At 42.6% G+C, this 144,179-nt stretch overlaps 2 protein-coding genes across 6 annotated transcripts; both read left to right on the top strand.

Annotated features, from left to right (window-relative positions):
- Positions 1-64,653: 64,653 nt before the first annotated feature.
- On the top strand, positions 64,654-133,590 carry TXNRD1 (thioredoxin reductase 1). 5 transcript variants are annotated; one of them, XM_046011224.1, is made up of 15 exons: positions 64,654-65,006; positions 66,235-66,344; positions 84,186-84,308; positions 85,744-85,816; positions 87,801-87,920; positions 95,599-95,741; positions 96,115-96,230; positions 98,531-98,756; positions 103,269-103,361; positions 104,053-104,129; positions 106,113-106,269; positions 113,155-113,262; positions 116,424-116,519; positions 120,206-120,340; positions 131,653-133,590. In XM_046011224.1, the coding sequence occupies exons 3-15, from the start codon at positions 84,222-84,224 to the stop codon at positions 131,713-131,715; spliced, it is 1,494 nt and encodes a 497-aa protein (XP_045867180.1). In that variant the 5' UTR covers positions 64,654-65,006; positions 66,235-66,344; positions 84,186-84,221; the 3' UTR covers positions 131,716-133,590. The 5 variants fall into 5 exon arrangements, with proteins under 5 accessions (XP_045867180.1, XP_045867182.1, XP_045867181.1 ...); XM_046011226.1 differs by having other exon boundaries at positions 64,750-64,894; XM_046011225.1 differs by lacking the exon at positions 64,654-65,006 and adding an exon at positions 65,049-65,567.
- EID3 (EP300 interacting inhibitor of differentiation 3) lies at positions 75,240-77,512 on the top strand. The gene has a single exon (XM_046011228.1). It carries the CDS (start codon positions 75,879-75,881, stop codon positions 76,986-76,988), a length of 1,110 nt encoding a protein of 369 aa, XP_045867184.1. The 5' UTR covers positions 75,240-75,878; the 3' UTR covers positions 76,989-77,512.
- Positions 133,591-144,179: the final 10,589 nt, after the last annotated feature.

The raw sequence follows: 144,179 nt of genomic DNA, 5'->3' as shown, positions 1-144,179 counted from the left end.
AAATCAGCAGTGTGGGCCAGTGGGCTCAAGACCTAGCAGAGCTGATAATGCAGATGAAGCTCCAAAGTTTTGCACAATGAAAAAAAGTCCTGGAGAAGGATGAGGGTGATAACTGCACAGCAATGTGAATGTGTTTAATGCCACTGAATTGTAAATGTTATGCGCACTTTACTATAATGAAAAATAAATTTAAAAATTAAAAAAAAAAGAACCTTCAATGATCTCACTATTTCTGTGGGTCAGAAATTTAGGAGCAGCTTAGCTAGATAGTTCTGGCTCAGGGCCTCATAAAGTTGTAGTTGGATGTTGGCTGGGGTCATAGTCATCTGAATGTCCAGAGGCTTAACTGGGGCTGGAGGGGCTGCTTCCAAGATGGCTCCTCCCATGGCTGTTGGCTGGAAGTCTTCGTTCCACAGCAGTCTTTGGCAGGAAGCCTAAATTTCTCAGCACACAGATCTTTCCTCAGGGCTGCTTGAGTGTTCTCATAACATGGCAGCTGGCATCCCCTGGAGCAAGCAAAGTTGAGAAGGGGGGTGGGGAGAGCTTCATGTCGCTTATGATCTAGCCACACACCCGTCATGATGACACAAATTCATCATTTATGCAACATCTTCTTTGTTAGAAATGAGTCACTGAGTCTAGCTCATACTCAGGGCAGGGATATTAGTCTACACCTTTCAAAGGGACTAGTATTCAAGAGTTTGTAGATATGTTTTAAAAACACTCTAGCATTTGAACTTACATAGAAACAATTTCTAATAAAAACTACTTAATTTTTCCAAGCTTCTGTTTGCCCAAATGACCAGAAGAGTGGTGTATGTGACTGACCTGGTCTGGGTTCCCTTGAACGTCATGGTGTGGTTCCCTCCACCAGAAAGAAGGATTCTGTTTTCAGAAGGAAGGACAAGGCTATGCCTGCCAATCAGTTGTGTCCAGGTGCCGGCTGCCCACATCATTGTGGTTTCAGCAAGTGTCAACATGAACACACTCCAGCAGAGCATTGCCCTTCGTTGTGTCAGACTTAGTTGGAAAGGAGTCTCAGCATGTTTTCATTTGAACTGTTTTCACTTTCAATTTTTTAAAAATTGTGGTAAAACACACATAACAAACTTTGCTGTTTTAACCATTTTCTAGAAAGGATTTTATGTATTGATTTGAGACAGAGTGTGAGAAAGAGAGCATGTGCAGCGGGAGGGGCAGAAAATCCTCCAGCAGACGCCAAGCTGCGCACAGAGCCTGACCTGGGGCTCGATCCCAGGACCCCAAGATCATGACCTGAGCTAAAGGCAGATGCTTAACTGACGGAGCCACGTGGGTGCCCCAATTTTAACCATTTTTTAAGTGTACATTTCAGTGCCTTAAGCATGTTTACATTGTTGTACAACCTGCATCAGCATCCATCCACAGAACTCATCTTTCCAGACTAAAATTCTTTATCCACAGAGCAATACCTCCCCATCTCCATCTCTCTGCAGCGCCTCCTAACCACCCTTCTGCCCCATGCCTCTATGAATTTGTCTACTGTAAATACTTCCTATAGGTGGAATCCTACTGTATTTGACCTTCTAGGACTGGCTTATTTCACCTGTCATAGTGTCCTCAGTGTTCATCCATGTTGTACCAGGTGTCAGAATTTTCTTCCTTTTTAAGCTAATAATAGTCCCCATATGTATGTACCACATTGTGTTTATCCCGCCGTCCAGGAAAGAACACGTTTTTCTCCACCATCTGGCCATTGTGAGTCATGCTGTAATGAACATGAGCGTAGAGTCTCAGCATTATATGGGTAATTCACTCGGAGCAATGAAAGACTTTGTTCTAGACTCTAGATCCGGCGCTTGAAGAGTTGCAGTCACATCAGGAGAAGGACACACTGGTGTTCCGGCAGAAGACGTGGGTTGAGCTCACAGCTTGGCCACGTATCAGCTACATGGTCTCGGAATCTCAGGGCTTCTGGGAAGCTCAGATGAAATAATAAAAATGAAGTGGCTGGAAAGACAGATAAAGAGGGAGGCAGAAATAACAACTGTGGGGCTGCTGAAGTCCTTTTCCCAGCCCCTGGCTTCCTCTGTACCTGAAGATTCCTCAGGATGTTATTCTTCGGAGGGCACACAGGGCTGGTTTTATATAGAAGCTAGTCACAGGAGCATCCTTCCATGGGACACCTGGGTCCAGAAGCTCAGAGCTGAAAGCCCATTTTAATGAAATAGAGATCCAATCTGTTCCCCAAATGGTTGGCCTTTGTTTATCCTTAATCCTTAGTATTCTTTCAGACTAATCTGATTTTTCCCCCCAAAAGCTGACAGATTTGCAATATCATTGACACTAATTCCTCATTTACCCAACACAGGAAAACTCATTTTCCCACCTTCACAGCTGTGCCCTGATTATAAATGTGAAGATTCTTTCTGGAAGGAACCACAAGAACCTAACAGTAGTTGCCTTGAAGCAAGAAGATTTGAGGCTTGGGCTAATACGAAAGAGAGCCTATGTTTTAGTGTAAACTTTTCTGAAAACTTTCAGGCGAAAATATTATATTATGTTTTGCTTTAAAAATAAAAACCCTCTTGGGTGCCTGGATGGCTCAGTGGGTTGAGCCTCTGCCTTCAGCTCGGGTTGTGATCTCAGGGTCCTGGGATGGAGCCCGGCAACAGGCTCTCTGCTCAGCGGGGAGCCTGTTTCCCCCTCTCTCTCTCTGTCTGCCTCTTTGCCTGCTTGCGATCTCTCTCTCTCTGTGAAAAAAAGAAATAAAATCTTTTTAAAAATAAAATAAAATTAAAACACTCCTCTTGAAGCAAGAACAGATAACTAATCATGTGTTCAGTCAACTCTCAGTCATGGGGGCGGGAGGAGATGAAAATGGCGGAGGAAAGAGTGCTTGTCTCAAAACCAGCCCAAAGAAAATGATAAAGCAGATGAAGTTGCTTTAGAGGCAACAATGTGTAAGATCCGTCAACAAACAAGGTGAGAATCGGATAGAATTGGGAGTAAATTCTAGTTTTGACACTTTGTAGCAGAAGAACCTGTCTGCGGGATTCAAGTTTCAGCTCCCTCGTGCACAAGATGCCCATCTGTTATTACTAATGTTGTAAAGGTATTTGGTGTTTTCTCTCAGGAGAAGTCTGAAGAACACAGCTCCCAAAGGAAGACCTGAAGTTTTACCTGTCTTGCTGTGTGTCGATGATCACTCTGAGGGTTCACTTGTATTTAATCTTCTTAGTTATCATGCCAGGTAGACACTAGGATCATTCTCATTTTATAGAGAGGGTGGAAGCTCAGAGAAGGTCAGTAACTTGCTCAAAATCACACAGCTAAGAGTGACACAGCAGGGTTTGAATGTGGGTCTGTCCCATAACAAAGCCCGGTTCTCCACTCTGCTCACCTGGACTTCAACCTCCGGGACAGGCACTGTGGGAACTTTTTAAGGCAAGGAGCCATCCTGAGGAGGAGCAATTTGTAGCTACATCCCCCAATGCCCTGACCCAGGTAGGTTTTTGTTTTGTTTTTTTAAAGATTTTATTTATTTATTTGACAGACAAAGATCACAAGTAGGCAGAGAGGCAGGCAGAGAGAGAGGAGGAAGCAGTCTCCCTGCAGGGATGCGGGGCTCAATCCCAGTACCCTGGGATCAGGACCCGAGCAGAAGGCAGAGGCTTTAACCCACTGAGCCACCCAGGCGCCCCTGCCCCAGGTAGTTTTTTGAGAGTATGTTTCCATCCATAGCAAAACCATCACGCCTTTTTATCTCACCTGGCTTTTATCTTACCTGGCATACTTAGTTAATCGTCTTGGGTTAACAGACAATCCTACGAATGGGTGACCCACTGTTATGATCACCTTTCAAATGGACCATAGATCTGTGTGTGACTCAAGCAAAACGTTCTAATAGTAGAGAAATTGAATTTAGGAAAATTGCTTTAAAATGTAAATTTTTTGCTAATCTGAACAACTGGAAAACTAAAAAAATTAGAATGTTTTTCAATGTATAATTGATGACTGATGATACACTTTTCAATGCATAATTAATGGTGGGTGTTATATTATTTTCACATTAATTCTCTGAGACACTGAGCCATGTGCTGGGGACACGAGAGGTGAATCAGACAAAGACCCGCCCTCCACACATTCACCCTGGTGTAGGGAAAATGGTGTTGTTGGGGATGGGGTGGACGACCCCCGTGCCAGAAGTAGGGCTGGGAGCTGCAGAGGGACACAGAGATTTAGCCATAGAGGGAGTAGAACCTGGTAGTGACCCCTAGCTGTGGGACCGGGAACAGGCTGGAGGGCAAGCCAGACAAGGCACACAGAGTTAACTGGAAAACGGAATCCCTCTTCTGGATGAGGAATGGACGAATGGACTGCATTCCAACACCTGGAGATTTAATTAATCAAATAATTGTGGAACCCTAATTGTTGGGACTTTAAGACTCTGTTTGTTAACTCTATTTATGGGGTGCCCATCTGTGGTGGACTGATGGTTTAAAGTAAATGAACTGTTCTGACTTTGATCGGACATCAGCTTTGACATCAATCATCCCATAATGAAAATTACAAATATGGTAGCAGCGAGGGGATGAGGGAAAGTGGGTATCCATAAATTAGTATCCTGTGGTACAAAAATGATGCCCTGCGCACAGCAGGATCTCCGTAAGTACTTTCTGTAGGAATGAATGACTACTGCCCCAAGATCACCAATTTGTAATCATGTTGATGTTCCTGCTTTCTTTCAGCAAATATTTAGTGATTGCCTTGCTAGAGCCAGATGCTGCTCTGGGTACCAAACAAAAGAGATGGAAATTCCTCCCCTTGAGTTTACATCCTTTTGAGGGAGGCAGACAATAAACGAGATGATTAAGTAAAATGCATAGAATGTACTATATTAATGTTATACAAGAATACTCTATGTTGTCATATTATTATCATTTCCTCTTATATTATCAAATGGTGATAATTTCTTTTTTTATTAGAGAGAGAGAGCATGAGCAGGGAGGGGCAGAGGGAAAGGAAGGGAGAGACTCTGGAGCAGACTTAATGCTTAATGCGAAACTCAGTATGGGGGCTCCGTCTCACAACCCTGAGATCATGACCTGAGGCAAAACCAACTGAGCCATCCAGGCGCCTCCTATGGTGATAATTTCTGAGAAGAAATTGAGGCCTGGAAGAGGGAAAGGAGGTGTTGGGGTCAGCAGCAGAGCAAGGGGTACAAGGAAAAGGAAGAATGGCCAGGGAAATCTTCACTGAGAAGGTGCATTTGAAGTTCTGGGGAAGGCAGGGAAGTGAGCCACATGGGTACATGCGGGGAGTGTGGTTCCAGCAGAAGGAACAGCCAGTGCAAAGTCTTCAGATGGGAGCGTGCTTGGCGTATTTCAGGGAAAGAAGAAAACCAGCATGGCCAGAGGGAATGAGCAAAGAGGAGAAGAGCAGGAAGGGAGGTCATGTGTTGGGGATGCCTCACAAAGGACCTTTTAGGCTGCTTTCACTCTGAAGAGACTGGGAACCACAGCAGTTTCTAACCTGAATGATTTTAAACTGAATGACATGATTTTTTTTTGTTTTTTTTTTTTGTTTGTTTGTTTGTTTTTGTTTTTTTTTAAAGATTTTATTTATTTATTTGACAGAGAGAGAGATCACAAGTAGGCAGAGAGGTAGGCAGAGAGGCAGGCAGAGAGAGAGGAGGAAGCAGGCTCCCTGTGGAGCAGAGAGCCCGATGCGGGGCTCGATCCCAGGACCCTGAGATCATGACCTGAGCCGAAGGCAGCGGCTTAATCCACTGAGCCACCCAGGCGCCCCAATGACATGATTTTTTTAAAAAAGATTTTTATTTATTTGACAGAGAGAGATCACAAGTAGGCAGAGAGAGAGAGAGGAGGAAGCAGGCTCCCCACCAAGCAGAGAGTCTGATGCAGGACTTGATCCCAGGACCCTGAGATCATGACCTGGTCCGAAGGCAGAGGCTTAACCCACTGAGCCACCCGGGCAGTCTGAATGACATGATTTTAACACGATGCTTCTGGTTGGCTTGTTGCAATAGGAGGAGGAGGGGGTGGGGCAAGGTGGAAGCCGGGAGACCATTAGGAGGCTGTTGTGATAATCCAGGTGAGACGTAATCAATTTTTGGATTTTAAAAAATACCTTTACAAAAAATATTTTTAAAAACCTTTTTATTATGAGAAATTACAAACATACAAATTAGAGGCAATGTGGAGGGAATCCCCACGTTCCCATCAGCCAGCTTCAACCATGCACGCCTGACCAACGGTGTTTTATCTATGTTGCTAGCCAGTACACTAGATTATTTCATTTCAGTGACTCTTTAAAAAATATTTTATTTATTTATTTATTTAGAGTGCACACTCAAGCAGGGGGAGAGGCAGAGGGAGAAGGAAAGAGAGAGAATCTCCAGCAGACGCCATGCTGACCGTGGAGCATGACTTGGGGCGCGATCTCAAGACCCTGAGATCCTGACCTGATCCAAATCAAGAGTCGGAGGCTAAACAGCCTGAGCCACCCAGGCACCCACACCTGGGATTATTTTAAAGAAAACGCCAGATACACAATTTCAGTTGTAAATATTTCAAAGTATATCTCTAAAAGATAAGAACTTTTGAAAAAATTGCTACAATAACAGAATCACAATTAAAACACTGACAGTATATAAATACCTAGTCTGTATTTTATACACATAAATGTTTTTACAATTGATTTGTTCAAATAGGGATCCAAAGTCTACATGTGCCTTGTACTAAAATATACATAACATGAGAAATTTACCATTTGGAACACTTTAAAGTGTACAGTTCGGTGGTATGAAGTACATTCACATTATTGGGTAACCACTGTCCGTCTCCAGAACTTTATCATCTTCCCAAACTGCAACTTTGTCTCCATTAAACACTAACTCCCCCTCCCATGGCCCCTGGCAACCACCACCCTACTCTCTGTCTTTATGAGTTTGACTCCTCTTAATACCTCACATAGCCCAAGTCTCTCAGAAATGATAATATCCCACTTCTTCTTTTTCTTCTTTGTCATTATTTGTTGATGAAACCGGTACATTGTGGATATTGCTGATCACATCATCTCTACGCATTGTTTAACTTGTTCCTTTGTCCTCAGTTTCCTATAAACTGGTAGTTAGAGGGATTTTTTGTTTGTTCTTTGGGGAGAGTTGTTAGTTTGCTTATTTTGAAATAATCACTTGAAGGTAGGGTGGACAGGCTTTTCTGGCAAACTGAACGTGGTGTATGGGAGAAAGGGGTCCAGGATAACAGCAAGGGGCTCCATCCAAGCTCCTGGAAGAACAGAGTTGCCTTTTTTTGAGCAGGGAAGACCAAGGGACATACAGGTTTGGGGAGGGGAGCACTTCTTCGGACACCTTAGGTTTGAGAGTTTTATTAGACACTCAGGTGCATCTCGATGATAGTAAAGGCAGGAGATGTAAATTTGGCAGATGGCCCGGAATGCTCTGGACTCTGGATGAAGTCATGGAGGGAACAAATGCAGATTAAGAATGGGGGAGAAGGGCAGACAAAGTTTAAGGACTGAGCCCTGGGGCACTTACATACCAAGTACCAGGGAAATTGGGAAGGAACCAGCAAAGAAGACCCACAGGGGAAGTCAGAAAGAGGAGGAAATGGGAGAGCATGGTATCCGAGAAGTCATCTCTTCCCAGGAGAGCAATGATAAATGGGGGTCACCTGGGATGGGCAGGTCAGATAAGCCGAGGACTGAACATTGACTATTACTGGGTGAAAGAGACGCCCTTTCTTTTGATGCGCTTTGAACAGACCATATATTATTAAATCAACCCTCAAAACATTTCCCAAAGACGGGTCCTTCCATGTATAGTGACTAGCGGATTGCAGTATCACCATGATTACATAAGCTAGTGGTTAAGAGCAGAGAAGCCTTGGAATAAGGAGACTTGGGTTTGTATATCAGGCTCTGGGAATCTGGGCAATTAACCCGCCAGTCTCAGGATTCTTGTTGTAAAACAGGAATAATGATCGTCCCTGCTGTATAGGGCTCCTGTGTAGATAACATGAGATGATGTGAGAAAAGCTGTAAGCAGGTGCCCAGCTCTCTTCAGTGTCCAACAAATTGTTGATATATGGTAAGATGATGCAGGCAAGCACGTGACTCTCAGCTACTCTTGCCTAGCTATTAACAAAACAGAAAAGCCATCATCTTGGTTTAATGTGTGCTTTCAATAGGGAAAAAGAAAAGACACCACAATTGAGATTTTGCTGACAAAATATGTAGTCATTTTAGCAATAATTTGAGTAGCATGTTAAAAAAAAAATCTCTGAAATAATCATTCCAGCCAAACAAAGGAATAATAGACCTGGCTCACAGAGGTAGGGAACTTTTCTTTGCCTTTAAAAGTTCCTGCCTTGGGGCGCCTGGGTGGCTCAGTGGATTAAGCCGCTGCCTTCGGCTCGGGTCATGATCTCAGGGTCCTGGGATCGAGCCCCGCATCGGGCTCTCTGCTCTGCAGGGAGCCTGCTTCCTCCTCTCTCTCTGCCTGCCTCTCTGCCTACTTGTGATCTCTCTCTCTGTCAAATAAATAAATAAAATCTTTAAAAAAAAAAAAAAGTTCCTGCCTTATTTAGATTACTTACCATCCCAACAGACTGCAAATGCCTGGATGAGACTGTTCAACTTCACCTTGGCTTTGTGCAGTGTCTGTGTTTAAAAGGTTTTTGTTCAGCCTTCGTTTTCTGTATTGAAGCAAATAAACACCCAAACGCTCTTCCAAGAGTATTTGACTCTGGGTTGCTCCCAAGAAAAGCAGGAAATAAGCTTGCCCGCAATTCAGATGAAAACAGAGGCCTGCATCACGGCCACACATCTGGTGACCAGACAAGGTCACTGAATCTCAGCTGGGATGGAAGTTCCTAAGAGCAGGGACTTGCTTTAGAGGCCCTGTCACCCTAGAACGCAGCTGGATATGGGTTGGATGCTTCACATATGTTAATTCATTGAAAGAAGGAAAAACCAAGCACTGCCCTGAGAATAGTGACCCCATTTGATGGGGCACAATGTGGCTTGGGTGTTAAAAATCACTCTTGAGTAGCGTGGAACTTTCATTTCTGACAGGTGGGAGTACAGATGGGGGCCACCATTTTGGAAAAAAATATGGCAGTGTGTAAAGAGAGCCTTACAGCTCTAAACATAAAGATGTTCACTCTAGTCTTTTTAAAAAGATTTTATTTATTTATCTATTTGAGAGAGGGAGAATGAAAGAGAGAGAGCATGAAAGGGGAGAGGTCAGAGGGAAAAACAGAATCCCCGCCGAGCAAGGAGCCTGGTGTGGGACTCGATCCCAGGCCTCCAGAATCATGACCTGAGCCAAAGGCAGTTGTTTAACCAACTGCACCACCCAGGAGCCCTTCACCATAATCTTATTCCTAACAGTTAAAAATAAGAAACAAATCAAATGTCTATCAATAGAAGACAAGGTAAGCCTAATATAGTAGCTCTATTGAGAGGACTTTTTAAAAAAGATGTTATTTATTTATTTGATACGGAGAGAGAGACAACGAGTGAGAGGGAACACAAGCAGGGGGAGTGGGAGAGGGAGAAGCAGGCTTCCTGCTGAGCAGGGAGCCTGATGTGGGGCTTGATCCCAGGACTCTGGGATCCTGACCTGAGCTGAAGGCAGGCACTTAACCGACTGAGCCACCCAGGTGCCCCTTGAGATAATGTTTCCTTCCTTCTTCACCTCAATATTCAATTCCTACAGTGTCCCAGTCACTGTTCTAAGCTTTTCGGACACACAAAAGGGAAACAAAATGCCAAGATGTTATTCTGGTGGGAGGAGGAAAGTGAGAGCAGGAGACAGAGAACAGGGTAAGTTAGACGGCTCTTAGTGCCATATGAAAGGAAAGAGTATGGTATGTGGTGCAGGAGAGGTGAGGATGGGGTGAGCAAGCTTCTGTTTAAATTAAATGATCAGGGGCACCGTGGTGGCTCAGTCGGTTGAGTGACGGACTCTTGACTCCCCTTCTGGTCATGATCTCAGGGTTAAGATAGAGCCAGGGGTGGGCTAGGTGCTCAGCTGGGAGTCTGCTTGAGGTTCTCTCTCTCCCTCTCCCTCACCCCAGTCTCATGGGCTCTCTCTCTCTCTCTCTCAATAAACAAATTCTTCGGAATAAAATGGTCATTGTCAGTCTAATCCACTGGCAAAGCCTGAGATGAGAGTGGGAGCCAGCAAGTTATCTGCGGGGCTTACAGGACTATGAATAGAAAATGCTAGTATTAAGTGAAAACCTGGGTGCAAAACTAAGAATTAAGGGCAGAAAAACCGGAAAGAAATAGTATATGCGGCAACAATAATTTGGAAGATAAGATGGTGAATAATGCCTTTTCCCCACTTCTTTCCACTTTACGTTTTCCTATTTATCTTTAGCGAACGTATTTTTTTTTTAAAGATTTTATTCATTTATTTGACAGGCAGAGATCACAAGTAGGCAGAGAGGCAGGCAGAGAGGGTGAAGCAGGCTTCCCACTGAGCAGAAAGCCCAATGTGGGGCTCGATCCCAGGACCCTGGAATCATGACCTGAGCCGAAGGCAGAGGCTTTAACCCACTGAGCCACCCAGGTGCTCCTAGTGAGTGTATTTTTTTTTCATTTTTTTTTAAAGATTTTTATTTATTTACTTGACAGAGAGAGAGATCACAAATAGGCAGAGAGACAGGCAGAGAGAGAGGAAGAAGCAGGCTCCCTGCCGAGCAGAAAGCCCGACGCGGGGCTTGATCCCAAGACCCTGGGATCATGACCCGAGCTGAAGGCAGAGGCTTCAACCCACTGAGCCACCCAGGCGCCCCCTACTGAGTGTATTTTAATGTGAAAAAAATGCACCTGCTTGAAAGAGGAGGCGTGGGCGTCAGGGCGTGGCCGCCCACCGCCCCGCCCGCACTCGCCCCCGCCCACCGCCCCGCCATCCCGCTAACCGCCGGCAGGGGGCGCGCGGCCTCCGCACGGCTGCCGGGGCCCTCAGCCGGGAGCTCCCACCGGGCCCTGTGCGCCATGGGCTGCGCGAAGAGCAAGAAGTTGAAGGCGGGCGCCCGCTCCCGTTCGGAAGTCAGCAGCCGCAGCCGCCCTGGCGTCCCATCGCCAGGTACGAGCGAGGGCAAAGGCACAGCCCCAGAGCGCGGGGCCGGGCGGGCCTGGGGCGTGCGGTGACCGGGAAGCGCCCTCCAGACGGGCTGCGCCGCCGCGGAGCCCCAGGCCTCGGCCGACGCGCGCCACGCGGGGAAGCCGAGAGGCGCCGGGGGTGCCCTGCGGCCTACGCGGAGCGGCTTCCCCAAGTTTGCCCCCAGAAGGGGCGGCCCGGCCGGTATCCTTCCGAGAGGTAGGCGGCGGAAGGAGGAGCGTGCGGGCCGCAGGACCTGCCCGAAGACCGTCCGGAGCGAGCGAGCCCGGAGGCGGTTTTGGGCGCGGGCTGTTGATGCGCCCTTGTTCCAAGCACCGTGTTTCATCCGCGAATTCACCTTCACCTCTCAAGGAGCCGGGACCCCGGGGGCAGGGGGACGGACACCCAGATCCAAGGAGCTTAAGCGCCGAGGGGCAACGTGGGCCATTTTAACTGGAGATTCGGACTTGCTGGGTCTTGGGTGGGGCGCGTGTCCCCCCCCCCCCCCTTGGCCCCACACACCCTCCGCCTTCAAGACTCATCAGATCTTCCTGTCCTCGCCGGTCTTCTCTACCTTGACTCTTTACCCCTCTTGAGTCTTAGGTACATTTCTGACAGCGCCAGCCCACGCTGTCCTTCCAGTGACTCGGGCGGGAAAGGCGCTTCTGTTTTCTCCCCGTTGCAGACAATGGTGATAATGGCTAACAGTTACCAAACACTCTCTCAAGCACATCACACGGATCATCGTGTTTCACTTCACCCACAACACTAAAAGTTAGGTTTATCCTGGCCCCTATTTTACAGTTGAAGCGGCTAAGGCACAAAAAGACAATGAAACGTGCCCAAAGTTCGGCAGCAGTAAGTGGTAGAACTGGGATGGATACCCGCCGTTGTTGACTCCAAACCGCAGATCCTAATCTTGACACTGCCCCTCCCTCACCCCCCGGATCTACAGGTGTCGAAAGTGAGACCCAGAAAAGTAACTTGCCCAAGAGATGGAATTGTTAAATGCTGAGGGATCAACCCGTGTCTTTCCGTGGCTTACAGTTTAGTTACAAGGCGGCATATGGCGAAGGGCTTAGAGGAATGGTAAAAACAGCCAAGTGGGGAAGGCAACTCCCTTGGAAGAGTTGGATTTGGCAGGGGCGTCTGAGCGGGGAACAGCTGATAAAACCATCCTGGAGACAGGGCGCATATCCTGCTGGAATTGAGGACGTGAGGTAGGGAGAAGGGAGAATGGGAGACAAGATTGGGTGGGGGGCAGCAGCCCCTGCTCAAGACCAAGCAGCTAATTTGTGGCAGTCACTTGAGTTTTTTTCTCATCTACACAATGGAATTTGAGTCTGTGTGTCCCAAATTTACCTTCCCTTTTCCACCTTCAGGATTTTTTCCAGGGTCCATGTGCTATCATTTATTTACTATTTACATCCACTTAAAAGAGTACTTTTGGATTGAAATATACTGTACATGCAGAAAAGAGCAGTTGCCATAATACAGCTTTATAACTGACCGTCCCTGTGCAGCCAGCACCCAGCTAAAGAAACCGTTCCTGTACCCCAGAAGCCCCCTCATGCCTCCTACTCTCATACCAAGGGCAACCACTAGGATTTCTAAAAGCATAAAAGTTTCACCTGTTCTACATTTACTTTTTGAAATAAATTAAGCACTGTTTTAAGCATTAATCTATGAACAGTACTGCTTTGTTCTAGATATTTTCTATACACACAAAGATATGCCTCCTGTTGAAATTTAAAAAAATTTTTTTTCATATATCACCCATAAACACTCTAGAAGCTATCTTCCTTGAGTACCACCCATGATCTGCACACCAAATTTAGTGACATGCTGAACCACATTTTCTTAAGTTCCCTCCAAATGTGAAATTGCATGGTTAGGTTTCAAGGAACTGACTTCCTAAATGAGCAGCCAGATTCTAAAGTGAAGTTTCTGACAATCTGGCCCACGTTGTAATTACGAAGAATGTCTTGTTTAAATGACTCTTCAACCCAGCATTTATTACTTATCAGTTACTAACAACTCAGGAGTGAGCAAGGCATGATCTCAGCCCTTGAACATACAGTCTCGTGGACAGCGAGGGCACGGAAAACGCTGTGTCATCATGTGTAATCATAAAGACGTATGGGTACAAGATGCTGGCAGAGAATGGTAGTGCTTAGAGTTTAATTTCTATTCCTGCCATGACACACATTCCATTCTATTTTAATTAACTTGTAAACATTTATTTTTCCTGCTGGATTTGTGAGAGTTAGGAATGCGTTTTGTTCATTATTTTATCTGCCACAATCCTTGACACACTGCCTTACAGACGGTTGGAACTCGGTAAATGTATCTATATGGTCCATATGGCAAAGGACAACTTTTTGTAAGCAAGAAGGTTTCCAAAAGCCAGTGTTACTAACATTGACCGCGGTCCCAAGCACACTGGAGGTGCACACACAAGTTATGTCTTTCTACAATGTCAGCTTTATTCAGTCATAAAGCAGGCTTAACACAATTATAAAGCAGGTTCAGGATTCCAGACTCAATGACATGTCACGATATGATTAACTTGGCTTCTCACACGGCACACAACAAACAAGATAACAGAATGGGTAGAAGTTAACAAAGCAAACATGAAAGCCTGTGGGCGCACAGTAGAGAGAAGCCCTCTCCGGGCCGGGTCAGCTCTCCCCACTTACTGCTTATTAGGATCAAGCAGTGAAGGATCTCAGCCCTGCTCAGAGATCAATCAGGCAGAACCTTGGGCGGCAGCGGCCTTTTTAAAGTGGTTAGATGTAGAGGGGTCATGTCTGAGGAGTCTGACAGTTTACTGCAAAAATCCTCTCTTTTTAGAGTGATTGAATCAGTCTTGGGCCCCTGCCGACCTCCTCCGCTTCTGCTTGTTATCAGTTCTGGGGTGTCAGCTGCTACTGGTCTCAGTGCTATCTCTTAGCTGCAGTACCCTTAAGTACTTGGGCCATCGCTGGACACAGGCCCCTGCTTGACGTGAGTGACTCCATCTTGCTCTCCACAGCCAGCTTCTCCAGGGAGGCGAGGAGACAGTGTTTGTCCGTGTGTATCCTAAGACCCCCTGCAAGAGAATTAATTACTTAAAGGGTGGGTACGTGTAAGTTAAAAGTTTATTTTCCTGGCCTCCATCCCAGACCCACTAAATCAGGTCTCCGGGTATTGGGCCAGGAATCACCATGTTTGGTGCTGCAGGTGGTTTGAACTAAGTTCTGAGAACACAGGAGTGAGGTGTCTGAGCCAGAGGGAACCCACCTTTTCCTGGGGAGAGGCTCCTGTCCTCAGGGGTGGGGTTGAGGTTTGGGTGGAGGATGTAATAAAAGAAAATTGAAATCTGTGGTATAGAAACTAAGGTCATCCTGATTGACATGCTAGGAATATGCAGTCGGAAGTTAATATTGCATAATTTGCTGGATAATTCAAGGGGAAACTTGCTCTTAGCCCACATTAGCCTGATAATTTAAGTAAAAGTCTTTGGTCATTGTTTGAATGAATTGTTTGAAGGCACTTGAAAGTTCACCTCTTTGTATTAATGTTTTCTAAGTATTTAAAGCTTTTAAAATTGTCTTTCTTTTTAAAAGTATATTTTGGATTTGCAGTTGGATTAGGCCCTTGAAAGAAGGGACTAACATGTAAGGTTTTGGGGTTTTTTTTAACCTTCATACAATATCACTGAGCATTTCATGAATGTTCCTTATTTTTTTTTAACGATTTTATTTATTTATTTGACAGACAGAGATCACAGGTAGGAAGAGAGGCAGCCAGAGAGAGAGAAGATGGGAAGCAGGCTCCCTGCTGAGCAGAGAGCCTGATGCAGGGCCTGATCCCAGGACCCTGGGCTTTAACCCACTGAGCTACCCAGGCGCCCCTTATGAATGTTCCTTATAACCTGTTTTTAAGCTCTGAGCTTTACTTTGCTGGTAGAAACTAGTCTACATATGGGACACCTGGGTGGCTCAGTCGGTTAAACATCTGCCTTCAGCTCAGGTCATAATCCCAGCGTCCTGGGATCCAGTCCTGCATCCATCGGGCTTCCTGCTCAGCAGGAACCTTGCTTCTCTCTCTGCCTGCCCCTTCCCCTGCTTGTGCATGCGCTCTCTCTCTCTCTCACACACACAAATAAATAAAATCTTAATAAAAAAAGAAACTAGTGTACAGTACATGTATACCGCTGTACATCACTATCATGAATCTCTATTTGGTATTGAAAACCAGTTTGTTACCTGTTGGTGTAAATGACTGCAATGGTTTTAGCTCTGAACTGTCAGGTGTGTTGAGAATGACTTAAAATGTGCTACCAACTTTCGGTCAATATTTAAAAGTTATTTTTTTCACAATTGAATGTGTGTGTGTGTGTGTGTGTGTGTGTAAGGTAGTATACACACACAGACCCATGCACTTCAGATGTCAGTGTCTACTGGATGCAAAGCTGAGCTGAGCAGGTGGTGGGACGTGGGACAGACGGAGAATCAGCTTGCTGTGAGAAGAATGGACAGGCCACCGGTGAGGGATTGAAAGTTTAAATTCACTGCAAGGACAGGCAGGTAATAGTAGAGAGACAGAGATCACAAGTAGGTGGAGAGGCAGGCAGAGAGAAAGGGGGAAGCAGGCTCCCTGCTGAGCAGAGAGCCCAATGCGGGCTCGATCCCAGGCCTCTGGGATCCTGACCTGAGCTGAAGGCAGAGGCTTTAACCTACTGAGTCACCCAGGTGCCCTAAAGATGTTATTTTTAAGTAATCTCTACACCCAGTGTGGGCTCGAACTCACAACCCTGAGATCAAGAGTCACATGCTCTACCCACTAAGCCAGCCAGGTGCCTCCAGAGACGTTTTATATTAACTTATACGCATCTGCCCAGTAATACAAGAGGTTACAGTTTTATTGCCCTCTAGGAAATTAACCAGTTTTGAAACTCCTAGGAAATTCAGTTCAGAAATTCTTTCACTGATTGAGTCTCTATTCCTTGGCTTCTCCTTCAAATCAGTAGAAGCTGGCACACGTTAAGGAGAAAAAGGATGGGGCCTTTTCAATGTGTGGAGAAGTAGCCAGGGTGGAACACAGCTTTTCGTACATAGCAATGCAACACAGAGAATGACTGAATGAACAATGTAATGACCAAAGTATGATTTTTCAAAAAGCTAAAAACATGATTCTTGTAAAAATAAGATGAACATACATAAAAAATTTATTAAACAATGTATGAAGGAATCAGTAGGTGGTAAAGCTACTGATTTGAGAAGAAGAAATAGGGGTGGGGGTAGGAGAAGGAACTAGAACTTGGTAAGCGGCTCTCCACCCCATCCGGTTTTGTCAGAAACGTAATGCTGGGCTAAGCAGTCTTTCTGTTGGGAGAGCAGGACGGGAGGTTTCTTGTACCTGTTTATGGTAGGATTCCATGGGATCTTTCTGGATGTGCTTTGATCTGCTAGACTGGTAATATGGTGCTCAGGGTTTGATCAGGCTGATCCGGCTGGGATGGTGTCCAGGCCACAGTGGAATGAGACAGAAGCCAAACAGGGATCTTGTCCTCAGCCAGGCACAGGAATAGCAGTAACAGCTCTCTGGTATCACTAAGAGGCAGCTCAGAGTAGGGATGGCAAGGAGGGAGGAGAAAGCTTGGGCCATGTGTGTCTGGCAGCTGGTTTTCGGGCACAACTGCCGAAACACACCCGCTGAAGAGTGCTCATTGTATTTATTTAAAGCGACACAACAAAACAAAGTCAAATCAGCATCTTTGGCTCTGGGTGTGGGCAGAGTAGTATGGAAAGGAGAGGGAGAAGATTCGTTTTTTAAGACTGATTTATTTTTACTTGATTTATAAAAGATTTTATTTATTTATTTATTTGACACGGAGACAGCAAGAGAGGGAATACAAGCAGGGGGAGTGGGAGAGAGAGAAGCAGGTTTCCCACTGAGCAGGGAGCCTGATGCGGGGCTCGATACCAGGACTCTGAGATCATTACCCAAGCCAAAGGCAGAGGCCTAACAACTGAGCCACCCAGGCGCCCCTGATTTATTTTTAGAGAGAAACAGCATATGAACCAGGGGCGGGGCGGGGTGGTTCTGGCGCCGACTCCCCTGCTGAATGGGGAGCCTGATACAGGGCTTGATCCTATAGCACATGAGATCATAACCTGTGACAAAACCAAGAGTCGGATGCTTAACTGACTGAGCCACCCAGGCACCCCAGGAGGGGGTACATTTTAAAGAAAATCATACGTCAAATCTTTTCTTTTTGCGTAGGTACTGATTAAGAATAGGTCTTACTAGATTAGACCAATCCTGGAACTCCTAGTGAAGTTTCTTTAAAGAACAAAAGACTTTTGCCAGGTTAGGCCTCTTTTAAGCCCTTCTCTCTTACATTTTGGGTCTTTTTTTTTTTTTACCCCCTGTTCCCTGACCTTGCCAAGCTCCCTCATTCATCTGTTCTTGAACATTTGGTTTTCTGCCTGGAATACTCTCCCTTCTCCTCTTTGCTGTGCACACTCTCCTTACCCATCAAGACCCATTCCAAATGACAATTCTGTGGTTCCCCAAGTAGGGTTAGTGTTGCCCTTTGTGGACACCTATGGCCCTTTCCATTCCTGTTCTAGGACATCTAGTGCATTGTTTAGTGTGTTCTACGAGACTGACTTCCCAGGGCAAGGATGTCTTGCTTAGAGCTGAAGTCCCTGTTTGGGATGGTGTATCATGGCACATAGTAGATACTCAATAAATGCTTGAATGAAGTGAGTCAAGTTATTCCCTTCTATCTGATATTTTCCTCCTTCCTTCCTTTCTTCTTTCTTGAGGGGGAGAGAGAGAGAGCCCATGCACCCGTACACACATGGGAGGAGCAGAAGGAGAGAGAGAATCTTAAGCAAGCTCCACGGTGAGAACGGAGCCTGAGGCAGGGCTTGGTCTCATGATCCCGAGGTCATGACCTGAGCAGAAACCAAGAGTTGGATGTTTAACCAACTGAATCAACCAGGTGCCCTGTCTAATTTTTCTATCCCAGTAACAGTCAACCCAGGACCATCTTTTTTTCCCTTGGAAACTTCTTTTGTCTAATTCTCTTTTCCCAACTCTTTGGAATCCTACAAATGGGACATCTCAGGCAGGTAGAATTGCCATTGTCATGTCCACAAGATCAATTGTGTCCCTGGAGTACAACCTTGGACTGACTGGGAGAACTTGATATAAAATAACTTGGCTTCCAAGGTGGGTCCCCGGTATAGTGACCATCATTACAATGATGGTGTATTTGAGGGCTGCTTATTGAGAGTATGGCTCCACAAGTCACTTGAGGGGTAATGGGAAGAGAATTAGAGTCAAGAAAACAAAGTTCTAGTTCTTCTTGTACCATCAAGTAGCTGTATGATCTTAGACAAGTTCCATAGCATTTCTGGGCCTTGATTTCCTTTCCAAAATGAAGTCCTTTCCAGTTCTAATACTCTGTGTATCTCTCTCCCAGGAATGTTAATCATCGAGTCCCCAAATACATAGGAAAGGTAATAATTCCAAATAAAAATACCTAGCATTTTATAGGATTCCACAATATGCAAGGTAATTTCACATGTATTATCTAAGACATGTCTTTTTTCCGGTCTTGGCTGCTAGAATGCATGCCTGAATAACTACTAAGATTTTAACTCATTCACTTCATTTTATGTGGGCAAGTCAGTAACTTCTGACATAGCAGGAAAGAACTTGCTTTAAAGTAATAAATACACTAAGATCCAAATAATGTCTTAATTGCATTTTTAAAAGATTTGAGGAGAGGAGTGTGCATAAATTCAAGTGTATTTCTGGAACCCATTCTCTGAAAGGAATGTTCCTTAAATTCATGTCCCTCTTCTACATAGTAAGATCTCTACTGAGTCTTGTTTTTGTTGTTGTTGTGGTTTTTGTTTTTTGTATTTTAAAGATTTTATTTATTTATTTGACAGAGAGAGACACAGCGAGAGAGGGAACACAAGCAGGGGGAGTGGGAGAGGAAGAAGCAGGCTTCCTACTGAGCAGGGACCCTGATGCAGGGCTTGATCCAGCGACCCTCGGATCATGACCTGAGCTGAAGGCAGACGCTTAACAACTGAGCCACCCAGGTGCCCCTTGTTTTTATTTTATAACAACTGCGCAGGAAATAAGTATATCTTTTGGGATATCTTTTTATTTTTTTTTATTTTTTTTGGGATATCTTTTTAAATTTTATATTTTAATTTAATATACAAGTAAAACAGACATTTTTGATGTTTGTTTTAGCACGTGTATACATAATCAGGGTACATAACAGTTTCTTAACCCTCAAAAAACTCCCTTATGCTGTCCTTTTTTGGACACAGCCAAACCCCACTTCTAACTTCTGAGAACCACTATCTGTTCTCCATCAATATCGTTTTGCATTTTTAAGAATATCATTTAAATACAATTACACAATAGGTAACCTTTTGAGATTTTTTTTTTTCCACACAGTATGATGCCTTAGAGGTTCATCCAATTTGTTGTGTGCAACTACAGTTTATTCCATTTTATTACATTTATTAACTTTGTGTGAATGTACCATAATTTACCTTTCAGTCATTGAAGGGTATTTGGGTTGTTTTCATTTTTAAATTATAAATAAAGCTGCTATAAACGTTTGTATAACTGTTTTTTAAAATTGAGATATAACTAGCATACCATAAAAATCACCATTTAAAAGTACATAGTTCAGTGTGCAACCATGTAATAATTTTCACTACCCTCAGAAGAAACCTTGAACCCATTGCCAGTAAATACTAACTACCCCCACCCTACCAGCCCCGTCAGCCACCAGTCTACCTTCTGCCTCTATAGATTTGCATCTTCTGGACATTTCAAAGAGACTGAATCATGTACTGTATATTCTTTTGTGACTGGCTTCTTTCACTTAGTATTTTTCAAGCTTTATCCATGCTATAGCATGTTATCAGTACTTCATCTCCCTTTGTTGCCAAATAATACTCCCTTGTAGGATACACCACATTTTATTTATTCATCAGTTGATGGACATTTGGGTTGTTTTTACTTTTTAGCAGTTATGTGTAATGCTGCTGTTAACAGTGTATAAGTTTTGTGGGGGCACATTTTCTTTTTGGGGGGTTATATACTTAAAATTTGAATTGCTGAATCATATGATAACTGCATTTGCCTTTTGGAACAATTGCCAAGCTGTTTTCCAAAGGGTCCACACCATTTTACATTCTCACCAGTGATGTATGAGAGCTCCAAATTCTCCACATCCTTGCTAACACTTGTTATTGTCTGGCTTTTTTATTTTAGCTATGCAAGAGGTTGTGAAGTGGCATCTCACTGTGGTTTTGATCTGCATTTCCCTAATGACTAGATGTTGAATATCATTTTATGTGCTTATCGATTATTTATATATCTTCTTTGAAACAATTTCTGTTCAAACCCTCTTCCCATTTTGTGATGGACTATTAGTCTTCTTATTGCTGAGTTCTAAGAGTTTTTTTTTAATATATTTTAGATACAAGTCCCTTATCAAATATTTGATTTACAAATATTTTCTCCTATTCTGGAGGTTGTTTTTTTATTACTCAATGGTGTCTTTTTTTTTTTTAAGATTTTATTCATTTATCTGACAGAGAGAGATCACAAGTGGGCAGAGAGGCAGGCAGAGAGAGAGGAAGGGAAGCAGACTCCCCGCTGAGCAGAGAGCCCGATGCGGGGCTCGATCCCAGGACCCTGAGATCATGACCTGAGCTGAAGGCAGAGGCTTTAACCCGCTGAGCCACCCAGGCGCCCCCAATGGTGTCTTTTGAAGCAGAAAACTTTTAAAATTTTGATGAAGTCCAATGTGTTGTTTTCTTTTGTTTCTTGTGCTTTTGATGTTGTATCTAAGAAACCACCGAAGGTCACAAAGATTTACTATCATGTTTTTTTCCAAGAACCTTATAGTTTTGTAAAAGAAATTTTAAGAGTAACTTATTTATTTAGAGAGAGCCCGAGTGAGAAGAGCCAAGGGAGAGGGAGAGAGAATCTCAAGCAGAGTCCACACTAAGGGTGGAGCCTGACACAGGACTCAGTCTCACGACCCTGGACCATGACCTGAGCTGAAACCAAGAGTTGAGCACTTAGGAGCACGGGGTGGCTCAGTCCTTAAGTGTCTGCCTTCAGCTCAGGTCATGATCCCAGGGTCCTGGGATTAAGCCCCACGTAAGGCTCTCTGCTCAACGGGAAGCCTGCTTCTCCCTCTCCCACTCCCCCTGCTTGTGTCACCCCTGCTCTGTCAAATTAAAAAAAAAAAAAAAAGATTTGGGCACTTAACCATCTATGCCACCCAGGTGCCCCAAGATTTTTAGTTTTAAGTCTTATGTTGTATGAGATATCTTGAGTTAATTTTTTAGGTATGGTATGAGGAAAGGGTCCAAGTTCATTCTTCTGCATGTGGATATCTAGTTATGTCAACGCCATTTGCTGAAAAGACAACTCTTTCCCCATTGGATTGTCTTGACACCCTTGTCCAAGATCAATACATAGTTTATTTCTGGAGTCTCAATTCTATTGCATTGATCTGTATGTAGACGTATGCTAGTCTCACACTATCTTGATTACTATTGATTTATAGTGAGTTTTGAAATTAGGGAAATTAGGGAGTGTGAGTACGCCCACTTTGTTGTTTTTCAAGGTTGTTTTGGCATTTCTGGTTCCCTTGTACTTCCATATGAATTTTAGTATCAGCTTGTCAATTTCTGCAAAAAAAAATCTAGGATTTTTTTTTAAGATTTTATTTATTTATTTGACAGAGAGAGAGATCACAAGTAGGCAGAGAGGCAGGCAGAGAGAGAGGAGGAAGCAGGCTCCCTGCTGAGCAGAGAGCCCGATGAGGGACTCAATCCCAGGACCCTGAGATCATGACCCGAGCTGAAGGCAGCGGCTTAATCCACTGAGCCACCCAGGCGCCCCAACATCTAGGATTTTGATAAGGACTGCATTGAGTCTATATGTTGCCATCTTAACAAAGTCAGTGAACTTGAGAGGTGTTTCATTTAGTTCTTTAAATTCTTTCAGTGAGGTTTTGTACTTTTCAAAGTGCAGGTCTTGCATTCTTATTAAACCTTTAACCATGTAGTTTATTCTTTTTGAGGTGGTTGTAAATGGAAAAAAATGCTTGCCTAATTTCATTTTCAGATTGTTCATATATAAGAATATGATTGATTTTTGTTTCAATCTTATATCTAACAACTTTGCAGAACTTGCTTACTCATTCTAAGAGAGGGATGTGTGTGTGTGTGTGTGTGTGTTTTCCTAAGGATTTTCTACATAGAAGGTTGTATTATCTGTGACTAATTCTTTCTTTTCAACATGGATACCTTTTATTTCTTTGCCTAATTGCCCTGGCTATAACTCCGAGTACAGTGTTGAATAGAAGTGACAAGAACAAACATCCTTATCTTGTTCCTGATATTAGGGGGAAAGCGTTCCATCTTTCACCATTAAGTATGATGTTAGCTGTGTTTTCTCATAGGTGGCCTTTATCAGGTTGAGAAAGTTTCCTTCTATGCTTAGTGTGTTGAGTATTTTTTTTTTTTTAATCATGAAAGATTATTCGATTTTGTCAAATGTTTTCCCTGCATCTACTGAGATGATCATGGTGTTTTTGTCTTTTATTCTATTAATATAAGATTACATCAGTTGATATTTTTCATATGTTAAATCAACCTGTGCAAAGTTAATCCTGGGATAGATGCCACTTGGTCATTGATATATAATTATTTCTATGTTCCTGGATTTGTTTTGCTAATATTTTGTGGAGGATTTTTGTGTTGATAGGGAATATTGTTCTTTGTTTTTCTTTTCATGTAATGTCCTTGTTTGGTTTTCCGGGTAATAGTGGTCTCATACATTGAGTTGGGAAATGTTCCTTCCTTTTCTGTTTTTTGGGAAGAGTTTATGAAGATTTGGTATTAATTCTCCTCTGGATGTTTGTTAGATTCACTAATGAGGGATGCCTGGGTGGTTCTGTTGGTTAAGCATCTGTCTTTGGCTCAGATCATGATCCCAGGGTTCTGGGATAGAGTCCTGCATCAGGCTCCTTGCTCAGCAGGGAGCCTGCTTCTCCCTCTCTCTCTGCCTAAGGCTTCCCCTGCTTGTGCACGCTTACTCTCTCTCTCACTCTCTCAAATAAATAAATAAAATCTTGAAAAGATATTTGATGGGGCACCTGAGAGGCTGAGATGGTTGAGTCTCTGCCTTCCATTTAGGTCATGACTTCAGGATCCTGGAATCAAGTCCCTTATCAGGCTCCCTGCTTGGTGGAGAGTCTGTCTCTCCCCCAGCTCATGCTGTCTCTTGTGCTCTCTCTTCCTCTCTCAAATAAATAAATATAATCTTAAAAGAAAAAAAATTCACTAATGAAGTCATCTGAGCCTAGGCTTTTCTTTGTGGAAAGATTTCTTGATTATTGACTCAACGCTTCACTTGTTATCGGTCTATTTAGATTTGCATTTCTTCTTGAGTCAGTTTGGGTAACACACCTTTCTAGGACTTTGTCCATTTCATGAAGGATATGTAGTATGTTGGCATACAATTGATTGTGGGTTTTTAAAAAATTAACATATAATACATTACTAGCTCTAGGGGTACAGGTCTGTGAATCGCCAGGCTTAAACATTTCACAGCACTCACTATAGCACATACCCTCCCCAATGTCCATAACCCAGCCACCCTCTCCCAGCCCCTCTCCCCGGCAACCCTCAGTTTGTCTTGTGAGGTTAATAGTCTCTTATGGTTTGTCTCCCTCCTGATCCCATCTTGTTTCATGTTTTTCCTTCCCTACCCCCAAGCCCCCCACTTTGCCTCTCAAATTCCTCAAATCAGGGAGATCATATGATAATTGTCTTTCTCTGATTGACTTATTTTGCTCAGCATGATACCTTCTAGTTCCATCCACGTTGTTGCAAATGGCAAGATTTCATTTCTTTTGATGGCTGCATAGTATTCCATAGTATATGTGTACCACATCTTCTTTATCCATTCATCTGTTGATGGACATCTAGGTTCTTTCCTTAGTTTGGCTATTGTGGACATTGCTGCTATAAACATTCAGGTGTGTGTGCCACTTTGGATCATTACATTTGTATCTTTAGGGTAAATACCCAGTAGTGCGATTGCTGGGTCATAGAGTAGCTCTATTTTTAACTTTTTGAGGAACTTCCATGCTGTTTTTCAGAGTGGCTGCACCAGCTTGCATTCCCACCAACAGTGGAGGAGGGTTCCCCTTTCTCTGCATCCTCGCCAGCATCTGTCATTTCCTGACTTGTTAATTTTAGCCATTCTGACTGGTGTTAGGCGGTATCTCATTGTGGTTTGATTTGTATTTCCTTGATGCTGAGTGATATTGAGCACTTTTTCATGTGTCTGTTGGCCATCTGGCATCTGGATGTCTTCTTTGCAGAAATGTCTGTTCATGTCCTCTGCCCATTTCTTGATTGGATTATTTGTTCTTTGGGTGTTGAGTTTGATAAATTCTTTATAGATTTTGGATACTAGCCCTTTATCCGATACGTTGTTTACAAATATCTTTTCCCATTCTGACAGTTATCTTTGATTTTGTTGACTGTTTCCTTTGCTGTGCAAAAGCTTTTGATCTTGATGAAGTCCCAATATTTCATTTTTGTTCTTGCTTCCCTTGTTGATCTTTTGCTTGGATGACCTGTCCATTTTAGTGAGGGGGGTGTTAAAGTCCCTTACTATTATTGTATTAGTGACAATGTGTTTCTTTGGTTTTGTTATTAATTGGTTTATATAGTTGGCTGCTCCCATGTTAGTGGCATAGAAATTTAAAATTGTTAGATCTTCTTGTTGGACAGACCCTTTGAATATGATATAGTGTCCTTCCTCATCTCTTATTATAGTCTTTGGCTTAAAATCTAATTTATCTAATATAAGGATTGCCACACCTGCTTTCTTTTGATGTCCATTAGCATGGTAAATTGTTTTCCACCCCCTCACTTTAAATCTGGAGGTGTCTTTGGGTCTAAAATGAGTATCTTATAGACAGTGTATTGATGGATTTGTTTTTTATCCATTCTGATACCCTGTGTCTTTTGATTGGGGCATTTAGCCCATTAACATTCAGGGTAACTATTGAAAGATATGAATTTAGTTTCATTGTATTGCCTTTAAGGTGACTGTTACTATATATTGTTTTTGTTCCTTTCTGGTCTACTACTTTTAGGCTCTCTTTTTGCTTAGAGGACCCCTTTCAATATTTCCTGAGGGCTGGTTTGGTGTTTGCAAATTCTTTTAGTTTTTGTTTGTCCGGAAACTTTTCATCTCTCCTTCTATTTTCAGTGATAGCCTAGCTGGATATAGTATTTTTGGCTGCATGTTTTTCTCATTTAGTGTTTTGAATATATTCGTGCCATTTCTTCCTGACCTGCCAGGTCTCTGTGGATAAGTCTGCTGCCAATCTAATATTTTTACCATTGTATGTTACTTCTTACATACTTACATACTTGCATACTGGGATAAGACTTCTTATCCCAGGCTGCTTTCAGGATTTTCTCTTTATCACTAAGACTTGTAAGTTTTACTATTAGATGATGGGGTGTGGACCTATTTTTGTTGATTTTGAGGGGGGTTCTCTGTGCTTCCTGGATTTTGATGCTTGTTCCCTTTGCCATATTACGGAAATTCTCTACAGTAATTCACTGCAATATACCTTCTGTCTCTCTCTTTCTTCTTCTTCTGGGATCTCAATTATTCTAATATTGTTTTGTCTTATGGTATCACTTATCTCTCGAATTCTCCCCTCATGGTCCGGTAGTTGTTTATCTCTCTTTTGCTCAATGTCTTTATTCTCTGTCATTTGGCCCTTTATATCACTAATTCTCTCTTCTGCCTCATTTATCCTAGCAGTAAGAGCCTCCATTTTTGATTGCACCTCATTAATAGCTTTTTTGATTTCATCTTGGTTAGATTTTAGTTCTTTTATTTCTCCAGAAAGGGATTTTATTTCTCCAGACAGGGTTTTTCTAATATCTTCCATGCCTTTTCCAAGCCCAGCTAGAACCTTAAGAATCGTCATTCTGAACTCTAGACCTGACATATTACCAATGTCCATGTTGATTAGGTCCCTAGCCTTTGGTACTGCCTCTTGTTCTTTTTTTTTTTTTTTTGTGGTGAGTTTTTCTGCCTTGTCATTTTATCCAGATAAGAACATATGAACAAGAGAATAAAATACTATAAGGGTGGCAAAGACCCCAGAAAAATGTATGCTAACCAAATCAGAAGAGACCCCAAATCAGGGAGAGAAGAAAGGTAGTCAAAAGAAGTTTAAAAAAAAATTTTTTTTAATTTAAAAAATACATGTATATTAGACTGGTGAATAGAACAGAGCCACCCACTTGATTTTGGGTGTATTTTGGTCTCTTAAAAGAAACCACCTCCCAAAATTTTAGAAAAAGAAAAACTTATATATATACAATAATAAGGATAAACATGATGAAGGAATGGAATATGACTGTAAGGACGAAAATTTTTTAAAATTCTAAAAAAGGAGTTGATAAGAGAAGTTGGTTGGAAAAAGAAAGAAAAAGAAAGTAGAGAGGATTTGCTAAGGTTAGAGACTAGAACAAAGCCCTGTGCTAGATTTAGGGGATATTTTGATCTATTAGAAGAAATTGTATCCCAGAAATTTTTTAGAAGACAAAACCCTGTTTGTATACAAAAATTAAAGTTAGATACAATGGAGGATAAAATATGACTATAATAATGAAGGTTTAAAAAGATTTTTTTAAGGGCGCCTGGGTGGCTCAGTGGTTTAAGCCGCTGCCTTCGGCTCAGGTCATGATCTCAGGGTCCTGGGATCGAGTCCCGCATCGGGCTCTCTGCTCGGCAGGGAGCCTGCTTCCCTCTCACTCTCTCTGCCTGCCTCTCTGCCTACTTATGATCTCTCTCTGTCAAATAAATAAATAAAATCTTTAAAAAAAAAAAAAGATTTTTTTAAGAAAGGTATTGTTAAGAAAAACTGGTTAAAAAATGTTAAAAGAGGAAAGAGGAAAAGTTAAAAAAATTAGAATAAGGGGGTGCCTGGCTGGCTCAGTGGGTTAAAGCCTCTGCCTTTGGCTCAGGTCATGATCTCAGGGTCCTGGGATCGAGCCCCACATCCAGCTCTCTGCTCAGCAGGGAGCCTGCTTCCTCCTCCCTCTCTGTCTGCTTCTCTGCCTACTTGTGATCTCTGTCAAATAAATAAATAAAATTTAAAAAAAAATTAGAATAAGAAAAAAATAAAATTAAAAAAATTTAATTAACTTTGCAAGGCTAAAGAATCATGGGGAGAAAGCCACGAATTCCATGCTTTGCTTTCCCCTTGTCTGGAATGATCGTGTTTTTTTTTTTTTTTTTTTCTTTTCTTTTTTTAAGACCATTAATATGGTAGATTACATTGATTGAATTTTTAATATTAGATTAGCCTTGTATCCCTAGGATAAATGTCATTAGCTCATGGTATTATTTTTTTTTATATATTGCTGGAGTTAATTTGCCATTATTTTGTTGAGGAATTTTATATCTTTGTTTATGAGGGATATTGGTCAATATTTTTCTTAACTTGTAATATCCTTATCTAATTTGGGTATCAGGGTAATAGGCCTCATAAAGTGAGTTGGAAAATAATCCTTCCTCTTGTATTTTCTGGACAAGATTGTTTAGATTAGTAGAGTGTCTTTTATTACTTTTTTTGTCCTCCTGGTATGCTTTGCTGTGTGTGTATGTGTGTGTGTATACATGTGAAAATGTTGCTGAATCAGAGGGAATACTAAATATATCTGCTTTCTGTAGTTCTCTCTTAAGCTCTGGGGTTAGAAATAAATAGAATACAACCTTATCTTTTGTTTTTAAACCTTTTTGAGGGAATTGGAAAGATCGAGACAATTTTTTCAAAATCTTAGTGTTGGTCACATTGACTGGACATTTTTAAGTACTATGATCACTTAATTCATTGTCTGTTTTAACACTCATTAGGTAACAAAGAATATGGAAAATGCAAAATATTTTCTGTATAAATCTTTGAAGCATGTTTATTGGAATTATGAGAATTCATGTAGAATTAATGTAGAATTAAGCTTCTAGTATCACTGAGAGCTTTTTAGCTAGCTCTTAAGTGGTATTTTTAGAAGGAGTGTGTGTATGTGTGTGTGTGCACACACATGCGTGCACATGCATGCATGTGAGGGGTCGGTTGTGTCATTCTCCACAGATTCTTTTTCTATTTTAATGACTGTAATTCATGTTTCCTAGTGGGTATGTTATACAATCAAAGGTAGCATCTACGTTTTCTTCCATGTAGATGCTTTACGTTCACAAAGGGCATATTGCACAGGTTTTGTATGTATCTAGACCAACTCGTATCACAACTGAAGAAACTGAAATCCAGAAGGCATTATTAAATCAATGATATATCTCTCAAGTCATTGAAGATAATTTTTTAAAGAACATACTAAGGAAGACTTCTCAATTTTATTCTCTTGTGCAACATCTTTTATGTTTTTACACTTCTGATTATTAAACATTTTACAGTACTTCCTTTGAAATAATTTTCTTACTAATAGCATCCATGTGAAATTTAACAACTAGGTAAAAGGAAGTTGGATTTTCTTCTTCTTGCATTTGGTCCTTCAGAGGGCCTGCTAAGGTCCCTGTAGTAGATCCTAACCCTGACAGGATAATCTCAGGGCTGAGTGATCCAGTAAGTAAGACTAATCTTACTAATCTCACTCCTACCCCCCAGGAAGAGTCAGTTTCCAGTGACAATACACTTGAGCTTCTGGCATATTTTCTCCCACCATAAATCATTCCAGAATCCAGTCCTTTAGGGAAGAGATGTTTCCTTTCAAATGTATATTCTCAGGCTCATATAGCTATGGGATCCTGCACATGGCCTATAATCACATTAGCATACAACTGTGGGGTAAGGCAAGTGGGAAATTCTTAATGAGTAGGACCCTCAACACAACCCAGGTTTAATTTTAACCTTCCAGTGAGACTCCTCTGAAGGAGATAAAGAAGAAGAGCTATCATCAGGGTGTTGTAGATCAGTTTGCAGCATCTTGCCTGGAGCATAGTAAGTACTTTACATGACAAGTTCTTTGTGAGAACTAAAAACCCCTCTGAGGCTTAAAAAAGCATCCTAGGGTTTTGTTTTAATTTGACAAATAAATAGCACTAAAAACTAAGACGTATTTATCACATTCATATGATATATATGAATATATCATATATATGATATTCATATGATATATATGAATATATCATATATATATATGATATTCATATCATATATATGAATATATCCTATCATAGCATCAGAGAAGTCATCATCATGTCTTATTAAGGAGTCTTTAGTCTTCCTTATGTTCTCATGTTTTATTTTTCTAGCATGTCTCATACCCTGCAGACTTTAAAAAGCACACATAATTTTCTTGGCTTCTCGCTTTATAGATCATGTCATGCTTCCCCATTAAAGCTTCCCCACTCTTAGGTTTTTTTATGGAATAACTTGTTATTTCATGGAGTCTTGTTAGACCCAACTGTGATAATATTCTGTGTCTCTTGTGGGTTGAATAAAATACTGTTAATATTGTTAATTTGTTAAAAGAGATCTAAGAGTAGTGGCATATTTGCAAAACTCTTGAGCCGAATAAAAAGTTTAAGAGCTATAGGATTTGCAGAAATCCTTGATTTCTTCTGATGTCTTACAGTCCAGATGCTTTTAACTGCAGGCAGCAGGGTAGAAACACGCATGTGACATCTACAAACCAGAAAGTGATGACAGCAGGCAGAGTGGAGCGCTATAAAAATTTTATCATCTCATTTGAAGGGATCGTGTTGCTTATTAATGGCAGAAATTCAAGTTCTAACAAGTGGCAGTTTTAGTCTGTGTTTAACTTTGCCATTTTGCTTTCTTTTGCTGGGCTCCTCTTTGCTTTCCCCCTTGTTTCTTTGCTCTGAAATTTACGAGCTGCTTCTCTCATCTTTTGACAGCCTTGACCTGGGCTCTCAGAAGTGTAAGCAGTCAATTCCAATAATGATCTGCTGCTGGTTTTTTTGTCCTTATAACCAGAGCATAGAAAGGCAGGCTTCTGGAACCTCAAGCAATGTGTAAGGATCCAGAAAGGAGGGGAATGTTGAATCTGTTCGTTCTTTAGTAGGAGTCAAGCCCTCCTCTTCCTCCTCCTTCACCTCCTTCTCCTTCTTCTGCCTTCTCCTTCTTGTCCTGCCCCTTCTCCTTCTCCTTTTCCTTCTTCCCCCTCCCCTTCCTCTTCCTCCTCCTCCTTCCCCTTTCTCCTCCTCCTCTTCTGGCTACATTTAATTTAAGTGGCATGGAATTAGAACTAACAACAACAACAAAAGCATCTTAAAAGTTTTTTTTTAAAGAGAGGCCTAGATTGAAGGACTACCGCCTCTAATTAGTTTTGGAGGCTTTGGAAGAGAAGCCAAGTTGTGTTCACTTCATTTAGTTTTAAGAGAAGATTTTTTTTTTTCCTTTTTTTGGTCCTAGATAAAAAATTTAGCTCCTATGGAAACTATACTTATCTTTTTTTCCTTCCTTTCAAATTTTTCAAAATATCAAGGTTGGTCATTTTCCAACTTTTGGTCTTGGTGTACCCCTTCACATTATTAAAGATGCCAACAGTGAAAAAGGTAAATGTACCTTATTATTCTGAAAATAGTATTGACCTCAGGGATTCCAGAGGTATGCCTGCCACATCTTGAGGGCCACTGGTCAAGGAGATGTTTATGTTGCCTGAACAAAGGAAATCAAGAAATCAGTTTCAGAGACTCCTTATTAGCTACAGATTGATGCACCCAAAGTGGGCTGACTTACAACTTCCTGAGTTTTCCAAACTCAAACCAGCCATATGCAGAGACCTGACTGAAGGTGATAGAATGAAGATGAATGAGCCAGGCTTTTCCCACAAATCTGAACGGGAATATACTGTTGTGGGCTCTGTAGAAGAGCTTTGAAGCCTATTAGTCCAGGAATTCTAGCGGTTCCCTCAGCAAACAGAAAGGTTGAAAGACTAATATAATGAATAGCCCTATTCTCATCTGAAGAGTCACATTTTGCTATGTTTGTTTTATTTTTCTTCCTTACACCCTCTTTTCTCTCCCAATCAGTCTCTCTCTCTGTCTCTACACACACACACACACACGCGCGCGCGCGCGCACGTGCTTTATTCTGAACCATTTGAAATAAGTTATAGACATCATGACTTTCAGCCCTAAGAATCTTGGTATGTGTCTCCTAAGAATAAGTACTTTTCCACACAAACCAGGTGTACTGGACACAGTAACACCATCCTCTGTAAGTTCATATGAAAGTTTACTCAGTTGTGGAGTACCCGGCTGACTCAGTCCATGGAGCATGCTTGCGTCTCTTGTTCTTGGGGATGTGAGTTGGAGCCTTTAGTTAAGGATCATATATTGTAATTTGTGGCCAATTATTATATCTTGCAAAAAAAATTTTAGGTTTGAGAAATACAAGAAAGGAAAAGTCAGCCTCTGCCTTTGGCTCAGGTCCTGGGATGGAGTCCCTCATCGGGCTCCCTGCTCAGTGGGGAATCTGCTTCTCCCTTTGCCCCTCCTCACTTGTGTTCTCTCTCTCTCTCTCCAAAATAAGTAAATAAAATCTAAAAAACAAAAACGTAGATTGAGGATGGGAATAGAAAGGAGTAAAGGAGCCTGGAGAGTAGAAATACAATCTATTTGCAATTTAGCCTTTGGAGAGAGAAAGGCAGCAGAGAAGAGATATAACTTTGTCGCTGCCTTAGGAAGGTGATACACCTGGTCAGGAGGTAGGGAGTGGAGAATGTTGATGGGTTACTGACCTATTTTGTTCTGTTGAATTTCGCAGGAAGTTAACATGATTATTCCTAAAGCTATAGAACTCATATTGAAAAGAGATTTGGGAATTTTCCCATTAACTAGATGATGGTAATTATATTAATACAAATTACTAGAAGCTTTTCCTATGAGAAGATGAAGAGGTGAGGGTCATTTTTATAAATATACTGTTTTCTTTGTTTATTTTTTTTGTTTTTAAGATAAATCCATATAATAATCCTTGGTTAAAAGCTATGGCTATTCCAGTGGTTTTTGATCCACACTGTCAAATTGTTTTCAAAAAGAATGTTAACAACTTATATACCCCCTTAAGTTCATGGACTGGCTTCAGTGTCCATTTACTAGCACTGGGAGTTTCCATTTTTATTATATAAGAAATGATACATCATTGCTTTAATTGACATTTCTGATTTTGAAAGAAAAGTAAAATAGACATTTTATTCTAGGTTTGCTCTTTTCTTTCTAAAGAATTGGTTGTTCCTGTTCTTTATTCACTTTATCATTTGTGTCCTGCTGTTTCTTTACCAATTGTCTTGAGTTCTTTTTGTTCTTTAGTTCTTTTTTTTAATGTAGGTATTTTTTCTTAAAGATTTCGTTTATTTATTTGATAGAGAGAGACACAGTGAAAGAGGGAACATAAGCAGGAGGAGTGGGAAAGGGAGAAGCAGGCTTCCTACTGAGCAGGGAGCCCGATGTGGGGCTCGATCCCAGGACCCTGGAATCATGACCTGAGCTGAAGGCAGACGCTTAACTACTGAGCCACCCAGGCACCCCATATGTAGGTATTTTCTTTAGGCTGTTCTTTTGCCTTAAAAAAGTTATTATTATTACTACTACTATTATTTTGCAATATAATTTGTTGCTCTTTTCCTTTGTATTTATTTCTAAGTTTAGGAAGTTATCACCTCATTAAAGATCTGGTAACAAGTCCATTTCACATCTTTATTATACAGTAAGAGATAAGTGAAAATTTTTTTTTCCAAATTATCAAGCCATCATTACTATGCTACTTTAATTTTGGGGGGGGGGGGTGGGTGGGATGGAGGGAGAGGAAGAGAGAGAATCCCATGTAGGCTTCATGTCCAGTGCAGAGCCTGACACAGGGCTCGATCTCATGACCCTGAGAGCATGACCTGAGCATAAATCAAGAGTAGGATGCTTAATCAACTGAGCTACTCAGATGATCCATTACCATACTATTTTTTTAAATATGTTTTTTTTCTTTATTGCTTTGTGATATCTTTTTATCATAAATTCTTTTATATTTGTCTATTTGGGGGCTATCCAGTATCTTTCATTGACATAGTAATTTTTATGAGTGTTAAGTATGGAGCACTTTTATTATTAACTTTTGGTTTGAGTTTTTACAAGGGGACAGTAGGTATTTCATTGATCCAAACTTTAGGAACTGATCTTAGGCATAAGAGTTGGGGCAAAATAAAGAAACTCATATTTAGAACTTTATCTGAGTTTTTCTGATCACATGGTTATGTGCTGTTCTTGCCACATTTACTTAATATATTTCTTTGGATGCTGATTCAAATTTTATTTCAAAATGAGGGGAAACATTTAAAAATAAAATTTGCCATTTTGTTAGAGGCAGAGTTTAAGGAGAAGTTCTAATGATTTTGATTAGTGGGGCAATCTCTCATATATCTACTCATTTGTTTATTTTTCATTTATTTTGGGTGAACAGTCTCTCCCCAGTAATGCTGCTGCTCTTTTTGATAACAGAAGATACCCCTTTCCCTGTGATGGCTTTGATTTCTGTGTTCCATGTACTGGCAGCTATCTGAGCTTAATAGGTGGGTGATGACCTTAGCAGAGATGTTATGTAAGGAATTGTCACCTTCCTTTAGAGTCAGTCATCCCATGAAGTCAAAGGAGTCAGTAAGACATAATGGAATCAAGAGGCTTGTGTGGCAGCCCTGACTCTGACACCAATTAATTACCTGTCTGGAGCTCTGTTTCCTCATTAGTTGAATGAATATGTTGGCCTACTGACCCCCAGTTTCTTTCCCTCACTGAAATTCTGTGATTCTCTTTCCATGCACTGTTACCACTAAGAATCCTCATTTCCATGTTGTCTTCTAAAATAAGCAACATGGAAAAGAGAATATGAAAACCAGAGTTTAATTAAAAATTTTTGAAGTGTCATTGGTGAGGCTGGAGGGCCTTGGTGAAGCTTATGGATAGCCGATATGAAAGGTCTGGTATGGTCTGGAACATTCTGCAGCAAATACCAAGCCCCATTGCTCTTTTGGGATCCTGTAATTAATTGGCATGGATTTTAGTTTTTCTTTAAGATGTACCCATTCTTCATATGAGATATGGGCATTTCTATATCCCTTTTTACTTTATCTATATTTCAGGTATTAGCAATATTTGAATGTTTGGTATATGAAAAAATAGTCACTTACTTTTTGACTCTGTCTTGACCATGTATACTAGAGGTTATTTTTAAAAAATTTATCATTAACTAGCTTAAAAAAAAACTTTCTATAGGGCCACCTGGGTGGCTCAGTTGGTTAAGCGACTGCTTTCAGCTCAGGTCATGATCCCAGGGTACTGGGATGAGCCCCCCATCGGGCTCCCTGACCAGCAAGGAGCCTGATTCTCCCTCCCTCTCTGCCTACTGCTCCCCCTGCTTGTGCTCCTGTTCTCTTGGTGTCAAAATAAATTTAAAAACTTAATTAAAAAAAAGAACTCTTACAATTTAGCAATAAAAAGACAAATAGCTAATTAAAAATGGGACGAGGATCTGAACAGACATTTCTCCAAAGAAGATATATATATAAATAATCAATAAGCACACAAAAAGTTGCTCAGCATTATTGGCCATCAGAGGAACGTGCATCAAACTACAGTGAGACATCACTTCACATCCACTAGGAGACTAGAGTCAAAAAGCAGATCATAAGTGTTGGCAAGGATGTGGAGAAATTGGGGCCCTCATACACTGATGGTAGGAATGTAAAATGGTGTTGATGCTTTGGAAAACAGTTCGGTTGTTCCTCAGAAGATTTAGCATTTTCCGATTCTACTCCTAGGTATTCACTCAAAAGCATTAAAAGCAGGTATTTAAAACACAAACCTGTGCACAAATGTTCCTAGCAGCTCTGTTCACAACAGCCAAAAAGTGGAAACAGCCAAAAAGTGGAAAAAGCCCAAATATGGAAGCAACCCAAATGTCCATCAACTGATGAACAGATTTTAAAAGGTGGTATATTCATACAATGGAATACTATCTGGCAATAAAAAAGAAATGAAGCACTGATACATGCTATAGCACAGATGAACCTTAAAAAATATAATGCTGGGGCACCTGGGTGGCTCAGTGGGTTAAAACCTCTGCCTTCGGCTCGGGTCATGATCCCAGAGTCCTGGGATCGAGCCCCGCATCGGACTCTCTGCTCCGCGGAGAGCCTGCTTCCTCCTCTCTCTCTGCCTGCCTTTCTGCCTACTTGTGATCTCTGTCTGTCAAATAAATAAATAAAATCTTTAAAAAAAATAATGCTAAGTGAAAGAAGTCAGTTACAGAAGACTGCATATTGTATGACTCCATAAATAAGGGGAGTGGTTGCCTAGATGTAGGGAAGGGGGAAGGGCTGGCTGGGGAAAAATGAGGGGCAACTTCTAATGGCTACAGGGCTTCTTTTTGGGGTGATAGAAATGTTGTAAACTTGTTAGTGGTGATGGTTGCAGAACTCTGACTAAAAACCATTGAATTGTATCCTTTCCATTTCCACTTAAAAAAGGAAAAGATTTTATTTATTTATTTACTTGAGAGAGAGAGCACCAGCAGGGGAGTGGCGGGGGGCATGAGAGAAGCAGGCTCCCCATAGAGCAGGGAGCCTGACACAGGGCTCGATCCCAGGACCCTGGGGTCATGACCTGAGCCAAAGGCAGATAGATTCTTAACCGACCGAGCCACCCTGGTGCCCTTCCACTGGTAAATTTTATGGCATATGAATTATAAGTTAGAAAAGCTGTTTTTTAAAAAAATATATATGGGTTCTAGAGAATTAGAATGTACATTTGAACCCAGTTCCATCACTTACTGTAAGCTGTGCAACCTTGGAGAAGTTGCTTAACCTCCCTGAGTCTGTTTCCTTATTTGCAAAATAGGGATGATGGTAGCAGTGTTTATGTAATGATATCCTTGTAAAGATTAGATGAGATGATGCCTACAAATATTAACTCCTGTCTAGTTCTGGGTAAACATTAATATCAACTATGAAGATGGAGGAGATTGAGGAAGAATGGGTAGGTCTTAGACAAGCAGAAATAAGAGGAAATAACTTGTGGAGTAGGTAATAAGGGTAGGATTGAGCTGGCTTTGTTTGTGGCCCTGGAGAAGATAGCTAGTTTAAAATATTTACAAGCCAGAGGCAGCCATCTCTCAGTGGTTTTGGCTGGTGATGATGCCCAGGATAACAGTGGTGTCATGGGGGGTAACATACCACTGAGCTGGGTCATGTTTGTTATGCTGCCAGATTCGGCTGCAGAAAAATCCTGGAGAGGAAAACAGAGAATCTAAAGAAAGTTGTTTTTTAAAATCTTGCTGTGCCTGTGGCCCGAAGAGCCTGTGTCTGCTTGTCCAGAAGCTAACTGGAGAAAAAGGAGTAAGCCTTGGCTTGAGTTGCCCAATCCTGTGTCTCTGGGCAGGGTTGTGTGAGAAGGGGGGGCAGTTTCTGACCTTTGGCCCCTCTGCATTTAAGCCATGGGTAGGGTGGGGCGGAGGGAATGTGTGGCCCTTAGTGGCAGAACCTGTAACTTAGTCTCTTACTTCAGGGAAGTTCAGGCTCCTGCTGTCATTGTCAGGGCCCCTGAGAAATGACCTTGAATGAAGCAAAACCAAATTGGAGATATCCAGTGCATTGCCGGGAGTCTGCAGTCAGATGACAGAACTTGATGTGTAATCCATTTTCGAGTCCTTCCTCAGACTCCTTATTTTGGTGGTTGGGGCTAAAATTGTAAGGCTCGCTGAGTGAATCTAATATTAGGGAATGCGTCATCATGTTTTCCTTTCTGATAATTATTGTCTTTGCTTCCATTACTTCTAGCTAAGGATCATCTCCCTAGTCAACCCTTGCCAGAAAACCCAGCCACTGGTGTGAGTGACCCCTCAGGGTCCAGCAGCCCAGGCATCTCGGACTCCAGAGCCCGGCTTAGGGCCTATATAGACAGCCACCCTGTAGTCATCTTCAGCAAGTCCACGTGCAAGCGCTGTGCGGAGGTAAGGAGCGGGGACACATTGTTGCCTCCCAGAAAGTCAAGACTTCTGAGCTCTGCTGTAAGCAGTTGGATTTCACCTGAGGAAGGGGTTTGTGTGGGTGTAAATTGCTTCAGAGTCTTTAGAGAGTGATGCTTTGAGAACAAAATGTTGCTTGAGTAATCTCCTGAGCTTTTGTAAAACACTAGATGTTTTCTCAAGTTCAGGCAGATTAGGGGTGGGCGAGCTCCCAAAGCAGTTGATTGGCTGCTCTTTTAGGCACTTCTATAGAGAGTATTTTCTGAGGAGCTGTTACTTAACGTACTCCTAAATTTTGATAAGTACCTCTTCATGCTCATTATGGGAAAAATGACTTCCCAAAGAAAAAACTGTGCTTTCCACTTGGTTCTTAGTCTTAGATCTTCTGAGAGGAAAGGTCAGTGATCACAGCCATGGGGAGGGTTGGTTTAGTCCACCCGATTTCACCACAGAATGATGTGGAGAATTGAAAGACAACCTGACCGGGTGCTTTATGGGAAGGTTGAGGATGTTTGAATGTCACTGAAGCCTAGCTTTAAATTATACTCAGGGTAGCTCTAGGACCAGACACGTGGATTCTTAAGTCAACGTAACTGGCCTTCTATCAGGGTTCACCTGTAGGGTAATTTATTAAGTTCAATTTTATCTCAGTTTCTTGACTTATTTTCCAGCTCTCAGAGAGATTGACCTCAGAAGCCTTTTATTCTGGAAGGGTTACACAGAGACATGCTTCTTAGACTCTGTGTGTGCATATGTGTGTGTATGTCCCCTTGTTCTTTTTAAGATTTTTTAAAAAATGTATTTATTTGACAGAGAGAGAGATTACAAGTAGGCAGAGAGGCAAGCAGAGAGATAGGGGGAAGCAGGGTCCCCACTGAGCAGAGAGCCCGACATGGAGCTCAATGTGGGGCTCGATCCCAGGACCCTGAGACCACAACCAGAGCCGAAGGCAGATGCTCAACCCTCTGAACCACCCAGGTGCCCCTCCCTTGTTCTAAACAAGGAAAATGGGAAGGTGGGCAAGCAGTGAAAACACTGAAAGTAGGCGGAAATTTTCATCTTTGTTTCTTGCCCAACATAGTCTGCTTCATCCCTGTCGAAGCCATCATGGAGCCTTTCGTTCAGGACATTATGTTGGGAACAGGGTTGCTAAGAGGTAGGAGACACAAGTCCCATCCCCAGGGGGTTTAGCTAAACTGAGAAGGCAGATCTTTGGCTTAAAAAGAAAAATGATCTGGAGCACCTGGGTGGCTCAGTCAGTTCATGGTTCAGGTCATGATCTCTGGGTCCTGGCTTAGAGCCCCAAGTTGGGCTCTGCCCTCAGTGGGGAGTCTGTTTCTCCCTCTCCCTCTGCCCTACTCCCTGCTTGTGTTCTGTTTCTCTCACATAAATAAATCAAATCTTTAAAAGAAAAGAAAAGAAAAGAAAAATGACCTAGGGGCGCCTGCGTGGCTCAGCTGGTTAAAGCCTCTGCCTTCAGCTCAGGTCATGATCCCAGGGTCCTGGGATCGAGCCCCGCATCGGGCTCTCTGCTTAGCTGGGATCCTGCTTCCTCTTCTTTCTCTCTCTGCCTGCCTCTCTGCCTACTTGTAATCTCTATGTGTCAAATAAATAAATCTTAAAAAAAAAGAAAAAGAAAAGAAAAATGACCTAAGGTAACCCATGCTAAATTCTAAGTGATTAGCATAGGCAGTAAACATTAGAGAATTTGGAAGAGGGCTGGGTATTAGAAATCCACTGCAGGGGTATCTGGGTAGCTCAGTTGTTAAATGTCTGCCTTCCGTTCATGTTATGATCCCAGGGTCCTGGGATCAAACCCCACATCAGGCTTCCTGCTCAGCAGGGAGTCTGCTTCTTCCTCTGCCTGCTGCTCCCCCTGCTTGTGCTTTCTCTCTCTTGCTGTCTCTCTCTCTGTCAAATCAATCAATCGATCTTAAAAAAAAAAAAAAAAGAAAAGAAAGAAAAAAGAAAACGAGAAATCCGCTATATAATTCCTGGCCTCTGGGAGCTTCATGATATAGCCCTAGTGGTCTTTTGAGGCTCTTCTCCCTCGTTTGTGTCATCGGCATCTGTAAAATGAAGGGCTTGGACTAGTTGACCGTTGAGATTCCTTTTAGTTCTGAAATCATGGAGTTGTCTAGTCATTTCTGTTTCCAAATAATGGTGAGGAGCCTGAACTCAGAAGTCAGAGTTTCGACCTTGTCATGTGAACTTGGTTAAGTTTTTTACCTGTTGGGTCTCAGTTGTCTCATTTGTAAAATGTGGGTAATAATACACCTATCTCCTAAGTTTGTCATGAGGATCACATTAGCTAATATTTTTTTTTAATATTTTATTTATTTTTTTGACAGACAGAGATTACAAGTAGGCAGAGAGGCAGGCAGAGAGAGAGAGAGAGAGGAAGCAGGCTGTCTGCAGAGCAGAGAGCCCGATGCAGGGCTCAATCCCAGAACCCTGGGATCATGACCTGAGCCGAAGGCAGAGGCTTTAACCCACTGAGCCACCCAGGCACCCCCACATTAGCTAATATTTATAGAAGCCACAGAACATGCATGGCACATAGTAAATGCTCCCTAATGTTTTTTTAAATGAAAGAACTACCTGCCCTTCCTGTTTCCCTATCAGGACTTCACACCGTGTATGGTGATCTTCCTTCATCAGTGTTGAGCCTCAGTCCAGCAGAAATCAACAAATATCTCACTCTAATCCCAGTATAGTTACTTCTATTAAAAAGTGGCTGGGTTTTTTTCTTTCTTTCTTTTTTTTTTTCTAAACTAACCTCTCCCTTCGAAACTCTGTGCACATGGTGGTGTAATGGAAGGAATATTCACAGTTGAAAGGACTCAGATCTTATTCTGTAAATCAGTTTCCTCAACAATAAGGTTGACAATGCTGCCTTATCTGCTATACTTGGTAATACACAGCTTGAGGACCAAAGAATTTCAAGTCTCTGTGAAAGCACGTGGAAGCCTCCACTGTAGGCTTGTGTTAGGAGCCACCATTGAGAGCCTACTATGTGCCAGGTGGTGTTTGGTCCCTCTCCTCATTTTTTAAAAAATATTTATTTATTTGAGAGAGAAAGAGATTGCATGCACGTGTGTGTGTGTGTGTGTGTGTGTGTGTTGGGGGGGAGGGGCAGCAAGAGAGGGAGAGAGAGAATCTCAAGCAGACTCCGAGCTGAGAATGGAACCTGACACAGGGCTCCATCTCATGACCCTGAGGTCATGATCTCAGGTCTTGACTTCAGCTCAAGAGTAGGACTCTTAACCAGCTGAGCTACCCAGCATTGCTGAAGAATTGGAAAACTGCAGTTTGACTCTGCTCTAGGCCTGCAGTGAAGGACAGGGCCAATGTGGTCAAGATTGCTAGTAGTGACAGGCAGTTTCATTGCTTGCTCTCTGCAATCTCCCATCTCTTTGACTTGTAGTCGCTCTTATTTCTACTATCTTCTCCCTGAATTCTATGAACTTCTTCATTTCCTGACTCTCCTCCCTGACTCTAAAAAGGCAAAGCATTTTTTTTTTCCTCAATTAAGTATACTCTAGGAATGATGAACATTTCCTGTAAAATTTGTGGTAGGTATTTGCATATCTGTTGTATTAAAATGTATAGTAATTCTGGAAACTTTATTTAATGTCATTATCTGAGTAATTCCTGGGTATGCCAGGTCTTTTGGACAAATATCCCCTGGTTTTACCTTGACAAATACCAGTTCTTAAGCTTTTCTGAATATGTAATATGTAAGCTGTTTTCAGATTTGTGCCAATTAATATGGAAATTAACTTTTGATGTCTTTGGCTGTGAAGGATGGTGAAAATAGTGGTAAAAATAGTGATTTTCTTCTGTGAGGATACAACTTATAGACTTGACTGTTCATGGTTTTTTTTAATTTTCATTTTAAATTTTATTATTTTAAAAAATTACCTTGAAGTAGCATTTCCCCAGGTTACTTCCTTCAGTTTTGATCTTATTTTTTAACAGTTGTGATGTGAGTAAATCAGGATGGAGAAACTTCATTTTTATATCTGTACTTGGCCTGATGAATTTATATTTCTCTCTGAGATGAGTAATATAATTTGCATTGATTCAAGCTGGGAAATGCCCACAAAGAAATGAGCTTCTAGTAAGTTAGTAAGTTTCCTGTTTGTTGCATAACACCAGGGTGTGTGATTTGCTGCATCCTGCTATGAAGACTGGGTTTTAAAATGCAAAGACAACTCCCTACCTTTTAGGATCTGTGATATTTGTTTCTTACGGGTATTTGAATGGGAAGTTAGAAGTATGAAGTTGGAATTAGCAAATGACATCTCATATGGTTTATGGGTTGCCTGACACCCAGATCCACTGCCATTTTCCCATAGCATGTGTAGTTACAAGCAACATTGACCATCCTCTGCTTTTATCAATTAGAATATTCTGGAAACCGGTGCTAATGAAGTTCAATACAGATCTTTAATCTTGTACTGTGGAGCAGTATGAAAGTTTCATCAGAGCTAAAATTACCTACCAAAGAGTTTCTTGAAGTGGGGTCACGTGTATTCTGGAATCTAGAGCTGATCTTTTCTACATTTCACATATTGTCAAATTTTGATACTTTTAGGAGCTGTTTTTAGGATTACTCTCTAAATCTGGAAACCTTGTTTTTTGTAACAAACTGCAAATGGTTTATTTCTAAAATTAAGTGGCTGAGGAAGCCTTAAGACTCCATGATTTTATATGTGTTTGAACTTTTTTTATTTTTAGTCTTAGGAAATGAGCATTGGAAGATGAATTAACTTTTGTCCAGATGGTCTCTCAGCTGTAGCTTTCCTTGCCCTTTCCTTAAAGTCATTCTTTACTCACCCCATCACTCTTCAAAAGGATTCTTATCTTCTTAACTGTATGTTGCCGGGGAGCTAAATTCTGACCAGGGCACAGATATTGCTCTGAGGAATATAAGAGGAGGGCCACCAGAGCTGTGTGAACGAACTTATTTTCCCATTTTTATCAAAATCTTGTCTTTGGCCCTATACAATTGATAGAAATCTTTCAACCTACTGTTTTAATAGTTAAATTAGAATGGGAAAAGAGCACATTCTCTGTTAATTTTTGTGAACTCTGGGCCATAGTTCTGACCTTTTTCCTTTTGTTGTAGAAGCTGGAGGAAATGTGGGTCTAAGCTGTCCTAAGGCATTAACGACAGGCTATTGTGTCTTATATATAAGTGTCATTTTAAAGTCTTTTTTTTAAATCAGTAATTTATGTGTTTTTAGTGGTGCAAATTTGGCAAAAGTAACTCTATCCTTCCAATAAACACTTTTTTTACCATTATAATTTGTGTAATCTTGGGACACCTGGGTGGCTCAGTTGGTTAAGCATCTGCCTTCGGCTCAGGTCATGACCCCAGCGTCCTGGGATTGAGTCTCACATTAGACTTCTTGCTTAAGGGAGGCGCCTGCTTTTCCCTGTGCCTGCCACTCCCCCTGCTTATGCTCTCTCTAACACATAAATAAAATCTTTTAAAAAATAAGTTGTGTAATCTTGAATGTATGACTTTTGTAATTGATTTGTTGGTTGAGGTTTTTTACTCAGCTAAAAAATAAATATACTACTGTAGAATATAGTTTTTTTCTTAGAGTTTCCACATGTTTTGGAAATATTACATATTCCAGTGCCTCTTAAAACATGGTTAGTATTAAGCCCATTTATAGTGGGGTAGACGGAGTCACTAAACATTTACAATGTATTTTATGAAGCTATATAGGTGAATCATTGAACATAGAGTAGAATCAACAGACTTCAGATACCCATTAATTACTATTACTGTCGACAGGGAGAGTCTTGTGGGTTATATAAAAATGGGCTGGTAAGTTTGCAAAGGAGAAGCTGATTAAAGAGGAAAGTAAAAAGCTGGAGAGAAGGCTTAAAAAATTCTCCCCCTTGTTTTTCCAGGTGAAGAGGTTATTTAAATCGATGTGTGTTCCTTATTTTTTGCTTGAACTTGATCAAGCAGGTAAGATTCTGCTTAATATGTAAATTATATCTGCTGACTCTACATTTTATTTAATCTACTTTGTCTGGTTTTTATTCATTTATTTTTTTTTCCCTTGAGGTTTTTATTGTTTAGTGAGCTCTTTCCTCTTTTTGACCCTTTGGCTGGACCATTCCCTGGGACTAATGATCATATGTGGCTTTAGTCTACCTCGTTTATAGCCTTGTTAGGAACTTCCTGTGGTTGAAATCAATCTTCCTATTAACCTTGAGTCTAGTTGCAGTATTTGCTGGTTTCATAGTAACTTTATTATTTTTGTAAATTTGCCACCTTTCTGGTAAGTCATACCAAATAGTATTTGAAAGTAAAAGAGAAGAGACTCAGCTAGAGAGATATGGTAATTGGGGTAGAAAGCTCATTTCTAGGGTCAGGAAGAAGGAGGTAGTTGTGGGGCAGAAAACTCTCATTTGATGCTTCTAAAGGCAGGTTCCGGAACACAGAGAGTCAGGTAATAGCGGCCACCTATCGAGGGCTGGTGGTTCCTAGGGACTGTGCTGAGCTTATATGCAAACCCCTTAATCCTCACCAGAACTCTGCAAGGAACTTATCCCCATTTTACAGATGAGGAAATTGAGTTCCAGGAAAATCAAATTTCCTAAATTTCCTAAAGTCATGTAAGTACTGGATCTGTAGTTTGGACATGGGCTTGTTTAATTCTAAATTCTGTATTCTTCCTATAATACCGTGCTATCTTCCCTAGCATGACAGCACGACCTTCCTGTTTCTCTGTCAAGGAATGTTCTTGCCCCCAACACTCCATAGTATATGGAAGGAAAGCCCAATAACTAAAATTTCGCCTGGGCCCAAAAGTCGACTTTTAAAGAGAGTTAAGTCAATTTACAGCTTAGTGTGAATCAGAAAACTCGCAACAAGCTAATTAAATTAACAAGATAAAGCAAATGAACATGTATCTGTTAAGGATGGGAAAATGACAGGAGGTAATAATGGAAGAGGTTGGGCACTACAGAGGTACCAGGTGCTTTGGGAGCATGAATAAGAAGGCAAAGACTTATGACCAAAGTGCCAAAGGTGGTTGGAGACCAGTAAAGGTGAGTGTCAACTACTCTGACATTTTAACTCTGGCAACACTAATCAGACGGGAAGCTCTTTCCCTTTACTGTGGAAGTGTCTTTGGATCTGCAGATCGCAGCTGGGAGCTCCCACCCACCCCTTGGTGAAGTCCTAGCTAAGAAAACCTGAAGTATGTGAGCTGGAATAGGTTTGACCCGAACCAGCTTCTGTAGCTGAAAGCGGGGAGCCTCTTGCTGGGTGAGGGAGCTGGTGTCCTCTTTGTCCTCACTTGCTGCTTCTTCCCCCCCGAAGAAGCTGTCTTCCTTCTCAGGCTTACTTAGAGGCTGGGCAGCTTGTAGGAACAGATCAGGATTCATAGAGGAAGGTAGTGGTTCTCAAAATGTCTGCACACTCCTGGGGGGGCCTGTGACTTTTGGGGAGTCCTCAAACTCAAAACTGTTATCTGATAATGTTTAAGATGTTATTTACTGTTTTGACATTTTCATTGATGGTGCGAAAGCAGTTGTGGGTAAAACTCCCGAGGCTTAGTGTGAACCAAACTAGGGGAGCCAGATGGTGCTAGTTTATATTATAGTCTTCACCACCAAGCTGATAAAGAAAAGAAAATGGCGATTTTACCTAAGATTATTCTGGAGGAAGAAGTAAAAATCATTACCTTTATTAAGTCTCGACACTTTGAGTGTACATCTTTTCATATTCTGTGTGATGAGGGAAGTGTACATAAAGTATTTTTGTTGCATGAAGCACTATGGTTCTCTCAAGGAAAAGCACTTGTACAGTTAATAGTTTGCATTGCAAACTGAACTAGCTACTTTTCTCATGGACACCATATATACTTGGAAGAATGAGTGACAGTCAAATTATTCAATTATTTCAGACTTGGGTATCTGGCAGACATTTCTCCTCAAATGAACAAAGCAAGTCTGTCACTTCAAGGAAAACTACTGACAGCATTTGTCGCCTATGATAAAATCTGAGCTTTCAGGTGAAAATAAGAATTTTGGAACTTGTATCTGGCATGTGAGCTCAATAGCTTTTCAGTACTTGCAGATTTTTCTGATGAGGCTGGATGTAATATTTATGAATGTAATTTTTTCATGTTGTGGATTAAAATATGTCAATGTTTGAAAAATCTGTATAACTCAGTAAACGAATATTTTCTGAATGATCAATGTACGATCTTACAAAGTCGTTCATGGGTAAAAGAGCCATTCAGAGTAGAAGATAGATCACTAGGTTTTAATGTGACAGAGTATGAAAAGCTCATTGATGTGGTTTCAGATTCTACATTGCAACTTACCTTAATCAACTATTACTTGTGGAGTTTTTGTGTAGTATCAAGGAATATCTGCAGTTATCTGAAAAATCTACTAAATATTTCTCCTTTTTCCAACTACTTGTGTTTGTGAGAATGGGTTTTTCTCATATACTTCTTCTAAAACAACATATATCGCAATATATTGAATGCACAAGCAGATATGGGAATCTGTCTTTTATTGGGGCACCTGGGTGGCTCAGTGGGTTAAAGACTCTGTCTTCGGCTTGGGTCATGATCCCAGGGTCCTGGAATCAAGCCCCACACCGGACTTTCTGCTTGGCGGGGAGCCTGCTTCCTCCTCTCTCTCTGCCTGCCTCTCTGCCTACTTGGGATTTCTGTCTGTCAAATAAATAAATAAATCTTAAAAAAAAAAAAACAACAACAAAAAAACCATACAGACAAAGGATTGCAAAAATGTAAAATAGTGCTAACCTTCACATTACATTTTTTTGTCTTAGAAAATATACTTATTTTTAATTAAAGCATGTTGTTTATGTTAACACATAATGGGTTTACTATTATTAATTTTAAGAGGATAAAAATATGTCTAAGATGTCTCAGTTTTAGTTTTTAATGTGTATTAATATTAATAGCTATAACCCATATAAAAAATTCTTTGAGGTCCTCAATAATTATTTAAGAGTGTAAAGGGGTACCGACACCAAAAGTTTGACATCTTGAGTTCCCAGGCAAGTAGGAAGTGTGAGTGTTACTCTAAGAACTTTGGGGGCAGCTGGCTGGCTCAGTGGGAAGAGTGTGCGATTCTGCATCTCAGGTTGTGAGTTCGAGCTCGATGTTGGGTGTAGAGAGTGCTTAAAAAAAAAAAAAAGAACTTTAAAAAAATCTCAGAAATTTGGATTCTGTGTGATTTACCGGTCTCCAGCACCGGAGGCTTACTGTACAACATGTACTGGGCCTCAGCCAGTTGCACAGGAGAGATACGGGATCAGGTCTGTGTCTGCAGGCAGCTCGTCATTACAGAGCTGGAATTGCTGCTGCGGTCTCTACCTGCTGGTTTTGTCAATGAACAGCCCGTTACTGTTTCGGCCTGGCTCCACGGAGAATGCTCCACAGGCATTACTTTGTCACCAGTCTTGGCTACCTAATCTCCCGAGTGCTTGGATCTCGGTAGGTTCTCATGGAGCCAGAGGGTCATTTGGTAGGCAGGGGTGTTCAGGATAGAGTCAAGCAGGTGCATTTTTTCATCCAGCGTGTTTACTGAGTACTTGCTGAGTGCTAGGCTCAGTACAAAGCATGGGAAAGAGAATAGGGAACTGTGCTCTTGGGAAGTGAGACTTGCCATCCCCCTCTGCCACCCAGAAAATCCCGTCTTCTTCTTCTAGAGTTGAGCATCTGTGGCGGCCGGCCGGCGCAGCGGGCCACCTGACTGCGCTAGTAAGGGGCGGCTGCGCACAGAGTTCCTGGCGGTACTAGTGTTGTCTCTTAAGGAAAATCAAGGAGGGAAGCTGTGCTGCCAGGAACCTCCCTCCCACCCTGACAGTTTCTTCTCCCTTATTTTGGGCTGTACTTGGACCAGCTTCTATACATTAAGGTTATTATTGGAGAACAACCGTCAAGATCAACTCAGATCCACCCGGATTGGTATTGGAGAGAAGAGCGCCGCACCCGGAAGGCATGGCATTAGTATCTGTGTGTGGGCAGCGGTAATGGGCACGAATGCCATCCTCCCTGGGCCCGAGGCTTATGCATGTCCTCCTACTTCATCTTCAGAATACCATCAGTGAGGGAGGTAGTGATGTCACCTTCTTATGATGAGGAAACAAAATGTGGAAAAGTATTCATACAGAGGGTGATTGGCTTGCCAGTGAACCCACTGGTAATTCCTGATGCCTCCCCCCGGTGTCCTCTGATTACCTCCTCAGAGGCTTTCGTGACTCACCCTACCTGCCTCACGTGTGATGTTCGTGGTCTTGATACTATGATGGGTGTTCCTGGATGGGCCGGTGGCGTCTTGTGCCCGGAGGTGGTGCAGCCTACCACTGTGCTAGCTGCACCTCAGGTAGCCCTGTGGATGGACCTGGACCGTCACTCGCAGGGCTCGTTGGTCTAGGAAGCCTCGCTCTTGGCTTTGATCGGAGAAACGGACAACAGCAGTGTGGTCACCTTCATTTGGGCCGGTAGCTGCTTGCCGCTCTTCAGCTGTCCCTGGTGGAAAACAGACACGAGGTTTGAGAGGACTCGTGTGACCATTGCCAGAAGTGTATCTGGATGCCATATGTCACTCACTGGCTTGGGGGTGCTGAGGGGTGTCAGCCTTGTCCCCAACTTGCTTACAGAGGGCACAGCTTTAATGCCTTCAGCAAGAGGGACAGGAATCGGCCTTGACTCACTCACATTTAAGTTATAGTGATGAGCATTTTTTTTAATGCCTATGTTTCACATCTCTCTTACTTAATCCTCGCAATGACCTTGTGAGCTTGCCGAATGCAATTCTGCTTTTTAAGCAAGGAAGCAGATACTCAGCATTTTAGTAACTTGCTCGGTGTTGCTGTGCCAAGCCCAGGCCTGTCTGGTTCCCTAGCCGCCTCTTCAGAGACTGCTTTCTTTAAACAAACAAAACCCCCTCACATTCCGAGGTACCCTAGGCCAGCTCAGGGCTCATCACTTGGGTATCGATGCATATTCATTTGGCAGGTATATTTTGGGCACCTATTTATGTGCTAAGCACTGGCAGAAGCAAAAAGACGAAGAAGGCACAGACTCATTCTTTAAGGTCATTCTGTTTGTTTGCATCTGCCTCCCTTCTAATTTCAGTGTGATCTGGTACCTGGAGAGGCTGCAGGATCACAGAGTACTTGGGATAGCGTGTTGCACAGGTGTTTTCCTGATAGAACAAAGTGGTGAGTAAGGGATTCACAGCTTAGAGAAGGTCCCGGCTTGTTCATTTAAAGTGACTCTAGGGGGCGCCTGGGTGGCTCAGCGGGTTAAAGCCTCTGCCTTCGGCTCAGGTCATGATCCCAGGGTCCTGGGATCGAGCCCCGCATCGGGCTCTCTGCTTGGCTACTTAAAGTGACTCTAGTGAGCAGTGCCTGGCAGGGAGAATGATGAGAGATAAGAGTGGAAAAGTAAAGAGGCTTTATGAAGTGGGGATCTGTGGGAGGTGGTTCTGTTTATTTCAATGAATGAGGCTCAAAATGTTCTTTAAACACTTTGATTTTGCCCGTAAAAATGTTCATTTTAGAGGTTACGTAGAATGCAAGAAAATGAAACACAAAAGCCACATATAGTTACATCCAGAAAAGAACCACTATTAATATTTTGTATGCCTTTTTTGTAGCCTGTGCTCTGTTTTGTTACTTTAAGATATTTTGCATGTTATTAAACGTTTTTAATATTTTTCTCAGTTGCTGTAAAATATTCCATATAATTTTTTTTCTATTTTTTAAAAATATTTTATTTATTTATCTGACAGACAGATCCCAAGTAGGCAGAGAGGCAGGCAGAGAGAGAGGGGAAGCAGGCTCCCCACTGAGCAGAGAGCCCGATGCGGGGCTTGATCCCAGGATCCTGGGATCACGACCTGAGCCGAAGGCAGAGGCTTTAACCCACTGAGCCACCCAGGTGCCCCCCATATAATATTTTTATTTAGCTATTCCTCTTTGGTGGACAAAGTCTTTGCCAGTGTTTTTGCTATTACGGAATAATAGGTTAGAAATATTTTTCTTTGTACCTAAATTTTTTGTTGTATTTAAAATTCTCTTCATAGGATAGATGACTAAAATTGATACCTGGCTCAGAGTATTAACATTTCTAAATTTCTAGATCCTTTCACAATGAGTTTTTCCCATACTTATTGAGTATTAAGAAATAAAAGGCTTTTTAAAAAATTATCATTTGTCAATCTGAGAGGTTAAAAAAAAGTCTTTATTTTATTTTTTAAATTATTTTTCTTTTTTAAAGACTTTATTTATCCATTTGACAGAGAAAGATCACAAGTAGGCAGAGAGCCAGGCAGAGAGAGAGGAGGAAGCAGGCTCACTGCTGAGCAGTGAGCCCGATGCAGGGCTCGATCCCAGGACCCTGGGATCATGACCTGAGCTGAAGGCAGAGGCTTTAACCCACTGAGCCACCCAGGTGCCCCCCAGAAGTCTTTATTTTAATTTGTATTTCTTTGATTATTAATGAGGCAGTTTTTTTCTATATGTTGTAGCACATTATCTGAATTTTATTTCATTATCTGAATTGTGTGTTCATGTTCCTCATGGAATAATAATAGTAACAGGAACCCCTCTTTATTTAAAAGATTCATTTATGTATTTATTAGAGAGAGCACATGCACAAGCCGGGGAGTGGCAGGCAGAGGGAGAAGCAGGCTCCTCCCCAAGCAAAGAACCTGATGCAGGCCCAGGACCCTGGGATCATGACCTAAGCTGAAGGAAGACACTTAACCGACTGAGCCACCCAGGTGTCCCTCTGTGAATCTTTTTTAATGGGTACATAATATTACACGAGTTAGGGTCGCCTGGGTGCCTCAGTTGGTTGAGCGTCTGCCTTCTGCTGGGGTCATGATCCCAGGGTCCTGGGATCGAGTCCCGTGTCAGGCTCCCTGCTCAGCAGGGGGCCTGCTTCTCCCTCTCCCTCTGCCTATTGCTCTGCCTACTTGTGCTCTCTATCTCTGTCAAATAAATAAAATCTTAAAAAAAAAATAGATATTATATGAGTTAGCTACTACTACTAAGCACTGACTGTGTGCCAAAAACAGTGCTAGGCATTTTACATACATCCTCATTCAATTCCCCACTTTACAGGTGAGGGAACAAAAGCTCAGAGAGGCAAAGAGCCCTCCACCTGTGGTGCCTATGATAATGAGCCCATGAAGGGCGAACTCTTATCATTTACGTGTAAGAGGAGGCCCTCCAACATTTGTTCAAAGAAGGAAAAGAATCAACAGTTTACTAGAATGTATATCTAGCAAAGAGAGCTTTATCTTGCTTCATAAAAAATTTAATCTAATCTGGCTTTTTTGGGACTCCTGGGTGACTCAGTCTGTTAATCTTCTGCCTTCAGCTCAGGTCACGGTTGCAGGGTCTTGGAATCGAGTCCTGCATTGGGATCCCTGCTGAGCAGGGAACCTGCTTCTCCCTCTGCCTGCCTCTCCCCTACCTGTGCTCTCTTTCTCTTTCGGACAAATGAATAAATAAAATCTTTTAAGAAATAATAAATCTAGCTTTTACATATGCAAGTACATTGAAGAAGACATTAATTAAACACTCCGTTAGATGCGTTATATACATTATCCTGTTTACTTTTTATTTTTCTAAATTTATTTTTATTGAAGTATAATTAACATACAGTGTTATATTAGTGTCAAGTGTACAATGTAATTATTCAACAATTCTATACATTACTCAGTTTTAATCCCCTTCATCTTCATTTCACCCATCCCCCCCACTTCCCTTTGGCAACTACCAGTCTGTTCTCTGTACTTAAGAGGCAAACATTATCATATTTGATCCTTCCAACTGAAACAGAGGGACAGCATTATCCCACCTAGCATGGATTTGAACCTAGGTCTGAGTGATACCAAAATATATTTTCTACTTCTTTTTTTTTTTTTTTTTTTTAAAGATTTTATTTATTTATTTGACAGAGAGAAATCACAACAAGGCAGAGAGGCAGGCAGAGAGAGAGAGAGAGGGAAGCAGGCTCCCCGCCGAGCAGAGAGCCCGATGCGGGACTCGATCCCAGGACCCTGAGATCATGACCCGAGCCGAAGGCAGTGGCCCAACCCACTGAGCCACCCAAGAGAAATCCTTTCATAAAAGGTGTGAGTTGTTTTCTTAAATAATCAGCTTCCCCACCCACCTTGCATTCATTCCAAAACAGAAATGTACTTGAATAGAAATGTATATGTACAGATTCTTATGTGAATGCTGCATAACCACTGGTCTCTGTGCTCTCGGTGCTCTTTATGTAAGAGCAAAGCATGCACAAGCAGTTCAGTCAGTGCAGTGGATATCTCCACAAACAGCAGTAAAACAGGTGTAAAAAGCAGTCTTGGGGTTGGGGGCTGTATGTATGTAAGTTAGTGAGGAGCACCAGGACCTGCAAGGTCATTAGCGTGGGTCAGATCAGAGTTCAGCAGGAAGAGCCTGGTTGTGTGACCTTGAGCAAGTTGTCTGAACGCTTTGTGCCTTCATTTCCTCATGTGTGAAATGGAGATAATAGAACTATCTGCCTCACAGACCTGTGTGGTTAAACTGGTTAACACTGGCCGTGCTTAGGGCAGTGGCTCATGGATACTGCCATAAAAGGGCTTCCTGCTGGGATGCCTGGGTGGCTCAGTTGGTTAAGAGGCTGCCTTCTGCTCAGGTCATGATCCCAGGGTCTTGGGGTCGGGTTCTTCCTCTGCTTGCCACTCCCCTGCTTGTGCTCTCACTCACTCTCTCTCTCTCTCTCTGATAAATATATAAATAAATAAACCTTTTAAAAAAGGATGCACAGTTTTTAATAGCATGGGGAAATTTTCTGTACTATAATGTTTAATGAAACAAAGTGAAGAGTTTAAAATAGTTTTTATAGAATAGTCCTATCTTGTTTCTAAAAGGAAAAGGACTAAAAAGAAATACACAAGATATGAATAATCCCTCAAATATTTGTGTATCTACCTTGCTAGTGCAGTAGGCACCGAAGAAATACAGGTGAGTAGGATCTGATTCTTCGTCAGGGAAAAGTTGTTGTTTTTTAAAGATTTTATTTATTTATTTATTTGAGAGAGAGAGAGAGAGTGAGTGGGGGAGAGGCAGAGGGAGAGAAAGGGAGAGAGAATCTCAAGCCGACTCCATGGTGAGCGTGGGGCTAAGATGCTGCCATCGTGACCTGAGTCGAAATCAAGAGTTGGACGCTTAATCAACTGAGTTATTCAGGTGCCCCAGGAAAAGGCTTTTCTTCTTCTTCTTCTTCTCCTTCTCCTCCTCCTCCTCCTCCTCCTTCTCCTCCTTCTCCTTCTTCTTCTTCTTCTAGTTTTTTTTTTTTAAAGACTTTATTTATTTGACAGAGATCACAAGTAGGCAGAGAGGCAGGCAGAGAGAGAGAGGAAGGGAAGCAGGCTCCCCGCTGAGCGGAGAGCCTGATGTGGGGCTCGATCCCAGGACTCTGAGATCATGACCTGAGCCGAAGGCAGAGGCTTTAACCCACTGAGCCACCCAGGCGTCCCTCTTCTTTTAGTTTTAATAAGGGAGACAGTCAAAATCCAGTGTAGGATGAAGTAGAGGGAGAAGTAAAAAATGCTGCTTTGCTTTCTGTTAGGAAGAATGGAGGATGGTGGTAGCATCCATTGAGGAAGGAGGCAGGATTTCATCTAGGGGAGATGATGAATTTCGTTTTGGACATGTTACGATTGTCTAACATGGATTACAGGCCAGTAGGTATATAGGTCAGGGTGAGTGGGAGATACAGATCTGGGCGGGTTGCCTCTCTAGGTGAAGTGAGGAAGAGCACGCAGGGAAAGTCTATGGACTGAAACAAGAGACTTAGATCATGATTGCATCCAGATGGTGAGATTCTGAATGACTTTTTTTTTCTTCCTTTGCTTTATTTAAGTATTTTTAAAAATTCCTATAATGTAAACATGTTTCCTATAATGTAATAAAAGTGTTTTAGTTACGATTTGGTTTGCCCACATGTGTCAGCAAACCCAAAATAACAGCAGGTTATACTAGATATAAGCTATTTCTCCAGGTGGCTCAGTCAGTTAAGCGTCTTGTCTGCCTTCAGCTCAGGTCATGATCCTGGGGTCCTGGGATTGAGTCCCTTTGGGCTCCCTGCTCAGTGGGGAGTCTACTTCTCCCTCACCCTCTGCCCCTCCCCCCTGCTTGCTCTCTTTCCATCTAAAAAAAAAAATGTATATATATATATATACATTTTTTTTTTTTAAGGAAAAAAGCTCATTTCTCTCTCACCTAAAAGAAGTCTAGACAGTGTACTCTGTCCAGCGCTTGTGTTGTACTCCACAGTGCTGGATCCAATGTTGAATCCTGGGTTCATGTTCCACACTCCTCAGCATGTGTCTTCCATCTTATGTTCCAAAAAGGAGGGTCCAAACTTCAGCTATCGGTTGAAAGAAGAGCTGAAGGAGGACTTGTTCTTTCCATGTAAGAGCATTTCCTGAAAGTTGCACTTGACAGTTCACTTATGTCTTATTGACCAGAATTTAGTCACTTAGCCATATATATGCTGAAAGGAAACAGAGAAATGAAACCTTTATTTTGGGAGTCAAGTGCACAGTGAAAAATAAAAAAAAAATCTGGTCAGTGATGGTAATAACATCTTGGTTTTGCTAGCAGAATAGCTGAGCTTGGTTCATCTGAAGATTAGTGTAATCATTTCCATATGAACCATGCAGTTGTCTCCTATTTAAATCATAAGTATAGATGCAGCCTGCTATGGTCATTAAATGGTGGTAGTGAGCTGGAAGATACTTTGCGGTCTTAGAAAGTCCAATGACTGAACAATGACTGAACTAGAGGCCTAGTTATCTCACTTAATGGTTAACACTGAACCTGACTTTTCAAGGAGGAGTAGGATGTAGTCCAACCTTGTCCATTGCAACACAGCCTCAAAAGAGTTTCTGAAAGATTATTACAGATTTTGTAAATCCATAGATAAAGAAGTTCAGAAATCTTTTGGTGGAGAACTACAATGTTCTCATTTGTCTTTATAGTGGAAAAGTTGGTCTTAGTACATCTATGGTTGTAAATGAGACATAGATCACTCTCAGCTCAAATCAGAGTCTGGATGATCAGCTGCCATCCAGGAAGATCCAAGGCCACTTCATGAGGTGACAGTAATCTTCCACATAACTTGTAATCATCAGTGTCTAGGGATTCTGGAATTTGGGCTCCTGGGATAATTAGAGGCAGACATTCCTTTTCTTTCTTTCTTTTTTTTTTTATAAAGATTTTATTTATTTATTTGTCAGAGAGAGAGAGAGCACAAGCAGGAGGAGCAGCAGGCAGGGGGAGAGGCAGGATCCCCGCCGAGCAAGGAGCCCAATGCAGGACTCGGTCCCAGGACCCTGGGATCATGACCTGAGCCTACGGCAGAGGCTCAACTGACTGAGCTATCCAGGCATCCCAGAGGCAGATGTTAATATCAACTACCTAATAGGGTTCAAGAAGTTAAAGGTTAACAATGGTAATAAATTCTATGTCTCTTCTTTCATCTGCAGGATCTAAAAACTATTTACCACTATTAATTAGTACTCATACCGCCCCTTGGCTGCTGGTAAGGGTGGCTGATCTCCAGTTTTTTTCAGATGAGACATCTAAGAGTTGACTTCAAGAGAGCCTGTGTCTCCTGAGGTTGTGCTGGCCGGTGGTTTTCTGTATTAAAAGCATTTTCTTGGGGCGCCTGGGTGGCTCAGTGGGTTAAGCCTCTGCCTTCGGCTTGGGTCGTGATCTCGGGGTCCTGGGATCGAGCCCCCCATCGGGCTCTCTGCTCAGCAAGGAGCCTGCTTCCCCTCCTCTCTCTCTGCCTGCCTCTCTGCCTACTTGTGATCTCTGACTGTCAAATAAATAAATAAAATTTTAAAAAGAAAAAAAAAGGATTTTCTTTACAAATCAAAACCACAGTGAGATACCACCTCACACTAGTCAGAATGGCTAAAATTAACAAGTCAGGAAAAGACAGGTGTTGGCGAGGATGCAGAGAAAGGGGAACCCTCCTACACTGTTGATGGGAATGCAAACTGACATATATATATATATATATATAATGTTAAGCAAAGTAAGTCAATCAGAGAAAGACAATTATTGTATGATCTCATTGATATAAGGGATTTGAGAAACAAGACAGAGGATGATAGGGGAAGGGAGGGAAAAATGAAACAAGATGAAACCAGAGAGGGAAACAAACCTTAAGAGACTCTTAATCTCAGGAAACAGACTGAGGGTTGCCAGAGGGGACAGGGGGAGGGATGGAGTGGTTGGGTGATGGACATTGGGGAGGGTATGTGCTATGGTGAGCACTATGAATTGTGTAAGCCTGATGAATCACAGACCTGTGTCTTGTGAAGCAAATAATACATTATATGTTAATAAAAAATAAAAAACAGAAAACAAAAAAACCATTTTCTTTCCTCGAGAATTGGGATGAGACACCAAGAGTCCTAAAACAAATGGAGTGCAGGAGGGGACTCTTTCCATGTGCTCCAGTGTGTGTACACTTTGTGTACATGGACGTGCAATTTGAGATCCATGTACTGATTCTTTTAGAAGTTCCTCACGTCTTTTCCATTTCTTTTAGCAAGTTGTTAAGGAAATTACATTTTTCTTCCTGCAGGTAAAAAATAAGTTCTGACTAATGAGGATAGATAACTGTGGGAAAATGGCATGCTTAGCCATAGATTGCTAATCAAAAGAAAGATGAATAGGTTGCCCTTGGATTAAGTTTGGGAGATGAATAGCTTCCCCCTGAATTAAGTGATGAATAGCGTCTCACGTAACACGTTGTTGATGGTTACTGTGAATAATTTGTCAAAGGAGAAAATCCAATCTCTTAACCACTCTGTGGTCTTCCTAGATTCACACTGTGCGTAAGGACATAATGATGATAATAACTCGGATATTGAACACCTACCACATTCTGAGCCCTTTACATCTCCTTACTCATCTAATTCCCACTGCTACCCCGTGAGGTGGGGGTGCTATATTTATTACCATTTTACAGATGAGTAAACAGAGAGGGAACAGAACTTGCCTAAGGGCATGAATCTTGCGCAGAAAAGCCTGATTATGTGACTTCAGAGGTTTCCCAACTACTGGGCCAAACTGCTTGTCACTAGAAAGCTGGATGAAGCTGTGGGGTCAGTCAGATATTTACAAAAGAGGAGATCTGGGCATGTTTGAAAGTAGGAGGGCTTGAACAGTGTTGGATAGAAGATAGGGAGAGGATGTGTAAAGGATGTAGGTTCCACTAACACCGCCTGGAATTGGAAGAGGAATGGGTTGTGGGGCTCTGGTAAGGGGGTGCTTAAACAGAGGTAGAATGATCTATAGTCTTCTGAGATTGCAGTCAAGTGTAAGAATAGAGAACTGGTGTGAGGAGGAGGTGTAGGAGGAGAAGGAGCTAGTACCTGATGACCTTGAGCCCTTAAGGGTTGTGCTGGATGGCGCTGCTCCATTGTTAAACATGGAGGAGTTCTGCAAGCAGGTTGACGGCTGGAAATCAGCCAGAAATTGGCAAAGGCTACAAATTCTGCCCCAGCCCCTCAAGCTGGTTTACCAGAACACTCTGGACTTCTTCACTTCATTAACATTTGAAAGCCTGCTGTAGTGCCCCTTGAATTCAAACCCCCAGTGTGAGCTACTGTGGGAAAGGCACTGTGCCCGGTACTGGGGCAACAAAGACCGGGCCCTCAGGTGAATAATACCGTAGTAGAGAGAGAAGAGTATGAGATGGAAATCCTGCACTAGCCGTCAGCCCTTGCTTGGCCCACTCTCTCTTTTTTTTTTTTAAGATTTTATTTATTTATTTGACAGACAGAGATCACAAGCAGGCAGAGCAGCAGGCAGAGAGAAAGGAGGAAGCAGGCTCCCCGCTGAGCAGAGAGCCCGATGGGGTGGGGGTGGGGCGTTGATCCCAGGACCCTGAGATCATGACCCAAGCCGAAGGCAGAGGTTTTAAACCCCTGAGCCACCCAGGCGCCCCTGGCCCACTCTCTTAACCTTGCTTTCCTCGTCTGTGAATGGAAATGGGAATACACATCTCAAAGGGGTATTGCAGTGATTAACGAGAACATGTAAAGCTCCTGGCCCAGAGATGCTCTGTAATTGACTGTTCTCAGCATAGCAGACATGTAAACATTTTTAATGTAGACTGATGTAAGAAATTAAAGAGTGACTGGTTCTGTGTTTGATCAGAGAACGCAGCACAGAGATCATGATCCCCCAGGCAAGATTTTGACATTTTCAGAGTGGATGTTTCATGGATGAAGACTGCCCTGGTCTTTGTCAGGAAGTCAATGGGTTTTTCGGCTTATGGTTTTGTGTTTTTTTTGGAGGGGGGGGGGGTATTTTGTTTTTGTCCCTACAGCATGTTGCTTTTGCCTCTTTTTGGCTACTGCCTCATTAGATATTGTTGAATTGTAAGACAGACAATGTATTTGGAGATAGGAACATCTGGTTTTTTTTTTGTTTTTTTTTTTTTTTTTTAAAGATTTGTTTGTTTATCTGTTAGAGAGAGAGAGAGATCGAGAGAGCACAAGCAGGGGGAGCAGCAGGCAGAGGGAGAAGCAGACTCCCCGCTGAGCAAGGATCCTTCCGTAAGACTAGATTCCAGGACCCTGGATCATGACCTAAGCCCAATGCAGACGCTTACCTGACTGAGCCACCCAGCTGTTCCAGGCACACCTGGATATATATCCTAACTCCAACACACCTGTTTTGTGACCTTTGGCAAGATTCTTCAGTTCCTGAAATTTCAGTTTCTAATTTTTTTTTTAAGATTTTCCTTATTTATTTATTTATTTGACAGACAGAGATCACAAGTAGGCAGAGAGGCAGGCAGAGAGAGAAGGAAGGGAAACAGGCTCCTTGCTGAGCAGAGAGCCCAATGTGGGGCTCGATCCCAGGACCCTGGGATCATGACCTGAGCTGAAGGCAGAGGCTTTAACCCACTGAGCCACCCAGGTGGCCCTCAGTTTCTAAGTTTTAATTTGGTGTAATGCTTAGATGATTTTTGAGGATAAACTGAGAATGTAGGGAAAAGAACCAGACACTTAGCTGCCTTGTGAACCCCAAAGTGAGCCCAACATATATTTATAGTTTTATCTCGCCTTATGCAGAAACGCACCATTTCTTTCCTATGGCTGTGTCTTTGTATGCATTGCTCTCTCCCTAGAACAAATTCTGTTGAAGAGCTAGAATAGCATCATGATGATTGCCAAGGACCAAGGGTCAGTCTCAGCTCTGCCCATTGTTATTCAGGCCACGGTGGGTGAGGTAATTATCCTTTCTATACCTCAGGGGTTTTTTTTGGCAAGCCCTGAAACATTCTCGGGCATTTCTCCCACTCCTATTACGTTTACCTTCATTCTTCCTTAAGATATGGTTCAAGTATCACTTGCTTTGTGAGGCCTTCTCCAATTTTCCCATACCATTATTTGCTTTCCCTATTTGAATTTGATGGACCACCACATTTTGGTGAACACTGTGGTGAGCATAAATAATCCTGGAACCTGCCTACACGGGGCAGCCTACGTTTAGACAAATCAAACTTAGACAAAATAAAAGCATCAGCTGCGCAATCGCACTAGCCGTATTGTAAGCGCTCAGTAGTCACATGGGCTTAGTGGGACAGTGCTGGCGGGACAGTGTTTGGGTTGGACCGTGCTGATACGGAACACTTCCATCATCGTAGAGAATTCTATTGAACTGTGCTGTCCTGGGGGGAGGCTGCCTTTCATCAAATAATCATCAATTAAAAATATAATTGCAGTTGTGATAAGTAGCAAGCAGAAAAATTCATGGCGACACGAGCACTTCATAGGGGGATGTGACCTGTGTGATGGCGTCCTCAAGGACTACTTGCTTGAACTCAGATCTGCTGAATGACTGGCAGTTGGCACAGACCCGTGGTTAGGTAATTAAAGAGACTAGAAAAAAGGCTAATGGCTGGGGTATAGAGATGGACGGCAGGTTTGGGTGTGGTAGAGAGGTACAAATACCACAGAGGATCTTGTAGAAAGGACATGAAGGAGCTGAGAGGCTGAGTAACTGGACAGTCTAGTCACTGATAGATGCTGGATTTGGCTGAAGTCCGTGCGGCATCATAGATGCATAGTGAAAGGATTTTGCCTCTGTAATGACCTCTTTGCACTCCTTTCTTCTTAGAAAACTACCAGATTTCCCTCTGCTAGGTTGGCTTTTCAGCATAAATATATTATATTTCATATTTATATCATATTATATATTATATTTAATATTTATTATATTTATATATATAATATTTTAGCTTCTCAGCTATAATAATTTCCTTCCTGGACAAAACTAAACGACACACCTTCCTTGATCCTACATCCCTCTTCAGCTACTTTCCCAGTTCTCTGTTCTTTTTTTTTTTTAAGATTTTATTATTTATTTGATAGAGAGAGAGAGCACAAGTAGGCAGAGCAGCAGGCAGAGGGAGAAGAAGAAGCAGACTCCCTGCCGAGTAGGGAACCCAATGCTGGTCTTGATCCCAGGACCTTGGGATCATGACCTGAGCCGAAGGCAGAGGCTTAGCCTACAGAGCCATCCAGGCGTCCCCACCCCCACTTTTCTGTTTTTATAGAAAAAAGAAAAAGAGTATATGGCTATACTCACTCCCTCCGTGTCCTTTTTCCCTGTTTCTTGTTGAACCTCCTCTAATCAGGCGTTGTTTCCTCCCTCATTTTCACAAAAATCAGTAATGACATCCACGACTCAGTTTGTTTCTTGGACTATTTCTCAGCAGTACTTGACAAAGGTGGTCTCTGTCCTTTGGGGAGCGCTTCTTCACTGGCTTCTGAGACCCCACATTCTCTTGCTTTTCCTCCCAGCTCCCTCGAGTTTCTTCTCAGGCTCCTTTAATGGCCCCTTCTCCTCCTTTGCACTCTGCCAGGGCTCAGTCCCGACAGTCTTCCATTTCTTTCTTTTTTTTTTTTTTAATTTTTATTTATTTATTTATTTTCAGCGGAACAGTATTCATTGTTTTTGCACCACACCCAGTGCTCCATGCAATACGTGCCCTCTCTATTACCCACCACCTGGTTCCCCCCAACCTCCCACCCCCCGCCCCTTCAAAACCCTCAGGTTGTTTTTCCGAGTCCATAGTCTCTCATGGTTCATCTCCCCTTCCACTTTCCCTCAACTCCCTTCTCCTCTCCATCTCCCCATGTCCTCCATGTTCTTTGTTATGCTCCACAAATAAGTGAAACCATATGATACTTGACTCTCTCTGCTTGACTTATTTCACTCAGCATCAGTCTTCCATTTCTTAACTATATTAACTCCCTGCATCATTTCATCTAGTTTTATGTGTGATGGTTAATCTTAATCTGGTTGTTTAGCCAAACACCAGGGCAGATGTTGCTGTGAAGGTATTCTCTGATGTGATTAATATGGAAAACAGTGGACTTTGAATGAGGCAGATTGCTCTCCCTTAATGCCAGTGGGTTTCATTCAGTCAGTTGAAGGCCTTAAGAGAAGAGATAGAGGTCTCTTAAAGAGGAAGGAATTGAGACCGCCTTGAGACTTAAGACCACAACATTAAGACTGTTGTCATTTCCAGCCTGTTGGCCTGTCCTGTAGGTTTGGGACTTGCCAACCCCCACAATCCTGAGGATCATTTTGTTTCCCTCTCTCTCACTGCATTCTGTTGGCTCTGTTTCTCTGGTGAACCCTGACCAATATACATGGTATTAAAGATCTTTTATATTTGACTCCCGGATTATTATTTCTAGCTCTGACTTCCCCCCTGACTCCAGGTTTGCACACCAGCTGCCTACCCAGCATCTCCATTTGGATAACAACAGGTCTCTCAAAACCATACTGTGGATTTGTCCCAAACCCCATTTACCCAGTTGCCAAGGCTAAAACTCTGGAGTCATCATCGAATCTTCTTCTTTTATGCCCCTCATTTCACCCACCTGCAAAATTTATGAGCTTTACCTTCAAATATCTCTTCTCACCCCCTAATCCAAGCCTTGCTCATCTTTAGCTTGGACCACCACAACAACTTTCTAGCTGGTCTGTGCTCCTCCATTCCAAGTCCCTACTGCCTTAGTCTGTTCTCCACACAGCAGAACAAACCTTTTGAGATACAAACTAGATTATTTCCCTGTCCTATCTTGTGATACTTTGGCTTATTTTCACATTTAGAATGAAATCCAAAGTCCTATGACCTTTGGGTTCTGGCCTCTGGTTACTCCTCTGGCTTCATTATCTTCTACTTTCTTCCTTATTCACTGAGTTTTAGATACACTGCTTCCCTTGTGGACCTTTGGACAAGTCAAGCAGGCTCCCAGCTTAGGACTTCAGCACTTCCTGTTTCCTCTGCTTAGAAAGATCTCCCCCTCATAAGTCTTGCTCCCTCCTTTCACTCTGGTCTCTGTTCAAGTGCCGTATTCTTGGATCTTTTCTAACTTCTGTACCCTACTTTCTTCTTCAGGGTACAAAGAATTCTTTCAAAACAGGTTTTTCCCGCCCTGTGAAGGGGAACAATGAAATGGGGTGGTAACTATGGGGGTAGTTACATGGGCTCATGGGAGGCTTTTTTTTTTTTTTTTTAAATGGGAAAACTACGGTATATATATGATGATAGAATGATCAGGCAGAGAACATGAAACTGATGATGCCGGAGAGGGAAGCTAATTTCAGGAGTGAAGTTATTGAAGACTGAGAAGGCAGGAAGAAATGAGAATCTGTACACAAGTGGAGGAGTCGGCCTTCATTAAAACAGGGGTGAAGGTAGAGAATATGGCAGCTTGGTGATTGAGAGGAAAATGGGAGGGAGTTCTAGACAGAACAATCAATCAGGCAATTGATTCTATTTTCTTAAAGTAGAAAGCAGGTCATGAGTTAATGGCAAGGTATAGTTGTCTTAGAGGTTTGAGAAAAGAGGATTAAGTATGAAGTATTTACTTCGGAAACTAGGAAAACAAATCTACCAGAGACACAAAGGACTGCTGGGCAGCTTTGGGGATACATTGAAGTTTGGGATCTTGACTTTGAAGTGAAATCACTTTTCATTTCTGTGTTTTCTCCAGCAATGTTTTGTTGTATTAGTAGGGTTATGGAGTATGTGGAGAGCTAGGTTTAACAAGGGTGGGCCTTGTCAGTACAATTAAGGAGTTTGGACTTTATTTTGAGGGTCTTAGAGAGCTACAAGTTTTGAGCAGAGAAGATTTGAGGGTCAGGAAGATTCTTCTAGCTCAGTGTGGTATATATGTGTGTGAGAGAAACTTATTATAGGAGGAATAATAGTTTAATACAATAGGACTCTCAATCAGACACCTGCATACTTCTGTTTACAATGTGCTTACAGGAGAGCTCCAGATCATTGAGGATCTTTTCCAGCCTTTCCTGAGTAACTTACTATATATAGCAGGTTCTGGGAAGACAAATCAAACAAGAGATGGCCTTCCCAAAGCCCTCTTGAATTTACATGATTTATAATTATTTTTAGGTATTTGGGACCCCAGAATAGCGAACAAGCTATCAGCATTGGGTGGGAATCAGAGAAGGATTCTCAGAGGACACGACATTTCAGATGAGCTTTGAAGGAGTAGGCCTTAGGGAGGGAGGCTTATTTTAGGCAGCGTAATAACATGAGCTCAGTCAAGAGATGTTAGAGTTATGTCTAGAACAAATGCGGTATGATGAGAAATGGTGGGAGATGAGGTACTTCTCCCATTACCTAGAAACTAAGTAGCTAAGGAGTTCTCTGTATTTTGTGACAAGGGTAAGGCATCTGGGCCCTTAACTGCAGCAAGAAAGATCTGAAAGAAAAGTGAAGGTTTTTGAAAATGGTGATTTTTGTTAACTTAAAAAGTAAGCTACATGGAGCAACTCTAGGTATTTGTGTTATAATTTGCTCACTTAAGAACACTGTGAAGTTAAAAATGCCTTTTTTGTTATGCTGTTAGAAGATACGAACTATGGCAACTCTGACCTATGATATGAGGCTCATAGAAATCAATCCTTATCACTTGCTTTCAGTATATTATTTCCAGTTAAGTGATTTTACAGTCCCTCTCTATCTTGAGACATACCTTTGAAGGAAGCTGTAGTTTCTATATATTTTAGGAATGAGGCGTTTATGACCCTGGTTCATAGGTCATTACTGTACAGATTAAATGAGTTAAGGCATATAAAATGGTTAACAGAGCTGGGCCCAGCAGCCAGGAGGAAATGTTTTCCACCCTGGAGTCCTGGCTTTCTTGCCCTCTCATTATTCATCCTTTGCTTCTTAAATCACGTTGTTTCCTGAACACCTGTTCTAGACCCATACCCTGTTCAAAGGACTCCAGAGGAGGTGAGGCATGCACTTTGAGGTATACAATCAACCTGCAGGGAGAGTGACCATTTCAGTATGCTCTGTGTGTGTGTGTATGTGTGTGTGTTTGCACAAGTGCATGTGTGTTCAGAAGCTGACAGGCATTATACGAAACCTCTAACCTGGGCTTATGAATGGACCCACAGGTGTGAACTGTGGTTCACCTGCCACTTCAGAGAAGGCATGGCTGCCCTGAAGCCTTAAGAAGCCAACAGTCCTTTCACCGCAGCCTGCTCCGTGGGCCGGCACCCAGACAAAGAAGTGGGAGAGACATTCATTCACTCACTTATTTATTCAGCAAATATTCGCAGCTACCTACTGATGCAAGGTGCTGAGTAAGAGTCTGAGTAAGAGCAGGAAGTGTGAGAGAGCATGGCTCACTCGGGCGGCTGCAGGTGGTTTGGCATGGCTGGAGTCAAAGACAGTTTTCCCTAAAACAAACATAAACCAAAACCCGAGGGTTAAGGAGGAAGGAGGTAAGCGGAAGTCATGTGTTGGTGAGAATTTGTTACTTTTCAGGATCTGACACCCAGCATGAGTTAGGTGTTTCTTTTGAAAGCCTGATAATTTCTTTTAGAGAATTGCCAGACTGACTAATCCATTACCTTGGGGCAATGGGTCCCAAACTTTGCTGTTCACTAGAATCACCCAGGGAGTTTAAAAACGCAAAAACAACCCCCCCCCCCCAAAAACCTCAGATGCCTTGGTCGCACCCAATACCCATTACCTCAGAATGCCTGGGAGTGGGAACGAAGGCGTCAGTATCTTTAAAGAGCCTCTCCTGATTACAGAGGGCAGCCAAGTTCCGGAGTCCCTGCCTCAGGGCATAGTCCAGTTTTGTTCGTTAAAACCCTCGGCTTTGGGATCTGGTTCCAAACATTCCTCGCATTGCTTTTGCTCCTTGCTCGGGATGGGGGCGCTCCGAGCAGGAAGAGGATGTGGTGTGTCACCCAATTAGGAGGTCCCACTTCGCTAAGCCCGTCGGCGTAGTCTGCAGCGCTGCACGGGAGTGGATTTCTGCTTTGTCATTCTGACTCTGGCGACCGGCCCGCCCGTTCCGAGCAGGGCGTGGCCTGCGGGGGCCGCGGGGATCCCGCCACCCTTTCCCCTCGCTCCGCAGCAGTCCGTGGCGCCTGGGAGCCGCCCGCGAGGACAGCCTGCTGCCCGGAGCTCCGGTCCACGCCAGCGGTGGGTTCGCGGGCACTGGGCAGAGCTCCGAGCCTCTGGGCTGTGAGGCCGGGGACGGGGGCCGCCGCTGGCCGCGTGTGCTTCGGGTCGCGGAAAGGGGAGCTGTTTTGAGGTGTGTTTGAGTCGGGGTGAAGCTTTGCTAAGGCGGCGAGCTTCTTGGCCGCGTTCGCGGTTGCGCGTGCGTCGGTGGGACCGGCCGGCTCCCGCCGGCCCGGGTCGGCTGGTGGCTTCCTTCCGCTAGCTCTCTGTAGAGACTGTGTGCAGAAATGTGAAAAAAAATGAGCGTTTGTGTCGTTCGCTACTGCACGACTATGGGAACGTGGACGATAATGTGACGAGTAGACAGACAGATCCTTGACAGCGCTAAGGGAGGAGAACGATTTAAAGAGGTCTCTTAAGAAATTTTCCCATTGCATCTCTGGAAACCCTGAGCTGGCAAATCGTCCCAGTTTACAGTTGTGGAAACCGAGGCTCAGAATCACGTGATTTGCCCCAGCCTCTGAGCGGGGACAGCAGCGAGGAGACCCCGCGCGTGCTTCGCTCGGATCGGGCAGTACCGGGTGATGGGGAACGGGGTGCACGGCTCCTTGTGGACTTTCTGGCCGCTTGAACTCGGGAGAAGTGGACCCGCTGGGACCTCCTTCAGAAGAGCAGTTGTGGGGGTGAAACGTCGGTGGGTACAAAAGCCCGGAGAAGCGCTCGCTGCCTTTATTGTTGTCAGACAGCCGCACTTGGGAGTGTTGGTGTGATTTCTGGCTCATGAACGGGCCTGATGACGTTAGAGTAACTGGAGTCTATTTTTAATTCCATCACTGACTCACTCCTTACCTGAGTTCACCCGTTTGTAAAATTGGGCCATAACCTGCCGGTCTGTCAAGCAGGGTGGTGCTCTGGCTTCAAGGCTCTGAAATGAAAGCGCTGTAAGAGCTAGGACTGTTCCTAATTTTGCCTCGTGGTTTCAAATTTCAAAGAAACCTGGGAAGTCGGCTTTTGGCATTCTGTATGGAGGCAGAGTTCAAAGGCAGCTTACACTGGGAGGCGTCTTCTGGAAGCGGGGATGGCGTTGTGCGCGGGGGATTAGGCCGCGTTCGCAGCGCCTGCTCCCGCGAGGCGGCTAGCGTTAGAGCGCGGCGGGCCCCCCCACCCGCGTCGGAAGCCGGCTCGGGGCGTTGCGGCCAGTGCGCAGGTGTGCGGGGAGCCGGGCGCGAGCGCGGGGCGGCGCGCGGGCGGCCCTGGGCCGCGTGGTTGGGCACACGGAAGCCCCGCCCCTGCTGCGCGCACTTCCCGCGGCGCCGGGCCGGCGGGGCTGACCCGTGCCCCTCTTCGCTTTTGTGCGGCAGACGACGCCAGCGGCCTGGAGAGAGCGCTCTTGGAGCTGACCTCGGAAACCGAAGTGCCCGTGGTGTTCGTGAAGCGGCGGAAGATAGGCGGTCATGATCCAACCCTGAAGGTAGGTGGGGGACAATAACGTTCTTTACCCGCCCGCGCGGGAAGGAGCCCGTGGAGCCGGCTGCACCCGCGGCCCTCCCTTCAAGTCCCCGGTGGATGCGAACGGACCTCCGCCCGGAGCATGTCCTGAAAAACGACCAAGAAGCACCCAGGAGCCAGCTCACGATCGGTGGAGATTGATGAGTCGGCGGGTGGATTCAGAACTGGGGAAGCTTGGAAGGGAATATGGAACTTTGCATCTTTTGAAACACGCATTCAGAAAATTTGTTTCCTCCTACTTCGCTTTCCTTTGCCCCTCCTGGTCAATCTAGGTAACTCAAAAATTTCCAGCAGCAGCGTAAACTGCTGAAAGTGAGTTGTTAGAAGTATTGAGAAAAGGGTATCAGGAAATGCCTATCTTAGTCCATCCCTATCATCTTCCTCTTTAATTCTTTGGGAGGGTAACCCCGAAGCCCCAGGCTCTGGGGAGCGCAAGCAACCTGCAAGCTTCTGGAGTGAGTTCATTTCCCTTCAGGTATCTCTTTTCTAGCCCAGAGTTAACAATTGGGTGGAGGGAAAGGAGAAGAAGAAATCTTTCCTTTGGCTTGTGGCAAGCGTGATGGCACTCCTCCCTTAGGACCATGCAGGGTTGGGTGGGTGGGTCTGGCTATGGCAGGGGCAAAATGCTTGGAGGCGGGGTGCGTGTTTAGGAGGATACCCAACATAGACCTGGTTTGGTGGCTACCAGGTTAGAAAGCCTCTAATCTCATCACTTTGATACATTTGCTGTAATGTTTGGTGATTATCTTTTTGTCCTTGTCTGTATCCATGTAATTTTTAAGAAATGGAACTCATACTTGAACATTGCCTTCTTAGAAGTAAACCTGAGTCCTCTGTTAAATGTAAAGATCTACTTAGATATGTTCACACTGAGGAAGAAATTAATTTGCATTTTTATTTGCTACCTTTTCTTCTAAGGGAATCTTACTACCATTTTTGAAGAATGGGCAGTGGACTAGGAAATGCAGGTAGACTTCAAAAACAAATAACAACTTAATGCGAAATAATTAAAGGATAAAAGGGCTTTTAGTTTGATTTAAAGTGTATTGTATTAGTCAGACCTTTAGTTTGCAAGTCAGATGAGACAAAAGTCTATTAATACTACTTTCTGTCTGATTGTTCTGTTGTCTCTACCTGTCATAAATTTGCACTTAAAGGGGCGCCTGAGTGGCTCAGTGGGTTAAAGCCTCTGCCTTTGGCTCAGGTCATGATCCCGGGGTCCTGGGATCGAGCCCCATGTCGGGCTCTCTGCTCCACGGGGAGCCTGCTTCCTCCTCTCTGTCTCTCTGCCTGCCTCTCTGCCTAGTTGTGATTTCTCTCTGTCAAATAAATAAAAAAATAAAAATTAAAAAAAAAAAATTTGCACTTAAAAAGTTATGTGTGCATTTGACCTTTATATAAATTCTACAAATGGTTCTGGTTTTAGCATCAGTGGGAGTAAAAAGAATCAGTTTTTATAAGCTTTGAATCCACTTTATTGGTATGATCTGATGTTTTCAATCCATATGATGGTTCATTTCAGACATTTAGTGAGATGCAGTGCCAAGATTGAAAAGTATTCCACCAAGTCATAATTAAAATTTAAAAAATCATTTTGCAAGTCTCTTTTAAGTAAGCTTACCGCTCTACTTTGTATCATTTATTTTTGTTTTCTAATGAGTAGTAAGGCATGGAAGAAGAGACACAAGGAAGTAAGGACTACAGATTTGAAATGTTTGTGGGTTACGAGCCAACTGTTGCCCACATTTGGGGCTAAATGGTGGGTTTTAAAAAATCTCTAGGGCATGTTGGATTTGAGTGGAGAAAGGCATTTATTTAGTGGAGAATTAAGTGTTTATAGGATTAGTGTTATAATCCTAAAGTTCGCACCAAAAAAAAAGGTGCAGATTTTATACTTAAATGCAACATAAAAAGGGGAGAAGGGGGCTCCTTAAAATGCCTGCTTTTCCTTTCTCCTGTTTGTTCCTTTGTCTCCCTTTCCCTTCAGTAAACACAGTAATAGCAGCAGCAGTAGTAGTAGCAGCAGCAAAACCTACCTTGCTTTAAGGAAGCATCTTTTCAAAAAACTAGTGTATGGGCCACCTGCACAGAATCCCCTGGAGTGCTTGTTAAATATACATGCCTGGACTTTACCTGAGGTCTTAAGTAAACCCTCTGGAAGGGCTAGGATCTGCCTTTTAATTTATTTTAAGCAAGTTCCCTCAGGTAATTCTTAGGATAAATATCACATCTGAGATTACTTTCACGTATAAGGTAGTTTGGTCAAGACTGGTTGCTGAATAATTAGAATTGGGAAAATTGAGAGGAAAAGGGAGGTGAATGGAAAAGTATGTATTGGCATTACTGAGTGCAGGACATAATTAAGACTAGTAGTTTGAGATAATAGTCTTGGGAGATAAGACTAAAACCAGCAACAGGGGACTTAATTTCTTCAGGTTAATAGTAGGACAGATGCCAGCCGGAAAGCAGTGCCTGACTGGCATCCAGGTGAATTCTGAGGACAGTTGTGGGTGGAGCTCAGGTGTGATCCTGTTGTTGTGAGGCTCCAGCCCCACAATCGGTTGTTGTCGCTGTATGGTAGACATTTAAACAAAGGCAGGTCTCCTCCTTTCAAGCCTGACTTCTACAGTTACCAGAAACCAGACACTTAACCGAATAAACTCTGGGAAATTGGTGGTAATTTAATAACTCTTCAGCCATCCCCTTTCTTTCTTAATACTCTACCAAAATTGGCAGAGAACTTTGTGTCTTTTGATTCTTCCCCCTAACATAATCCTTCAGGGGAGATTAGGGGTATACTTGGCTCTGGCTGAGAGAAGGTGACCTGAGGAGGATGGGAGGACTGCTTTGAAGATGGGGGAAGTGGACAGGTTGGCTGATCTAAGAAGGTAAGGGGTAAGGACTAATGAGATTTAAAAGAGATCTGGATTGTTAGGACTGCAAGTAAATTTCTTTGGGGCTGATTTATCTAGCAAAAATTTTAGTAGTTGTGAATCCATGTTGAGACCCCATGCCTCCTCCTTCTCCTTGAACTAAGTGACAACACAAACCTCCTTTTTTGCTCTTCATCTGTTCTTTCCCTATTCTGTTGGTCCTGGCTTCAGATTGCCTCTGGGCTCTCCTGTCTATTCACTTGCCAGGGCTTGACTGTTTTCTGCACATGCTCATGGTCTTTATGAACTTTTGCCAGGTTCTTCCAGGTCCTCAGTTCCTCTTGCCTAAACCACTTCAGCAGTCTCTCTAACAAGCCTCCCACTTTTGATCTCCCGCCCCTTCCAGTCCATGTGGACTGGATCTTGGAGGCATCTTGTTGCTCCTTCCCTGCCCCCAGATCTGCAGGGCACACACTCTTTTGAGCTAGGTATTCTGTTTTCTCCAGGGCCTGGCGCCCACCTGCTTTTCTGGTTATTTCTTCCTCTGCTCCCTTACCTACTAGAAGTGGAACCACCATTGCAGCTAGAGTTCCTAAAATTTCCTTCCTTTGTTCAGTTCTTTATTCCAGATTCTGATTTATCTTCCAGCTCAAACCGACTTTTCCAATGGCCTACCTTTGTCAGAGTACGAGAGCAGATGTGTCCATTCTTTCCCACAAATTCTTATCTCTGGAAAAGGGGGAATCCTGCCAATTATAATTTTTTGGATTATGTATCAAAAGTGAAGAGTTAGCTTTATTCTTTGTGTCTGAGGTCCCATGTCGCTTTTAAAAATTTTTTTTTTTTTTAAGATTTATTTATTTGACAGACAGAGATTACAAGTAGGCAGAGAGGCAGGCAGAGAGAGAGGAGGAAGCAGGCTCCCAGCCAAGCAGAGAGCCGGACGCGGGGCTCAATCCCAGCACCCCGGGACCACAACCGGAGCCGAAGGCAGAGGCTTCAACCCGCTGAGCCACCCAGGCGCCCCGCATGTCTCTTTTAGAGTTCAGCAAATACTTAAATGAGCATGCCTATTAATGACAGTAACTACCATTTATTGAATGTCTACTATACATTAGACTAAATGCTGTAACACCAGGGGTTAAATTTTCACAGTAGCCCTGTGCAGAAAGGGGTATTATCTAGTTTTACAGATGAGAAAATGGAGGCCTTAGGAATGTAAGGAACATGCCTAGATTACATAGCTAGTTAAATGGCAGAACCAGGAATGGAATCCAGGACTGTCTGTGAAGTTCATGGTGTTACACTCATACTTGCCAACACTTGACTTTGTGTTACAGCTATGGGGATGTATGCCTGATCTCCCCAGTGTGATTGTGTATTCATGATTCAGGTCTGAGCCCATGCAGATCTTGGTATTTCTAACATAGCTCTGGCAAATAGCATTCATTCATTACATGCTTGCTGAGAGGAACTGCATTCCTCTGTGCCTACTAAATTGTGTGTTCCTTTAGGACAAAAATGATTTATTTTTGTATCTTGTGTGTGTGTTTTAACACCTAGTTTGCATTCAGTATTTGTTGAATGAATGGATGACGGTAGGGCCAGAGGAGACTCAACTCCAAGTGAGGTATTTAGCTATAGGTTGTCTGATTTTGGGAAGGTCTATCTGAGCCCAACCCCTAAGATATTCTGGAGAGATTCTAGGCAGCATATAAACAGTTCCGAATTGTAAAGAGTGTAGGACAGCAGCTTTGTCTGCCTTCATTGTCTTATGCAAGTGTGTCCAGGTCAGTTGAGAAGGAAGTCACATTACATTTATTTAGCAACTATTTATTGAGTACCTGTGTTTCAGCTTTGGGCTAGGCACTGTCTTTGCTTTCTGTAACACAAATCTGCAGGGCCAATGTATGTATTTAAGGTGTATTTGTCAACAAATGTTTGTATATGATTTTTTATAAAGAGTGACGACCACTCTGTGTGGCAGAGAAGACATTCAGTAGACTCATTTGACAAAGGAAGAAACCCAGACTCTGAAGAAAATAAGTGGAAACTAATACAGCACTAGTTTTGATCTGAGCCTAGGCCTCCAGAGTGAGTTCCTGCAAGGCTACGACCTTAAAAATCACCTAGCCAGCGCCTTCCTCCCCGCAGTCTATCAAAATGATGCTCCTGGTCATTGCTGATTTCTGAGGTGTGTCCTAAAAGAGTTGGTAATTGCTCTTGTAATTGAAAGGTTCTATTCTCAACCCATACCCTTGTTTATGTTAGTTCTTGAGACTTGGTAAGTCGGCCAGCACTGGGTTTTCTGCTGTTGGTGAACTGTTTGATCACAAGCAAGCGTGGCGGCTTTATGTACTCTAAAGGATTGAAATGCTCAAGTCTGCATTATTTTGTGGGACTTGACAGTCATCTTTTGCTTCACTAGCAGTAAAGCCATGTTGTTTGGATAGAACAGTTATTTGAAGCCTCTTTTGGATACTGTGTTGTTGTTTTTAAAGAATCTGCTGAAATCCAAGGAATCACTCAATGAGAATAACCTCAGACTCTTAATAGACCCTGCTTCAGATTATCTAGTACAGAGTTTTACCTCTTCAAAGTACTATATACACTTCCATTAGCTGAAACCTTAGTAGGTGTTTAAATTGCATTATATGGCAAATTTTTTTCCACCGGTGTTAGTTGTAGTTGGATATATTCCTGTATTCCTCCTTACAGATATATGGATATGGAATATGGAGTAAAATATTTTTCTGTCCTAAGAGTGAGGTTACTGATTTGTATACTTTTTTCTATTTGGTTTCTAATGTTTATTAGTGAACATTTGCTATCTTTAGGATGATTTAGATTTACTAAGTATTCAGTAATTGAAAATATTATCAGATCTGTCACGCAATTCTCCTTCAATACTTACAGTAGCTTTATGGTGTGTAAGTAGTAGTATTCCCACATTATAGATGAGGAAACTGGAGGTTGAGCAGTTAAGCGACCTACCTAAGAGAACCTAATAACTAGTAATAGGTCAAGATTAGAGCCCAGGTTTGCCTCCTTCCCCTGTCCATGGTTATTTAAAAAAATGTGTATCTGCCTTGATCATGGCAAAGTTTACCTTAAATATGAAAACACCAACCAAAGCAAAACCATATACACTCAAGCATAACCATATACACTCAAACATAACCTTAAAGGAAATTCAGATGAAAGAGAAAGCATACCTAACATCCTGCTAATCTGACAACTCAAACTAGCACTTGTATCAGTAAGACTCTTTTCAGCTAAGTATTAAATAGATACCCTGGCAGGATGAGGGGAGAGAAAACTGCTGTGAAAGAAGGAACAGAAAAGTTCAGGGAGGAAGCTCATAGCAGGATAAGCGTATCTGCTCGAGTGTGGGACCCAAACCTGATTGGCCCCTGGCTTTGGCCCAGAGATTTTTTCTGTGCCCGTTTGTTACAGATTACTCCTGTGGTTAAAACCCCACGGACCCTAGGTGAGTTCTTTTTTTGTTTGGCCACAGAGAGGCTTTTAACCTGTGACATCCATCTCATGTTTGTGTTGAGCACTGGGGGTTGTGGGAGAGAGCCTAGGAGCTGGGAATGAATGAGTCTGAACTTGGAGCAAAGGGACTGGAAAATATAAAAAACTGAAGAAAAGAAAAAAGGAAATGTAGGACCATGTTGAGCTCTTGGCAGCAACTCCTGAAACAGGAAAAGAGGGGAGGAGAAGAGCTGAGTTATCTTGGAGGCCAAGCTGTGTGTCGCGGTTGCCTGAACTAGCCTTACTGAATGGGGATGGTAGACTTCAGTGATGTCTTTGAAGAGCTAGTACACTTTTGCTTCCTGTTACCAATCCAAAGAGAAGTTTACCAGCGTGACTGAAATTGTTTATTGCTCTTCCTTCTTTTTTAGGTACATTTACATCATTATTATGAGTAATTGGACTTCAGGGTAGAAAATTGCTATTTAGTGATTTCAGGATTCGCAAGTGTAGAAATCCCATTTTTTAGATGATTAAGGAAAATCGTTAGACTTGAGATTTTTAGTTAATAGCAACATTAAAACCTTGTGCTCTAAATGCAGAATTAAAAAGGCAGAATATAATGCAAGTATGCCTTTCTGAGGGTGAGCTAAGTTATGTGTTACCAAGGTTCTTAGGGACAGGGATCTAGCTAGTATAGAATGAATGAATTTGGCACTGGAAATACTACTTAATCATATGATGCCTGCCTTGATGTGTTCTGTTGCTCCGAGCAAGTTGTGTGGGTTGTTATCTCCTGAGAAATCCCTGTAAATGGTATTATTAATACTTTATAAGTAGGTTGGGAGAATTAATTTATTTTTCTAAACCATTTTGAAATTCTTGGATGAAAGGCTCTTTATAGAGCAAATTGGTATCTGCCTGTTTTCCCTCCTCTGAGACAGGAGAAAATAGGCACCTTAGGGTGGGAAGGTTGGTTTATTTTTTGGAATTCTTTTATAAATCACTTTTATTGAATTTGAAAAGGATATCAGAAGCTCCAAAGAATATGGTGAACTATAAAAGGAAACATTTTTGTTTTTGGAACTTGGAATCAGCTGGGTGTTTTCATCTAAGATTTAAAACATGTTTAAATAGTTTGTAAACGGTCAAACTTGGGGAGGAAAATATGGTTGGGGAGGAAAATATGGTCCTGTGGTGATCCTGGGGCCCACTTCTGTTTTTCTTTTCTCTTGCTTCTTTATTTCAGTGAAGAGTTAAGGTTGACTTTCCGAAAAGCATTAAACTTTTATTTTCAGTGTGTTGGATTTACTTTTCCCCCACTAATCTGTGAAATCAATCTTTTGTGCCAAGTAACTTGCAGTAGGTGCTGGAACAAAGTTTCTCATCTATATTCATTTATGTATTGCAGTGTGTATACTCAGATGTATCCTTGTGAAAACGGCTTTGCTTTGAAGATTTAAGACCAGATTCTTGATTCAGAGTGGTTCAGTCTGATAGAGCAGGATAATAGATATGCATGAATAACCATAATGCCTGGTGTTTTTGGAAAATAATTTTTTTTTCCTCTGAGTTTTACCTCTATTTAAAATTATGATGGGGGCCCCTGGGTTGGCTCAGTCATTTGAGCTTCCAGCTCTTGATTTGGGCTCAGGGTGTGATCTTAGGCTTGTGGGATGGAGCCCTGCATGAGGCTCAGTGTGGAGTCTGGTTGTCCCTCTCCCTCTGTTCCTCTCTCTCTCTCAAATAAATAAACAGTCCTAAAAAAAAAATAAAACATTGTGGTAGATGAATAATATAAAAAGTTTAGAGAAATTGAATACTAGGTTGTGCTGTTCATGCATTTGTAAGAAACTTTCTGCTAAAGACAAGGAAAAATGAACTTGTTTAGATTCATAAGAAGGTTTATAGGGCTAATTTACTTCCTGGTGCCTTGAAACCCAGGTTGACAGGTACAGTGTGGTGTTCTCGCTGTGGTGTCCTCTGCCCTATTAAAGGGGCATCTATTGAAGTGAAAAGCTTGTGGGTTGAGTGTGCACTTTTTTTGTTTTCTTTAAAAACAAAATGTATTCCTTATTGTTACATATACTTTGCTGCTTGTGAGACTGATGAGTTAAGCCCTTTGTTCCAACTGTACTGAATTTCCAGTGAACTAGTGGGTGAATTTTCCAATGTAGTCACTTGATTCACAGCATTTGCTTTCATATCTCTATATCAGATTGCATTTAAAATCTTCATAGTTTTAATCACCTTTCAGGGTTCAGACTTATCTCCATTGGGAGTTTGTGGCCTTTACCCTTTGGCAGGTTTCCAGATAAACTGCTCTTTTGCAGAGGCTGAACCCACTTTATTCTTCCACCCTTGGGTGGTGGAGAACCTAGGTCATTTGGGTAATGTGGGACAGTCCCCCACCTTTGCCCCTGGGCTGGCTCAGAAGCTCACTTGCCCGTCGTCTGCCTCCTCTATTGGCTGGAAGGGGTCTGGCTTTTGCGGCCCGGAAGGTATTTTTTACTAATGTGCATTTGTATAATGAAGAATGTATTACAGACAGCACCTTGCAATTGAGCGCTGAGAATTCGGCCCGTTTGTGGTAGACTTTCTGCAATTCCTGATTTTTGCTTAATAGGCAGTTTACAACATAGCCAGACTTAGTTTTCAAAAAGACAGAAGCCCAGAGATCCTACCTTTTAATCATAGTAAGAACGAAAAACCTAGGTTGACCTAACTGCATTATGTGACAGCAAAAGTTTTAAAGTGCAGAACCTTTAGCGCCTAACCCGCCTCCCCCCATAGAGTTTTTGCATAAGATTTTCTGGGTATTTCTTTGAAAGCCAGAGAACACTGTCAGTGATTGCTAAAATAATGGCTATCGCTTGAGCAGGTATTATTCCAGCGTGGAGAGGGGGTCCATTATTGCGCGCATTCTGTGCGCTGCAGCGAGCTGGTTGCCAACGCGCGGGGGCTGGGCTCTACGGGGCGGGGCCGCCGGGAGGCGGAGCGAGCTGGGGCGGGGCCTCCGGGCCGCCGCCAGTGCGCATGGGCGGACATCCTCCCCTCTGACAGACCCCCGTCAGTTTCCGCTGTTGTCGGGAAAAACGTTGTGAAGGCCGTTAGCAGAGTGTGCCCTGAGAGCGCTGGTCGCGGAAATGTCTGATGAGAAAGGTTCCCGCGGGGGAGGTGTAGAGAAAGGAGAGGAGCGGGTGGGGACCATCGCTGCTAGTGCGTACTCTGTGAAGCAGGCGGATGATGGGGAAGAGCCGAAGAAGGTGGAAGTGGCGGTGAGGGCTGATGGCTGCTCTGACCACCCCAGCTATGGGGAGGCCAACATAGACCCCAGCCTCCTAGGGCTTGCGGGAGACGAGGAGAAATGCCGGAAAATCCGCAAGCAGTACCGGCTGCTCATCTATAACGTCCAGCAGAACCGTGATGACATAGTGAACACCGTGAGCGACTCGTTAACCGAGGTGCTCGAAGAAGCCAATGTCCTGTTTGATGGAGTGAGCCGAACAAGAGAAGCCGCTCTCGATGCCCAGTTTCTTGTTCTGGCTTCGGATTTGGGTAAAGAAAAAGCAAAGCAACTAAATTGCGATATGAGCTTTTTTAACCAAGTAGCGTTTTGTGACTTTCTGTTTATATTTGTGGGTCTAAACTGGATGGAAGATGAACATGAGGAATTGAGTGGCTTTGATGATAACATAGTTCTTTCCTTCTGGGACACAGTACAGAAGGAAGCATCGTCCTGGATTTTGCAAGCTGAGACATTCCACTTTATTTTTGGTTCATTCAAGTCCAAACCTGCACCAAGGCCCCGACTTGAACACCACAAAAAAGCTCTCAAAATGGAAGAAAATGGGGATATGCCTACAAAGCTGAGGAGGTTGGACCTGAGTAATAATCAAGAAGCAACAGAAAAAGAAGTAGAAAGAATCTTGGGATTGTTGCAAACTTACTTTCGGAAGTATCCTGATACTCCTGTGTCATATTTTGAGTTTGTGATTGATCCAAACTCTTTTTCTCGTACTGTGGAGAATATATTTTATGTTTCTTTCATTATAAGGGATGGTTTTGCGAGAATAAGGCTTGACCAAGACAGGCTGCCCATATTAGAGCCAATTAATATTAACCAAGTGGGTGAGGGAAATGATCCCTCTTCTCATGGCAGGAAACAAGGAGTTATATCTTTGAGTTTACAGGACTGGAAAAATATTGTGGCAACTTTTGAAATTTCGGAGGCTATGATCACTAACTCATACTAGGGATTTTTGTTCTTCACGTAGGATGCATTTTGTGGCTTTTCTAAAGTATCTCAAAATGGAGACTAAAATCGAGCAGAAGCACATAACTATTTCATGTAAAGTGAGAAAGTATTTTCAAAAACACCAGAAATTGTTTTACTGTGAAGTGTATTTTTTTTTTTTTTGTGGTAGTTTATAAGGTTGTCATGATCTTCTGTTATTAAAAAATTATTCACTGGCATGTTTGTGGGAAGACTTTTTTTTTTTAATGCCCTTTAAGACTTTATCAATAAAAATGAGCTCTGAAATTCATAAGAGGCATATGATAATTTACCAAAAAATCAATTTTATGATGCTCTTTGATACTGCATTGCTTCCTCTGTTAGAGGAAACTGTATGGGGCTCCCGACAAGGTTGAGGGAAGAGTGGGGGAAAAAAGTAGTCAAGAAAGACTATCTGTAGGGCAGTGAATAAGCAACGTTAAAACTGTAAAAACATCTAGATGTCATGCTTCATTTCAAGGAGGACTCTAAGATTAATGAGTGAGTATCCATAATCTAAATAATTTCTCCTGTGATTAGGCTTATCTACTGTAGAGACATTCTACTTTTGTTAGGTGAGGTGTCAATTAAGTGCATGCTGAAAGGTGAGTAGGGATTGGTCACAGATAGAAGAAAGGTATTCTAGGCAGGTGAATACGGAGGTCAAATACATGGAATTGTGAGAAATTATGGCACCGGAGATTCATGAGTTGTTTCTTTTTGTTTTTAAACTATTCCATTTGAAGGGCACCTGGGTGGCTCAGTGGGTTGAGCCTCTGCCTTTGGCTCAGGTCATGATCCCAGGGTCCTGGAATCAAGCCCCACATCAGGCTCTCTGCTCAGCGGGGAGCCTGCTTCCCCCTCTCTCTCTGCCTGCCTCTCTGCCTACTTGTGATCTCTTTCTGTCAAATAAATAAAATCTTAAAAAGAATAAACTATTCCATTTGAATGCTAAACTGGGCGACAGTTGGGTTACCTTATATATTAGTTTCCTCAGAAGTCGAAGATATTTTTGTCAGATTATTTCAAACACAAAACCAGTTATAGTCTTTATCTACATGGTTAATTTCTTCCCTAGCCTCTGGTTTCCAAACACTTTGTAATCTCTGCTAGTGACCTTCAGAATCAGTGGTGTTTCATTATATAACACCCTTGAATATTCCCAGTTCAATTTTGTGTTTCTTGTTAGGGCTTTAAATGCCTGGAAATGATCTCTCTTTATACTGAAATGTATAATTAACTTACCTAAATGTTCTTTACTTAACCATAAAAGCTCTTTTTTTTTTCCTTGCTTGCAGTTGTTTTAAGGTTATGCCAAAAATTTGGGTCTTTAAGAAAACAAGTTTGAAGGTATAGAGCATGCCTAAATAAGCTTCTTTTCTTTCTTCTTCTTTTTTTTTCAATAGGCTCCATGTCCTATGTGGGGCTCGAATTCAGGACTCAGAGATTGAGTCGTATGCTCTACTGACTGTGCAGCCAGTCAGGTGCCTGAAGGCTACTTTTCTTGATCCCTATAAGAACTTAATCTTTAATAGTAGTGGATTTTGCTATTAGGCATGATTTGGGAAATGGATAAGTATCTCTTTTGCATAGAAGTAACAAAGTTTCCTAAGTCTAGCGAGGTATAGCGAAGGGAAGTCCAAAGACTACATAAATGACGTCAAGACTGACCAGAGCAATCTTAATGTATGTGTGTGCAAGTTTCTTAGTAATAGTTGAGGGTTTTAGCCGAAATAGATATTTCTCATAAAGTTGTTCAGTTTCCGAAGGAGCCATTCCTTCCCTTTTTTCATGTGAAGGAATGCTAACCCTCCTGGTGTCTACCACCCTTTGATTTATTTAGCAGTCATTGGGAGTATCATTTGGTCTTGCTGATCCTCACTTGAGCCTGTCTTTCCCAACCAAGTTCCTTGGGTTTTCCAGAGATTTGCTATTAGAGGAAAATTATCTGTTAGTAGCAACAGTATCCTGCCCCCCCCCCCCCCTTTTTTAAACTCCTCTCCAGGTTCCTCTGTTAAGTGCCCGTCTCTTTAGTGAGAGTATTGGAGACTTGACTAAAAGCATTAATAGAACATATAGAGGTTTAGGGGGAAGGTAGTTTTGGGGGCCTTCTCTGAAGTTGTAGCTTTTAAAAAATTTTTTTAAGATTTTATTTATTTATTTGACAGAGAGAGACACTGAGAGAGGGAACACACAAGCAAGGGGTGTGGGAGAGGGAGAAGCAGTCTTCCCTCTGAGCAGGGAGCCCAGCGTGGGGCTTGATCCCAGGACTCTGGGATCATAACCTGAGCTGAAGGCAGGTGCTTTCTGAGCCACCCACCCACGCACCACAGCTTTTTAAAATTTTTTTTTTGAAGATTTTTATTTATTTGAGAGAGAGAGAGAGAATGAGAGAGAACTAGCAGGGAGAAGGGGCAGGGGGAGGGAGAAGCAGATTCCCTTCTCATGACTTCCTCATGCTTTTGCCTTTGTTTGGGGAACTCTATTACCCAGCGATTGGAATCTTGGAATGGGCACTTGTTAATTTACTCAGCAATTGCTTGAGGGCTTGCTGTAAAGACACTGCTCTAGGCACTGAGAAAAAAGTGGTGGACAGAAAATTGATCATCTCTCATGGAATTTATATTTCAGTGTGTGTATTGGTTTCCTTTTGCTACTGTAACAAATTACCAAACTTTTGGTGGCTTTGAAACAACAGAAATGTATTCTCTGATAGCTCTAGAGGTTAAAAATCTCAAATCTGCTTATCTGGGCTAAAATCAAGTTGTCAGTAGGGCTGGTTCTGCAGAGGCTCTGAGGGCAGAATCTGTTTTCTTGCCTGGGTCAGTTTTTGGAGACCACCTATAATTCCTCCATTGTCAAAGTTACCAGTGCAACTTCTCAAGTCTGTCCTCATGGTTGCGGTTGCGACTGTAGTGAAGTCTCCTTAGCCTGCCTTGTATAAGGATATGATAATGTGTTAATGGAGTGGGGAGGAACAAAAGGAGAATGTTGTTTGGGAACTTGAGGGAGACCTAATGGAAGAAACGGGCATTGAGTTGGAGTCTTAGAATGTTGGTAAAAGAACCTCTCCCTCCAGCCCTAAAGGACTACTTTGGAAAGGACAATGTGTTTGCGTACACTGAATAAAAATAATTTAACATCGTGGTTTAGGTACTCTATCAGGATTTGATGGGAAGAGGGCATTTCAGGGGAGATGGGATGCAGGGAGGTGTGGGGGAATCTGCTGGACTCTGCCGGAGCCTTTTGACCCTGCAGGTTCCCTTCTTTAGGAAGGGGAGAGTTAGTAACCTAAACAGGTTTTTCCTACTAGCCACTGGGCTGAGAGGCATTATTTCACTTAAATCCTGCAGATTGGTGAAGTACAAGGGTATGTTAACTTCATTTTACAAAATGAAAAAGCAGACTCCTAGGGGTTAGGTGATCAGCCACATCATCTAGCTTAGCGAGTGGTAGAGCACATATGTTAACCCAGGTCAGTTCAACACCAGAGCTGATGTGTAATGGTAAAAACTAGAACATGTGGATAAGATTCATGTTTGGGGGGAAGGAAACATAAAGATCATTCTAATTTTAAAGAAATCTGGTACACTAGAATTACTTTGTGTTGTGCCTTTTCAAAGGTGAGTCTGCAGCAGTGTTTCGCTAGGGGTGGGGTGGGGGAGAGGCGTTCCTGAGAAGAGACAAATGGAAGAAATGGAAGAATATCCAGTGTCTGAGGTTGGCAGACACCTGCAGGTGTAAGGTGTTGTGTAATTACACTTAAGTCCTAAAGCAGTGGTTCTCAAAAGTGCGGTCTGCATTCTTCAGGGGCCTCCTGAGGCCCTAAGAGGAAGACCTTGATGTCAGAATTATTTCTCTAACACTAAGATGCTTTTTTGTTATAATACTACTATTATAATATTTGTTATAATGCTACTGTTATAATATTACTATACCTATTTTGTTATAATACTATCAAGATGCTTTTTTGTTTTGTTATAATACTTTTGCAAGTCTACCATGGAATTTTCCAGACAGGTGATGTTGTAATAGACTGAATGCAGAAAAGACAGGAGCGGTGTTCCATTAAGACAGACATTAAAGAGAATTACAAAGATATAAAATGCCACTCTTAAAAGATTATTGTTAATGTTATGTCTAACAGTAATACTTAGGGTTTTTAATATTGTAATTTAAAATATCTTAATATTAAAATTTCTTTCTTAGTTTTAATTTGTAATACACTAAAATTTATAAATAAGCCTCACATTAACCAAAGCTTTTTGGGGTCCTAAATAATTTAAGGTTTTAAAGGGATCCTGAGACTAAAAAGTTTAAGAATTCCTGTTTTTTATCAGCTACTACAGTTGGTGGTCACTATTTCTAGCACTCATAATTGGAGGAAAATAGGGGACATTTTTCTCCTTCTCTCCTTACCCATCTGTATGCACCTGGGGGAGCTGTTTTCTACAATCCGTCATAAGACGAATTTCAGGTGTATTTCAGGTGGGAAACCACTTAACTGGGACCTTATTGACAGAATTTCAGTTTTAAGTTGGATTACAATTTTAAAACACCATGTTTAGTTCTGGGGTCAGTGGAATGCTTTAGTTCCCTGTATCTTACTGCTCTTACTTTATAAAGTTCAGGCTCACTCAGCTTTCTTTATAAAATCTGTACACTGGTTGATACAGTTTGACTTCCAGCATGAACTGTAAGAATCCGGTGTGATCCAGAATTTCAGTACAGAACAGATTACACATTGGTAGAGGGAGTAAGTGGCTTTTCAGCATGACAGTGCATTTTCTTTCTTGTAGTAGATATATTAAGGGGGTGGTTATGAAGTGGGTAGTTTCCGTTTAGGCAGCCAATGACTGTGTTCTGGCACTGGCTGTGTAAAGTACTTCCAGATAGAATGGAGGCTGAGATTAAAAATGGTCATGTTAGTTTTCCAGAAGAACATCTAGCTGCATTTATTAGTTAATTCTTTTAAGCCAGCAAGTCAGCCTGTGCTCCTTGAGAGCAACTAGGGAGTCATGCTTGTTATCTGAAGCTTATATTGATCCTTTGATCTGAATGGCTATTGTTATTACCAAATTGTTTTTCCCCCTACAGTGCCTTCTGTTGAAGGAGGAGCTTCTGCCATAATGCAAGTGCGTGAATACTGGCTGTGTTTACCAGCCTCTCATGTTAGACCTTTTGTACAGACGGTCAGGGTGAGGCCGTCTGGTCCCCGTTGTTGCTGGTTTCCACGTGTGCTCCCTTCAGTCCCCAAGCCACCATGTGTACCTGCCACTCTGCCAAGGGCCAGCCACAGTGCCGTGCCTCCTCCTTCACCTTCCTCTACTGCACCCCCTTCCACATCCCAAGAACCCTGCTCTACTGACCCTAAGCTCTGCCTTTCACCCCCTACAACTGATGGTAGGCAGGAGAAAAATACGCAGTCTGGGCTGGTAAGTTTGGGGGCTCTTTTTGACTATTGAGATTAAAATTTGATTTTTACAAAAATTTTTTTAGTGCCTGTTAACAGTGTTTCCAACCATTGTCTCACGTTACCGTAGATTATTAAAACAATTTTGTTTTAATAAAAGGTAATATTAAATATATTACCAGAACAATCTTCCAAGGTAATATGAAATGTGTATAAAAGCTAGTGGAGGGGCGCCTGGGTGGCTCAGTGGGTTAAAGCCTTTGCCTTCAGCTCAGGTCATGCTCCTAGGGTCCTGGGATCGAGCCCCACATCGGGCTGTCTGCTCTGCGGGGAGCCTGCTTCTCTCTCTCTGCCTACCTCTCTGCCTACTTGTGATCTCTGTCAAATAAATAAATAAAATCTTAAAAAATAAAAAAAGCTAGTGGAATGAAATAGTTTTTAAAAAATTAAAAGTCTATAATATTTATATTACAAGCCTTGTTATGTGGCAAGTACATGGAAACTAAATCCTAAATAAGTTATAGGAGGCCTCGAGCACAGGTAGATGAAAGAGGTAAGCCTGAGGGGCACCCGGCTGGCTCAGTCAGTAGAGTATCTTGGGTTCGTGAGTTCGAGCCACATGTTGGATGGAGAGATGACTTAAAAAACTAAGAATATATATATGATAAAAAAATAAAATGTGTTCTTAAAAATAAAAGTAAGCTTTGTAGAGTCGTGTTTATTCACTTAGCCTCCTCCATCCTCCTTTTTTCCTTTGCTTATTGAAAATGCCTTTGAGGGGTGCGTGGGTGGCTCAGTGGGTTAAGCTTCTGCCTTCAGCTCGGGTCATGATCTTGGGGTCCTGGGATTGAGCCCCGCATTGGGCTCTCTGCTCAGCAGGGAACCTGCTTCCCCTCCTTCTCTCTCTGCCTACCTCTCTGCCTGCTTGTGATCTCTTTCTGTCAAATAAAAAAATAAAATCTTTAAAAAAAAGAAAAAGAAAATGCCTTTGAAAATCAGGGACTTTTACATTTAATTTCTCATGCAGTGAAATGTCAACTAATGATTTTTTTCTGAATTTTTACTTACACAGTGTAGAAAAGTCTTAAGTGTTTGGCTGATCTGTTTCAGTTGCCATTTGCCAGGACCCCATCTTAACTGAAGACCTCAGCCTGCTCATTGTGGTACCTTTGACAGTAGAAAATAAAGATGCTGCTGACTGGTAGTGATAGTTTTTTTTTTAAAGATTTTATTTATTTATTTGTTAGAGAGAGTGGCAGGCAGTGGGAGCCCTCTGGGGCTGGATTCCAGGACTCTGGGATTATGACCTAAACTGAAGGCAGACGCTTAACCGACTGAGCTACCCAGGCATTCCTGGAATTAATACTTTTATTAAAAACATACGGTACACATGTTTTAAAATCCTAGTTTGAATCCTGGTGTAATAATTCTAGGAAAAAAGGACTGATGATGAGACTCGATTTAGGACTAGTTTGATCTTGTTGGAATGTCAGGCCCTAATGTATGTAGAAGTACTGTGGAAACGTCTCCGTGGTAGCTCTCCATCACGTGAAAAGGTACTTGGACAGTCCTAAGGAAAGCACATCACTGCTCACGGCTTGAAAGGAGCGTTACACATTTTCTAGTTGGGTGCTGTAATATAAATTAGTATTTTTCCTTTGAAAATTCCTTTTGCTTTTCTTTAAAGAAAGGTTTTCTCACAAAACTTTTCAGACTTTGTTGTTTTTAAGTTCCATGATTTCCCCCGCCATTGTTTTTCTTTAGGCTTATCAGGAGGGCAGACTTCAAAAGCTACTGAAAATGAATGGCTCCGAGGATCTCCCTGAGGCCTATGACTACGACCTCATCATCATTGGAGGGGGCTCAGGAGGACTGGCAGCTGCTAAGGCAAGGCTCCTTATGTGTGATCTGGGTGTTGGTGGGAATAGCCATATTCCTGACTGGAATTTGAGCCATTCTTGGTGCATTTTGCACATTAACTTGGGCAGGACATATTTATAAAGGAACTATTTTATAAATCATTTTTCCAGGTTGAATTGTATCTTCTTTATGAAAGTACTTCTATATAGCAGTACCAGGCCCAATATTTTGGGACACATTTTGATTCATTTTAAGTTTGGCTGACTTTTCAAAGCTAATAAAGGCATATAGAAGTGGTTTGAAATTACATATCTTATTCTTTATAAATATTAACGCAGGTTTTCACTTTGATGATTTCCCTATTTCCCTCATCCCCAATAGAAAAATGAAAGCAGCTGGATTTCTTAAACTTAATCGTTAAAAATGCTTGCCTCCTTTGTCTACAAACTGAACTACAAGAATAACCACTAACTCCAGCTTGGGGGTAATGAGGGTAGAGGTTGTATATATAAGGGAGGTTAAGGAGTGAGGCTTCTGGCCCTAAACTGAGATACATTTTCCGTGTGTGAGGGGCCTGGGGCCTGTCATCCTTCCCCAACAGGTACTTTTAAAAGATGAGTTGGTTATACTCCCCTGAGATATAGCTTGTGGATGAGTAAAAGTAGGTTCAAACGAAGCAGCCCAAATGAGGAGCAGGCCAGCATCCGGCATGAAGCACTACTCTGTTGTAAGTGGTTCAGGAGTAATAGCGGTTGTATTTTACTCTAGTTCTGGTGGTTTTAAAGGACTCGTAGGCTCAGTCCTTTCAAATGACCTGGAGGTCTAGTTGCCAATACACAAAGCTTATTTTCTGAGAAGGATAAAGGGTACTCTGTAAAATGAACTTATGACTGTTGTCGCCACTTCTCTAAAATTGATTTGGAAACCTTATAGATATCGTCAAATTCTTCATTGGCTCTTCACATGAAATTTTAAGAAATCTGACAATTTTAGAAGAAAAATGTTTCTAATATTCTGCCTAGATACTGAATTAGATAAAACTTAAAAGTTCTTTAAAAAATACTTACAGGATACAGATTGAATTAAGAGTTATATAGACTATCATAAATCTTTTTAATTGGATACTCACGTTTTTGCTTAGAAATGACCACAGTTTTTCGGATTATTCCTTAATGTATTATTGTGTGTGTGGAATTTTATAAGAGGATTCTAGTGTTTCCAGCTGACAGTTTTACAACTGTACTCTGCATATTCTTTAAAACTACTCATAGGACTATCTGAATTTTGCTTAATTTTTATCTTGGAATCATGCTAATCATCTTGTATATGAAATTCCAAGGCAGTAGTAACTGGTTATGCCTTAGGCACTATAGCTTAGTAAGAATAGCTTGGAGTTTTAAAAGCCCATTTCTAGTCTATCATGTTCACCTTTCCAATTGATTTTAATACTTTTGTTTTCTAGGAGGCAGCCAAATATGACAAGAAGGTAATGGTCCTGGATTTTGTCACTCCAACCCCTCATGGAACTAGATGGGGTAAGCTTTAAAATATCTTAGAAGTGAATTTGTAAAAGCAGGGTTTTCCCTGGTATTGGCTTAAATGGCTCCTAAAACCCAATTAAAAATTTAAAAATTAAAACATGTATATGTACATCTCTCTTACTTGTGCTGTTAAAACGGATTCCAGTTAAATGTTGAAAATTTAGGGGTTTTTTGGCAGAGTCAAGATAATGTAAAACCTTATCCACAGCTATTATAATGATTTAAAGCTAAATATTTGTGTAACCTTGTAAAATTAGGGGCTTTATAACTGAAAATTTAAAAACTTACCTGTGGATTTCTGTTCTAAAACCAGTTCCTACATTCAGTAAGAACTGGAATTAGATATCTTAATGAATAGCCCATGCTGCTTCTGAGTCTTGGTGAATTAAATGGTCCTTATTCATTTATTCCACAAATATTAATGAAACACTTATTATGAACCAGAGCATTGGAGAATATAGCAGTGGACTCGGTAGACATGAGGTTCCTGCCCTTGTGGAGTTTACATGCTAGTGGGGAGACAAAAGATAAGCAAGAACTTTATGAATTATAATAAGTGGTACTACAAAAAATTATATGGTGGAAAAGAGAGGAACTGGGTAGAGGAAAGAGTTTAACTCTGAGAGAATTATCAGAGAGGGCCTCTGAAGAGGTGGCCTTCAGATGAGGCCAAAAGAGTAAGAAAGAACCAACTATGCCAAAAGCTGAGGAAGACCCTTTCAAGGGACTTTTTTCAGTTTCTGTCACGGAATAGAACATACAAAGGCCCTGAGGCAGTTGGGAGTCCTTCATGAATTTATCACGGGTGGTACGAGCTGGAGCTAAGAATGGAGAGGAGGGCAGGTGTCAGGCTGTACTGGTCCTGGTAGGTCAAGATGAGGAATTGGATCTAACTAGAGCATAGTAGGAAGCCTTTGAGAAGGGGATTGGTGTGATACATAAATCTTATCAAGACAACTTAGCTTAAGAAGCAAGAAGCAGGAACTCTGGATAAGAGAGTGTCTGAGTTTCTAATTGACCCATTCAGCAAATATTTATTGGGTGTCAGTTTGGTATCAGTCACGGTTCTTCTATTGGGCATAGCTGCTCCGGCCTGCAGAGCTTAACAGTCCCTATTCTCTTCAGAGGGCTTATGTGAAGTCCACTGCCCTCTGGTCTGGCACTCCTTTACCATTTTCTCTTCCTCTCAGTCTGCCTACATTTTATTTGAATGAAGACAGTCTATCACCATGTTCTTTAAGCTCAGAGATGCTAAACCTTTTGTTTGTTTGTTTGTTTGTTTTGGTCGTCATGAACCCTTTTGTGAGAATGCATGAAAGCTGTAGGCCACCTTTTTTTTAAAAGATTGTTTATTTATTTGTCAGAGAGAGAGAGAGAGAGAGTGTGCGCGCGCGCGCAGAAGCAGAAGCAGAGGGAGAAGCAGGCTCCCCACTAAGCAAGGAGCCTGATGGGGGACTTGATCCTCGGACCCCGGGGATTGTGACCTGAACCGAAGGCAGAGGCTTAACTGACTGAGTTACCTGGAGTCCTTGACCACCTTCTTAAAAAAAAAAAAAAAAAAGCTTACATACACCAGATTTTACTTGCAGTTCTAGACCCACTGCAGTCCAGCTGTGGCCAGCTAACAGCCCCTTTACCATTTAGTTCTATTCATAGATGTGGTAGTGAGTAAAGGATTGTGCACCAAGTAAAATTTCAGTTTCTGGCATCTTTATCAGTAGTTAATTCTGAATCTTTGAAATATGTGGAATTGGTCGTAATCTCATTTTTCCTGTGTTTTAGGATGTGTTACTATGTTTGATATATAAGGCTCTCTGAGCTTAGAAATGCCATGAGTCTTAGGAATAAACTTGTAAAAACAGTATTGGCTACATTAAGCAAATAAATTATGACTTTTCATAGCATAGTAATAATTACTGACCTCTTCTTTGAAGGATTGTGATGCTCGATGTAAACTGATTTCTCAATGTTGTTGCAGGTCTCGGAGGAACATGTGTGAATGTGGGTTGCATACCTAAAAAACTGATGCACCAAGCGGCTTTGTTAGGACAGGCCCTGCAAGACTCTCGCAATTATGGCTGGAACACCGAAGAGACGGGTATGGCGGGAGAAGCTGCTCTTCTGTTTGTGCTTTGAGGGGTTTGAGCTGTGATCTTGCAAAGCACCCATCCATCTTTATGGGACTAGAAAATGACCTGGAGTTTTTATTGTTGATGGTTTTTATGTATTAAATTACTGCAGTTACTCAGTGTCAGATAGCTGCATAGCTGTTGTGGTAAGAACAGATACTGGACTTGGAGTGCCTTTCTGTAATAGAAAACCAGAATGTTTAAGATAAATTCTTTATTATTATTATTATTTTTTTTTTATTTTTTTTATTTTTTTAAAGTAATCTCTATGCCCAGTTTAGGGCTTGAACTCATGACCCCAAGATCAAGAGTCATACACTCTGCTGACTGAGCCAGCCAGCTGCCCCTCAAATAAATTCTTATATGGAGAGTTTCATAAAGAGTGTAAGTATTTGCTTACCTCTGAAGCTGTTTCATTTTTCTCTCTCCAAAGAAATCCAATCATGAGCTGATATTTTGGGGGTGGGGAGGACCATTTATCTGGAGAGAAAGAGATGGTTAGTCTTTGTTGTATAAAACATCTAGAGTACCCTGGAAACCCTAGGAAAGTTGAAGAGAAATTGCTGCCTTTGGAAAGTAGATTGCATTACCAGGTAGAAAAAAATGAGGTTGACATGGCTGCATAGTTGATTAATGTCCTAGATCACCATGTCCTTGAAGAGGGAAACTCCAGCCTTATGTGATATTAGTTTTTTGTTGTTGTTGTTTAAGATTTTATTCATTCCTTCGAGAGAGAGAAAGCATAAGCAGGGATAGAGGCAGAGGGAGAGAGAGAAGCAGGCTCCCCGTTGAGCTGGGAGCTGGACATGGGGCTGCATCCCGATATGGGGCTCGATCCTGGGACCTGGAAATCATGACCTGAGCTGAAGGCAGATGCTCAACCAACTGAGCCACCCAGATGCCCCGTGATACTAGTTTTAAGATCTTCAGGGTATGGGACATTTGCTAGCATAATTTATTTTGTAGCTTTTCTGAGTTTTGATTAATAGTTTATTAAATACTAAAATAAGGCATAAATACATGCTTTGAAACATTTTGCCCCTACTCAGATTAGTTCTGCTTCCTGTTTCATGCCTTTACTTCCTGTTTGAAATCAATAGTACTTTTTTTTTTTTTTAAGATTTTATCTATGTATTTGACAGATCACAAGTAGGCAGAGAGACAGGTAGAGAGAAAGGAAAGGAAGCAGGCTCCCCACTGAGCAGAGAGCCCGATGCGGGGCTCGATCCCAGGACCCTGGGATCATGACTTGAGCCGAAGGCAGAGGCTTTAACCCACTGAGCCACCCAGGTGCCCCAAAATCAACAGTACTTTTTTTCTCCAAGTCTGGAGTCTTAGAGAATCGGTTACTTTAAAAGTGTTCTTATGCTGGGGTCATCTCTTTCCTCAGATCCTTACAAGGCTATTCTCTGTCCATGACCTTTGGGGTCTGAGGCTGGTACTAAGAGTTTCATTATTTATTTCTGAGGTGTCATGCCTCATGTCCTTTCCTCTTGCCAACAAAAAGGGCAGCCGAGATGACACTTTTTTTTTTTTTTTTTTTTTTAAGATTTTATTTATTTATTTGACAGAGATCACAAGTAGGGAGAGAGGCAGGCAGAGAGAGAGAGAGAGAGGAGGAAGCAGGCTCCCTGCCAAGCAGAGAGCCCGATGCGGGGCTCGATCCCAGGACCCTGGGATCATGACCTGAGCGAAAGGCAGAGGCTTTAACCCACTGAGCCACCCAGGCGCCCCCCGAGATGACACTTTTGACCTATGGAATAAGAATTTAACACATAATCTAGTCCACCTCTAGTCCCACATCTGCACCCCCCCCCCAAGTTGTTATTTACTCCTGTGTCTGCATGTCTCCCCACTGAGTCTGCCATTCATACACTCTGCCCTTCCTGGAAACCTACTTTTAATGTACCTGGTTAACAAGAGGTCTCCCTTCAGTTAGTGTATCAGACTTCTTCATAGACGTTTTAGAAATTCTACTGGTATAGTTAGAGAATATTGCTATTGAGTGCCCACTATTTGCAGTGGAGTCTGTGCTGGGGAAATACAGAGATGAGTAATACAAATTGAATAGGTGTGCAGATTCCACTAATCACTGATGCACTAATATCATTGATATGCAGACCACGTTCCCTGGAAGCCTAGAGGTAGAATTGGTGATGTAAGTTAAGTGGGGACACACAGTCTTTGCCAGTATTCTTGGTCCCTTGGGTTAAGAGCTTGCTTCACCCAGCCCTCCTGGTACATTAAAATGTAGGTTATAGTAGTAGGTAGGCCTGGGCACAACCTGACTTTGCCATTCACTGCGTGAGGATTGAGTACAGCGGTGTGCTTCAGATAGCTGCTACTCATCACACAGTTTCTGTCCCTTCCTCTGGACTTGCTGCTTTTAATTCTTCCATTCAGTTTCCATAGATTGGAGTAGACTCTGCCAAGCACTTGGCTCTTTGTTTAATGGGATGTAGAAAAACATTTACAGACATTATAGGAAGTTGTGTATTTGAATCAAGTTAGTTCTCTCTTAAAGAGGACATGTAACAAGGATATTCATCTGAAAAAACAGAATTTTTTGGAAAAGGTAAGGTTGTTCCAAGCAAATTTTGATTTATGCAGTTTTATTATTTCCATATACTGTCATCTATAGTGAATGCATCTGTCTCTTAAATCTAGGTAAATAACAGTGCTATATAACTCAGTCACACAATTTTTATTCATTCATATAGTGATCTAGTACTTAAATTTGGTGTGTTGTACTAACTGCTGTTAGCTTTAAGCTATTCATTCTCAGGAAAATAAAGTCAGGGAAACAGAATTGCTTAAATTAGGAACGTAGAAGTATATAGTGAGTCTTTAGAATCTTAAAAAGTTAAATACAGGCCTCTGCTGAATGTGAAGTTTTATTAACAGGGCCAACTAAGTATAATTCTAATAAATTCAGTAATCAGGTGGGTGGTGAAATAGAATTTGGTGAATTGATCGCTCTTTCCAGCAGAAGAATATTTCAGTCGCTGTCAGGTGACAATAAACACTAGCTATGCTTATTTAGGTTGAGTTTATTTCTAAGTTATATAACAAACAACTAATGAATGTGTAGCCACTGGGCTAATAAAGAGCCACTACTATTAGCACAATCCAGCTCAAGACAGCGACCAGGCAAAGCCTGCTCGGTTGTAATGGGGTTTTAAGACTTGGACCCAATCCTAGTCTTTCTTTAAAGAAATTATTTGTTCACCTAAATTAACAGTTTTACCCTTGTGCTTCTTCCCTCTTTCCAGGTTTTAGTGTTTGAAAATTATGTATCATTTTCTCTTTTTATACCTTCCTCCTCTTGTATTTGCTGGCAGCAGCAATCCCAAAGGATTTGGTGAGAGCTGTTCCCTGTATTTAAATCCCTTCACTCTTCCTAAATGGAAACTTCATTGTTTGTTTACTGTGTTATCTTCCATTTTTCTCGCCTTGAGACTTCTGAAGCTAGCTGCGGCCTAGCAGAGACCCAGGCTGGGCTTGGTGGGAGAGATCTGCCGTGTCCATCAGGACCCACCACTGAGGGAGCGGCTGCCGCCTCCCTCCTTTTAAAGTGGTTGTAGTGAGGAGTACGGTGGATTTAGACAAATGCCACTTGATATCATTAGGTCTTAGAGCAAGAAAGAATCTTGGCAGTGTATTTTTCAAATGAGAAACTCCTAGGGGCTGCTGATCCCTGTTCCCAAAGATGAAGCGTGAAGGCTTAGTTTGCATTTTCTTTTAAAGATTGATTTATTTATTTGACAGAGATCACAAGTAGGAGGAGAGGCAGGCAGAGGGGGTGTGGAAGCAGGCTCCCCACTAAGCAGAGAGCCTGATGCGGGGCTGGATCCCAGGACCCTGGGATCATGACCTGAGCCGAAGGCAGAGGCTTAACCCACTGAGCCACCCAGGCACCCCTTAGTTTGCATTTTTTAAATAGAAACATGTCTAATCTCATGTCCTTGACCAAATAACAGTGCTCCAGTGTTCTGGGAAGGTTGTCTTCTCTGACACTGTAGATAGCTCTAGGCATGGTGAAGGAAAAGGAGGAGCTGGACCAGGCAGCAGAACTGAATCTGACTGTGACAGGGGGAGTGACACGTGTAGGACTCTGCTCTTTTCCTAAAGGTCCAAACTCAGATTGTACAAAGGAAGTCTCAAGCCTTAAAAAAAAAAGAAAATTATTAGAGCTCAGTCATGTAAACTGGATGAATTGATCCTTTCTGGAAGATTTGTTTGCTTTATATTTTTTAGATTTATCAATTTGAGTTCCCCTGTGCTCAGGAATTAAATATGCCTTTAAAAAATTAAGTATTTGAAGTTTTAGGATTCCATTATCATTACAAAGAAAGTAAGATCATTGTGAGGTTACAGGGTCAATTCTTCTTACACACACCTGATGTTTCACATATAGTGTATCTGTGGCTGCCACTGAATCGGGGTGTGGCCATAGGTAGATCATCCATCCTTGATCTCCCTGTGTATGTCATGGAAGTAATCTGTACCTCTTTAGGTGTTGTGAAGTTCAAATAAGTAGGTACACTGAAGATGTTAACGATACCACAAGTTCAGTTAGTCTGATTACTCTTGTCAAACAAAGTTAAGAGTGTGGCCCAGATTTCTTTAGTAGGATATGGTCAGATCAGAAGCAACGGACAGCTGGCTCTAAGATCCAGCTGCTGTGGTGGTCATTGATGTCACACACAAGTAAATTACACGCTTTACCTGCTCAGCTAGAATCTATACTGCAGAAGCTTAGCATTGGGTTATAACTGGTAGACTAAGCTGGCTGAATCTGGAGACATAGGAGAAATGCTGGACTATACTGGCAGGTGGGATGAGTGGGGATGTGGAGTATCCAGGTAGTGTTTGGGAATTCAAGGAGGTGGTGGATTTGGGGTATTATCAGAGGCAGTGTGGCTCTGGAGAACTAGGGTTCCAGGTGTGTTACCATCCATAGTCCAGCAAGGATCCTTTTACCACCAGTAGTTTTATAAAGTAAGAATTTGGATTTTACAAGACAGAAACTTAATTCTCAGAATGAAATGCAAGATCAGGACCATAGGAGCAGCTAGAGTTTCCCGATGCTGAATCCCAGACTGGGGGGCTGGAAGTTTTGCGTTCCTTCTGCCTGAGCATAATCACACTGGAGACTGGGGGTGAGGGTAACTGCCTACTATACCAGAGGATAAAGAAGGAACTTCGGTAGAAAAGAGGGTTTGAGGAATATGAAAATTAGGTGGGGCCTGATAACCACAAAGGAAAGCTTTAACAGAATTAAGGTTGGGATAGGTCTAATTGTCAAACTTGAATTTTGAAATAATTTTATTTTTTGATGCTGTTATTTAATCTCAGCTATGTCTTAGATTATAGTATCTCCTGATGGATTAGCAGAGTATAGTCCATTTAATAGTTCTATGAATGTGAAATTTCAGAAGTGAATCAATCCTACCTGTGGTCTGGTTCATTATTTCTCCATGGGGGCATTATTGGCATGTTGGGCTGGACCCCTCCTAATTGTAAGAAACTATAGTGAAGGGTATTTAGCATTAGTGGCCTTTGGTCATTCCTAAATCACTATAACAGCCAAACACATCACCAATAAAGTGTTTGGGATTTGCTTAAAATATTCTAGTAAAGGGGCACCTGGGTGGCTCAGTCGGTCTGATTTTGTCTCAGATCATGATCTCAGGGTCCTGGGATTCAGCTCCATGTTAGCCTCTGTGCTCAGCTGGGAGTCTGTTTCTCCCTCTCCCTCTTTTTCTGCCCCTCCCCTTGCTCATGCACACACGTGCACACACTCAAGTAAAATCTTAAATATTCTAGTGAAAAGAAGGGGTATATGAAATGAAATTGGCAAAATGTTGGTAATTGTTTCAGCTAAATGGTTGGCCTAGTGAGTTACACTATTCTATTCCATTCCCGGGAGAGGGAGCAAAAGTGAATCTTGTCTTTTCTCTTTTAGTGTTGCTAGACGGAGGCCAGATGGGTGGGTGGGCAGGGCTCCCTCAGCACTCCCCAGCCCTGCCTCCCAGCACACCATCCTCTCAGCATTGCAACCACAGTGGGTTCTGTAGTCACTGTCTGTTTTCATTGATGTCTCAAAGTCTTAACATTTTGATTCTGTGAATTGAATATCGATGATCTATTCTCTGGGAGGCCACAGACCAGTTTTGGTGTTGTCATTCCCAGATCTAGAGGCTGGCCGTTGGGTGGCATAGACTTGGTTCACAGATTCCTATGTGGTCAAGCTACTTACTAACCCTGAGTCTTAAGATTCAGACTTCTCAGTTCCATGGCAGATCTTTCAGTATATGTTGATTCTGTTTTCCTTCCTTGCAGACCACAGCTTTCCTAGGACCTGCCTTTGTCCTATCACTGAGTATATTTTATCTGCACCCTATTTTTTTCTAGTCATTGATAACTTACTAATGAATGATTGGTTGATTTTTATCCATTGAAATTTAATATATTAGTGCCTGACTCAAAGGATTCATTTTTTAAAAAAAAAGATTTATTTCAGAGAGAGAGAGAGAAAGCGTGTATGCACAAGGAGGGGCAAAGGGAGAAAGAGAATCTGGAGCAGACTCGCCACTGAGTGTGGACCCTCAATCTCATGGTCAGACCACCACCTGAGCCGAAATCATGAGTCAGATGCCCAACTGACTGAGTCACCCAGGCGCCCCTCAAAGGATTCATTTTATGATAGAAGTAAAAAAAATTTTCCTCTCTTTGGTGAAACGGGGGTTTGGGGGACAGTGATAATACTCTATCTAGATCAAGGGTCAGCAAACTTTTTATGTAAAGGGCCAGATAGTAAATCTTTTAGATTTCACAGGCCCAGTGATCCCTGTCACAACTACTCATCTCTGCTATTGTGACACAAAAGAAGCCCTAGATGATGTATGTAAATAAGTGATCATGGGTGTATAAATTTTATTAAGAAGGTGATGGGCTACATTTGGCAGTGGGGCCTTAGTTGGCCTTTGGCTTTTTTTTTTTTTAATATTTTGTAATTTTTAAAAAAAATTTTTATTTATTTATTTGTCAGGGGGATTGAGAGAGCATAAGCAGGGGAGCAGGCAGAGGGAAAAGCACGCTCCTTGCTGAGCAGGGAGCCCAATGTGGGACTTGATCCCAGAACGTTGGGATCATGACCTGAGCTGAAGACAGATGCCCATCCGACTGAGCCACCCAGGCGTCCCTTTAGGTGGCCTTTGTTTGCTGGCCTCCGGTCTAGACTGTTAACCGGCTTACTAACTCCAAACCTGGCTACATCAGGATCCCCTGGGGATTTTTACAAATAGAGAAACCCAGGCTTTACCACACCTCATTACCCCAGCAATCAGTATTTACAATCAAAGTAAAATTCCTGTTCATTTCTAAAAAAGAAAAAAAGTTTATGCCTGGTTATTTTAGTTTTAAGAATTGTCAGGAAGCCTTGCATGATGAATTGTATGGTAGTGTTCTATAAAGGAAAGAATAATTGAGCATGAAAAAGTTGTTTATATGCTTGGAATGAAGGGCCCTGCTCTTTTAGACTGAAAGCTCTGTTCTTTGTATTCCATGTGAATAGTTACTGAATAATGATCTTTGCCTGACGGTTGAAAAGCTAAAAACGTTTCTTCTTCTCTTCTTGTGCAGTTAAACATGACTGGAATAAAATGACAGAAGCCGTACAGAACCACATTGGCTCTCTGAACTGGGGCTACCGGGTAGCGCTGAGGGAGAAGAAAGTCACCTATGAGAATGCCTATGGACAGTTTGTGGGTCCTCACAGGATTAAGGTAATTGTGTGATAGGTCGGGGTAGGGGAGGAAAAGAGAAAGTGATTCTCTTAATAGAAGGAAAAGCCATGGTGACCCAAACTGTCCAGTTTGGTGATTCTGCAGTCCCATCTTACAGGCCTTTCTCTGTGGGGTGGTAGTGTGACCGTACTGGATTTGGGGCCAGATTACCTGGATTTGAGTCTTCGCTCTGCCATTTAATAGATTGATGATTTTGAACTAGTCTGTTAACTGCTCAGACCCTCAACATTTTACATATTACCAAATTTTTATGAAGATCAAATTGGATAATGTGAATGGCCTTTGTTAACTATCAAGTCTACAGCTCTGATGAGTAATAACTTACTAAAAGTTGACATTGGTTTCTTTGTAGGCAACAAATAACAAAGGCAAAGAAAAAATTTATTCAGCAGAGCGATTTCTCATTGCTACCGGCGAGAGGCCACGTTACTTGGGCATCCCTGGTGACAGAGAGTACTGCATCAGCAGGTAAGAGAAGCCCATGGCAGGGGCGCCTGGGTGGCTCAGTGGGTTAAGCCGCTGCCTTCGGCTCAGGTCATGATCTCAGGGTCCTGGGATCAAGTCCCGCATCGGGCTCTCTGCTCAGCAGCGAGCCTGCTTCCCTCTCTCTCTCTGCCTGCCTCTCTGTCTGCTTGTGATCTCTCTCTGTCAAGTAAATAAATAAAATCTTAAAAAAAAAAAAAAAAAAGAGAAGCCCATGGCAGATTTATGCTTTTCAGGCTTTTTCAAGCCCATTCAGTCCATTGCTAGAACTTCAGAGTGTTTTGCCACATTTTTGCCCACGTTTTGCCACATTTTTGCCCAAAGGGATAGGGAATTGGGAAGAGAAGGGAAAAATTATGCAAGAGAACATTTAAGAATTCAGGCCTGTAAACCTTGGTCTTCTTACCACTCAGTTAACATCAGTGCTGACATACAGATTCATGTTGGGAATGTACACGTGTGTGAGTGTATATTAGACATGTCTAACATTTTTTTAAAAGATTTTATTCATTTATTTGACAGAGATCACAAGTAGGCAGAGAGGCAGGCAGAGAGAGAGGAAGGGAAGCAGGCTCCCTGCTGATCAGAGAGCCTGATGCGGGGCTAGATCCCAGGATCCTGGGACCACGACCTGAGCCCAGGGCAGAGGCTTTAAGCCACTGAGCCACCCAGGCGCCCAGAAATGTCTAACATTTAAAACTAGATGGTTGTTCTTGCAGACGCTAAAAGAGTGACGGATTGCAGACCATGTAGAACCCTAGTCCTTCCTCCTTGCTGTTCCAAATAGCATGGGCACAATGTCAGTGCAGTTGGCCTTCTGAAATAAGTGAGTCAAGCAAGATTTGACTGTGTGATTTATTTTGCTCACCGGCTGATCATATGGTAACCTAACAATTCACATTAGGAATTCAATAAGGAATTTCACATTACAACAACATTAAGACAGGTTGTTGATAAATACGTCCTCTTGGATGCTTTTTGCCCAGGAGTTCCTGATTGTGTTATAAATTATTCTTTTGGGGCCCTTTTTTGGCAGGGGAGAAGATACAGTTTTTTTCCTCTGTGCCTCATATAGGGGCAGCTCCAATGGCAACAGTTCTCTTTGTTGTCTTAGATAGCTTCCTTTCTCATATTTAAAAAAAAAAACAAGATTATGCTGAGTGAAATAAGTAGAAAGAGTCAAGTATCATGGTTTCACTTATTTGTGGAGCATAACAAATGACATGGAGGACATTGGGAGATGGAGAGGAGAAGGAAGTTGAGGGAAGTTGGAAGGGGAGGTGAACCATAAGAGACTATGGATTCTGAAAAAACAACCTGAGGGTTTTGAAGGGGCGGTGGGTGGGAGGTTGGGGGAACCAGGTGGTGGGTAATAGGGAGGGCACATATTGCGTGGACTGGGTGTTGTGCAAAAACAATGAATACTGTTACGCTGAAAAAATAAATAAAATTTAAAAAAAAAGTTGTAAAAAAAAAAACACAAACTCTAGCAATGACTTTCTGATCTCTCTCATGTCTTGTGTATTCTTCACTTGACTAAAAGATTTTGTCAGGTTTTACTTTTTAAAAAAATAAGATTATTTATTTATTTATTTATTTGACAGAGAGAGATCACAGGTAAGCAGAGAGGCAGGCAGAGAGAGAGGGAGAAGCAGGCTCCCCACTGAGCAGAGAGCCGGTTGCAGGGCTCAATCCCAGGACACTGAGCGGAAGGCAGAGGCTTAACCAACTGAGCCACCCAGGAGCCCCTAGGTTTTACTTTTTATAGTTGGTTTTTATTTTACAAAACATTTATGTTGGAAGTTTTCTTCTACTCTTCTCTCTATTCTTGATAATTGGTGTTCCAGATAAAAAGAAGTATCACAGATTTGCCACATCGGAGAGAGCTTTGTGGTGCTGAGATGAGGGATGGGGGTTCGGGTTTGCAAATATACGTATTAAAACACATTAGTGGAGAATTACTCCAAACAAGTTCAAAATTATTTTGTTTGACCGTGAGTTATACAGTTTGCTGTGTTTGGCCATGGGCAGTTGAGCTACTCCCAAAGCAGCTGAGTAGCAAGAGAGGGACAGTGTCTAAGGCCTTGTAAACACTTTTCATATAGTATGTATGTGTATATATATATAATATATATATATTATATATGTAGCTGATTGAATGTTTTGAATCTTAAAAGTGTATTGTTCTTAAGAAACCCAAAATTTTACTTTGATTTAGTCATTACCCACATATGAACATTTTCAATTTTTTTCCTTTTTTCCTTTTTTTTTAAATTGCTTTTCAGTGATGATCTTTTCTCCTTACCTTATTGCCCGGGTAAGACGCTGGTGGTTGGAGCATCCTATGTTGCCCTCGAATGCGCTGGATTTCTTGCTGGCATTGGCTTAGATGTTACTGTTATGGTCCGATCCATTCTTCTTAGAGGATTTGACCAGGACATGGCCAACAAAATTGGTGAACATATGGAAGAACATGGTATCAAGTTTATCAGACAATTTGTACCAATAAAAGTAAGTGGCGTTGCTGGTAGGTTTGTTGGTTTTATAGTTACGTTTAAAAGGCAGGATAGAGAGTGTTGGGGTTGGTGATGGGAGCTTTTCTTTCAGCATTATAAACCGTTGGGAATGCTGCAGTGCCTTACCTGTGGTATTGGTATATGAACTTGGACCTGCTCCTGCCTAAACAGTTTTGTTCTTAGCTGTAGGTTAATAATGTCTATTGTCTTCTCAGCTTTCTTCCCTTTGGTTCTCTTTTGTTTAATGCTTCCCTTCAGGTGTCCCTTTATTTTGTAGTTTTTGGTCTGTTATCCTTTGTTTCTCCATACACACCAGTGATTTAAATAAGAGTTCCAGACTGGACTGGTTTTTACATTTTTTTCATAAGACATTTGCCCTTGGTTTGCCGTGTAGTCTGCAGAAGCACACTGTACTATTCTGGCTTCTCTGAGAATGATTATCTAATTTTGTTATATGGGCTGGCCTTTTTTGCTGATTTAATCTTCTTTCGAGAAGATTGAAAAATATGCCAAATTACACTGGGAATTGTTACCATGGCCACAGCTATTTTGATATGTAGAAGTGACAAATTCAGTCACTTCTGGTATCTCAGACTGATAGATAAGTTTCTTTCAGAGCAGGTAAAGATGAGACTGTTGTGTTGACACAAGGTAAAGAACTTTAGCTATTGTTTGTTCAGGGGCTTAACTTGGATGCTTTGTAGGGCCATTTTAAAGATCTCTTAATGTTGATGGGTAGAGTTTGAGCAGTGGGGTGAGCACGACCTGCTTTCAGTACTATTCTGCCATTTTCTCGCCAGATGACTTTGGGGGCATTCCTTAACCTCTCTGAGCTTCAGTTTCTTCTGTAAAATCAGGATGATAAGAACACGCATCTCAGAGTTCCAGTGAAGATTGCATTAGCTGACTCTTAGAAAGTAATTAGAGCAGAACCTGGCACAGTAAATCTAAAATGAATTTATCTTCCAACATTATAATGAGGATTAAGTAGCAGATGTCCTGGAAGTAATCAGTACTTGATTACTGTAGTTGATTTTTAGGGAGTGGAGGTGGAGGTAGATAAGCTGTGTTTGCACTAGGACCGTGATTAGAAAACAGCAGCTGGACATACACATTCTGATAGAAGAGTAGCCTCTTCCTGTAATGTCTTTTTTAAAATTCCAGTGTAGGGGCGCCTGGGTGGCTCAGTGGGTTAAAGCCTCTGCCTTCAGCTTGGGTCATGATCTCAGGGTCCTGGGATAGAGCCCCACATTGGGCTCTCTGCTCAGCAGGGAGCCTGCTTCCTCCTCTCTCTCTCTCTGCCTCTCTGCCTACTTGTGATCTCTGTCAAAAAAAAAATAAAATCTTGAAAAAAAATAAAATACCAGTGTAGTTAATATGCAGTGTTATATTAGTTTCAGGTGTGCAATACAGTGATTCAGCAATTCTATACATTAATCAGCGCTCATCGTAAGTGCCCTCCTTAATCCCCATCACCTACTTTACCCATCCCCCCACCCACCGGCCCTCTGGGAACCATCCGTTTGTTCTCTGTAGTTAAGAGTCTGTTTTTTTGGTTTGTGTCTCTTTTTTCTTTCATGTGTTTGTCTTGTTTCTTAAATTCCACATATGAGTGAAATGTTACGGTATTTGTCTTTCTCTGACTGACTTATTTTGCTTGACATTATACTCTCTAGCTCCATCCATGTTGTTGCAAATGACAAGACTTCATTCTTTTTTTATGACTGAGTGGTATTCCATTGTTTATGTAAACTACATCTTTATTCATCTGCTAATGGATACTTGGGGTGCTTCCATAAGTTGGCTATTGTAGACAATGCTGTGATAAACATAGGGGCACCCATATCCTTTTGATTTAATGTTTTCATGTTCTTTGGGTAAATACCTGGTAGTGCAATTACTGGATCATAGGGTAGTTCTAGTTTTAACATTTTTTAAAAAGATTTTATTTATTCTAGAGAGAGTGTGTACACATGAGTGGGGATGGGGCAGAGAGGGAGGGAGAGGAATAAGCAGAGTGCAGAGCCTGTTGAGGGGCTCTGTCCTGGGACCCTGAGATCACGATCTGAGCCGAAACCAAGAGGTGGACTGTCTGAGTCATCTAGGCGCCCCTCTATTTTTAATTTTTTTTTTAAAGATTTTATTTATTTGGCAGATGTAGATCACAAGTAGGCAGAGAGGCAGGCAGAGAGAGGGGGTGGGGGAAGCAGGCTCCCCACTGAGCAGAGAGCCCGATGTGGGCCCAATCCCAGGACCCTGAGATCATGACCCGAGCCGAAGGCAGAAGCTTTAACTCACTGAGCCACCAGGTGCCCCTATTTTTAATTTTTTAAGGAATCTCGGAATTGTCTTCTGCAGTGGCTGCACCAGTTTGCATTCCCACTAGCAGTGCACAAGGGTTCCTATTTCTCCACATCCTTGCCAACACTTGTTTCTTGTATTTTTTTATTTTAGCTATTCTGACAGGTGTAAAGTAATATCTCATTGTGGGTTTGGTTTTTTTTTTTTTTTTTTTACATTTTTGTTTATTTGAGAGAAAGCAAGAGTGGGGGGTGGGGGATGGAGGGGGAAGGAGAAGCAGACTCCCTCTGGAACAGGGAACGTTATAACAGGGCTGGATCCCACGACCCTGAGATCATGACCTGAACTGAAGGCAGATGTTTAACTCATTGGCGTTCCCCTCTCATTGTGGTTTTGATTAGCATTTCCTGATGATGAGTGTGATTGATTGTCTTTTCATGTGCCTGTTGGCCATCTGGATGCCTTCTTCAGAGAAATGTCTGTTCATGTCTTCTTCCCCCTTTTTTAAGTGGGCTCTACGGAGCTTGAATTCATGACTTTGAGGTCAAGAGCTGGTCTGAGATCAAGAGTCAAGATGCCTAACGAACTCAGCCATTCAAATGACCCACTTTCTGCCCATTTTTTAGTTGGATTGTTTGTTTTTTTGGTGTTGAATTGTATAATCCCTTCTTTTTTTTTTTTTTTTTTTGAAATTCTTTATATATATATTGGATACTAACTCTGTATCAGGTATGTCATTTGCAAATATCTTCTCCCATTCAGTAGGTTGTCTTTTAGTTCTGTTGATTGTTTCCTCCGCTGTACAGAGCTTTTTATTTTGATGTAGTCTCAATAGTTCATTTTTGCCTTTTTCCCCCTTGCCTCAGTAGATGTATCTAAAAAAACGTTATTATGGCCAGCGTCAGATAAATTACTGCCTATGTTCTCTCCTAGGATTTTTATGGTTTCAGGTCTCACATTAGGCCTTAATCCATTTTAAGTTTATTTTTGTGTATTGTGTAAGCAAGTGGCCACTTTCAGTTTTTTGCATGTAGCTGTCCAGTTTCCCAGCACCATTTATTGAAGAGACTGTCTTTTTCCCATTGCATATTCTTGCCTCCTTTGTTGAAGATTAATTGACCATTCCTTTATAATGTCTTAACATTTGGAGAGTTCTGGGCATCTTTGAGAATCTTCTGAACTATGCCCCAGTGAAATAAATATGTCTGTGCACCTGACATTTTACTTGGGTTCCCAGGGTCTCTCTGACCCCCAGGGACCTTGGTGAAGCTGTGTTTTGTTAGCCAGTGACCTAGTAGAAGCAGCCTTCTGCAGGAGGAAGAAGAGAACACGTTTGGGACAGAGAACACAGTGTGACGTGCAGAGAGATGGCGGGGAATAAAATTGTTCTAAATGCAGAAATTGTTTAAGATACAGGAAAAACCTAAACTTGGCAGTTTTCCCATACAGAATGGTTGTACCTACAAGGTAGAGTAGAAATTGCACGTGATTTTATGAGTTTCTTTGAGTAAATATTTTGTAGAAATCCATGATTTGTCAGTCAGAGACAAAGGTGAACTATAGACTGGCAGAAGCTGTCGCTACCTAATCTAGAGGTCATGGTTGGCATCTTGGAGTAACGGGCTAGTGTGTTTGATCCCATTGGGCACAGCTCAGACTCCACAGTTTGCTCCTTCCTCCTTACATCCTTGACCCGAAGACCACCCCTACTTAGGACACACCTACCTCCTGGCTCACTATACTATTTAGGGCTTTCTAGCTGTTACCTATATCATGTTTGATTTACTCCATTGTCTGTTCTTTGTTGACAAAGCCGCACATCCGTAGTTGGAAGAGAATCTCTGCATTTGAGCAGTAGTGGCTCTCCAGGGGATTAGTGGGTCTGGGTGAGTTGCAACATAGGAGCCTGGGAAGAACAGCGAGTCTTTAGTTGGATTTTAGGAATTGTAGTCCTCTCCCACCTTTCTCTTTGAATTTTATTCTCTTTGGAAACTCTTTGAAAGAAAGCCCCTCTAGCAAACACGAACCAATAAGAAAGAAGGCGATAAAAAGCAAAAACCTCTTATCGTCCTAATGATGTTAAGGTGAGGGAGACGGGACATGAAAGACCTTTCCAGCCAGATTTTGTGTTTAACTTTGGGTTAACCTGATAGAGGAGGGTTGGTACCTGTCCTTATTGTGGAGTAAAATTTTATTACTTTTATAGGTTGAACAGATTGAAGCAGGGACACCAGGCCGACTCAGGGTGATAGCTAAGTCCACCAGTAGTGATGAAACCATTGAAGGAGAGTATAATACGGTAAGGAGTGGACCCAGATCATTACTTCATTAGAAAGCAGATAATATGCTTATTGGATATTTGCTGGGTACATATAGTGCCTGTTTGCTGTTTCTAAAACTCTTGATGATATTCCCATTTTAAGACCTCTTTATTGCTTGTGATACTATCATTTGTTTTAGGTATAACTTAAAAAAATCATTTTGTCAAATACCTAAAATAGGCATCCAACTTTTTAAATGAGCTAGAACTTCTCTGTCCTTAAAATTTTTAATCTCTCTAGCTCACTACTTAAAAAAAATAATTCCAGTCATAGGCTATGCTATCTTTGTCCTTAAGCTTGGCTAGATTTATTAAAGGGATTGTTAACTTTCTTTTTCTTGATAAATGGACAAGAATTTCTGCTGTATCCTGTTTAGTAGATATATTTTAAAAGTAATTTGTTTAAGCTCTTGCATTATTTTCTTTTCTTTTTTTTTTTTTTAGATGTTTATTTATTTGGCAGAGAGAGAGATCACAAATAGGCAGAGAGACAGGCAGAAAGAGGGGGAAGCAGGCTCCCTGCTGAGCAGAGAGCCTGAATTGCATTATTTTCTTAATAAAATATTTCTTTCCAGGTCTGGAAAATGAAATCAGATTGGCTTAATGATTAAGTAACTTACGTGCAGCCTTTTTGATAACAGTCACTGATTAAAAATTAATAATTTTTCAGGTATTGCTGGCAATAGGAAGAGATGCTTGCACAAGAAAAATTGGCTTAGAAACCATGGGGGTAAAGATAAATGAAAAGTAAGAGAAAAATTTTATTAATGTCTTATTGAATACTATTTCAGTTGTTTGTAATACTGATCAATAGTGGAGTTTTAGATTTTATTTTTGTAAGATTTTGTTTATTTATTTAGTTATTTGACAGAGAGACAGAGAGCAAGAGCACCAAAGGTAGTGCAGGCATAGGGAAAGGGAGAAGCTGGCTCGCTGCTGAGCAGAGAGCCTGATGTGGGGCTCGATCCCAGGACCCTGAGATCATGACCTGAGCCGAAGGCAGAGGCTTAACCCACTGAGCCACCCAGGTGCCCCAGAGTTTTAGATTTTTAGCTTTAGTTTTTATTATAGTTGGAGAAAACTCTCAGTGCCACTCACATTAGTATTTCCTGTTTTATTTTTTTTTCCCTTTGCAAATCTAAATGGAAGATAGAGCAGCTTGCATTTTGTTTCTTTAATGTATAGTATCCAAAAAAGGAATCTAACCCCACAGTAAATTGCAGGTGTGTGCTTTGAGCTTCATTAAATATGTAGATCTGAACTATGTTTAGAGCTACCAAGTTTTAGGATGATGGTCACTGTATTTCTAGTGATAGCTACAAGTATCGAAAACTTCTGTTTTCAGAGTTAAGCGTGAAAATCCTCTGGACTGTAGCACCGCAGAAGATAACTGAGATGGGGGGGGTGGCTGCTTATCTGCTGCCTGGGGCTGTTTCCCAACATCACCTTCCTTACGGCCAAGTAAAAACAAATACTGTGAATGCCAAATGTCTGGGAAAGTAAAAATATAGGTTGCTTCTCCTCTTTCAGGAATAACCTGTATTTTGGAGAAGAGACTTCCTAATCTGATTGTGAGGATTTTTGTTATACTCATGTTTTCACTAGGGTGAAGAGACAGAGGTGTTAAGGAGGTCACCAATAGGATTTAGCAGACCAAATGTTGTATTAACTTAATAAACCTGCTAGCCTGTTTCCAGTGGGTCCAAAGCTTAGATTTTGTGTGAGGTTAACAGCTAACATTTACTCTGCACTTACTGTGAGCCATGTACTTTTGTGCTAAATATTTTGTACACATTTTCATTCAATCCTCACAGCCCCTTAAGGTAGAAGATGATATCCTTTTTCTTCTTGGTAGTTTTTCCATTACTGTGGCTCCCATTTATAGGTGGGAAAATGAAGCTGAGAGATATTAAATAGCCCTCCCAACGCCATAGAGGTGATAACCAACAGACCTGGTTATTACAATTTAGAAGCTACACTTTTTTTTTTTTTTTTAAAGATTTTATTTATTTATATGAGAGAGACAGAATGGGAGCACAAGAACCCAATGTGGAACTTGATCCTGGGACTCTAGGCTCATGACCTGATCTGAAGGCTGTTGCTTAACAAACTGAGCCACCCAGGCACCCTCTTTTCTCTCTCTCTCTCTTTTTTTTTTTTTTTTAACATTTTATTTATTTAAGTAATCTCTACACCGGACATGGGGGTCACACAACCAACCCCAAGATCAAGAGTTGCATGTTCCTCTCCCCAGCCAGCCTGTCAGCTGTAGAATCTCATTTTCTTAACCACTGTTACAGTTTTCCTCCAGAGTTCCTTACAGTTTTCTTATTCCAGAATTGTCTCTAAGCTTTTTACGTACTTTTTAAAAATTTTATTTTATTTTATGTATGTATTTACTTTTTTTAGAGAGGGAGAGTGCGCACATTGGGGGAGTAGTGGTGTGGTGGGGAGAGGCAGAGGAAGATAGGATCTTAAGCAGGCCCCGGGCTGAGTGTGGAGCCTGTTGCAGGGCTTGATCACATGACCCTGAGATCATGACCTAGTCGAAATCAAGAGTCAGATGCTTAATGGACTAAGCCACCCACACACCCTGTATGTATGTATTTTTAAGTTTAATGCATTTGAATGTTGCCCTTAGCTAGGATCACGGTTTTGGGCTGCTTTGGGAGAAAAGAGATTTTATCCTCTGTAATAGTGGTAATTGATTTTAACTGAATAAATTTTCAGGACTGGAAAAATACCTGTCACAGATGAAGAGCAGACCAATGTGCCTTACATCTATGCCATTGGGGATATACTGGAGGGGAAGCTGGAGCTTACTCCAGTAGCAATCCAGGCAGGAAGATTGCTGGCTCAGAGGCTTTATGCTGGCTCCAATGTGAAGGTGAGTTTGTGGCTGACACCTGTTGATGGTACTTTTTTGTTTTGTTTGTTTTTTAAAAATATTTATTTATTTATTTGAGAGAGAGCGAGCACACGTAACCTGTGTGAGGAGGAAAGGGGCAGAGGGCGGGGGAGAATCTCAAGCGGACTCTATATTGAGCGTGGGGCCCTGCACAGGGCTCTAACTCACGACCCATGAGATCATGACCTGAGCCAAAACCAAGAGTTGGACACTTAACCGACTGAGCACCCAGGCATCCCGGTATTGATACTGTTACTAATAGTACTACCAGTTCCCGAGTTAGGGGTATCTGTGAAGTTTTCCAGGTCTTGGATAATTTAGCTATCTTGCTGATGGCATCCTAGCTGTGCTTTATTAACTGTATTCCAACCAAGACATTGTTAAGTCTGCTGTACATTTGTGACTTTATTATGAAAATTGTCATTCTGGGGACCACACTGGGAATAAATGACCTCGGTTAATCAAACTTCAGCGCTGTTGTGTTCCATATATGCATAATAGTTGCATTTTACATGAATTTCATTATTACCAATTTAAGTGTAAGTTTCTAAATCCTTTTATGGCACCTGTCTAGGCTTTAAAAGGATTTGGGGATCTAGGTAATAATATCAATGTGCAAAGCTGTTAAACCAATATTTAGGCTTTATTACCCTGTCATTTTAAAAAATATGTCTTCCGCTCTTGGAATGTTTAATGTGTTATATTAATGTTCTAAAGTGATTTTTTTTTTAGGAGCACCTGCGTGACTCAGTCACTAAGCATCTGCCTTTGGCCCAGGTCATGATCCCTAGGTCCCGGGATCAAGCCCCTCGTTGGGCTCCCTTCTCAGTGGGAAGCCTGCTTCTCCCTCTCCCCCTCCCCTGTTTGTCTTCCCTCTCTTGCTGTTTCTCTGTCAAATAAATTGTAATAGTAGTAGTAACAATAATAAATAATAAAGTGATTTTTTTTAAAGATTTTTTAAAAAATTTTTTAAATATTTTATTTATTTGACTTTTTTAAAGATTTTATTTATTTATTCAACACAGAGAGAGATCACAGGCAGACAGAGAGAGGGGGAAGCAGGCTCCCCGCTGAGTGGCGAGCCTGATGCGGGGCTCGATCCCAGGACCCTGAAATAATGACCTGAGCCACCCAGGTGCCCCTAAAGTGATTTTTTTTTTTAAGTTCGTATAGGAAATTGAAACTTTTAGATATGTTTCATGGGACAAGATGGCAAGAATAGATTCTGATTTTTGAAGATGAGTTTTTAGAGCAGTTACAGGTTCATAGTAAAACTGAGGGAAAGTGCCGAGATTTCTCATGTATTATTTCCTGCCCTCATACGTGCATAGCCTTCCCCATTATCAACATTTCTTCCCTAATTATTGGAAAGGATTCTAGGAACATTGATTGTGAAGCACTTAGAATCTGCCTGTTTTCCTTACACATAAATCATCATGGGTTGATCTAGGTTGGTTATAGTAATGGAAACCTCAAAGAAGGCAGCTAGTAGAATTTGTGACTGGCATTTAAGATGTACCTGGGGTTAGTTTGGATAGTGGCATGGATTGAGGCTGAAAAGGGTTTTTAATTCCAGATTGATCATTAGGGGCATAGCAGCTGGTTATTATTCTGTTTGGGATAAATTTAACTACTACTTTGAATGAGTTATGTCTTGTATTCATTGTTGCAGTTTTTGAGTATCTGATAAACCAGAAAAGGATATCTAGAAATGTAGCCTGAAATTTATTCTTGACCTTGTATCTTTGTGTTTTCCTAAAACGGAGATATTTTTATATACCAAAAATAACCAAAGGAGGCACATGCAAATATTTGCTCCTACATAAAGTTGAAATTAAGTAGCACAAAATTCTTAAAAACCTTTAATGAATCTTTGCACCAACTTTGAACATACAAGGCTTTCCATGTGTGGGCATGGTACTGTATTCTGTTCTCTGGCAGGTAGAGCAAATTTTTTCTTAAAGTGCCTTTAAGGTTTATCAACATCAGAATTTAATATGAGTTGAAACTAAAAGGGCTTTCTTTTTTTGTTGTTCTGTTTTATGTTTTTTTCCCCTTATTTTTAGTGTAACTCTAATAATAAGACAAATGCTTTTACCGTTCAGGGAATTATATTATAAACAGGTGCTGTTCAGATCTCTGTGTTTGAAATCTCACTGGTCTGTCTGTCCTTTAGTATAGTAAATAAAATCGAAATGCCAGTAGATGTCTAGGTTAAATGCATTTGGGGAAATCACATACTTTTTTTTTAAGCAACTGCATAATCTCTTTAATCTTGCCCAACCTGTGTTAAGAATTTTACAGCATACCTGAGAAGGTGAGAGAATCCATATCTGTCCTCCTAAAGGAGCAGCTCTCAGAAAAGATCTCTTTTCTGTTGAAAAGTTTAGCTTAACATCAGCACCTGGCTGAGTTAAATCCTTTACGGGATTTTAAGGGAGCCCAGATTGAATTGTGGGTGTTAGTGCCTTCCTCCAAAATTGCTATCCTCACCACTTCACAAGAGCGTTGGGAGGAAAGGGAAACAAAGTGCTACATGTGCGTGCTTGCCACACGCTTGGCCCCGAGCTAAGCACTCTTGTAAGCCTTATCTCATTCAGCCTCCGGGCAGCCCTGAAGGTTGATGATGTGTACAGGGAAATTAAGTAACTGTTTGAGGTCATAAGGCTGGGAGGCAGTCCAGGCATAAATGAAGTCCAGTTCTGATTGTAAGTATTGCTGTCTTAATCATGGTGATTCATTGCCTAAGAAAGATTTGGGAAGTATAGATTATGGAAGAATAGGGGATAGGAAAGATATCTCAAGAATTAAAGAATCCACCAAATTTGCAAACATCTATGTAACACATAATTTTCCTAAATAAAATGAAGTGGAAAATACACTGGGGAAATTTAAATGAAAAATTTTAACGTTTAATAATAATTAAACTTCTGAAACTTAAAAATATTTGCCATTAAATAAAATACTTCATTCTTTTGGAAACACAAATGAAGGGAAGATAAAAAAGTTTTTATCATTTCAAAAACTGATAGAAAACAGACTATAAAGCTGAGTCAGCCTGTAAATGATGGACACTCCACTAAGCCCTTTGTTTAAAAAGCCACATGATAAGACACACACACCAGTTTAAAGCCCAGTATGACAGAACACGTCAGCAGAATGACCAGTTGTTGTTTCTTGGATCTTTTTAGAATTGCTCTCAAACAGTTGAAATACTTTGTTTTTACAAACAGTAAACATGAGCGACTTTATTACTAAGGCGGTACTTTATTTGTTAACTCAGTTTTATTGTATATATAGAATATTTTAGGGGTGCCTGGCTGGCTCAGTCGGTAGAGCATGCAACTCTTGATCTCAGAGTTGTGAGTTCGAGCCCTGTGTTGGGTGTGGAGCCTACTTTAAAACTAAAAATAAACTATATATATATATAGTTATATATAATAAAGTTATATATAATAAACTATACATATATTTATATATAAGCTATATATAAATATATAGTTTATTTTTATATTTTTAATAAATATATATATTTATATATATTTTACATATATATATATAATATTTTCTGTGAAACCATAGAGAAGCCATAGTATACATATCTTCAACTTCAGAATAGGTGTATTCTGAAAGTTCATTAAGTTGATTGTTGTGAAAACTGTGTAGTGTATTCTCCAAATGGAAGTGTTGGAGACAAGGATTACATTTTCCAGGCTAGGCCACAACAGTCCATCCATTTAAGTCCATTGGAACCTGCATTTTGGAACCCGGGACAACTTGTCTTTTATATGGATCCATATTTCCCTTTGGTACACTGTTTCCTGCCTGAAGAATTTCCTTTTATAGTTATTTTAGTGTATGTCTGCTCCTGGTGAATTCCTGTTCTGCTTGTTTCTTTGTTTTTAAGTTTATTTGCCTCCAATTTTTTTGGAAGATATTTCTTGCAATATAGAGTTCTAGATTTACTGTGTTTCTTTAAATAGGTAGTGATTTGTCTGTTGTCTTTTGGTTGCATGGATTCTGAACACAAGTAGGCTATCATTTTTATCTTTGTTCTTTATAAGATTTCCTTTTATCACTGTGTTTTAGCAATTACTGCTAAATTATTGTAAGTCATGGCATCCTTTTCCTTACAATTATTCTGCTTAGCGTTCGTCAAGATTCTTGGATTTATCTATTTATCCTTTTCATCAGATTAGAAAAATACTCAGCCATTCATTTGTTTTTTTTCTGTCTTCCCTCTTCCTTTCTTCCCCTCAGCCTCCAATTAATGAATATTGGTTCACTCAGTATTATCCCAGGAGTCTTCTGATGTACTTTTCATGTTCCTAACCCCGTTTCTGTTCTCTGTTTTTTTTCGAGAACCTGTCGTGATGTCTTTAAGTTCGCTGATCTTCTGCATTAAGGCTATTAATTCCATATTGTGTAGTTTGCACTTCAAATAGTTTTTTTCAATCTCTACAAGTTTTATTTATTTAAAATGTTTTCCTTTTCTCCTCTCAGCGGGTTCATGTATTTCTCTATTTGCTTGAATATACAGACCATATTTATAATACCTCATTGAATGTCCTCTGGTGATTCCATCATCTCATCATCAGTGTCTGTTTCTATTCATTGATTTTCCTCTTGGTATTGGCGCACATGTTTTTGCTTCTTTGCATGTTTTGTCATTTTGGATGGATGTGGACATTGTACATTTTACATTGTTGGGTGCTGGGTTTTATTGAATTTCTTTAAGCATTGTTGGATTTTGTTCTGGCAGCCCATTAAGTTACGTGGAATTAGTTTTATCCTTTTGTAAGACTTGCTTTTGTGCTTTTTAAGGGTTTGTCAATAGCCATCTTTATATCTAGGGCTGATTTAGTTCTATCACTAAACTGATGCCTTTTGGAGGACTCTACCCCATTTTCTTTACTTTATGAATTCTTTCTACTCTGGCTTGAGGGAACAGGAGCTACTTCCAGTCCTGTAAGAGCTCTGGTCACTTGGGGGCTTCCTCCTCTCCAGTGGTTCTTTTTTTAAAATTAAATTAAATTAATTTAATTTATTTGACAGAAAGAGACACAGCAAGAGAGGGAACACAAGCGGGGGAGTGGGAGAGGAGGAAGCAGGCTTCCCACTGAGCAGGGAGCCCGATGCGGGGCTTGATTCCAGGACCCTGGGATCACGACCTGAGCTAAAGGCAGACGCTTGACAACCGAGCCACCCAGGCGCCCCTCTCCAGTGGTTCTTTCCTCACCCTGGAGTACCTCCTATGACACATTGATAGATTAATTCTCAGCCCAAATCTCTGCAGATTTCAGGAGTTCTTTTGCGCAGCTCTACTCTGCAGCTTGAAGCCACCCTGACTCCCTCGAACGGTGGTCTCTATCTCCATGACTCAGACACTGCTGAGCTCTGAGCTCCCTGCTCTTACACCCAGTCCTTAGTGCTCTGGACAGTAAACAAGAAACCACTGGCCTCGCCTCATTTGTTTACCTTCTGTCAGGGATCACAGTCCTGCATTGCCTGTTGTCCAGTGTCTGAAAGTGTTGCCTGCTCTTTGTCTGGTTTTCTTGCTGTTGAAAGCAGGAGGGTAATTCTGGTCCCTGATACACCATGATGGCTGTCCGTGGACGTCTGCCTGTGCTTTGGATTCAGAGTTCCAAGGGTTTATGTTCTGTTTAGAGAAAAAGGATTATATTTATTGTTTCTAGAGGGAGATAGGTTTTAAAGATTTTACCCTACCATTTTAAAGGGGAATTGAATATCTGATATTTTAAATGCAGAATGTTACTTAGGCTCCCCTCCGTGTACAAATGTGATCGGCAGGTTTTTACCAAATCACATTTACAAACACATTTGATATTTACATAACCTCTTCCTCACTTCGTATCAGTATACTGAAGACTGAGAAATCCGTTGTAGAGAACCTGGTTTATTTATTTAATCCTGCATTTCACAAACGTGTTTGACTTCAGAATCCTTTTGTCATTTCTAGCAGTAACATCATTAAGATACGCTTTGGAAGTGCTACCAGTGATTTTGTTTCCGTGGCCTTCCACTTCAGTGGCTGTAGAGCACCACACAGACAGCGCATACTGCAGAGCCACTTTCCCGTTTGCATCTGAAAGCTGCTCACGGGGGCGCCTGGGTGGCTCAGTGGGTTAAAGCCTCTGCCTTCAGCTCAGGTCATGATCCCAGGGTCCTGGGATCGAGCCCCACATTGGGCTCTCTGCTCAGCAGGGAGCCTGCTTTCCCCTCTCACCCTCTGCCTGCCTCTCTGCCTACTTGTGATCTCTGTCAAATAAATGGATAAAATCTTAAAAAAAAAAAAAAAGACTGAAAGTTGCTCACGATGCTGCCACTGTTAAGGAGAACTGCAGCCATGCCCCCATTAAAGCATGTGGCTTTTTCCGTACAGTAAATCATAGGCTTCCAGGAGTGGGGTTCTTGGCAAAGAAGGTTTTTATGGCTCTTAACTGGTATTACCTAATTGATTTTCCAAAGAAGTCTGTTTAATTCCTGTCACCAGTATGAGACTGTCAGCACTGCGTACCCTCATCTTGTTTTTGGCTGCTTTATAAAGGGAGAAAAAGTGTGTGCTTAGAGTTAACATCAGTTGATAGATGGATGGAGAGGGCACATGAACCGGTTCAGGACTATCTTGGCAGACTTCAGACCTCTGTTACAACTGTCACATGAGTTAATGATTCTCAGTGTGGTAGGTTGATACCTACTACAACCTGGGGTTGCGACTTCCCATACTTTTTGGTAGAAATTTATTAGTCTGCTTTCTCCTCTTGATTTTGAACCTCTTTGATGTGTACCCTTTTTTGAGTTCTAATTTCTCCTATATTAACTCTTTTCTTCCTTCTGAAACAGTGTGACTATGAAAATGTTCCAACAACTGTGTTTACTCCATTGGAATATGGTTCCTGTGGTCTTTCTGAGGAGAAAGCTGTGGAGAGATTTGGGGAAGAAAATATTGAGGTAAGTTATATTCTTTATGCCTGTGTTAAGTTAGTGCTGCTTTTTGTTCAAAGTCATTTCAAGCATACAGAAAAGGTGAAAAATTGTACAAAGACCTTTCGTTAACCTATAATTCAGATTCATGATTGTCAACATTTTGCCCATTTGTTTTATACTTTTCATATTCTCTTTTTTCTCTCTGTGTATTTTTTTTCCTTGCACCTTTTGAAAGGAAGTTAAATGCTTTCCTCCTTAATTCTCCAGTGTGTGTTTCCTGCAAACAGGGTTTTTTCTTAAGTAACCACATGATAGTTACCACTTTTAGAAAGTTTAATGTTGATAGAATACTTGGATATGATCTACCTTCCGTTTTTGAGTCTTATCAGCTGACCCGGTAATACTTCCATTTTTTGAAGCTGCTTTTGCTGGTTCCTCTTATTGTTAAAACAATATTCTTGTAAATATGAAAAATGGAATTACAAAGAAGAAAATACAAATTAACAGTATTTCAACCATTCTATTGGTGACATTTGGGTTTTTTGGTACCATTACCCTCTTCTAAGTTTGCCACAGTCAAGGAACCATACGCGTGAAATACACTATTTTTGTGTACACAATGCTATCCAAAGAGACCGGTGCTTTAAATCATTCAGAAGAAAAGTTTCCAGTAAAACCTTCCAGAAGACCAGATTTGTAAATCAGAGTAAATTTTGTGAAATAAAAGCCTATTTTAAATCTCTTAATCTTTTTCTTATTATATGTGTTAGCAGTAGCATGTAACATCTTGGTCGTCTTAGTACAGCATGAGTAACATTTTCTGACTATAAAAATAGTATATTCTCATTATAGGAAGTTTGGAAAATTAGGAAAATATAAAAAAGGAAATTGTAATTCATAAAGAGATCATTGCTGTTAATATTTTGGCGTATTTCCTTCTGGTCTCTTTCTGTGTTTTATATATTGTGTATATGTGTGTGTATGTATAATTGCAGGTACATAAGTCTTGTGTGCAATTTTCTGTTCTATTTTACAGTTAATGTTAGGTCATGAGCATTTCACCCTAAAAACAGCATTTTTTAAGAATGACTTAAGTATTTTGGGGTGCTATAAAATAATTTGTTAAGCCATTGTTTATATTATAAGTAGAACAATGAACATCTTCATAATTCACTGTATTTCTCTAATTATTTTGTGAAGATAGATTCCTACCAAAAGATTCTTTTTTTTTTCCTACCAAAAGATTCTTATGTTTTAAGGTTCTTTTAAAGATTTTTTTTTAAATTTATTCATTTGACACAGAGAGAGATCACAAGCAGGCAGTGAGGCTGGCAGAGAGGGGAAGCAGGCTCCCTGCTGAGCAGAGAACCTGATGCGAGGCTCGATCTCAGGACCCTGAGATCATGACCTGAGCTGAAAGCAGAGGCTTAACCTACTGAGCCACCCAGGTGCAGAACCTGTTTTAAGGTTCTTTTTTATTTTTTTTAATTAAAAAAAATTTTTTTTTATAAACATATAATGTATTATTAACCCCAGAGGTACAGGTCTGTGAATTGCCAGGTTTACACACTTCACGGCACTCACCATAGCACATACCCTCCCCAATGTCCATAACCCAACCACTCTCTCCCTACCCCCCAATATTCTGTTTTTGAGGTGCTGAGTTTAAAATGTCAGATTAAAACACTTAAGAAAAAACACTTTTTGCTTGTAAGGAAGGGTGAGAAATCTTTTTCTATTCATTTCTCCATTGGTAGAGCATTAAGCCTAGAGAAGACAAATATCCTTTCACATTACTATATATTTCATTTTTCTTGACAGGCTTTGGCTTTCATTTTATTAGAATTTGCATTTTTCATTATAAAAGTAATGCCTTTGGGGCACCTGGGTGGCTCAGTAGGTTAAGCATCAGGCTTCAGCTCAGGTCATGATCCCAGAGTCCTGGGATTGAGTTGGGCTCCCTGCTCCCTGGAGAGCCTGCTTCTCCCTTTCCTCCCTACTCTGCTCTCTCTGCATCTCTGTCTCTCTCAAATAAATAAATAAATAACATCTTTAACATAAATAAATAAAAGTAATGCATTTGAGTTGAAATTTTGAAAATGGAAATAGGAAATAGTTATCCATAGTTCTATGTTGTTAACACAGCAGTTGTTAGCAATTTGGGGTAATTTCTTTAAGCATCTTTTCCCTGTGTAATTGTTGTGATACTATGACGCTATATATTCAATTTTATAACCCACATTTTTTTTAAAAGTTCACATTGTATTATAGCATCAAAGAACACTTACTATAATGGCTACATAATCGGTATGTTTTTAAAGGTAGCCAGCCAGGGGAGTTTGGGTAGCTCAGTGGATTAAGCCTCTGCCTTCAGCTCAGGTCATGATCCCAGGGTCATGGGATCGAGCCCACATCAGGCTTTCTGCTTGTCAGGGAGCCTGCTTCCCCTGCCTCTCTCTGCCTGCCTCTCTGCCTACTTGTGACCTCTGTCAAATAAATAAACAAAATCTTTAAAAAAAAAGGGGGGGGTAGCCAACCATATATGTTTTGAATTAAGACTGGCAGCTGGAGGTGGAAAAAAAATCCCTGTATTCACCCAGATTTAAGTTCATTAAGCATCAGTCAAGATACCTGCGTCCTTCCACCTCTCATCTTCCCTGCCTCCCTCCTTGTTTTCTTCATTGCTTTTGGTGAATTATAAATTCCTCCAAAGGAGGGAATGTCTTTGGAAGCATCAAGCAAGGAACTGGATAATTGCTGTAATTGTTCCTGGCACCTTACTCGCGTCTTGCCCAAAGTTGTCATTCCTATGCAATATAGTGTTGGGTTATTTTTTTCTCTTGTTTTTTTTTTTTTTTTTTTCCTCTCTTGTTTTTTTTGATGTAAGACAGCAAGTAATTACCTGGCTTCTTTCTGTCGTTTGCTTGCTTTTTGTTGTTATTATTACTTAAGGTTTACTTTTCTGAGATTGAGATATAATTAAGGGATGAGCCTGTAGCAGAGGGGCCTGACAACAAGTTTAAGGTCATTTACTATCTGACCAAATTCCTATTTATTGCATGGATCTTACTATTTAATGAAAGTCTGAGTATCAAAGAGCCTCCAGTATTTTTAATCCACAGCTGGTGTTTGACAAACATACTTCTTAAGATAATGGGTCTTAAATTGTTTGTATATCTTCTCAGGTTTACCATAGTTACTTCTGGCCGTTGGAGTGGACAATTCCATCGAGAGATAACAACAAATGTTATGCAAAAGTAATCTGTAATATCAAAGACAATGTAAGTGAAATCCTCATGAATCCTTTTTTCCAGTAACTTCATTTTGTTTTTAATATGTAGTTCTATCTTAGTCACAGAATGGACATGCATTCCTTTAGTATTTTACTTGTTGGTCTTCCCAGCCGTGTGGACGCTGAGGGCAGGTGCCACAGTGATGCCACTTGGTCTGCTCTCAGCGTCCTCAGCACAGGGCCCTGCATCGGGCTGAGAGGCCTGCCGACCTTGTGAGCGCAGACCACACAGACAACTTAAGAACTGTGTGTGTTCATAAAAGGGAAGCCCTGAAGTCAGTGACTTCTAGGAATCATGAGAAGATATAAAAGAACAGGAGTAACACACGTTTATGTCCTAAGCAGTTGGCCCTAATGAGCGGTGTAGCAGGAAGACCTTCTGACTGGGTTCTGATTTAAGATGTCATTGGCGACTGCTGCATGTAACAACCGGTAACTAAAAGCCTGTGGGCAAACTCCTGGACCTCACAGGACTTATTTCCATGCCTGTAAAGTGATTGAAGACACGCTTGGTTTTCTGTCTTTTTTGGCTGCCGTTCCCATACTCAGAACACATGCATGCACACACACATACTTGTGGATTGGATCTGATGAGAACTGGTATTTTTAACTTAGCTGGGATCTTACCTTTAAAAAGAAAAAGCAGTGGGACGCCTGGGTGGCTCAGTGGGTTAAAGCCTCTGCCTTCGGCTCAGGTTGTGATCCCGGGGTCCTAGGATTGAGCCCCGCATCGGGTTCTCTGCTCAGCGGGGAGCCTGCTTCCCTTCCTCTCTCTCTCTCTGCCTGCCTCTCTGCCTACTTGTGATCTCTCTCTCTGTCAAATAGATAAATAAAAAAATCTTGAAAAAAAAAAAAAGAAAAAGATGTGAGTAAAAATATAAATCATGCTAAAGAATCCATAGTTAAAAGCCAAATAAACTCACACTTTTCTTATTTGGGGATTTGAATAATTTGAATATAATTATAATTGAACAGTGACCCTGTTGAGAAACTATAGCCTCAGAGAGCAGTATAGGAAAATCTGGATCTCCCTTGAAAAGGATCATTCTAGATGCATTTAGTAAATGAAGACACTAGGATGCGGTTGACATAAAGAACAATTTTATGCACTTATTTCCTTTGCACACATAGGTTTTATCATTAAAAGTGTTTGATAAAACACTTTAATGTTTGATAGCATTAACTATCAATCCTGCTGTAGACGGAAGGGGAAGATGTCCGATGTTCTCTCCAGCTGTCTGGGGTCTCCCTCGAGCAGGAAATCGTTCACTTGCTTGTTGCATGGAGCAGTCAGTGAAACCACCACATTTTCCTTCAGACCAGGCAAATCTGTTTTCCCTGTATGTGGCTCATTGTCTTTTTTTCCACTGCTGTGTCATTTGTTCAAGTAACATTTTATAAAGATTTTATTTGAGAGAGCATGTGAGAGAGTGCTAGCCAGGGAGTAACAGCAGCAGACGTCTGCTGAGCAGGGAGCCCTCCTCAGGGCTCAATTTCTGGACCTTGGGATCATGACCTGAGCTGAAGGCAGATGCTCAACTGACTGAGCCACCCAGGCACCCCTCAAATGACACTTTTAAAATATAATATGGAAAATAGTTTTCGCTGCTAATGAGCCCATCTTAATTAAAATAGTTGAGACTATAAGGAGGTCGATATTCTTTTCAGTTATTTTCATACACAAAGATAGTATTAGAAAAGTAGATTAGATAGTATTAGAAAAGGTGAATACTTGTCATTCATCTGTCATGAGCAATCTTACACAAAAGCATGCTTCTAGAACTTGACCATCCTTGGGGCATATGCTTTATTCATTGTGAGTCAGTCACTTCGCAGTGTCTACCTGTGCTTCGTTTTTCCAGTGTTTATTTGCCAGGCTTTTATTCTTTTCGTGTGCTGTGCTTACTCTTACATGAAATACTAACATTTACAGGAAGACGGGGAAAGTACTGACCATCCAGATTCAATGAATGTTCACATTCTGGTGTGTTTGCTTCAGAGCTTTTCTCTTATTAGAGAGAAACCATCGCAGAAGAAATTTGTAACAACTTACGTTGTTAGAAGCACAGAGTACTTACTCTGTACCATGTACTACTTGGAGGTCCACATGTATTAACTTCATTCTTATGTAATCCTGTGAGGTGTGTACTCTTGTTCCGCCCATTCTATTCATGAGGAAACTAAAGCACGGGGAGGTTAAGTAACTGTGCTCAGCTCACTTACCTAGTTCATGGCAGAGTTGGAACTAATCCGAGGCAGTGTAGATCCCATGCTCTTAAGCATTACCCTATGCCCGTGTCGTCTTTGGTATTCCTTCTCCATCCTGTACTCCTCCCCGGCCCCCGAAGCAACACTGTTTTGATGTGAGTGCCTCACCTGTTCATGTTTTTGCGTTTGCTGCCTGTTATGTATCTGTAAGCATTATGCATTGTGATTTAAGAGTGGTCCCCTCAGTTAAAAACAGAAGCCTGCAACTTTTTTAAAAAAAATCTCTTACTTTGAGATCTGTCCCTATTATTAAGCATAAATCTAGTATATTTTAAGTGCAGTGTGTTTGGTGCTTTATCCATACACTAAACCCACGATGGGCAGGATAAATAATGCAAGATTTCAAGGAGGAATATTATTACAGTACTTTGGCAACAGGACAACCTTCCTGATTGTTTTCCAGGCCATGATTGAACCTTAGATAAGGCTGTGCACCCAGCAGCCTGAGGTGCCTTATCCGTGGGGAGGAGGTTGGAATAGCTCAGTGATGAAATTTGAACATTAGAATGCACCAGATTTCTCTGCCCTTGGCAGAGGTATCTGGAGTTTAGGATTTAGAGTTTGTTCAGAGTTGCCAACATTTTTCTGTTTGTTTCAGAAATGGTTTCAGATTGGAAGAGTTTTAAGTGTAACTATTCCTTCTACCCCCAAAGCCTTCATTAAGATGATTTTTTAATTTAAACAACTGCTTTTACTTATTTTTTTCCAATTTTTAAAAAAAGACTTTTTATTTTAGAGAGTGAAAGAGTGGGTGAGAGGTAAATAAGGGGAGGGCGAGAGAGAAACCTAAGCAGATTCCACGCTGAGTGTGGAGTTTAACGTGGGGCTTGATCTCACGACCTCGAGATCATGACCTGAGCCAAAACTGAGAGTCAGACGCTTTAACTGACTGCACCACCCAGGCACCCATAGATTTTTACCTTTTTTAAAGTCATCTCTACACCTAGCATGGGGTTCAGACTCACAACCCCAAGATAAGAGTTGCATACTCTACCGACTGAGCCAGCCAGGCACCCGGAAATGACTGCTTTTAAATGTTACAGCTATCCCAGATAGTTTATCTGGAGCTTTGAGGCAGCCAGATAGAGGAGATGAGGACAGAACTGCCCTTTGAAACATTTTCCAGAACATTTTGGTGCTTAAGGAGTTGCAGACATGTTTGCTTTTAATGATTTCCTTCCTCATTGCTCAAGGCTGACTCTTTTCTCTCCCTTCTTGTTTGCTTGTAACTACCACACTCTACTGGCCCCATGTTGGAGTATCTCCAGCCTAAGTCAGTTTTAGCAAGTGTTAATATAAGTCTTTGATCATTTCTGACCAGGGTTTTTAGAATAGACCAGGTCCACATTCTAGGTTGTTAAGAGGGCAAGAATCAGCGTAACTGTATTCCTTTATTTTACATCTTAGGAACGTGTTGTGGGCTTCCACGTACTGGGTCCAAATGCTGGAGAAGTGACACAAGGCTTTGCAGCTGCCCTCAAGTGTGGGCTGACGAAAAAGCAGCTGGACAGTACCATCGGAATCCATCCCGTGTGTGCAGAGGTGGGTCACCTGCACTTGGACAGCTCTGTTCAAAAGTGCACAGTGGCACCTGGCTTGCAAGGGGCAAGTCCAGGACTCTGAAGTTAGTGTCTTTCTGCTGTAGTTGAGCTACTGCTGTTCCTCCTTCCAGTTTAATTCATAATGGAATACCTCAAAAGGAGCCTTGTCTGTAGAAACAATTTTTCCTTTTTCAGATACTTTCGTTTCTTGTGTGAGCTGGATAGTAGTTCCATGCTAATGGTAAAAATGATGGCAGTGATTTATTTATAGAGATGTGCCTTAAATTTTATCATGTCTCCTAAATTATTTTCATGGCATTCGAAATAGTGCCATTCATACCCAGAAAGAGCTTCAATCCTGTTACCCCAGAGCCAGCTCAAGGCTAGATGATGTTGTCTCCCTCTTTAGTTTTGGTATCAAAAGATGAGACTTGAAACAGATGCTTTTTTAAAAGATGAAGCAAATGACACGGGAAGTGGAACTTGAGCGCTCTGGGCCTCTGGCTCTCAGTGTTTCTTAGCTTGTCTGGAATCTTGCAAGGGTTGAATGTTGTCCTGCTTACTGTGAAGCCATCCTTGTAAACCAAAAGTGTGTCTACTTTGGAGACCACGGCGGAGGCTGAGAGGAGGTAGCTCGTATTAGACCAGCTTAGCTGTGGAGCCGAAAATCGTAGCTGTTAACTGGCCACAGAGTCCATGGTTTCCGGCGTGGACGTGTGCTTTCACACACGTGTGCACACTCGTGCCTGATTTCGTTCTATGGCCTTTTACCCGGTTGATCTCTGCTCTTTTTGCCATCCCACAACTGAACTCTTTGCTGAGTGTGTGAAAGGCCAACTTTTAAGACCTGGAAAAATGTGTCAGTTTCTTTCTGCTTTGCCTTTTCTATGATTCGGGATAGGGTCCTCCTCTATATTAATATGCACCTGGCTGGGATGGATGTATAAAATATTAATGTGTGTAGTGACCAGGGCATTATTCATAGAAAACTTCTGTTTGGGGGAAATAGAACTGGTCTTTTAAAAATATGACCCCCAAATTGAAAGAGAGTCCAGATTGAAGTTCTTAAAGATTGTACAGTATATCTTTTTTGTTCGGTGTAATGACTATCTGCCTCGGGAGGGAACAAACTAAGTTCACTTTTTTCAAAAAACATGTTCAGTGAGATAAATATTAGTATATAATATGATGCTTTAAAAAGACTTGGTGGTAACCAAGTACCACACACTGGGTGGCCTAACACAACAGAAATTTATTCTCGCATAGTTCTGGAGGCAGGAAGTCTGCAATCAAGGTGTTAGCAGGGCCATGCTTCCTCCTGGGGCTCTCGAGAAGGGTCTTGCCTGGCCTCTTCCAAACTTTTGGTGGTCGCTGGCGTCCTTGGCTGTCCTTGGCTCATTCCTGCATCGCTGCAGGCTCCGCTTCCGTCTTCACGTGCCCGGCCTTGCCTCCTGTGTGTCTGTGTCTGGATGCCCCTTATTAGGACGTTGGTCATTGGATTAGGAGCTGCTCGAGTCCAGCTGGTGTTACCCAAACAAGGCCATGTTGACAGGGGCAGGGGTTACAACTTGAGCATATCTTTCTGGGAGACTTAACCCACAACAGTGAGTATATTTAAACTTTAGAAACCAGTCTGAGATACTCAAAAACAACAGCAGTTATCTCTGGCATGGATGAAAAGATGACTTCTCAGCTTGCATATGTGAGTGTCGAACTTTGTAAATCTGAGCTTAGCTCTCACTGGGCTGATGAGAAGACCCACTCTCCTGCCTGTGTGGTTGTGTTGTGTCGTGGCCCAGCAGTGTCGAGTTGGGGGGCTTCTGGCAGGAGGACTGCGGGCTGGGCAGAGAGGTGTGCTGAAGAGGCAGGGCGTCTTCCCCAGTCCCCTGCCTGCAGGCAGGTCGGCCAAAGGCCTCTTCTCCCTGGTAGACCTGGCACATCTGGGGACCTCTGTAAGCATTTGCTGCTGTACATCTCCATCTGTTGGTTCTCCTGTGACTTTGAAGCTTGGAGGCTGAAAGTTTCACTGATACGATAGGGCTTAAAAAATTTTTTTTCCAAGCTGGTGGATGATTAATGAGAGAAAAATTGGGTGGTCTGTCTGCAAACATACTTGATGTGCAGTTATGTGTGTGGCACTGTACTGGGTGCTTGTGAGGCTAGAGCAGGGGTTTAAGATGAGATTAAGACAGAGCAGGAGGCAGCTAGTGAAGGGCTGGTTGCACTTCAGGGGGATGAGCCCCCAGATCAGGATCAGTCCAAAGCGTTGTCTGGGGTAGGGATGCGGGGGGCAGGATGGTTGAGGACGTAGTTCTTGTCTACCACGAGTGGAATGTGTTGTAGTTAGCTATTCAGAGGGAACACCAGAGACAAGGCTCTGTGGGAGAGGTCTTGTTCCTTCATGGAACTGGAAAGCCCTTAGTACTGCTGTAGTTTGCAGAGTCCAGAGAGAGGGGGAAAAATTATGCTAGGTTATGGCCTTGTAAACCAAGGCAGGGTATTTTTGGGCTTTATCCTCGGGACATTGGGGTTCGGCCGAGAGGTTAGCTCGGGGGTAATGTGATCAGATGCACTGTGGAGAGAAATCAGTCCCTGGCTACGCTGTGGTCTTGGACCTGCTGAACCAGAGCAGCACATCTGGAAGTAAGGGAGGAGGGGGCGCTGGGCAGTGGGAGACCTTGATATGTTTGGGAGACAAATAGGGAGTGGGCTTGGTGGTGCTTGCCAACTGACGGCAAGTGGGACAGGGAAGAGGTAGGAGTGATCGGACAGCTGGGGCTTGAAGCAGGTTCCGGGGGAGTGATGCAGAACCTAGTGGCGGTGCTCATCAGGCCCTCCTCTGTGTGTCAGGCAGTCTGCTCTCTGCGGGGTCCTTATAAGAATTCCCTGGGTGGGGGGCAGTCGTAGCTCCATTTGACAGATGGGGGAATGGAGGACAGGGGGATTGAATAACTTGTCCCTGGTTCTCCAACTCGGAACTGGGAGAACCAGGATTCACACCCAACCAGTCTGGCTTCAGAGACTGTGCAGATGGCACTCCACTGCCTTGTCCCTTCCACAGTGTCGGACATAGAATTTAAGAAATGGAAATGATTTTCCTGGTGGCAACACGACTGTGTGGGAGACGGGCCTGGCCACAGCACCGAGCTTTTCAGCCACCTTAGTTTCCACAGTAGCTAAAACAGAGATGGTACTGCAGTCCTAGGGTTGGTGAGCTGCGCTGTGCAGTGTGTCTAGGCTGGGTTCTCCCCGGCATTGCATTATTAGAAGATGTGGCTTCGGGGTGCCTGGGTGGTTCAGTGGGTTAAGCCTCTGCCTTCGGCTCAGGTCATGATCTCAGGGTCCTGGGATCAAGCCCGCATCAGGCTCTCTGCTCAGCAGGGAGCCTGCTTTCCCCTCTCTCTCTGCCTGCCTCTCTGCCAACTTAGGGTCTCTATCTGTCAAATAAATGAATAAAAAAATCTTTAAGAAAAAAAAAAAGAAGATGTGGCTTCACTCAAGGTCATCTTTACAGCATTTCCTGAGGGGGCTGGGGGTGGGGTGGGGAGAGATGCACACTGGGAAAAAGCTTCTCTCCTGGGGCCCGGCTGGCTCAGCAGAAGAGCATGTGACTCTTGATCACAGGGTCATGAGTTCAAGCTACATGTTGGGTGCAGAGATTACTTAAAAATAAAATCATAAAAAAAAACTTTATTTAAAAACAGAAACAAGAAGAAAAGAAAATAGTTCATCCCCATTTTTCCTACCTACCACCCCTGCCTCTTGCAATCACCAGTCTGTTTTCTCTGTGAGTTTTTTGTTGTTTTTAAGATTTTATATATTTATTTGAGGGAGAGAGTAAGTGAGAGAGAGAGCATAAGTGATGGTGGGGGTTGTGGGCAGAGGGAGAAGCAGACTCCCCCCACTGAGCAGGGAGCCTGACGCAGGACTCAATCCCAGGACCCTGGGATCATGACCTGAGCTGAAGGCAGATGCTTAACTGACTGAGCCACCCAGGCACCCTGGTGCAGATACCTTTTCAAATTGGTCTTTTTTGTTTTTTTTGGGGGGGGGGTACATACCCAATATTGGACTTCCTGGATCATATTGATAGTTCTCTTTTTAAGGAACCTCCGTATTGTTTTCCATAGTGGTTGGAACAACTTGTATTTCCCTCAACAGTGCACAAGGGTTCCCTTTTCTCCACGTCCTCGCCAACACTTAATTCTTTTCTTTATGTTAATAGCCATACTAACAGGTGTGACCTGGTGTCTCATTTTAGTTTTGATTTGCATTTCCCTGATGATTAATAACGTGGACCATTTTTTCATGTCTTTGTTGACCATTTGGATGTCTTTGGAAAAATGTCTGTGCAGACCTGCCTATTTCTTAATTGGATTTGATATTTTGCTGTTGAATTGTATGAATTCTTTGTATATTTTAGATACGAACTTCTTACTAGATATATGATTTACAGTTATTTTCTTCCATTCAGGCAAGAGAGGAGTGTTTTGTTTTTTTTTTTTCTCCCTCAGTAAGAGCTACTTGCTCGCAAATCAGATTTTGAGAAACCAGAGTCTTCTGTTCTCCCAACTATGGAAGTATTTTTTTTACAGTATCTTGAACAAGGGAAAGTGAGATCTGATTTGTAGGGAGCTTTAAGGGACTATATTTTCTGTGTTAGATGGTAGGTCTGACTTGGACAGTCATTCGATTGGCTACCAGGTCCAGTGCTTTTTTGTGTCTGGCTTTATGCTGTCCAGATGTGCCGCCCACGGTGTTACCGGTGCATGTGAGATACGGGCAGAAGGGAACAAGAGTGGGGTAGGAACTTGACAAACTCTGACCGTATCTGGGCTTGGCTTTTAATTTTACATGCCTTTTAAAATTTCATTTTCTAATACATTCTTATTGGATTTCACCAATGCCAGTCCATGGCTTGAATTAGAGGTAATAATAAGTTAAAAACTGGTCGCAAGCACTGTTTTAAAGTGTTGAGAACGAGCCACGGCTCTGAGCCAGCGGTGGGTGGTTTTCGGAGTGAGTGGCTGAGTGCTCTTCGTGGCGTTCTGATAACAGAACCCGGGCAGTTGAGCAACCAGCCTTTGGTTCTGAGTGTAATTACTGAGAAGAGTTGGCAGATTCCTCACTGAGGAACTGCTCTAGAAGAAGGAGGGAGTACTGTTGTTTTGACTGAGATCTCTTTGGTGTCAGTGCCGGGGAGTCTTAACGCCTGGAGCATTGTCATGCATTAGCGTTATTCAGTGCGAAGACAGTGTGGTGCTGATTTATTCGGGATTTCTGAGCCGCAGTAATTGAGTAGGAAAATGATTGCACATCATTTAGAGTAGTAATTTCAACTAATCAAGTTTATTGGTAGGGGAAAAATAATAGCCCATGAGGAGAAAGCATTAGGAAAGACCCCAGTGAAATGTTTTTAAGTCAGTCTTTGTGCTGAACATCAAAAATTTTTAGTTGTCAACCTAATCGCAGCCTGGGTAGGGGGCTTGTGGGACGGGGCGGCAGTGGCGGATCTGAAGGTGAGGGGAGTACCCAACAGCAGCGCTTGACTTTTGGACGTGTTCTTCGCGCTGGCATGGAGAAGCATGCAGGGGTGGCCTCCATGCTCGTTTTAAAAAGATGTGTTTTTATGAAAATTCTAAAGAGGCTACATGCACACAAGAATCTTATAAAAATAAGGGCGCCCGGGTGGCTCAGTTGGTTGAGCAACTGCCTTCAGCTCAGGTCATGGTAAGTCCCACGTCGGGCTCTCTGCTCAGCTGGAAGCCTGCTCCCTCTGCCCCTCCTCCAGCTTGTGCGTTGCCTGTGCGTTTGCTCTCTCCCACTCTCTGTCTCTCAAATAAAGAAATAATCCTTAAAAAAATTTTTTTTTTAATCTTGTAAAAACTCACCTTATCTTTTTTTTTTTTTTTTTTTTTTTCATTTAGACTGATCAGCAGTGTGGCACTTTGGCTTTTTCACATCTTTACCATGAACATGTTATCAATACAGGAAAAATAGATAAGAGCTCTTTTTTAAAATTCTTCTTAAAAATCCTGTATTCTTGATGGTTTTTTTTTTTTAAGATTTTTATTTATTTATTTGACAGAGACCACAAGTAGGCAGAGAGGCAGGCAGAGAGAGAGGAAGGGAAGCAGGCTCCCTGCTGAGCAGAGAGCCCCATGCGGGGCTCGATCCCAGGACCCTGAGATCATGACCTGAGCCAAAGGCAGAGACTTTAACCCACTGAGCCACCCAGGCACCCTGATGGGTTTTCTTTTCTTTTTTAATTCTTTTTAAGAGAGTAAGTTTGTGCGAGCTGTGTAGGGTAGGGGAGAGAGAATTTTAAGCGGGCTCTGCACTGGCATGGAGTCTGACTTGGGGCTCTGGCTCACCACCCTGAGATCATGACCTGAGCCGAAATCTGAGTCAGCCACTTAAAACTGACTGAGCCACCCAGGTGCCCCGAGTTTCCTTTTCTATCCAGATCTCCTACCAGTTCTGTTTCTAAACTAATTTCTGAGAAATAAAACTCAAGCTTGTAAATTCAGAAGCCTGAAATTTGCTGTAATATATTAGCTGGCTTTTTATCCTTCTTCCTTTATAATAATTGAAGCCAGCATGTTTGATGGTATTTTAATATTTGATGATATCATCCTAACACATCTGCTTTCATTATCACGTATTGTCTTTCGGTCCTTGTCCACAGTTGCACATCTATTTTAAACAAAGGAATTTTATTGCTTTTCAAAAGAGTTGCCATAGCTTTTACAGTGTTATCAGCGTGAATTTAGGAGTGCTAATGAAAATGTTGCAAAATTCAGTGTGAATTTTTTTTCCTGTGTTAGTAAAAAAGGACTAACTGTAAAGAATTTTTACATATCTTTGCCAACGTATTTTTTTAAGATGTGAATTGTTTGTATTTTCTTCTGGCTTCATTTTTTTTTTTAACATTTTATTTATTTATTTGACAGAGATCACAAGTAGGCAGAGAGGCAGGCAGAGAGAGAGGAAGGGAAGCAAGCTCCCTGCTGAGCAGAGAGCCCGATGCAGGGCTCTATCCTGATGCAGGGCTCTATCCCGGGACCCTGAGATCATGACCTGAGCTAAAGGCAGAGGCTTTAACTCACTGAGCCACCCAGGCGCCCCCTGGCTTCATATTTTTAATGTTTTAAAATACTGTCCATTATTACTTGGGTCTGAATTTTTTAAGATGCTTATTATATATGGTATATATTGTACATAACAATATGTGGTATATATTGTACATAACAATATATACCATATATTGGTATAGAAGAGGTAAAAGGCTTTTGTCACTACTTTAAGACCGAAATGGACCCAGGGCTTTTCTCAGTTCCCTTTTTTTGTTTGTTTGTTTGTTTTTTAGTTTGTTCCTCTTTTACACAAAAGCTTTTCTCCTTTTATTCAAAAGTAGTTTTGGTGCCGATTCCTATTGTTTTGACCTGCATAAATCAAAGTAGCCTTGATTTCTTTGCTCTTTCATCTTTATATTAAAAGCTGGGAAACCAGTTACTTCTCAGGAATCAGGGGGGTAGTGACCAGAAAGTTTGCCCAGGTGTGTCCAGGTTAGTCAACACAGACGTGGGTACTTGATGAGCCTTGTTTCCTCACGGGACTCTCTCAAACGAACCATGGCCTCCCATCTCAGGAAGACGCTTAGTGGCTGGCGAAGGTCAGCGTGGGTGTAGGGGAGGACAGATGCACTCCACTGAAACTTAATGGTGTTCCGTCCAGCCTACTTGGTGTGACCGGTAAGGTTTGGCTTGAAATCTTTATTGTACTCAGTAACCAAATATGCTTCTATATTTAATGAACACAAAGCCCTTCCACATTTTCATGACTGGGCAGTACAGATGGACAGTTTGGGTGGTGGTGGTGGTGTTTTGCTTATAAAAACAGGTCTTTTCCTTGCCGAGCCCTGTGGTCATCAGGGGTCAGCTGCACATGCTCCAGGGCCTGACTGGTAGGAGCAGCCCCTTCCCAGGGCATCTCTGGCTAAGTCACAGAGGGGAAGGAGGTGTAGGCGAGCACACCTTGGTGCTCACACGGTTACGAAGTGACGCTTCCTGCTTCCATGCATGACCCCGGCCATAGCAAGCCCTGGGCGCCTCACATCTAATAGGGTGAAAGTGTATATTGTGTGATCCACACAACAGGTCTTCATGAGGTTGTCTGTTTTGGAAATTAGCAAAAACTTCCCGGTAGTTCAGTCAGAATTATAAGACGTGAATTAAGTATCAGTGTTAACACAAAGAGAGCTCAGATACGACAGAGAAGCAGCTATGTAAGACCTCATAATTGATTGCTTATCAGCAGGAATGGAGACAGAAGCAGCGTTCATTGCAGATGCGTGGCCTGGTGATGGCCGCCACTGAGAGCTGCAGGATGAAGGGAGAGGGAGGTGCGGGTCTTGGACAGAGTGGATTGGAAGTGTCCAGGAAGAGGTATTTGTTAGGTCTTACTGGTGGATGGTTCAGGAGGGACGCTGGCTGGAGAGATGGTGCCTAAAAGGGGGAGTAGACTGAATGAGATGCGATGTGAGGGTGTCGGGGGGTAGAGCTGGGGCGGAAGCCTGGGGCAGTGCCTCCCGGCCTGCGTGGCGGCATTGGTGCAGCATAGCTGGCCTGCGAACTGGGGGAGATGGGAGTTCAGCGTGCCTCCGTGCCAACGGCGGGAGTAGCCACAGTCATTCTCCTGGGACAAGAGAGGAGAGAGTTGTTAAAAGGGAGGTGAGGCAGATGACAAGAAGTGTTACAGAGGGCTGTGTGAAGGGAAGACTGCAAGGTGCCCTCTGGGTTTGGCAGCCAGAGGGTTCTTGATGACCTATAGGCGTGGCAGGGACCAAAGCCAGATTTCAGTGAAATGAGGAATCAAAATAGACTCTAAGTACCAAGAGCTTAAGATTTAGTCTGTAAAGAGGGTAAGAGACGGTGTTGGTAGAAGTGATCATAAGGTTGAGGGAGAATGTTTTTTTTTTTTTTTTTTAATAATGCAATGTGAGCCAGTTTAAAAGCCAAGAAGGAAGAACCAATGGAAAAGGCAAGGTCAAGAGTAAAAAGGGGTGGGTTCAGGTGACACAGGAAATAAGAAGTGAGGGCTGGGATCCAGAGCCCAGCCTGGCACAAGAAGGGCCTTAGAAGAGTTGGGCTAGCTGGGGGTGGTGAGTTAAAGGCTTGTTACCCTCTGGTTGCATTTCCCTGAGCCGGAAGAACCTCTGCTAACATTTTTGGTAGTGTAGGTCTGCTAGTGACAAAGTTGCTTCGCTTTTGTCTGAAATGTCTCCATTTTGCTTTCTTCATGGAGGAGGGAAGTTTTTGTTGACCATAGAATTCTAGGTTGACAGGTTTCTTTCTTTTCTTTCCCCTCATCATTTAGTACTTTGAGTCTATGCCGAGTACCTGGGTTTTGTTGTCTTCCTTTAAAGAGGACTGAGTTTTCTTGTGGTCGATGGTTAATGTCCCGGTAGATCACCTGATCCTCTGGAAGCTTGTCTTTAAGCTTTTTAAGGTTGGTCTAAAGTAGCTTTTACTCTGGGGCTAGTAACGCCTAGCCCTGTTTTTAGATGGGGCTTTCTGAGGTCTCTCCTGATGGCTCCAGGGGCCCGGAGAAGTCTCTTGACTGCAGTTGGTGCAAACTGGAAGGTTTCCCGGCCCTGAGTGGGTTCTGGTGCTGGTTCAGTTTGCAGCTCCGGTGCTGCTTCTCTGGCTCCTGGGGTCCTGCCGCCAGCATGTGCATAGCTTGGTATTCAGGCAGAGATGAGGGGACAGTTCTTTCTCTGGGTAGCTGCCGCCTCTTGGGCATTTGGCCCCACAGATCCCAGCCACCTCAGCCTCCCCAGTCTCCATTTCTCCAAGTCCCCGAGATGTCTGTGCTCTCTCTGGGCTGCACCAGTATCTTTTACATGCTTCTGGGTAGAAAGCCAGGACTGTTGAAGGCTCACCTTGTTCCCCCTTTTTAGGTGATTGCCTATTGTCTGGTGTCTAAAGTAGTTCCATGAGTTTTGTCCAGAGAGCTGATTGGTACTGATTATGATTACTCCATTTGACCAGGAATGAAAATCTGTTTCTAAATATGTACGAGTGTACGTTTTTAAAAATTTTGATCGTGGGCTTCCTATTTGGTAAAACTTACGAAGATGAGCAACTGCTGGTTAGTTTACCATGCAGTAGACTTCTAGACTTTGGATTTTGCCAGAAATTCCCAGTGCATTGCCTGCATTGGTGTTCCACAAGAAATTCTACTATAAGACAAGCCTGCATTAGAATGAATCACTTGGGACTCATGCTAAAAATGAGATCCTGGGCCTACTGTAAGTCTGCTGTTTTAAGATCAGTATAATTCTGTGTATTTTAATCTGAGTAGACTTTGCTCACTGTAGAATCATTGTTTTTGTGAACAGATGCTCTAGGTCCACAAGCACCAGATGTTTTCAGGGATGTGACAGGAGGCGGGCTCTTCTGTCACTGCAGATGGGAGTACCAGTTGGCCTGGCATCTTGGGAATCCAGTCCCATGGAAGTGACCCTCCAGCCCAGCAACTGTACCTTAGCTGTGGGTGCAGGGAGACTGCTCGAATGTCACAGAGCGTATTGCAAATAACATATTAGTCATATAGGAGCCTGGATATGTAATTGGTAATATACACTGTTTGAATAATTGGGTCTGTAGTATACAGTGTATGTAGTGTGCTGTAGTTAATTGAATACTGCTGAGTGCAGAGTGGAAGAATTAGAGCTCTTTGTACCTATATGGGTGAGTGAATTACAGAAATGCAGGACAGAGCCGAGGAAGCAGGTGGCCGAAGAGTACATACATCATTTTTGCTATTTAGAGGAAAAGTTTTTAAAAACCCACAGAAGACACGCAGGAAATGTTAGAGGAGTGGTAAGCACTGACGGGCGGGGCGCGCACGGGGGCGCTAACTACGTTTGTAATCCCCAAGGTGAGCAGGCACACGGGTGTTTGTAACCGAGTACTTTATGCCTTTCTGCGTATCCAGACTCTATCCCATTGTGGGTTTCTTTTAGAGAATTGACAAGCAACTTGGGTGACGCATTTCATTGCTTTAATCAAGCCCATGGTAATATAAAGTTAATATAAGTTAAAGTTTTTTCTCTTTCACCTTGGTTTTAAATGTTTTTCCCCTTTTATCTGGAGAAGTTGTGATATCCTTGGTCATACTACTTTTCTGCTGTATTCATTTTAAGTAGTCCCTAAGTCACTCTTGACGGCTACGGTGTTACCTGCTCTGCTCGCTGTTAAGCTCATGTGCTCCGGTGTCTGAAAATCTCCTGCTCTCTCCTCCCCGCAGGTGTTCACAACTCTGTCAGTGACCAAGCGCTCCGGGGGAAACATCCTCCAGGCCGGCTGCTGAGGTTAAGCCCCAGTGAGGATGCTGCCGCCGACACTCCAGACCACCGCCGTGTTTCCTTGCCCAAATCCAAGGGGAGGTTTTAGGAAGGGTCTTGGACTTTGGCACCTGCGTGTCCTGTGCTCACAGCACCCGAGGCCCCCTTGGATCTCCTGGGTAATAGGTGGTGCGTGGAAGGCGGGCAGCGTCCCACTGGGGTCACCGTTGACGGACTGGAACTGACACTCGGCAGGGCATCGGTGCGGTGCGTCCATGAAGTTGCTGGCCTCAAGCCCGTGTGGTGGGCAGTGACGGAACAGCTGTCGAGCAGTTTCAGCATGACTTTCCCTTCGTGGGTTTGCTGATTCTTACTGTTAAGCTTTCTACTATTGATTCTTTTTTTCTTTTTTCCTCCAAGTGTGAATGATACTAGAAATGAGAAGTGTTAGTTGTCGATTTTTGTCCAAAAGCCAGTCTTGGCTGAAGTATGCGAGTAAGGTGCCTTGTGCATGGGAGGCGTGATGTGGTCCCTTGGAAGCTGCGTAGGTTTGTCCCACACGAGAGAACTGCCCCAGGATTCCCGGGTCCCGTTCCCTGTGACCAGCCGTTGAGCAGGGTCTCCCCTAATGAGTTCTGTGTCCAGAACAAGTACAGTTAGGGTTGGATCTGGCCATGTTTGCTCCGTGCACCGTATCACCGACTATTATCAGTTCTGATTGTGTTTAGGAAAGGAGGTGGCTCCTTGGCCAGCCTGTTGGAAGTAATCTCCAGCGCGTGGAGCTGCCGGTGGAGGGGGATTCCCACCAGGACTCATCAGGGAGGCAGAGTTGCACCTTAAACGGGGAAAACCAATAAATGTTTTCCTTTATATAGTTTGTGTTGGTCTAAGTGAGCTCTTTTGCAGTAAGAAGCATTTAACTTGTGTAATACTTTTTGGGGGTAACTTTAGCTTTAAGCTACAAACACAGACTATCACGGCCTTACTTTTCACGTGTGCTTTGTATCTGTCCCTTCCTGTGAGCTGCATTCATAGGAAAATAGGTGTTCCCACACTTAATGATTTAACTCTTTTGTGGTAATTGCTTTTTAAAGGAAGCTATTAATGTCATAAGTTATTATTTTTGACCACAGGTGGATGTGAAGGATTTTCATTTAAAAACCAAATGGTTTTGACTTTTTTCTGTTGCGTGAGTGACTGGTCCTGGCGGAATCGTGGCGGAAGTGTTTATGCTCCTTTAGCATTCCAGCTTGTAGGTGACGGAGAGGGATTAGCTCCGCAGCCCTAGATTTGAGCGTGAAGGTGCGGACTCTTCCAGGACTACGTGTGGGCCACCTTGTCCCTCTCGAAGTTGGATTGGAAACTTGTGCTGTGGCCATCAGGCCTCCCACCAGCAGGTCACGCCTCCCCTCAGCCCGGATTCTCGGCGGCAACGCCAAGTGGCTGATCCACAGTACATTTCTTGGTCACCTCAGGGAACGTCTGCGTCTGCCTGGCTCTTAGTCAGCAGAGCGCCTCACCCTGCCCCTGCAGCTCTGCCTCATGCCCTCCCCCACGCAATTCTTTGAAGACCAGAAGGAGAATGGAGGGAAACTGAGGCAGTTGACTGTTCAGTTTTATTTATTTTTTTAATTTTTTTTTTTTCTCCAAGCCTGCCAGTCTCAGAAGTTAGAACGATAGGCAGTATGATATGTTCGTGCCTAATCATGTTGTGATTCTCTCTTCGTGGAATGGAATGTTCGGCCCCCACAAGAAGGATTATAGTTTATTGGCTTGTCTTATTTACATTCTATAATTGCCCACTGTACTGAGATTCATGATTCATATTAAATTCTATGTATTTTGTTACATATCTTCTGGAAAAAAAACAATGTGAAACATTAAAAGGTATTAATATCCCCCCCGTGTGCCTTCTTACTGCGTGCCTGACGGAGTTCAGGTGTAGTGTTGACGATGATGACAGCTCATTGCTGCAGAAGCTTCATGAAGACCGCAGAGGTTTATGTTCTCGTGTTTCTGGCTTTTCGGATTCCATTTTTCAGCTTACCCTGATGGGACTGCCCAGTCTTGACCTTTAGGGCTGTAAACCCCCCACCCAAACCTCCCTCTTAGCACTCGGCATGTCCTTGGCTGCGCCCCTCTGTTACTTGCCCACAGAGCAGCGTGCGGCTGTGTGATCCCTCCTTCCCCTCCGGACCCAGCCATCCTCCAGCGCACCAACTGCTTAGGGCCGGTGGCAGCCTCTGGCCGTGGCCAGCCGGTCACGTTGTGCAGCGTTCACGTGAATGCCGACCCCCAGGCTCTGTTGACTCACTCGCGCGCACTTCATTTTCTTGTGTGTAGGTTGTTCAGCAGAAACCCCTCTTTTGTGTTGAGTCCTTAACCAAAAACCTTTTCAAACTATCTGTCTTCCATCCCAAGTGATTGCAGAGTGCTAACAGTAAGAGCCAAGCGTGTGTTCGCTGCAGTCTGTGCCAGGCACCGAGGCTCGCCGCGTACCTGTCCCCAGCCCTTTGCAGACAGGCTGAGGTGGGAACCCTTTGCTCAGGATGGCCCAGCTAGATAGTGATGTAACAGGGATTGGAAGCAGAGCTAGGCCTGTGACTGACCCGGGCCCCGCCTCATCGCCGCCTTTCCATGCTGCCTGCCGCCCCCCTCCGACGAATGGGAGCTTTGGGAGCTGCTGGAGCCATTCCGGGGACTGCCGGCTTGTCACCTGCCACGGTGCAGTGCCCTCATGCAGGATTAATCAGTACTTTGAGATGTTTTAGCACTTCTCCTGACTGGCTTTTACACTGCCGGTTTCTTACCACGCTCTAGCCAGGGTGTCACTGCTCAAACTTCCCTTGCCCCAGGCCCTCAGGGTCTTCCAGAGGCCTCTAAATAGGCACATAGTCCCCTGCCGGCCCAGGCCTGTCACCTGCGCCTCTGACCTCTGCTTTCATTTGCTAGTCTGTGCACACCTGCTCTGTGCTCCAGATTCACTCTCCTGACCTCCCCGCTCTGGATCGCCTCCACCAAGGGTTGTCTCCTCCTACATTCGGTGACACTGTGTTTTCCTAGAGGACTTTGACTCCACATGGAGACTGGTGTATGTGACTTCTGGTCCGTCTCTACACCTCGATGATCAGGGTTCTTCACCTCTGCCCCCCAGCATCCAAGACAAGCCCCTGTGAATGCACAGAAGCAAGCGTACTGCAGAGGCACCTAAAACATTCTGTGATCCGTGTGGCCGCCGGAGCTAAGCTGAGGCCTGGATCAGGACCTGTCAGAGATGGCCACTTCAGGGAGCCAGTTCCTCTCTTCCTCTTACCCCCGGAACCTTTGATGCAAATGCTAATGAGAGTAGAAAGGGCAGGGACAGAAGACCAGTCCACCTCAGCCCTGAGGAAAAAAGCACAGTAGACTGCTTTGAGATACCGCTGCATTCCAGCTAGAGAGCAGATTTCCAGTCTGAGAGCAGCCAAATGTTGGCAAAGATGTGGAGCCAGTGGGACATTTATTTATTGCTGGCAGGAGTGTAAATTAATCGGTATGGTCACTTTGGAACACAGTTTGACGTTACCCAGTACCGAGTTAAACGTGCATGTCCTGTAACCCAGCTGTACCACGCTCGGTTACGTACCCGCACACACGTACGTCTGCGCACCAGGAGGCACCTACGAGAATTTTCATGGTGCTGTTAGGAACAGCAAAAGCTGGAACCTGGGAACAGACTCAAGAGCCATCAGGCAAGAACGGACACACAGATTGTGGTGTCTCCATAGAATAAGACTATAGCAAGGAAATACACAGCGTCACGCATCAGTCTAAAGCAGTCCGAGTGAAAAAGCCATGAAGGAGAACGTACAGTGTGACTCCACTGCGTGCACAAACAGAGAGAATGAAGCAGTGTATGTATAGAGACAAAATTGGCATAGCACCATAGGGGAAAACGAGAATGAAAACTCAAAATGAAGAATATGGAGTGTAAGCTGGTGGTTGCCCAGAAAAGCATGGAATGGAGGTGGGGTCAGGAAGGGGTACCTAGGAACTAAAGATTTCTTTCTTTTTTTTTTTTTTTAAAGTTTTTATTTATTTGGGAGAGAGCAGGAGCTGGGGGAGGGGCAAACCGACTCTGCCAAGCGCAGAGACCAACATGGGACTCTCCCTCCGACTGAGCCACCTAGGCACCCCTGAAGGTTTCTTAACCCATCTGTTGTATCATTATATTGTTTACAGAAATTCATGTGTATCTACTCAGTAGTTCTTCCAGCTTAAATGTTAGAATGCTAGCAAGTGGGGATGTATCCCCTGAGGTTCTGCATTAGGAACTAGGAGGCCAGACTCCAAGCAGAGAAAATACTTTATTTTGTGCTTCGTGGATCCAGTATTTTTTTTTTTTTTAACAGATTGAAGGTTTGTGGCAACCCTGCATAACACGGACGCCCTTTATCCAACAGCATTTGTTCACTTTGTGTCTGTGTCACATTTTGGCCATTCTTGCAGTCTTTCAAACTTTTTCATTATCGTATTTGATGGTGACCCATCATTGCGATCTCTCATGTTACTGCTGTGATGGTTTAGGGGCACCGTGAACTGTGCCCATACGTAACTGGTGTGTGTGTTCTGACTGCTCCACCAACTGGCCATTGTCTGACTGTCTCCCTCCTCTTGCATGAGACACAGAGTCTCGGAATTGAGGCCAGGTAATCACGCTGCGGCGACCTTCACGTGTGCAAGTGGAAGGAAGGGTCACTTCAAATCAAAAACTAGAAAGGATTAAGCTTCGTGAGGAAGGCATGCTGACAGCCAAACCCGGCCAAAAGTGAGGCCTCGCTCCCAACAGCCAGACTGTGAACGCAAAGGAAGAGTTCTTGAGGGACGTTTAAAGCTCTGCTCCAGGGAACACACCAGTGCTAAGAGCTGAACGGCCTTCTTGGAGTGGTCTGGATTGAAGACCAAACCAGCCGCAGCATTCCCTCAGGCCGAAGGCTATCCAGAGCCGGGCCCCAACTCCTTCCAGTCCTGTGAAGGCTGAGAAAGAGGAGAGGCAGCTGCAGAAGAGAAGTTTGAAGCTAGAAGGGCTTGGTTCTTGGGGTTTAGGGACAGAAGCCGTCTCCATAGCATAGAAACAAAGAAAGTGGTTTCTTGGTACAGAATCTACTCCCCGTGAAGATTGTTGAAAGGACAACAAAGAATTCAGAATATCACATAAACTTAGTTAATAACACAGTGGCAGAGTTCGAGAGAATTGACTCCCAATTTTGGAAGAAGTTCTGGTAGGGGTAAAAAGCTACCAGAAAGCCACACCTGGGTGGCTCAGTTGGTTAAACACCAGCCTCTCGGTTTCAGCTCAGGTCATGATCTCAGGGTCATGAGATTGAGCCCCCCGGTGGGGTGCTGAGTGTGGAGCCTGCTTGGGATTCTCTCTCTCCCACTCCCTCTGCTCCTCCCCACCCCGCTTTTGTCTTCTCTCTCTCTCTCAAAAAAAAAAACAAAAACAAAAAAAAAAAACAACAAAATGCTGCATCTCCTGGGTGGTGCAGTCGGTTAAACATCTGCCTTTGGCTCAGGTCACGATCTTCAGGTTCTGGGAGGGAACCCTGTGTCAGACTTCCTGCTCAGCAGTAAGTCTGCTTCTCTCTCTATCCCTCTCCACTGCTCATTCTGTCTCTCTCAAATAAGTAAAATCTTTAAAGAATAAATAAATTTGAAAAATTAAAAAAAAAAGTTACCAGACAGCATCTCATGCTACAGAGAAAGCATTTGTGAACCAAGACTCAAATGATGCAGCAAACTTCAGTCTCTGATTTTACGAAATCCCCACAGCCACCCTTCAGCACCCGCCTCCCCGATCATCCAGCAGCCAGCATGGAGGCCAGACCCTCCACCAGCAAAAAGCTCAGATGATGGCTATTTTATCAATAAAATGTTTTTTGATTTAGGTGTGTACTTTGTTTTCTTTCTGACATAATGCTATTGCATACTTACAGTATAGTGTGAGCATAACTTACAGCACCGAGAGACCAAAAATGGATCGACTCGCTGTGTTGTGATAGTCACTGTACCACAGTGGCCTGGAACGGAACCCGCAGTACCTCTGGGGTGTGGCCGAACAGCGGAGAGCCTTTCCCAACCATCACTCCCCACAATTCCATCCCTGATAGGAGATCCAGGAATGGGCAAAACATAACCTCAAGTTTCGGGGTAATTTTTGACATAGCATTAGATGAGTGTTGGAGAAAGCAGGTCATAGAACGACAGGCCAGGTCTCTTCCCTTGAACCCACTTTAAATCAGAGCACTCAACTTCTAATGTTTCATAAAATCTTATTTAGAAAAAAAAGAATTTTTTAAAGTTTTTACATTTGAAATTCCACCGCAGGGAAGCGAGGTTTTACTACAAAACCTTTCCTGCTAATGCTCCACAGCGCCGACAGCGTGCGCCGTCTTCTGGGCCCTCCTGGGAGTCTCCCAGGATGCTGAGCAGAGCAGGGTGGGGTGTTCTGGATCCCCGGGCCAGCTGTGAGTGGGACCCCACCATGAACACCCTTATTTCAGCCGTTTACCTCTCAGGTACTATTTCCTAGCATTTGAGATTGGAAAGGGAGGTCAGCTCCTCCAAGTCCTATTCCAGGTGCAGAAACTGAGTCTAGATGTGAAGCGCCCTCCTCAGCATCAAGGTCAAGGTTAACCAGCTCAACACAGCTGGGACCAGAAGCCATTCGGCTTCCAGCCTTGCGCTTTCCCGCAGCACGGACCTGCTTTGTTCCCGCCGCTGTCTGCTGTGTAGCTTCTCCCACGTGCCCTACAGCGCCAGCCATGTAAGCACAGTCTCAAGCACAGGGAAGCCGAACGGGCACAGAAGCATGTGTTGACTTGGAAAGAGCCCACAAGACAGGTCCTTGGCCCCGAGTCTGGCACACAGTAGGTATGCAGCAGCGCGTGCTGACTGACTGACTTCCGATGCGGCGGGGCATCGGAGCCCATGGCGTTGGCTTCCCTGCGCGTGTGATGGGGGTACCTTCTTGTAGGTCAGGACAGTGAGGTAGAGCCTGCCTAATAATTGCAAAAGCGAGAGTCCTGGCCGAGTGTTGGCTGAATGAATGGAGACGAGACACGCTTGAATGCTCCTTACATCCAAGGCACAGTGAATAACGAAGTGAATAACCACGACGATGGTTAGTTTATGTGCCAACTTGACTGGATCATGGGATGCCCGGATATTTGGCTAAACATTATTTCTGGGTGCGGTGGGAGGGTGTTTCTGAAGGCGATTAGAAGTGAATCAGTGGACCCAAAATAGCAGTTTGCTCTCCCCATTGGGTGGGTATACTGTCTGATTCACTGAGGGCCACGGTGGAGGGGGGAATTTGGCTTGTTTTACCTGATGGCTTGAGCTGGGGTATCTGTCTTCTCCTGCCCTTGGTGTTCCTGGTCCTCAGACCTTTGGACTCGGACTGAGTTGCACCACTGGGTCTCCTGGGTCTCTCCAGCTTGTCCCCCCATGGGTCGTGGGACTTCTCGGCCTCCATAATGGCACCAGCCAGTTTCCTGTAAGAAATCTTTTCCTTATACATATATCCTGTGGGTCTAGTTTCTCTAGAAGAAAGGTGTGTGTGGTCAGATAGGGCGATTGAGTGTACACAGTTATTCCTTCATTTCTTTAAAAACTTCTATGCAGGGCACCTATGCGGCTTAGTTAGTTAAGCATCTGCCTTCGGCTCAGGTCATGATCCTGGGGTCCTGGGATCAAGCACCGTGTCAGGCTCCCTGCTCAGTGAGCAGTCTGTTTGTCCCCCCCACCCTACTCCTCCCCCCGCTCATGCTGTCTGTCTCAAATAAAGTCTTTAAAAATGCCATTCAGCAGGAACTGTTCTAGGCAGAAATCATTAGTAAACAAAACATCAGTAATCCCGTACACTGTAGTTGAGGGAAATAGACAAAAATAAATAAGTCAATTGTATAGGACGTTCGTTGGTGTTAAGTGCCGGGGAGAAAAATCTAAGCCAGGAAGGAGATGATGAGAGTGTGGAGCACAGGGAGTGGGATTTTAACTAAGGTGACCAGTGCGGGGAGGACCCCACTGAGAAGGTGACTGAAGACTCAGAGAAGGTGAGGGAGGTACTGGGACAAGTAGCATTCCAGCAGAGACATCAGCAAGTGCAAAGGCCCTGAGGCAGTGTATGCCTGCAGTGTTGGGATGACTAAGCAGGGTATAGTCAAGTGAGCAAGGTGAGGGGAGAATAAGAGTCAGACAACAGGGTATGGGCAGATCATGTAGGCTCTTACTGGTTGTAGGAACTGGGAGCACCACTGGGAGCTGAGGGAGGGCTCTGGGAAGAGGAGGAGCAGACGCCACTTACCAATTACCAGGAGCACAATGGTGGCTGGTGGAGGGCAGCCTGAGACCTTGGGTGAGGTGGAGGCTGCGGAGTGATCCAAGGGAGAGAAGATGATGTAGGAGTCCAGAGTGGTACCTGTGATGAGTATGTCCTATTTGAATTCCAGAGGAGCACCAATGGGATTTAATGTTGGATTGGCTGTGGGGTGGGAAGGAGGGAAGCTCTGGACAACTCTGACATTTTGGGCTTCAGCAACTGGAAGCATTGAGGCCGGAGGTGCTGTTCCACCTGAGATGGGAGGAGGATGGTTTCTGGGGTCTATGAGATACTCGGGCGTCAGGCACCAAGTTGGAGACGCCTTGTAGACAGCCGAGTCGAGATGTCAGGGAGGCAGGTCTGCAGCTCAGGATAGAGCACGGACTGTCAGAGCGTCAGCCCAGAGGGGAGGAGGTTTCAAGTTTGAGAATGAGACCCCGGGGCATGGGCGCAGAGACCAAAGAGGAAAGTGCTACTGGAAACCAGCAGTGCCCCCCCCCCCCAGGAGAATGGAGCAGGGTGGGAGGATCTCTGGGGACCCTCTCTATGGCCAGGGATGGCAGCTGTTAGCTCCACAGACATGGGCTGGGAAAGGACATCCCAGGCAGTCAACCACACACGACGTGGAGATCGCAGCAGGTCCTTCTCAGCCTGGAGGACCTGGGAGGGAACACAAGCGCAGGGCCGGGGTGGGGGTAAGGTGAACGAGGCCCGCCCACTTGGGGCTCCCTAAGAGCAGGACCAGTCCCGGTGCAGCTGGGCCTCGAATCCTGCCGCCTTGGCTCCTCTCACCCAGGCCCCGAGCAGCTGATGGGCAGAGGCTCTGGGCAGGTGAACACCCTACCCCGCTCCCCACCACGGCCACATGCTTTGAACATGGCTGTGCCGCCACTTGGCCATGTCACCTGTTGCTGAACCTCGCTTTGCCTCAGTTCCCTTGTCTGTCAAAGGGGAGTGTGAAGTGTCCCTTCCGAGGGCGTCCGTGAGGTTGAGAAACCTAGAGTGCTCGGAGTACCATGACTACGCGGAGAGTAGGCATGTGGAGAAGCCGACTGGTGCTCTTAACATGGCCGGATTGCAGAACAGGAAGCAGGTTGGAGAGACGGCCTCGTGAGCAGCCACAAGTCAGAGCAAGAGACGGAGGGAACTGGAAAGGCAGTTGCCGTGGGAAGGTTGAGGTGGTGGGTATTATTGAGAGAAGAGCCATAAACTCTGTGGGACCACAGCGGTGTGTCATTTCACAGTTCAGTATTAACTCCCGACCTCGTACTTGAACTGTTCTCAATGCTGCCTTGATTGGAAAGCAAGGAAAAGTCTAGTCTAGTCCTTCAAAAAGGGCTCCAGGGGCCGGAGGAGATGGGCATATGGAGGCGTCAGTTCAGTCCCCAGCTTCCAGCCGGGCACTTCAACCAAACAAGCCTCATGCAGCTCATCTGTTGTTCTGGAAGGATTCAGAGGTGATGTGGGGGCTGTAGGTCTAGAGACAGGATTTAGGCTGTGTCCCCAGCAGAGCCCAGGGCAAGGATTACCATTGTTGTCCAGGGGGGCCTGACACCCAGATCCCTCAGCAAAGAGTGAGGCCTGAGCTCCCAGACCTTCTGGGCATGTCCTCTTGCTGTGTGAGTCCCAGGCAAGGCCCCGGATCCTTGATGGGAGCCTCTGGGCTGGGTCTCCCTGGAGAAGGGAACAGCTCATTCCTTGCGTATTGGTTTGCTAGGGTTGCCCATCAAAAGACGACAGGCTGGGGGGTTTAAACACTAGACATGTGTTTTCTCTCCGTTCTGGAGGCTAGAAGTCCAAAATCCAGGGGCTGGCAGATTCCATTTCTTCTGAGGCTCCTCTCCTTGACTCGTAGACAGCCAACCACCTTCTTGCTGGTTCCTTTCATGGCCTTTCTCTGTCCCTGGTGTCTCTATGTATCCAAAATTTTTCTTCTCTCAGGACACAAGTCCTATAGTGTGAGAGCCCATCCGTGTGACCTCGTTGTCACCTCCTTAACTATCACTGTCCAAGTCTTATCTCCAAATGTAGTCACATTCTGAGGTTAAGGCTTACACGTGAATTTTAGGGGGAACGTGGTTCAGTTCCTAACGTGTTCCTTTTCAAATATTTCAGTGCCTTGTGCGAGACTTGTGTCGATGTTGAACTGAAAAGACCAATGATACCGGTTTCCTTTTAAAGTAAGATATAATTGAAATCGTAGTATAGCTGTCATGTGGATATGGAATAAAAGTCACAAAAGTGAGCATTTTAAGGACTCTAGGAAACACTGGAAAAGACCAAAATAATGAAGATACAGAATATTTGAATGACAAAATCAGTGACCTTGTATAACTCTGCCCCTACAAATAGGAAATACACATTTTTCTTTTATGTCCACGAAGCATTTCTAGAAACCACAGAAGAAATGTTAGTACATTTCACAGACACGTGCTATCACAACCATAATACCTGATCGCAATACATCAGAAGCAAAAATATAACTCAAAAAACTTACCCACCTGGAAACTGAGAAACAGCCTTCAAGAACTGAATCAAAGTCAAGCAGAGAGAGTCAAGTATCATATGGTCTCACTTATTTGTGGAGCATAACAACATGGAGGACATGGGGAGATGGAGAGGAGAGGGAGTTGAGGGAAACTGGAAGGGGAGATGAACCATGAGAGACTATGGGCTCTGAAAAACAACCAGAGGGTTTTGAAGGGGCGGGGGCGTGGGAGGTTGAGGAACAAGGTGGTTGGTAATAGGAAGGGCACGTACTGCATGGAGCACTGGGTGTGGTGCAAAAACAATGAACACTGTTATGCTGTAAATAAACAAATAAAAAAAAATACACACTAGTCTAAACTGTTAAAAAAAAAACTATATTAAGGAAATACAAATCAAAACCACAATGAGATATCACCTCACAGCAGTCAGAATGGCTAAAATTAACAAGTCAGGAAATGACAGATGCTGGCGAGGATGGGGAGAAAGGGAAACCCTCCTACACTGTTGGGAATGCAAGCTGGTGCAACCACTCTGGAAAACAGCATGGAGGTTCCTCAAGAAGTTAAAAATAGAGCTACCTTGTGACTCAGCAAAAGCACTACTGGGTATTTACCCCAAAGATACAAATGTAATGATCTGAAGGGACACCTGCACCCCAATGTTCATAGGAGCAATGTTCACAGTAGCCAAACCGTGGAAGGAGTCAAGATGTCCTTCCACAGATGGATAAAGAAGATATGTTTCATGTATACCATGGAGTATTACTCAGCCAGCAGAAAGGTTGAATACTTACCATTTACATCAACATGGATGGAACTGGAGGGTATTTTGCTGAGTGAAATAAGTCAATCAGAGAAGGACAATTCCACGGTTTCACTCATATGTGGACTATAAGAAATTGCAGAGGACGGTAGGGGAATGGAAGGAAGACTGAATGGGGAGAAATCAGAGAGGGAGACAAACCATGGGAGACTCTTAAGTATAGGAAACAAACTTGAGGGTTGCTGGAGGGAGGTATGTGGGGGGATTGGGTGGGTACCGGGGTGATGGGCATTAAGGAGGGCATGTGATATGATGAGCACTGGGTATTATGCAGAACCGAGAAATTGTTGAACACTACATCTGAGACTAATGATATATGTTAGCTAATTGAATTTAAATTAAAAAATTGTATTTGAAAATAACACAAAAGAATACTCATGGGGTATAGTTAAGATCATGCTCAGGAAAATTTAGAGCTCTTTTTAAAAATTTTATTTTTTAAGTAGGTTCTTTGTTCAGCGTGGGGCTTGAACTCACAACCCTAAGGTCAAGAGTTTCATGCTCTACCAGCTGAGCCAGCCAGGTGCCTCTACAGCTGTTTTTATTGTTAAGAAATTAACTGATTAAAAATAATTTTCTAAACAATGAAATAATGATCTAGTCCAAGGAACTGTTGTTTCTATGCCAGAGACTAAGATGAGAGACAAAGAAGGAAGCTATGCCACCGGCATTAGGCAGGGTGTTAAACACACTGCCCTTGTCCCCATTTTACATAGAGGAAACTGAGGCACAGAGAGATTTCATAATTTTACCTTTGTGTGATTCAGATTACAGAATTGAGATTGAATACAGAATCCAGGGCCCCACCCCAGACCA

Source organism: Meles meles, chromosome 7, assembly GCF_922984935.1.
Source record: "Meles meles chromosome 7, mMelMel3.1 paternal haplotype, whole genome shotgun sequence".
In the NCBI taxonomy this organism is placed as follows: Eukaryota; Metazoa; Chordata; class Mammalia; order Carnivora; family Mustelidae; genus Meles; species Meles meles.
This window is presented reverse-complemented; position numbering and strand designations above follow the sequence as displayed.

What these genes read in the sequence shown, in the direction of transcription:
- TXNRD1 (XM_046011223.1), top strand. An exon ending in CCCTCATGGAACTAGATGGG is followed by an intron (nt 85,817 to 87,800) that starts GTAAGCTTTAAA and finishes ATGTTGTTGCAG; the next exon opens with GTCTCGGAGGAACATGTGTG. An exon ending in TTGAAGGAGAGTATAATACG is followed by an intron (nt 103,362 to 104,052) that starts GTAAGGAGTGGA and finishes ATAATTTTTCAG; the next exon opens with GTATTGCTGGCAATAGGAAG.
- EID3 (XM_046011228.1), top strand. Translation starts at nt 75,879, where the DNA reads ATGTCTGATGAGAAAGGTTCCCGCGGGGGAGGTGTAGAGAAAGGAGAG.